The following is a 121,896-nucleotide window of genomic DNA, read 5'->3' on the forward strand; positions in this document are numbered from 1 at the left end:
GGGAGATGCAGGTACCATCAGCCCAGTAAAATAAAAAGCAAATGATTTACATGTATGCTCACTCAGCTCACAATTAATACAAAAACTGATCTATTACCGGTATGTTCACCTCCAATTTTGAAATATACACTGCTCAAAAAAATAAAGGGAACACTTAAACAACACACTGTAACTCCAAGTCAATCACACTTCTGTGAAATCCAACTGTCCACTTAAGAAGCAACAATGATTGACAATACATTTCACATGCTGTTGTGCAAATGGAATAGACAACAGGTGGAAATTATAGGCATTTAGCAAGACACCCCCAATAAAGGAGTGGTTCTGCAGGTGGTGACCACAGACCACTTCTCAGTTCCTATGCTTCCTGGCTGATGTTTTGGTCAGTTTTGAATGCTGGCGGTGCTTTCACTCTAGTGGTAGCATGAGACGTAGTCTACAACCCACACAAGTGGCTCAGGTAGTGCAGCTCATCCAGGATGGCACATCAATGCAAGATGTGGCAAGAAGGTTTGCGGTGTCTGTCAGCGTAGTGTCTAGAGCATGGAGGCGCTACCAGGAGACGTGGAGGAGGCCGTAGGAGGGCAACAACCCAGCAGCAGGACCACTACCTCCGCCTTTGTGCAAGGAGGAGCAGGAGGAGCACTGCCAGAGCCCTGCAAAATGACCCCCAGCAGGCCACAATTGTGCATGTGTCTGCTCAAACGGTCAGAAACAGTCAGACTCCATGAGGGTGGTATGAGGGCCCGACGTCCACAGGTGGGGGTTGAGCTTACAGCCCAACACCGTGCAGGACGTTTGGCATTTGCCAGAGAACACCAAGATTTGCAAATTCGCCACTGGCGCCCTGTGCTCTTCACAGATGAAAGTAGGTTCACACTGAGCACATGTGATAGACGTGACAGTCTGGAGACGCCGTGGAGAACGTTCGGCTGCCTGCAACATCCTCCAGCATGACCGGTTTAGCGGTGGGTCAGTCATGGTGTGGGGTGGCATTTCTTTGGGGGGCCGCACAGCCCTCCATGTGCTCGCCAGAGGTAGCCTGACTGCCATTAGGTATCGAGATGAGATCCTCAGACCCCTTGTGAGACCATATGCTGGTGTGGTTGGCCCTGGGTTCCTCCTACTGCAAGACAATGCTAGACCTCATGTGGCTGGAGTGTGTCAGCAGTTCCTGCAAGAGGAAGGCATTGATGCTATGGACTGGCCCGCCCGTTCCCCAGACCTGAATCCAATTGAGCACATCTGGGACATAATGTCTCGCTCCATCCACCAACGCCACGTTGCACCACAGACTGTCCAGGAGTTGGCGGATGCTTTAGTCCTGGTCTGGGAGGAGATCAATCAGGAGACCATCCGCCACCTCATCAGGAGCATGCCCAGGCGTTGTAGGGAGGTCATACAGGCAGGTGGAGGCCACACACACTACTGAGCCTCATTTAGACTTGTTTTAAGGACATTACATCAAAGTTTGATCAGCCTGTAGTGTGGTTTTCCCCTTTAATTTTGAGTGTGACTCCAAATCCAGACCTCCATGGGTTGATAAATTTGATTTCCATTGATAATTTGTGTGATTTGTCAGCACATTCAACTATGTAAAGAAAAAAGTATTTAATAAGAATACTTCATTCAGATCTAGGATGTGTTATTTTAGTGTTCCCTTTGTTTTTTTGCCCTCCTATGGCCTTTATTTTTTAAATGGCCTGAACAACCATGCATTGGCAGGGCAATTCAAGCAATGCTAATATATTGGGCCTACTGCACAAACCTCATTGATAGGTTAATGTTGCATAGGCTTATGTTATTTAAGTCATGATCTTAGACTCAAAAGGTTGGTGACCACTTTTCGAGAGTTTTCCATGTTAACACTATCAATGTTGTCTTTTACTTTGTCAATTGTAATAGAATGAACACAATATTAACCACTGAAACAAAACAAACTATGCAAGAGATCTTGGTGTAGGCAGAACGTATAGGTATAGGATTCTATTTCATTGACATGCACTTCTCAGCCCCTACACAGACCAGTGCGGCATAACCAATCAGAGTTGCAGTAGGCCTATATGCAAATAAACCATTGCCATATATGGATCTCTGCCATTTACTTTGAACTGGACTGTGTTTACAGCATAGGTGGTCATGAGAGAATGCCCTTGTTTGAGATCAATGGGAGATGTTATGGGGTGCATTTTCTCTATTGTTTTTTATGGTAGACCACTCTGGTTGGCCTACATTATGATCAATAGCCACAGTAGCCTATTTGGCCTCTGTTAAAACTGTAAATTAAAGTGGGTACAGCCTCGGTGTTTACAGTAAACGCACGCTGGAAGTTGCACAGAATTTTCACAACGTTCAAGTTTGTGCTCAGCAGATCTGAAATTTGCTCAGTCCCAGAAAATAATTTGAAGGAACATTGAGCACTACATCCAATAGATTTGGATACTGCTTTAGTGCTGATTTCTGCAGTATTAGTAAATATGTGATCAATACATTGTGGATGATTCCTGTCTGTGTGTTGTATTCTAGGACTTGATGCTGTGCTACGTCATCTACCCATCTCACCTGACAGAGGAACATCTCTCCTCTCCAGACTGTCTCTGCATGGTCACAGTTCAGGTACGACTTCTGCCTAAACCTTTCTGTTAACCCTTTCTATGTTAACCCTTTCTCTGTTAACCCTTTCTCTGTTAACCCTTTCTCTGTTAACCCTTTCTCTGTTAACCCTTTCTCTGTTAACCCTTTCTCTGTTAACCCTTTCTCTGTTAACCCTTTCTCTGTTAACCCTTTCTCTGTTAACCCTTTCTTTGTTAACCCTTTCTCTGTTAACCCTTTCTCTGTTCTTTCTCCTCTACCTGTCATTTCTCTAACCTCTTTCTCTCTAATCTGTTGTTCTTTAGGAGATTATTTTAAGCAGATGGATATCATCACGAGAGCGGACAGAGACGGACGACATATGACTTCTTTTTTTTTGTCTGCTGTGTAAATATACAGCTCCTTCAGAAAGTATTCACACCCTTTGACTTTTTCCACATTTTGTTGTTACAGCCTGAACTTAAAATGGATAACATTTCGATGTTGTGTCCCTGGCCTTAACACAATGCCCCATAATGTCAAAGTTATATTATGTATTTAGAAATGTATATATATTTTTATAAAAATTTAAACTGAAATGTCTTGAGTCGGTAAGTATTTAACCTCTTTGTTATGGCAATCCTAAATCGTTTCAGAAGTACACATTTTGCTTAACAAGTCACATAAGTTGCATGGACTTACTCTGTGTGCAATCATAGTGTCTAACATGATTTTTGAATGACTACGTTATCTCTGTACCACACACAAAATTATCTGTAAGGTCCCTCAGTCGAGCAGTGAATTTCAAACACAGGTTCAACCACAAAGACCAGGGAGGTTTTCCAATGCCTCGCAAAGAAGGGCGCTTATTGGTAATGTGTAAAAAAAATCAAATAAAAAACAGACATTGAATATCCCTTTGAGCATGGTGAAGTTATTAATTACACTTTGGATGGTGTATGAATACACCCAGTCACTACAAAGATACAGGTGTCCTTCCTAACTCAGTTGCCGGAGAAGAAAGAAACCGCTCAGGGATTTCACCATGAGGCCAATGGGGACTTTAAAACTGTTTAATGGCTGTTTGGGGCAAGTCCAACACAACACATCACTGAGTACTACTCTTCATATGTTCAAGCATGGTAATGGCTGCATCATGTTATGGGTATGCTTGCCATCGGCAAGGACCAGGGAGTTTTCTAAGGAAAAAATAAACAATAGAGCTAAGTACAGGCAACATCCTAGAGGAAAACCTGGTTCAGTCTGCTTTCAAACAGATACTGAGAGACAAATTCACCTTTCAGCAGGACAATAACCTAAAAAGGACAAATATACACTGGAGTTATTTACCAAGACGACATTGAATGTTCTTGAGTGGCCTAGTTACAGTTTGGACTTAAATCGGCTTGACAATCTATGGCAATGATCAACAACAAACTTGACACAGCTTGAAGAATTCTAAGAAGAATATTGTGCAAATATCGTAACTATCCAGGTGTGCAAAGCTCTTAGACTTACCCAGAAAGACTCACAGCTGTAATTGCTGCCAATGGTGATTCTGTGTGTAGATGGGTGAGAAAATAATTATTGAATTCAGGCGAACACAATAACAAATGGAATAAGTCGAGGGGTATGAACACTTTCTGAAGGCATTCCATCCATTTCAATGATTGGTTTTCAGTGGAATTTAGTGTTACTTAACATGTGAAAGTCTCAATAAATATTTGTTTTTGAACATGCTTTTTAACATATTTTTTTCTGTTTGATTGAAGTGAAAGTAAAAATCCAGATTATGATTAAGAATATGGTATAATTTGTCTAGTGGTAGCCTAGTGGTTAGAGTTTTGAACTAGTAACCGGAAGGTTGCAAGTTCAAACCCCCGAGCTGACAAGGTACAAATCTGTCGTTCTGCCCCTGAACAGGCAGTTAACCCACTGTTCCTAGGCCGTCATTGAAAATAAGAATTTGTTCTTAACTGACTTGCCTAGTTAAATAAAGGTTTTTAAAAAATTGCTCTGTGTGTAAAGTGATGGTTTCTAGAGGAGACATGAGTAATTCCCAGTGTCAGTATCCCAGTGTTCCAGTGTAGAAATACAACATGGCCTCACAGTTAAATCAAATTTTATTTGTCACATTCTTCGTAAACAACCGGTGTAGACTAACAGTGAAATGCTTACTTATGGGCCCTTTCCAACAATGCAGAGAAAAACATTGTAGAAAGATAACATGAGGAATAAATAAACGATGAGTAACGATAACTTGGCTATATGAATCTTTTCCCCAATGCAGTTAAGCTGAAACCACGCCCCGTTATTCAGAGAGACGCTCTCCAGGTCCGGAAGTGAATATCACGTAGCGTGAAATTTCAGTCACTGATTAATAACATTTGCCCTTGTATTTCAAGATTGAAAAATATAATAACATAATGACGTGGACCGAGCTAGCCATTAACGTCCCTTAACGCTCAGACAGATTCAATGGCTGTAGCATAGCGTATTTGACTGAATGATTAGCTAATAAATATTTAAGAGATTATGAATAATAAGCATATGCATTAACCTGATAATAGACTACAATTGATAATATAACTTCAAATACCGATCTAGTAACGTTAAGTATCCTAGGTTAACTTAGCTGACCTTCAATTGAGTGAATTCAGCAGAGTTCTCAGAGACATTTTTACAACTCATTGAAACGCTGAAAATAAATACATGGGCAAATGTTACCAAACATGATGATAATATGCCTGTATTACGGTAGGCAGCTATTAAATTACACTTTCCATCCTTACCTTGGAAGGTCACTGTCTGCGTTGATCGCCTGAGAGTGAGACAACGCTAGCTAGCCAATGGGAGCGTAGTAGAACGCCCCTCTGAATAACGGGGCGTGGTTTTGGCTTAACTGCGTTGAGACGCTGGCTATATACATGGGGTACCAGTATTGATGTGCAGGGGTATGAGGTAATTGAGGTAGATGTGTACATCTAACTAGGAATAAAGTGACAGATAGGAAACCGTACCAGCAGCTTATGGCTTATGTGCTCTTCACAGATGAAAGCAGGTTCACACCGAGCACGTGACAGACGCCGTGGAGAACGTTTTGCTGCCTTCAACATCCTCCAGCATGACCGGTTTGGCGGTGGGTCAGTCATGGTGTGGGGTGGCATTTCTTTGGGGGGCCGCACAGCCCTCCGTGCTCACCAGAGGTAGCCTGACTGCCATTTGATACCGAGATGAGATCCTCAGACCCCTTGTGAGACCATATGCTGGTGCGGTTGGCCCTGGGTTCCTCCTACTGCAAGACAATGCTAGACCTCATGTGGCTGGAGTGTGTCAGCAGTTCCTGTAAGAGGAAGACATTGATGCTATGGACTGGCCCGCCCATTCCCCAGACCTGAATCCAATTGAGCACATCTGGGACATCATGTCTTGCTCCATCCACCAACGCCACGCTGCACCACAGACTGTCCAGGAGTTGGCGGATGCTTTAGTCCAGGTCTGGGAGGAGATCCCTCAGGAGACCATCCGCCACCTCATCGGGAGCATGCCCAGGCGTTGTAGGGAGGTCATACAGGCAGGTGGAGGCCACACACACTACTGAGCCTAATTTTGACTTGTTTAAAGGACATTACATCAAAGTTGGATCAGCTGGATCAGCCTGTAGTGCGGTTTGGATCAGCCTGTAGTGCGGTTTGGATCAGCCTGTAGTGCGGTTTGGATCAGCCTGTAGTGCGGTTTGGATCAGCCTGTAGTGCGGTTTGGATCAGCCTGTAGTGCGGTTTGGATCAGCCTGTAGTGCGGTTTGGATCAGCCTGTAGTGTGGTTTGGATCAGCCTGTAGTGCGGTTTGGATCAGCCTGTAGTCCGGTTTGGATCAGCCTGTAGTGCGGTTTGGATCAGCCTGTAGTGTTGTTTGGATCAGCCTGTAGTGTGGTTTTCCACTTTAATTTTGAGTGTGACTCCAAATCCAGACCTCCATGTGTTGTTAAATTTGATTTCCATTGATACTTTTCATGTGATTTTGTTGTCAGCACATTCAACTATGTAAAGAAAAAAGTATTTAATAAGAATATTTCATTCATTCAGATCTAGGATGTTATTTTAGTGTTCCCTTTGTTTTTGAGCAGTGTATTATACTGAATCAAATCAAATCAAATTTATTTATATAGCCCTTGGTACATCAGCTGATATCTCAAAGTGCTGTACAGAAACCCAGCCTAAAACCCCAAACAGCAAACAATGCAGGTGTAAAAGCACGGTGGCTAGGAAAAACTCCCTAGAAAGGCCAAAACCTAGGAAGAAACCTAGAGAGGAACCGGGCTATGTGGGGTGGCCAGTCCTCTTCTGGCTGTGCCGGGTAGAGATTATAACAGAACATGACCAAGATGTTCAAATGTTCATAAATGACCAGCATGGTCAAATAATAATAAGGCAGAACAGTTGAAACTGGAGCAGCAGCACAGTCAGGTGGACTGGGGACAGCAAGGAGCCATCATGTCAGGTAGTCCTGGGGCACGGTCCTAGGGCTCAGGTCCTCCGAGAGAGAGAAAGAAAGAGAGAATTAGAGAGAGCATATGTGGGGTGGCCAGTCCTCTTCTGGCTGTGCCGGGTGGAGATTATAACAGAACGTGGCCAAGATGTTCAAATGTTCATAAATGACCAGCATGGTTGAATAATAGTAACTGAACAAAAATATAAATGTAAGGTGCTGGTACCATGTTTCATGAGCTGATATAAAAGATCCCAAAAATGTTCCAGAAGCACAAAAAGCTTATGGAACTCTAAAATGTGCAGTTTTGTCAAACGACACAATGCCACAGATGTCTCAAGCGTGCAATTGTCATGCTGACTGCAGGAATGTCAACCAGAGCTGTTGCCATATAATTTAATGTTAATTTCTCTACCATAAGCCACCTCTGACGTTATTTTAGATAATTTGTCAGTATGTTCAACAGGCATCACAACCGCAGACCACGTGTAACCACGCCGGCCCAGGACCTCCACATCTGGCTTCTTCACCTGCGTTATCGTCTCTGAGACCAGCCACCCGGACAGCTGATGAAAATGTGGGTTTGCACAACCATAGAATTTCTGCACAAACTGTCAGAAACAGTCTCAGGGAAGCTCATTTTTATTTATTTTCATTTCACCTTTATTTAACTAGGTAGGCCAGTTGAGAACAAGGTCTCATTTACAACTGCGACCTGGCAGATAAAGCAAAGCAGTGCAACCAAAACAACAACACAGAGTTACACATGGAATAAACAAACGTACAGTCAATAACACAATAGAAAAATCGGTATACAGTGTGTGCAAATGAAGTAAGGAGGTAAGGCAGTATATAGGCCATAGTGGTGAAGTAATTACTATTTAGCAATTAACACTGGAGTGATAAATGTGCAGATGAGTATGTACAAGTAGAGATACTGGGGTGCAAAAGAGCAAGAAAAACAAATATGAGGATGAAGTTCGTAGTTGGATGGCTATTTACAGATGGGCTATGTATCTGCGTGCCCATCATCCTCACCAGGGTCTTGATCTGACTACAGTGGGTAAATGCTCATGTTTGATTGCCACTGGCACGCTGGAGTAGTGTGCTCTTCATGGATGAATCCCAGTTTCCACTGTACCAGGCAGATGGAGTGTATGGCTTCATGTGGGCGAGCGGATACTGATGTCAGCGTTGTGAACAGAGTGCCCCATGGTGTCGGGGGGGTTAGGGTATGGGCAGGCATAAGCTATGGATAAAGAATACAATTGCATTTTATCAATGGAAATGTTAATGCATAGAGATACCGTGATGAGATCCTCAGGCCCATTGTTGTACCATTCATCCGCCACCATCACCTCATGTTTCAGCATGATAATGCATGACCCATGTCTCAAGGATCTGTACACAATTCCTGGAAGCTGAAAATGTCCCAGTTCTTCCATGGCCTGCATATTCACCAGACCACATTGAGGGATACTCTAGCTTGACTTGTACTACAGCTTGTTCCAGTTCCCACCAACATCCAGCAACGTCGCACAGCCATTGAAGAGGAGTGGGACAACATTACACAGGCCACAATCAACAGCCTGATTAACTCTATACAAAGGAGATGTCGCGCTGCATGAGGCAAATGGTGGTCACACCAGATACTGACTGGTTTTCTGATCCACTCCCCTACTTTTTTAAAGGTATCTGTGACCAACAGATACATTACATTTAAGTCATTTAGCAGACGCTCTTATCCAGAGCGACTTACAAATTGGATACAGTTGAAGTCGGAAGTTTACATACACCTTAGCCAAATACATTTCCTGACATTTAATCCTCTTTAATTCCCTGCCTTAAGTCAGTTAGGATCACCACTTAATTTGAAGAATGTGAAATGTCAGAATAATAGTAGAGTGATTTATTTCAGTTTTTATTTCTTTCATCACATTCCCAGTGGGTCAGACGTTTACATACACCAAATTAGTATTTGGTAGCATTGCCTTTAAATTGTTTAACTTGGGTCAAACGTTTCAGGTAGCCTTCCGCAAGCTTCCCATAATAAGTTGGGTGAATTTTGTTTCATTCCTCCTGTCAGAGCTGGTGTAACTGAATCAGGTTTGTAGGCCTCTTTGCTCGCACACACTTTCAGTTCTGCCTAAAAATTATGTATGGGATTGAGGTCAGGGCTTTGCGATGGCCACTCCAATACCTTGACTTTGTTGTCCTTAAGCCATTTTGCCACAAGTTTGGAAGTATGCTTGAGGTCATTGTCCATTTGGAAGACCCATTTGCGACCAAGCTTGATGTTGCTTCAAAATATCCACTTAATTTTCCTACCTCATGATGCCATCTATTTTGTGAAGTGCACCAGTCCCTCCTGCAGCAAAGCACCCCCCCAACATGATGCTGCCACCTCCGTGCTTCACGTTTGGGATGGTATTCTACGGCATGCAAGCCTACCACATTTTCCTCCAAACATAACGATGGTCATTATGGCCAAACAGTTCTATTTTGTTTCATCAGACCAGAGGACATTTCTCCAAAAAGTATGATCTTTGTCCCTATGTGCAGTTCCAAACCGTTGTCTGGCTTTTTTATGGCGGTTTTGGAGCAGTGGCTTCTTCCTTGCTGAGTGGCCTTTCAGGTTCATCTCTAGGAGACCGAACGTGTCTCCCTCCTGAGCGGAATGATGGCTGCGTGGTCCCATGGTGTTTATACTTGTTCAGATGAACGTGGTACCTTCAGATGTTTGGGAATTGCTCCAAAGGATGAACCAGACTTGTGGAGGTCTACAATTTTGTTTTCTGAGGTCTTGGCTGATTTCCTTTGATTTTCCCATGATGTCAAGCAAAGAGGCACTGGATTTGAAAGCTTTGAAATACATCCACAGGTACACCTCCAATTGACTCAGATGATGTCAATTAGCCTATCAGAAGCTTCTAAAGCCATGACATAATTTTCTGGAATTTTCCAAACTGTTTAAAGGCACAGTCAACTTAGTGTATGTAAACTTCTAGCCCACTGGAATTGTAATACAGTGAATTATAAGTGAAATAATCTGTCTGTAAACAATTGTTGGCATGCACAAAGTAGATGTCTTAACTGTCTTAACTGTCTTAACAATAAATTTGTGGAGTGGTTGAAAAACAAGTTTTAATCACTCCAACCTAAGTGAATGTAAACTTCCGACTTCTACTGTACATATCTGTATTCTCAGTTGTGATAACCATAGGTTAGGGTGTAATGAATTTCAATTGACTGATCTCCTTATATGAACTGTAACTCTGAGGGGCCTTGGTTGAGGGTCAGCGTGGTGGATGTGTTGTTGCCTACCCTTACCACCTGGGGGGCGGCCCATCGGGAAGTCCAGGATCCAGTTGCAGAGGGAGGTGTTCAGTCACAGGGCCTTTAGCTTAGTGATTAGCATGGAGATAATGGAGAGCATTCCTTTTGTCCATGTGGGAAAGGGCAGTGTGGAGTGCAATAGAGATTGCATCATCTATGGATCCAGGGTTTCTGGGAGGATGGTCATTTTAACTCATGTTCTGTGTAGCTGTGGCTGCCTCAGTCTCTGTCCTCTTGTATCAAACAGTCAAGCCTTCTCTCCTCCTCTTTCTTCCCCCATCACTCTAACAGGACTGTCCGCTATATAGAAGTAGTTCTGTGATATCTCCCTGCACATTGTGGTGTATTTACAGGCTCTCTTGATCTTGGGCAGGACAAAGCTCTGAGTGAACTGGTCTTTGGTCAGAGAGCCTTTCCCCTGTGTTGCTAGCACACGGTTTAGAAACATCAGAGTGTAGTTGTAGCAGTTGTGCGTCTCTTTATTAAACCTACAAGACCAGAAGATAAACGTGTTTATTACAGTACCTTTACCTCAATCTCAATGCTAAAACAACTGTTCCTCTGTCAGTAATACAGTAATAGAGACTTTTACAACTGTTCCTCTGTCAGTAATAGAGTATTAGAGACTTTAACAACTGTTCCTCTGTCTGTAATACTGTAAGAGACTTTAACAACTGTTCCTCTGTCAGTAATACAGTAATAGAGACTTTAACAACTGTTCCTCTGTCAGTAATACAGTAATAGAGACTTTAACAACTGTTCCTCTGTCAGTAATAGAGACTTTAACAACTGTTCCTCTGTCAGTAATACAGTAAGAGAGACTTTAACAACTGTTCCTCTGTCAGTAATAGAGACTTTAACAACTGTTCCTCTGTCAGTAATACAGTAATAGGATCTTAAAGTTCAATACTAAGGTGCACCTTTTGTATGCTGGGTCCCACATCTCGGCATCTGAGAACTTGTTGAGGTATTGGTCCCACTGGTTGAGAAGGTTAAACATGTCTGGTTGGATCAGGGGAATACTGATACACATCTCCCAGCCTCGCTGGTCCTGCCGGACCCCTGGCTTAGTGTAGTTGAACACCACTCCTATAGAACAAACACATTGACTGTCAGTATTAGGCTTATCCAGTTTTAGTCCTAATGACCTTTTGATGTCCGTAATGTTAACTTTCCATTGAGTAAATTGTGAAGGGAAGTTGTAGCATGTACTGTTACAGTATGGGTGAAAAAATGGAACCTACCATTAGTGTCTGTGATCCCAGTGTGTAGGTCTGAGCCGCCATCAAACTCCCTAAACACAACAATTTACATTCAATCAATCTATGATGTGTGTAACAGCTGTCCGTGCATTGAGTTTGTGTTCATTCAATGTGTGGCGAACAGAACATCTGCTAAGAACAGCTTGTTGCCTTTTACACCAACACAGTAGTCATTGGTTACCTGAGGTTGTTTTCCTCAGCAGGTGCGACCAGGAAGCAGCATGGGGTCTTGTGTCCGTTAGAAAAAGGGTTGGGGATACGGATAGGAGCCTCCTCCAGCCTGCCACTGCTGAAGCTCACTCCACACTCTGGACATTTCTCTGGAATGAAGAAACAGAAGATGTCCTTCTGACAGTGGCTGAACTTAATCACACTCTTTTCCTCCATGGAAACAGATGGAATAGAACTTCCCTACTAGTTTGCTAACTAAGTTCCCTACCCAGTCATAGGGCTACACACTAACACCCTAGCAGGACAGCAGGGTAATTTAACCTATCTGGTCTGTGACGCTCCACTCACACAACCTTCTCATTTGTCACTAACTGTCTGGGGCCTATCAGGTTGCAACTATACTGTCCCCATGCTCTTCTGTTCAGCAGTCCTGTTTTTTGCTCATTCCTTAGTTCACTGTAAAGGGTTAGGGTCAGTCCTATACTATCTAGGTAGTTCACTGTAAAGGGTTAGGGTCAGTCCTATACTGTCTAGGTAGTTCACTGTAAAGGGTCAGTCCTATACTATCTAGGTAGTTCACTGTAAAGGGTCAGTCCTATACTATCTAGGTAGTTCACTGTAAAGGGTTAGGGTCAGTCCTATACTGTCTAGGTAGTTCACTGTAAAGGGTCAGTCCTATGCTGTCTAGGTAGTTCACTATAAAGGGTTAGGGTCAGTCCTATACTATCTAGGTAGTTCACTGTAAAGGGTCAGTCCTATGCTGTCTAGGTAGTTCACTGTAAAGGGTTAGGGTCAGTCCTATACTGTCTAGGTAGTTCACTGTAAAGGGTTAGGGTCAGTCCTATACTATCTAGGTAGTTCACTGTAAAGGGTTAGGGTCAGTCCTATACTGTCTAGGTAGTTCACTGTAAAGGGTTAGGGTCAGTCCTATACTATCTAGGTAGTTCACTGTAAAGGGTTAGGGTCAGTCCTATACTGTCTAGGTAGTTCACTGTAAAGGGTCAGTCCTATACTATCTAGGTAGTTCACTGTAAAGGGTCAGTCCTATACTATCTAGGTAGTTCACTGTAAAGGGTTAGGGTCAGTCCTATACTGTCTAGGTAGTTCACTGTAAAGGGTCAGTCCTATGCTGTCTAGGTAGTTCACTATAAAGGGTTAGGGTCAGTCCTATACTATCTAGGTAGTTCACTGTAAAGGGTCAGTCCTATACTATCTAGGTAGTTCACTGTAAAGGGTTAGGGTCAGTCCTATACTGTCTAGGTAGTTCACTGTAAAGGGTCAGTCCTATACTGTCTAGGTAGTTCACTATAAAGGGTTAGGGTCAGTCCTATACTATCTAGGTAGTTCACTGTAAAGGGTCAGTCCTATACTATCTAGGTAGTTCACTGTAAAGGGTCAGTCCTATACTATCTAGGTAGTTCACTGTAAAGGGTTAGGGTCAGTCCTATACTGTCTAGGTAGTTCACTGTAAAGGGTCAGTCCTTTACTGTCTAGGTAGTTCACTGTAAAGGGTCAGTCCTATACTGTCTAGGTAGTTCACTGTAAAGGGTTAGGGTCAGTCCTATACTGTCTAGGTAGTTCACTGTAAAGGGTCAGTCCTTTACTGTCTAGGTAGTTCACTGTAAAGGGTTAGGGTCAGTCCTATACTGTCTAGGTAGTTCACTGTAAAGGGTTAGGGTCAGTCCTATACTGTCTAGGTAGTTCACTGTAAAGGGTTAGGGTCAGTCCTATACTGTCTAGGTAGTTCACTGTAAAGGGTTAGGGTCAGTCCTATACTATCTAGGTAGTTCACTGTAAAGGGTTAGGGTCAGTCCTATACTGTCTAGGTAGTTCACTGTAAAGGGTCAGTCCTATGCTGTCTAGGTAGTTCACTATAAAGGGTTAGGGTCAGTCCTATACTATCTAGGTAGTTCACTGTAAAGGGTTAGGGTCAGTCCTATACTGTCTAGGTAGTTCACTGTAAAGGGTCAGTCCTATGCTGTCTAGGTAGTTCACTGTAAAGGGTCAGTCCTATGCTGTCTAGGTAGTTCACTATAAAGGGTCAGTCCTATACTGTCTAGGTAGTTCACTATAAAGGGTTAGGGTCAGTCCTATACTATCTAGGTAAATCAAATCAAATCAAATCAAATTTTATTTGTCACATACACATGGTTAGCAGATGTTAATGCGAGTGTAGCGAAATGCTTGTGCTTCTAGTTCCGACAATGCAGTGATAACCAACAAGTAATCTAACTAACAATTCCAAAACTACAGTCTTATACACAGTGTAAGGGGATAAGGAATATGTACATAAGGATATATGAATGAGTGATGGTACAGAGCAGCATACAGTAGATGGTATCGAGTACAGTATATACATATGAGATGAGTGTGTAGACAAAGTAAACAAAGTGGCATAGTTAAAGTGGCTAGTGATACATGTGTTACATAAGGATGCAGTCGATGTTGTAGAGTACAGTATATACATATGTATATGAGATGAATAATGTAGGGTAAGTAACATTATATAAGGTAGCATTGTTTAAAGTGGCTAGTGATATATTTACATCATTTCCCATCAATTCCCATTATTAAAATGGCTGGAGTTGGGTCAGTGTCAATGACAGTGTGTTGGCAGCAGCCACTCAATGTTAGTGGTGGCTATTTAACAGTCTGATGGCCTTGAGATAGAAGCTGTTTTTCAGTCTCTCGGTCCCAGCTTTGATGCACCTGTACTGACCTCGCCTTCTGGATGATAGCGGGGTGAACAGGCAGTGGTTCGGGTGGTTGATGTCCTTGATGATCTTTATGGCCTTCCTGTAACAACGGGTGGTGTAGGTGTCCTGGAGGGCAGGTAGTTTGCCCCCGGTGATGCGTTGTGCAGTCCTCACTACCCTCTGGAGAGCCTTACGGTTGAGGGCGGAGCAGTTGCCGTACCAGGCGGTGATACAGCCCGCCAGGATGCTCTCGATTGTGCATCTGTAGAAGTTTGTGAGTGCTTTTGGTGACAAGCCGAATTTCTTCAGCCTCCTGAGGTTGAATAGGCGCTGCTGCGCCTTCTTCACGACGCTGTCAGTGTGAGTGGACCAATTCAGTTTGTCTGTGATGTGTATGCCGAGGAACTTAAAACTAGCTACCCTCTCCACTACTGTTCCATCGATGTGGATAGGGGGTGTTCCCTCTGCTGTTTCCTGAAGTCCACAATCATCTCCTTAGTTTTGTTGACGTTGAGTGTGAGGTTATTTTCCTGACACCACACTCCAAGGGCCCTCACCTCCTCCCTGTAGGCCGTCTCGTCGTTGTTGGTAATCAAGCCTACCACTGTTGTGTCGTCCGCAAACTTGATGATTGAGTTGGAGGCGTGCGTGGCCACGCAGTCGTGGGTGAACAGGGAGTACAGGAGAGGGCTCAGAACGCACCCTTGTGGGGCCCCGTGTTGAGGATCAGCGGGGAGATGTTGTTGCCTACCCTCACCACCTGGGGGCGGCCCGTCAGGAAGTCCAGTACCCAGTTGCACAGGGCGGGGTCGAGACCCAGGGTCTCGAGCTTGATGACGAGCTTGGAGGGTACTATGGTGTTGAATGCCGAGCTGTAGTCGATGAACAGCATTCTCACATAGGTATTCCTCTTGTCCAGGTGGGTTAGGGCAGTGTGCAGTGTGGTTGAGATTGCATCGTCTGTGGACCTATTTGGGCGGTAAGCAAATTGGAGTGGGTCTAGGGTGTCAGGTAGGGTGGAGGTGATATGGTCCTTGACTAGTCTCTCAAAGCACTTCATGATGACGGAAGTGAGTGCTACGGGGCGGTAGTCGTTTAGCTCAGTTACCTTAGCTTTCTTGGGAACAGGAACAATGGTGGCCCTCTTGAAGCATGTGGGAACAGCAGACTGGTATAGGGATTGATTGAATATGTCCGTAAACACACCGGCCAGCTGGTCTGCGCATGCTCGGAGGGCGCGGCTGGGGATGCCGTCTGGGCCTGCAGCCTTGCGAGGGTTAACACGTTTAAATGTCTTAATCACCTCGGCTGCAGTGAAGGAGAGACTGCATGTTTCCGTTGCAGGCCGTGTCAGTGGCACTGTATTGTCCTCAAAGCGGGCAAAAAGTTATTTAGTCTGCCTGGGAGCAAGACATCCTGGTCCGTGACTGGGCTGGATTTCATCTTGTAGTCCGTGATTGACTGTAGACCCTGCCACATGCCTCTTGTGTCTGAGCCATTGAATTGAGATTCCACTTTGTCTCTGTACTGACGCTTAGCTTGTTTGATAGCCTTACGGAGGGAATAGCTGCACTGTTTGTATTCAGTCATGTTGCCAGACACCTTGCCCTGATTAAAAGCAGTGGTTCGCGCTTTCAGTTTCACGCGAATGCTGCCATCAATCCACGGTTTCTGGTTAGGGAATGTTTTTATCGTTGCTATGGGAACGACATCTTCGACGCACGTTCTAATGAACTCGCACACCGAATCAGCGTATTCGTCTATATTCCCATCTGACGCAATACGAAACATGTCCCAGTCCACGTGATGGAAGCAGTCTTGGAGTGTAGTTCACTGTAAAGGGTTAGGGTCAGTCCTATACTGTCTAGGTAGTTCAATGTAAAGGATCAGTCCTATACTGTCTAGGTAGTTCAATGTAAAGGATCAGTCCTATGCTGTCTAGGTAGTTCACTGTAAAGGGTCAGTCCTATACTGTCTAGGTAGTTCACTGTAAAGGGTTAGCGTCAGTCCTGTACTGTCTAGGTAGTTCACTGTAAAGGGTCAGTCCTATACTGTCTAGGTAGTTCACTGTAAAGGGTTAGGGTCAGTCCTTTACTGTCTAGGTAGTTCACTGTAAAGGGTTAGGGTCAGTCCTTTACTGTCTAGGTAGTTCACTGTAAAGGGTCAGTCCTATACTGTCTAGGTAGTTCACTGTAAAGGCTCAGTCCTATACTGTCTAGGTAGTTCACTGTAAAGGCTCAGTCCTATACTGTCTAGGTAGTTCACTGTAAAGGCTCAGTCCTATACTGTCTAGGTAGTTCACTGTAAAGGATCAGTCGTATACTGTCTAGATAGTTCACTGTAAAGGGTCAGTCCTATACTGTCTAGGTAGTTCACTGTAAAGGCTCAGTCCTATACTGTCTAGGTAGTTCAATGTAAAGGATCAGTCCTATACTGTCTAGGTAGTTCACTGTAAAGGGTTAGGGTCAGTCCTATACTGTCTAGGTAGTTCAATGTAAAGGATCAGTCCTATACTGTCTAGGTAGTTCACTGTAAAGGATCAGTCCTATACTGTCTAGGTAGTTCAATGTAAAGGATCAGTCCTTTACTGTCTAGGTAGTTCACTGTAAAGGCTCAGTCCTATACTGTCTAGGTAGTTCAATGTAAAGGATCAGTCCTATACTGTCTAGGTAGTTCACTGTAAAGGATCAGTCCTATACTGTCTAGGTAGTTCACTGTAAAGGATCAGTCCTTTACTGTCTAGGTAGTTCACTGTAAAGGCTCAGTCCTATACTGTCTAGGTAGTTCACTGTAAAGGGTTAGGGTCAGTCCTATACTGTCTAGGTAGTTCACTGTAAAGGGTTAGGGTCAGTCCTATACTGTCTAGGTAGTTCACTGTAACGGCTCAGTCCTATACTGTCTAGGTAGTTCACTGTAAAGGGTTAGGGTCAGTCCTATACTGTCTAGGTAGATCACTGTAAAGGATCAGTCCTTTACTGTCTAGGTAGTTCACTGTAAAGGCTCAGTCCTATACTGTCTAGATAGTTCACTGTAAAGGTTTAGGGTCAGTCCTATACTGTCTAGGTAGTTCACTGTAAAGGGTTAGGGTCAGTCCTATACTGTCTAGGTAGTTCACTGTAAAGGGTTAGGGTCAGTCCTATACTGTCTAGGTAGTTCACTGTAAAGGGTTAGGGTCAGTCCTATGCTGTCTAGGTAGTTCACTGTAGAGGGTTAGGGTCAGTCCTATACTGTCTAGATAGTTCACTGTAAAGGCTCAGTCCTATACTGTCTAGGTAGTTCACTGTAAAGGCTCAGTCCTATACTGTCTAGGTAGTTCACTGTAAAGGCTCAGTCCTATACTGTCTAGATAGTTCACTGTAAAGGGTTAGGGTCAGTCCTATACTGTCTAGGTAGTTCACTGTAAAGGCTCAGTCCTATACTGTCTAGGTAGTTCACTGTAAAGGGTTAGGGTCAGTGCTATACTGTCTAGGTAGTTCACTGTAAAGGGTCAGTCCTATACTGTCTAGGTAGTTTGATTTATAGATGGACAGCTATTCCGAGACAGCTCCATAACACTGTGGCTGTACTAAATTCTACAGGGACTTCAGGTTACGAAAAAAAAGGTATGTGAACTGTAAAAATATCTGAACATTATGAAGTGGATATGAACACACGCATACTCAATTACATGTCTGCTTACACACACCTGATCTCCCTCTCTATTGTAGAGAACTGTTTTATAATTTAATGTGTTTGTTTTTATGTATTTGTTTACAACAAGCAAGGGGACGATATCGGAGTAGGGGCATTGGGGAATAATAACATATTGTATGAATAAATTTGTACTGTAGTGAAGCAGTCTCTAGAGTAATGCAAGGTCTCTTTCATGATCTTGTGAAACGTCAATTGCTATGGAAATGCTGGGATGTGTTTTTCAATTATGTTAAAGGTAATTATTTATTTCACCTTTATTTAACCAGGTAGGCAAGTTGAAAAACAAGTTCTCATTTACAATTGAGACCTGGCCAAGATAAAGCAAAGCAGTTCGACACATACAACGACACAGTTACACATGGAGTAAAACAAACATACAGTAGAAACAAGTCTATATACGATGTGAGATAAGGGAGGTAAAGGCAAAAAAAAGGCCATATTGGCAAAGTAAATACAATATTGCAAGTAAAACACTAGAAGAATGGTAGATTTGCAGTGGAAGAATGTTATGATGGTGATACGATATGGATTACAATTATGAATATTAAGGCTATACACACATACTGTAGACACTCAAACATGCAAATTGGCAGTTATTATTTTACTCTTATACAGACTCTCACTATATCATACACATCAACCTACTCAGATTTGCTACACACATTCTCAATTTTCTAACATAATGGCATCGGCTTTTTACATGTTTTATTAAAAGCATCAGGATTTCTGTGCTAACCAACAACTAAGCATTAACAATATCATTGAAGTTCAACTTTATAGTCCAATTGTATACAAAATCCAACAGAAGGTCCTTCAGCTTTATCCCAACCCCAATACAAACATCTTATAAATCAGCTACGTAGAAACCATGTTGATGGATCTCTTGGTAGACTGTGATGTATTTGGAGGCAGTCTTAACGTGGGGCAGGACATGTTGCTGTGTGAAGTCATCCCTAGTGACTGACTCTCTGCCCTCTGCTCTCCTCAGCTGGTTCAGGAAGGACAGGGCAAAGCCATAGCAACACGAGCCAAACTCCCTCTCCTCTTCAAACCTGGAGCAAATACAGTGACCAGTGACGTGTTGTTGTTTTGGCTCTGTACTCCACTTTGGATTTGAAATTATACAATGACTGACGTTAAAGGGCAGACTGTCAGCTTTAATTTGAGGGTATTTTCATCTGCATTGGATGAACCGTTTCAAAATTACAGCCCTTTTGTACATACAGTAGTGCCCAAAATGTATTGGGACAAATTCACTTGTGTATTAAAAACATTTGGTATTTGGTTCTAAATTATGATTAATCCTGAATTAATTGTGAATTATAATGAGTGAGAAAGTTAGACACATTATGCTAACCACCTCTGTTATTGTAATGGTGAGAGGTTAGCATGTCTTGGGGGTATGATATAAAATGCTAACCTCCCCTGTGATTGTAATGGTGAGAGGTTAGCATGTCTTGGGGTATGATATAAAATGCTAACCTCCCCTGTTATTGTAATGGTGAGAGGTTAGCATGTCTTGGGGTATGATATAAAATGCTAACCTCCCCTGTTATTGTAATGGTGAGAGGTTAGCATGTCTTGGGGGTATGATATAAAATGCTAACCTCCCCTGTTATTGTAATGGTGAGAGGTTAGCATGTCTTGGGGTATGATATAAAATGCTAACCTCCCCTGTTATTGTAATGGTGAGAGGTTAGCATGTCTTGGGGTATGATATAAAATGCTAACCTCCCCTGTTATTGTAATGGTGAGAGGTTAGCATGTCTTGGGGGTATGATATAAAATGCTAACCTCCCCTGTTATTGTAATATTATTATTATTATAATGGTGAGAGGTTAGCATATCTTGGGGGTATGATATAAAATGCTAACCTCCCCTGTGATTGTAATGGTGAGAGGTTAGCATGTCTTGGGGGTTATGATATAAAATGCTAACCTCCCCTGTGATTGTAATGGTGAGAGGTTAGCATGTCTTGGGGGTATGATATAAAATGCTAACCTCCCCTGTTATTGTAATGGTGAGAGGTTAGCATGTCTTGGGGTATGATATAAAATGCTAACCTCCCCTGTTATTGTAATGGTGAGAGGTTAGCATGTCTTGGGGGTATCATATAAAATGCTAACCACCTTGGTTATTGTAATGGTGAGAGGTTAGCATGTCTTGGGGGTTATGATATAAAATGCTAACCTCCCCTGTGATTGTAATGGTGAGAGGTTAGCATGTCTTGGGGGTATGATATAAAATGCTAACCTCCCGTTATTGTAATGGTGGGAGGTTAGCATGTCTTGGGGTATGATATAAAATGCTAACCTCCCCTGTTATTGTAATGGTGAGAGGTTAGCATGTCTTGGGGGTATGATATAAAATGCTAACCACCTTGGTTATTGTAATGGTGAGACGTTAGTATGTCTTGGGGGTATAATATTTGTGCGTCTAACTTATCATTATTCACAATTGATTGTCTGTAATCATGGTAGCATTCACATGAAGAAGTGTAGAAGTGTTTAGAAACAGTCAATTCTTATTTACAATTAAAGTGACTCCAAAATGACAAAATATTATTTAGCATTAATTTCTTTTAGGCACAATAATCTAAAACACAACCAAAACAAACAGCAAATGCATCCAACTAATGTGTAGAGTCACAGGCTTCATGTAGTCACTGTGCTATGAATAAGGGACCAAATACTTGACCTTTTACTACTTTAATACACAAGTGTGTATTAAAGTGGGGGCAACTATGAGGGGGGCAACTATGAGGGGGGGGGGGGGGCAACTATGTACAAAAACCTGCAATTTCTAAACGGTTCAGGGAGGGGAGGGGATTTCTAAACGGTTCACCCGATATGGATAAATACCCTCAAATTATTTGTATCGGTTCAAATCCAAAGTGCTGGAGTACAGAGCCAAAACACACAAAAGAATTGTCACAGTACCAATACTTTTGGAGATTAGTCTGTCAAACAAAATAATAATGTTGAAGTTTGTTATTATAAACTATACAACCCCTTTATATTAAAAGGTATTCTTTATGTGGGGTTTATAAAGTGGAAGCACCATCTTATCTTATAGGTTTTAAGAATGAACTATTTCCATTTGTAATATTCACCTGTGTCGTGACCAGGTGGGGAGGAGGGAGAACTGTTCCAGCTCACTGTCCCACAGCGTCCCAGCTAGGCTGCCCCTGCTATTCCCAGGGGCCACCAGCGGCACACTGAGGCACTGCTCCCAGCCCTGTTCCTCTCTCTGGACTCCTGAGGAGGTGTAGCTGTACACCACACCTTGAACACAGACATCAGCTCTAGTTACCTAGTCCAGTCTAACACCCAAACTGGCTGTTTTGATATTCAAACTGCAAGTAAACTATTCTGAAGGCACCTTGTGAGTTAGTAACTCCAACATGCAGCTCCGAGTCCTGCCATTCACTGTGACAAACACCATGACAGGTCCAGTCAGGAAGACACATGAAAGTTGAAAATACAAAGTTAAAATGATTTACCTTTTAACATTCAATGTTGCAAAAAAACATTTGTTGACAATATGGGAATACAGTAAAGATTGTTTTACCTAAGAAAAGCAGGTCCCAGTGAGGATCCAATGAGGAAGGCACACCGGACCTTGTGTCCATTACTAAATGGACATGGAACTATAACAGGTGCCTCGAGGAGGCTGAATCTCATCTGCTCCTGACAGATTGGGCATTTTCGCCCTGTGTTCTCTGTTTGGAGCCTATTTTTGTCAAAACTATAGATTTTTCTTCCACAGTGGTTAAACTTCAAGACAGTGCAGTCCATTGGAAGGTTCAACCGGGAAATGCATGAGCTAGGGGATTCAAAACACGGGTGTTTTTAAGCGTTACAAACGTTGCTAAAAAAATGAAACAATTACAACGCGTTAAAAAGTCATTTTTAAGAATACCTTTATTTATTCTTAAAGATAATCGTTTTTCAACATACCTGTCGTATGCTCGAGAGACTCATACCTGGCTGCTGACCTGTCATGAACCTTCCCCTCGGAACCTTTCGTTCGTCGAATCTGGGGGTTTTATAGGCGGGAGTTTTTGCTTGCACTCAAACGTGACAACGGGAACATCAATACCGTTGCACCAATGTTATTGAGCATAAAAAATGAACACGAAGCAAGTCACCTGCAGGTAGAACTTGTCCCGTGTTTACTGTTTTTATTGTTGCTTGAGTGTGTTTCTTGAGTGTGTTTCTTGCTTCGAGCTGTTTCAGTTCTTTGATTTGGCAAATGTTAGCTTCTTAGCTAGCTAAAGTTAGCTGGGATGCCGCTAACGATTCTGGTACGAAATATTTGTGAAAACATGCTGCAGTGTGTTGTGCAAAGTGAACATTTCCATGAATCACGCGATTGGTGCTTGTGCTTGCTAGTTAGCATTATAAAGTGCAGCTACCGGTAGTTAGCTATGTTAGCTGCTAGTTAGCCAGGCTAGCGTGTATGAATTACACCTACCAGCAAGATGCTGATGATGTCAGACCGTTTCTGTTGCTAACCAGTAGCCTCCAATCACTCCAATGTATGAAGCTAATCAGAATCTATCCCCGAACACCAGGCCTCAATACGTAGCTAGCAGTAGATATCATAGCTAACCTCATGATCATAGCTAACCAAAAGCTAATTCTATCGGTTTCTTGTGTTGCTATGCAGGTATTTTCTCCACGGAGTCTGCCGAGAGGGGAATAGATGCATGTTCTCTCATGACCTGACCACTAGTAAACCTTCAACCATCTGTAAGTTCTACCAGAGAGGTGTGTGTGCCTACGGAGACCGCTGCAGGTAAGATCCAACTTACTGACCACACCGATGGGCTGGAATGTAAGGCTACAAATCACAGTTTAATTGTCAAATGGTTTATAAAATAGGCCAACTGTGACATTATTACTTACAGGCCCTTCCCAACAACGCAGAGAAAGCAAATAGAAAAGTAATAACACATAATAAATTCCCAAAGAAAACATGGCTATATACATGGGGTACGAGGTAATTGAGGTAGATATGTACATATAATTAGGAATAAAATGACTAGGCAACAGCTAGATAATAAACAGTAGCAGCAGCGTAGGTGTTCAAAGTTCATTGGTCGCGTACACAGATTGTCATATGTGAAAGCAGGTGCAGTGAAATGCTCATGATGCTTACAGTGCAGTAAGTAACTAACAGTACAATACCAATATACAACATAATCCCCAATCTACAGTCACTGTTTGCATTTTATGCACATAGCCCAACCATTGTGTTCAATATCTGATATTATGATGGAGTGTGACTCTCTGTGTAGGTATGACCACATCAAGCCGGCTGGTGGTGGTGGTGGTGGTGGTGGAGGGGGGAGAGGTCTGCCCATGGACCTCCCTAACAGAAACCCCATCACTGCTGGGGCCTTCATCCCCCCTGGTGTTGCTGTCCCGGGACATCCAGGCAACTCTGCACCCCCACCCAGGCACAATGGAGGGAAGAAACCCCTGGTGCTGAGAGATAGAGGTACAGTACTGAACACCGTATGCTGGAAACGCTCGGGTTTGTTATTTTAACGAAAACATCTTTGTTAAACAAATACCAATCTTGTTTTTGAATGGATTCTGCAACGCTGTTAGCTTTTAACATCTAGAACCGCTATTGTCCCGGAATCCCGCTTAACTGACAAGTTAAATTCTGCTTGAAAGAGCCGCTAAGCTCCTAACGTTAGCCATCAAGCTAACGAAGTTAGCCCCAGATGAGTTTTCCAATGAAGCCCTCTTTGTCTGGAGAAGTAAATTAACGGTTCCAGCGCTGTAGGAGCTGTATTTACTACGATCTGGTTTGGGACAAACTGGTTCACTCAGAGGTCCAATACGACAATTGTTTGCTTGCCGAGAATTATAGGCTTGAGGTGGCTTCCTTAATCACGCAGGTTGCCAGCTAACGTAAGAAACTAGGGAAAACGCAGAGTGAAATGTTTACCTTTTCTATGCCGGTGACTGGACGGCGTTTGCGCTTGTTGGATGCATCTCCGCTGGGGTTGCAAAATTCCAGGAACTTTCAATAAATTACATGGTTTTCCCCAAATCCTGTTTGGAGGATTCCAGAAATCAGGAAGGAATAAGCAAGTGTTGCCCGGAGTTCCCACATCTGATAGTGGATTACATGGATACATGATTATTGCAGCTCAATGGGTGTTACTTTTGTTGACAATTTTGATACCTTTTGGAAACAAAACAGGTTTATCAGGAGTATGGGATCCATCCAAATCATGCAGGATCCTGGATCCTTTCACAGCCCAATATGCTGCTTTGAGACAATGACTTATCAATGACCCAAGCCCAGCTCAGTTAATCCCTACTATTGTGTCGCTGAGTCATCATAATGCTTTAGCGAATATACATTATACCAGGGGCATTGGTAGACACAATGTAAGTAACCTAATTTATTATATCCCTCTGAAACTCAATTAGACAATACCTTTGATGACACAGTGGTAGCAATACATGGTTATAACATCTACAGAAAAGACAGAAATGCCAGTGGTGGAGGTGTTGCTGTTTATATTCAGAAACACATTCCTGTAAATATTAGAGAGGATGTCTCATGTTAAATACTGTTGAAGCAATATGGCTACAGGTTCATCTGCCTCACCTAAAGCCCATTCTGGTGGGAAGCTGCTACAGACCACCAAGTGCTAACAGTCAGTATCTGGATAATATGTGAAATGCTTGATAATGTATGTGATATCAACAGAGAAGTATATTTTCTGGGTGATTTTAAATATTGACTGGCTTTCATCAAGCTGCCCACTCAAGAAGAAGCTTCAAATTGTAACCAGTGCCAGTAACCTGGTTCATGTTATCAGTCAACCTACCAGGGTATTTACAAACAGCACAGGAATTAAATCATCAACATGTATTGGTCCCACCTTTACTAATGCTGCAGAAATGTGCTTGAAAGCAGTATTAAGATCTATAGGATGTAGTGATCACAATATTGCAGCCATATCTAGGAAAACCAAAGGCTGGGCCTAATAGTGTTTAAGAGGTCATACAATACGTTTTTGTAGTGATTCCTATGTTGATGTCAAGAATATTTGTTGATCCGTGGTGTGTAATGAGAAGCAAACAGACTCTGCACTTAAGAAATTGCTTATTCCAGTTACTAATAAGCATATACCCATTAAGGAAATGACTGTAAAAACGGTTAAATCCCCATGGACTGATGAGGAATTGAAACATTTTATGGTTGATTGGGATGAGACAAAAAGGAATGGCAAATCATTCTGGCTGCACAACCGATTGGCAAATGTACTGCAAATCGAGAAATCATCTGAATTAAAAGAAGTACACTATAAAACAAAGGAGGTGGCAGGTAGCCTAGTGTTTAGAGCGTTGGGCCATAACCGGAAGGTTGCCAGATCGAATCACCGAGCTGACAAGGTAAAAATCTGTTGTTCTGCCCCTGAACAAGGCAGTTAACCCACTGTTCCTAGGCCGTCATTGTAAATAAGAATTTTTTTCTTAACTGACTTGCCTAGTTAAATTAAGGTTAAATGAATGATAGTGAAAAGCTTAAATGACATTTCTGGGAAAAAAGGCCAACTCGGCTCAATCGTTAATTGAATTAGATGGCTCATTCATCACAAAACTGACTGATATTGCCAATTACTTTAATTATTTTTTTCATTGGCAAACAGCCATGACATGCCAGCAACAAACTCTTGACACTACACACTCAAGTATATCGGACCAAATTATGGAAGACAAGAATTTGAATTCCATAAAGTCAGTGTGGAAGAGGTGAAAAATTGTCTATCAACAATGTCAAGCCACCGGGGTCTGACAACTTGGATGGAAAATTACTGCGGATAATAGTGGATGATATTGCCCCTCCCATTTGCCACATCTTCAATTTAAGCCTACTAGAGAGTGTGTGCCCTCAGGCCTGGAGGGAAGCAAAAGTCATTCCACTACCTGAGAACAGTAAACGCCCCCTTTACTGGCTCAAATAGCCGACCAATCAGCCTGTTACCAACCCTTAGTAAACTTTTGGAAAACATTTTTTGACCAGATACAATGCTATTTTACAGTAAACAAATTGACAAGACTTTCAGCACGCTTATAGGGAAAGACATTCAAGCACTTACACAAATGATTGGCTGAGAGAAATTGATGATAAGATTGAGGGCTGTTTTTTTAGACATCAGTCAAAAGTTTGGACACCTACTCATTCAAGGGTTTTTCTTGATTTTTACTATTTTCTACATTATAGAATAATAGTAAAGACATTAACTATGAAATAACACAAGGAATCATGTATTAACCAAATTAAAATATTTTAGCGGTTTATACGACTGCACATGAAGAAACTTTCAAAGTTCTTGACAGACCTTCATGTTTTTAAGTAATGATGGACTGTCGTTTCTCTTTGCTTATTTGAGCTGTTCTTGCCATAATATGGACTTGGTCTTTTACCAAATAGGGCTATCTTCTGTATTCCACCCCTACCTTGTCACAACACAACTGATTGGCTCAAACGCATTAAGAAGGAAAGAAATTCCACAAATGAACTTTTAACAAGGCACACCTGTTAATTGAAATGCTTTCCAGGTGACTACCTCATGAAGCTGGTTGAGAGAATGCCAGGAGTGTGCCAAGCTGTCATCAAAGCAAAGGGTGGCTACTTTACTACATGATTCCTTAAGTTTTATTTTATAGTTTAGATGTTTTTACTATTATTCTACAATGTATAAAATAGTAAAAATAAAGAAAAACCCTTGAATGAGTAGGTGTGTCAACTTTTGACTGGAACTGTATGTGTTATGGCTTTATTGTGGATAGAGTTACCTGTCTAACAAACCACAGGTGTTTTTGAATGGAAGCCTCTCCAACATAATCCAGGTAGAATCAGACATCTCCCAAGGCAGCTGTCTAGGCCCCCCACTTTTTTCAGTCTTTACTAATGACAAGCCACTGGCTTTGATTTAAGGCCTATGTGTCTGTGTGCGGATGACTCAACACTATACATATCAGCTACTACAGCGACTGAAATGACTGCAACACTTAAATCAAATCAAATTTATTTATATAGCCCTTCGTACATCAGTTGATATCTCAGTGCTGTACAGAAACCCAGCCTAAAACCCCAAACAGCAAGCAATGCAGGTGTAGAAGCACGGTGGCTAGGAAAAACTCCCTAGAAAGGCCAAAACCTAGGAAGAAACCTAGAGAGGAACCAGGCTATGTGGGGTGGCCAGTCCTCTTCTGGCTGTGCCGGGTAGAGATTATAACAGAACATGGCCAAGATGTTCAAATGTTCATAAATGACCAGCATGGTCCAATAATAATAAGGCAGAACAGTTGAAACTGGAGCAGCAGCACGGCCAAGTGGACTGGGGACAGCAAGGAGTCATCATGTCAGGTAGTCCTGGGGCATGGTCCTAGGGCTCAGGTCCTCCGAGAGAGAGGAGATAATTAGAGAACGCACACTTAGATTCACACAGGACACCGAATAGGACAGGAGAGGTACTCCAGATAGAACAAACTGACCCTAGCCCCCCGACACATAAACTACTGCAGCATAAATACTGGAGGCTGAGACAGAAGGGGTCAGGAGACACTGTGGCCCCATCCGAGGACACCCCGGACAGGGCCAAACAGGAAGGATATAACCCCACCCACTTTGCCAAAGCACAGCCCCCACACCACTAGAGGGATGTCTTCAACCACCAACTTACCATCCTGAGACAAGGCCGAGTATAGCCCACAAAGATCTCCGCCATGGCACAACCCAAGGGGGGGCGGCAACCCATACAGGATAACCACATCAGTGAATCAACCCACTCAGGTGACGCACCCCTTCCAGGGACGGCATGAGAGAGCCCCAGTAAGCCAGTGACTCAGCCCCTGTAATAGGGTTGGAGGCAGAGAATCCCAGTGGAAAGAGAGGAACCGGCCAGGCAGAGACAGCAAGGGCGGTTCGTTGCTCCAGAGCCTTTCCGTTCACCTTCCCACTCCTGGGCCAGACTACACTCAATATGACCCACTGAAGAGATGAGTCTTCAGTAAGGACTTAAAGGTTGAGACAGAGTTTGCGTCTCTGACATGGGTAGGCATAAATGGGTTCCATAAAAAATGGAGCTCTATAGGAGAAAGCCCTGCCTCCAGCTGTTTGCTTCGAAATTCTAGGGACAATTAGGCCTGCGTCTTGTGACCGTAGCGTACGTGTAGGTATGTACGGCAGGACCAAATCAGAGAGGTAGGTAGGAGCAAGCCCATGTAATGGTTTGTTGGTTAGCAGTAAAACCTTGAAATCAGCCCTTGCTTTGACAGGATTCTAGCAGCCGTATTTAGCACTAACTGAAGTTTATTTAGTGCTTTATCCGGGTAGCCGGAAAGTAGATCATTGCAGTAGTCTAACCTAGAAGTGACAAAAGCATGGATTAATTTTTCTGCATCATTTTTGGACAGAAAGTTTCTGATTTTTGCAATGTTTACGTAGATGGAAAAAAGCTGTTAAAAAAACACTTAACAAAGAGCAGCAGTTTCAGAGTGAGTCCTACATTTTCAAACTAAAAGCATTGTATTTGGGACAAATCATTCACTAAATCCTAAACCTCATCTAAATTTTGTTATAAATAATGTGGAAATTTAGCAAGTTGAAGTGGTCAAAACATATTAATACAACAGTAGCTAAGATGAGGAGAAGTCTGTCCATAATAAATCCCAGCTCTACCTTAACAGCACTATCAACAAGGCAGGTCCTACAGGCCCTAGTTTTGTCCCACCTTGACTACTGTTCAGTTTTGTGGTCAGGTGCCACAAAGAGGATCTTAAGAAAATTGCAATTGTCTCAGAACAGGGCAGCACGGCTGGCACTTGGATGTACACAGAGAGCTAACATGAATAATATGCATGTCAATCTCTCCTGGCTCAAAGTGGAGGAGAGATTGACGTCATCACTACTTGTATTTATGAAAGGTTTTGAAATGTTGAAAGCACCGAGCTGTCTGTTTTGAATGACTAGCACACAGCTCAGACACCCATGCATACCCCACAAGACATGTCATCACAGTCCCTAAGTCCAGAACAGACTATGGGAGGTGCACAGTACTACATAGAGCCATGACTACATGGAACTCTATTCCACATCAAGTAGCTGATGCAATCAGTAAAATTAGATTTAAAAAACAGATTATGGAACTGTGAAGCAACAAACAGACCCATGCATACACACATGTACACATGGATTTAGTCTTTTTAGATATGTGGTAGTGGAGTAGGGGCCTGAGGGCACGCACTTAGTGCTGTGAAATCTGTTATACAGTTTTAAAAACATTACAATGCATTCATAACTGCTTTACTCTTCCTGGGGTCTGGCAAAATTAACTGATGCCTTGGCAGCAGCTAATGGGGATCCATAATAAATACAACACCCTGGTGCTGAGAGAGAAAGCTACGGTATGTAGTTTAGTTTGCCACTAGGAGGTCAATGTAATGCAGCCAGCAGTATAATCCAGAGGTCTGTTCCCTTCAACTGTATCCTGTGTGTGTGTGTTCCAGCCCAGGGCTGTGACAGCAGAATGATGCCTTATGGTGGAGATGGCCCAGAGGTAACCGAGGCGGAGTGTTGGGCAGAATACCATGAAAACGGCGCCCATGCCAAACCTCATTCCTACCTGGACGCCATCAGGACCAGTCTGGAGTGTTCTGCCACGGCCAGCCCCTACCCACTCCCTGTCTCTGTCCCCTGCCCCCAGCAACAGCTCTGTCCCTCTGCTGCTGCAGGACAGTGTCACTATGGAAACACCTGTCCCTATCTCCATGGTGACCTGTGTGACATTTGCAGGCTGCAGGTGCTCCACCCACACGACCCTGAGCAGAGGAGAGCTCACGAGAAGGTAGGATCCATACTTTAACCCTAACCCTGAGCAGAGGAGAGTCCAGGAAGCCAATTTACTCTGTACCCACTAACACTAACTACACTGGTAGGAGTGATACTGTGTCATACAAACAACAAGAATAGGTTGTTTTGGATATCAAGTGATCAACAGAAGATCGAAAACATACGATTACATAATTCAATGTGGTGATGGTGATTTATAAATGAAATAGCATGGATATGGATCAAGTCTGGATTCATTCCATGTGATGGCTGTCCCTCAGATGTGTATGTTGGTGTTTGAGGCGGACATGGAGAAGGCGTTTGCAGCGCAGCACAGCCAGGACAAGGTGTGTTCTATCTGTATGGAGGTGGTTTATGAGAAAGCTGCTGCCTCTGAGAGACGCTTCGGGATCCTCTCTTCCTGCTGCCACACATACTGCCTCTCCTGCATCCGCCAGTGGCGCTGCGCCAAGCAGTTTGAGAACAAGATCATCAAGTAAGTTGATATCTACTATTCTATGCTCCCAAATCAGTTTTAAAACAAGATCATCTAGTGAGTTGATAACAGCTATACACACCAAGCAGTTTGAAAACAAGTATGAGTTGATAGCTACTACACTCGCCAAGCAGTTTGAAAACAAGTATGAGTTGATAGCTACTACTCTCACCAAGCAGTTTGGAAACAAGTATGAGTTGATAGCTACTACTCTCACCAAGCAGTTTGAAAACAAGGTATGAGTTGATAGCTACAACTCTCACCAAGCAGTTTGAAAACAAGGTATGAGTTGATAGCTACTACTCTCACCAAGCAGTTTGAAAACAAGTATGAGTTGATAGCTACTACTCTCACCAAGCAGTTTGAAAACAAGCTTCATCAAGGGAGTTCATAACTGTTAGAGGAATTTAATTCCTATATGTTCATTAACCAATTCAATTGTAACAAAGCAAAACACTTTGTCCGTTTCTAAGAATTTGTAAGGTTCTTATTTGCATAAAATATTTACATTTTACATTTCATTACATTTAAGTCATTTAGCAGACGCTCTTATCCAGAGCGACTTACAAATTGGAATAGACAAAGATCAGTCTCAAAATTAATCAGTAGCGTTTATTCCCGAGAGCTCTGGTCATAATACCATGTACATTGGTTTATACCTCACATTTTGTCATAAATGTCCCTCCTCTCAGATACAACGGCAATATAGTTCAAACCTTCTCACATTGTCTGCCACCTGTTAAACAATCTACTACAAGCCCAAGGTCTCTCCTCTCCCTGGGTAGAGACAGAATGTCCTGGAAGGAACACAGTATTCCAGCCGGTCTGAACATATCCAGGTGTTAGAATGGCTCTCCCTGGGTAGAGACAGAATGTCCTGTAAGGAACACAGTATTCCAGCCAGTCTGAACATATCCAGGTGTTAGAATGGCTCTCCCTGGGTAGAGACAGAATGTCCTGTAAGGAACACAGTATTCCAGCCAGTCTGAACATATCCAGGTGTTAGAATGGCTCTCCCTGGGTAGAGACAGAATGTCCTGTAAGGAACACAGTATTCCAGCCGGTCTGACGATAGCTCCATTCGTTTCTAACAAGGAACAGAAAGTCCTTGTTCTAATTCTTGACTAAAACTACACACCTTATATTCAGTATTATGATTTAAAATAAGATTCATACATTCATACAGTAACAGAGTAGTATTCTGTTTAGTTATAATTCTAAGCTAAATGTATACATCATTTAGTCATTATTCATAAACATCCCATAAATAACTGATATACTATACACACCAAGCAGTATGAAAACACGATCATCAATAATATACTATACTGTGCCAAGCAATTTGAAAACAAGATCATCAAGTAAAGTACATCGTCTACGTTTCTGGATCTAGGATGTCATAATGTGAATGCACCAATTTGTAAGTCGCTCTGGATAAGAGCGTCTGCTAAATGACTTAAATGTAAATGTTAAATGTAGACCCAAATTCATATACGGTACTGAGTAGTTCTGATTTAGGATCAAGTCCATGTAATATTATGATCTTAGATCAGCACTCCTACTCTTGAGATGTTTTAAATGAATATGTGCCCTGATCTTGTTTCATCTGTTACCATGGCTATCAGGGAGCTTCTATAAGCACATGTGTAGCCTCCACTGTTATTACTGTGTTTAGAAACTCAGATAATCAGGTGATACTGACAACTTGAGGGAGTTGCAGCTAGTTGAGCAACATGATGCCACTGTGATGTGAAGCAGAATGACTGGCCATAATATACAGTGATGCGGCTAACCGTGTGCCTCTCTCCAGGTCATGTCCAGAGTGCAGAGTGGTATCTGAGTTTGTCATCCCCAGTGTGTACTGGGTGGAGGACCAGGATGAGAAGAACAGACTGATAGAGGACTTCAAGTCTGGAGTCAGGTATGTATATACACAGTACCAGTTAAATGTTTGGACACACCTACTCATTCCAGGGTTTTATTTGTACTATATTGTTAAACACATGGCATCATTTAGTAACCAAAAAAAGTGTTAAACAAATCAAAATATTCATGCTTTTATGACAGCATTGCCTCAACCAGCTTCATGAGGTAGTCACCTGGAATGCATTTCAATTAACAGGTGTGTCTTAATTTGTAGAATTTCTTCCCTTAATGCGTTTCGGCCAATCAGTTGTGTTGTGACAAGGTAGGGGTGGTTTACAGAAGATAGCCCTATCTGGTAAAAGACCAAGTCCATATTATGGCAAGAACAGCTCAAATAAGCAAAGAGAAACGACAGTCCGTCAATACGGAACATTTCAAGCAACTCGCTGAGAGAATGCTATGCTGTCATCAAGGGTGCCTCTACTTTGAAGAATCTCAAATATTTGTTTTACACTTTTTTGGTTATTACATGATCCATATGTGTTTTGATGTCTTCACTATTATTCTACAATGTAGAAAATATAAATAAACCTTTGAATGAGTAGGTGTTCAAAAACATTTGACTGGTGCTGTGTATGTATGTATATTCACAACATGCAACAATTTCAAAGACTTTACTGAGTTACAGTTCATATAAGGAAATCGGTCAATTGTAATGAATTCATTATGCCCTAATCTAAGTATTTCACATGACTGGGAATATAGATATGCATCTGTTGGTCAGATACCTTACATCAACAAAAAAGGTAGGGGCATGTATCAGAAAACCAGTCAGTATCTGGTGGGACCATTTGCCTCATGCAGTGCGACATCTTCTCATAGTTGATCAGGCTGTTGACTGTGGAATGTTGTCCCACTCCTCTTCAATGGCTGTGCGAAGATTCTGGCTATTGGTGGAAACTGGAATACGCTGTCATACACGTCAATCCATCCTCAATGGGTGACATCTCTGGTGAGGATGCAGGCCGTGGAAGAATTTATCTTCCAGGAATTGTGTACAGATCCTTGCGACATGGATTGTACATTATTATGCTGAAACATGAGGTGATGGAGGCGAGACAATCGGCCTCAGAATCTCCTCACGGTATCTCTGTGCATTCAAATTGCCATTGATAAAATGCCATTTTGTTCGTTGTCCATAGCTTATTCCTGCCCATACCATAACCCCCCCACCATGGGGCACTCTGTTCACATCAGTAAACCGCAAGTCCACATGACGCCATCTGCCCGGTACAGACAAACCGGGATTCATTTGTAAAGAACACACTTCTCCACCATCAAAGGTGAGCTTTTGCCCACTGGAACGGGTTACTACGCCGAACTGCAGTCAGGTCAAGACCCTGGTGAGGACAACGAGCACTCAGATGAGCTTCCTTGAGACGGTTTCTAACAGTTTCATCAGCTGTCTGGGTGACTCTCCTCAAACCATCCCGCATGTGAAGAAGCGAGGCGTACTGACAAATTCTCTAAAACAACGTTGGAGGTAGCTTATGGTAGAGAAATTAACATTCAATGCTCTGTTGGACATTCCTGCAGTCAGCATGCCAATTGCACACTCCCTCAAAACATCTGTGGCATTGTTGTGACAAAACGGCACATTTTAGCGGCCTTTTGTTGTCCCCAGCACAAGGTGCACCTGAATCAGCTTCTTGATATGCTACACCTGTCAGGTAGATGGATTATATTTGTGCACATTAGAGAAAAATGTCTTGTGCGTATGGAACATTTGATAATTTATTTAACCAGGTAGGCCAGTTGAGAACAAGTTCTCATTTGCAACTGCGACCTGGCCAAGATTAAGCAAAGCAGTGCGACAAAAACAACAGAGTTACACCTGAATTGCTTGCTGTTTGGCGTTTTAGGCTTGGTTTCTGTACAGCACTTTGATATATCAGCTGATGTAAGAAGGGCTATATAAAAACATTTGATTTGAATAAACATTCAGTCAATAATACAGTAGAAAAAAGAAGTGTCTATATACAGTGAGTGCAAATGAGGTAAGATAAGGGTGTTAAGGCAATAAATAGGCCATGGTGGCGAAGTAATTACAATATAGCAATTAAACCCTGGAATGGTGAATGTGCAAGTAGAGATACTAGGGTGCAAAGGAGCAAGATAATAAATACAATATGGGGATGAGGTAGTTGGATGGGCTGTTTACAGATGGGCTATGTACAGGTGCAGTGATCTGTGAGCTGCTCTGACAGCTGATGCTTAAAGCTAGTGAGGGAGATATGAGTCTCCAGCTTCAGTGATTTTTGCAGTTCGTTCCAGCCATTGGCAGCAGAGAACTGGAATGAGAGGCGGCCAAAGGAGGAATTGGCTTTGGGGGTGACCAGTGAGATATACCTGCTGGAGCGCGTGCTACGAGTGGGTGCGGCTATGGTGACCAGTGAGCTAAGATAAGGTGGGGCTTTACCTTGCAGAGACTTGTAGATGACCTGGAGCCGGTGGGTTTGGCGACGAGTATGAAGGGAGGGCCAGCCAACGAGGGCGTACAGGTCGCAGTGGTAGGTAGTATATGGGGCTTTGGTGACAAAACGGATGGCACTATGATCGACTGCATCCAATTAGTTGAGTAGAGTGTTGGAGGCTGTTTTATAAATTACATCGCCGAAGTCGAGGATCGGTAAGCTGATCAGTTTTACGAGGGTAAGTTTGGCAGCATGAGTGAAGGATGCGAAATAGGAAGCCGATTCTAGATTTAATTTTGGATTGGAGATGCTTAATGTGAGTCTACAGTCTAACCAGACACCTAGGTATTTGTAGTTATCCACGTATTCTAAGTCGTGGCTGTCCAGAGTAGTGATGCTGGACCGGCGGGCAGGTGTAGGCGCTGATCGGTTGAAGAGCATGCATTTAGTTTTACTTGCATTTAAGAGCAGTTGGAGGCCATGGAAGGAGAATTGTATGGCATTGAAGCTCGTCTGGAGGTTAGTTAACACAGTGTCCAAAGAAGGGCCAGAAGTACACAGAATGGTGTCGTCTGCGTAGAGGTGGATCAGAGAATCACCAGCAGCAAGAGCGACATCATTGATGTATACAGAGAAAAGAGTCGGCCTGAGAATTGAACCCTGTGACACCCCCATAGAGACTGCCAGAGGTCCGGTCAAACAGACCCTTCGATTCGACACACTGAACTCTTTCAGAGAAGTCGTTACCAGGTAATTTTACAATTGGCTCATACATCCCCCTCTTCTCCCCTGTAACCAGGCCGTTGCTGCAAATGATCCATACGGAAATGGTTTATCGATCAGTGTGGAAGAACTTGACTGGCCTGCACAGAGCCCTGACCTCAACTCCATCGAACACCTAGGGATGAATTGGAACCCTGACTGCGAGCCTGGCCTTTATCGTCAAACATCAGTGCCCGACCTCACTAATGCTCTTGTGGCTGAATGGAAGCAAGTCCCTGCAGCAATGTTCCAACATCTAGTGGAAAGCCTTCCCAGAAGAGTGGAGGCTGTTATAGCAGCAATGTTCCAACATCTAGTGGAAAGCCTTCCCAGAGGAGTGGAGGCTGTTATAGCAGCAATGTTCCAACATGTATTGGAAAGCCTTCCCAGAGGAGTGGAGGCTGTTATAGCAGCAATGTTCCAACATCTATTGGAAAGCCTTCCCAGAGGAGTGGAGGCTGTTATAGCAGCAATGTTCCAACATCTATTGGAAAGCCTTCCCAGAGGAGTGGAGGCTGTTATAGCAGCAAAGGGGGAAAACAACTCCATATTAATGCCCATGATTTTGGAATGAGATGTTTGATGAGCAGGTGTCCATATACTCTTGGCCATGTAATTGGCCAAGAACTGCAACGCTGCTGGGTTTTTCACACTCAACAATAGTCCACCACCCAAAGGACATCAGCCAACTTGACAATTTTTAAATCTGTTTTACCACATTTCTACCAGCATGTCACATGTGCAACCAGAGGGAAACAACACTAGACCACCTTTACTCCACACACAGAGATGCATACAAAGCTCTCCATTTGGCAAATTTGACCATAATTCTGATTCCTGCTTACAAGCAAAAACCTAAAGCAGGAAGTACCAGTGACTCGCTCAATACAGAAGTGGTCAGATGAAGAGGATGCTACATTACAGGACTGTTTTGCAGCACAGACTGGAATATGTTCCGGGATTCATCCAATGGCATTGAGGAGAATACCACATCAGTCATCGGCTTCATCAAGTGCATCAATGACGTCGTCCCCAAAGTGACCATACGTACATATCCTAACCAGAAGCTATGGATTACAGGCAACATCTGCATCAAGCTAAAAGCTAGAGCTGCCACTTTCAAGAAGCGGGACACTAATCCGGACGCTAATAAGAGATCATGCTATGCCCTCAGACGAACCATCAAACAGGCAAAGCGTCAATACAGGACTAAGATTGAATCCTGCTCTGACGGTCATCGGATGTGGCAGGACTTGAAAACTATCAGACTACAAAGGGAAACACAGCCGCGAGCTGCCCAGTGACGCAAGCCTACCAGACGAGCTAAATGCCCTTTATGCTCGCTTCTAATCAAGCAACACTAAAGCATGCATGAGAGCACCAGCTAGTTCCGGACGAGTGTGTTATAACACTATTGGTAGCCGATGTGAGCAATATCTTTAAACAGGGCAACATTCACAAATCCGCGGGGAAAGACTGATTACCAGGATGTGTACTCAAAGCATGTGCAGACCAACTGGCAAGTGTCTTCACTGACATTTTCAACCTCTTCCTGACCGAGTCTGTAATACCTATGTGTTTCAAGCAGACCACTATAGTTCCTGTGCCCAAGGAAGCAAAGGTAACCTGCCTAAATAATTACCACCCCGTAGCATTCACATCGGTAGCGATGAAGTGGTTTGAAATGCTGGTCATGTCTCACATCAAACCCTGATACCCTACACCCACTCCAATTCGCATACCGTCCCAACAGATCCAATCGAACTCCACACTGCCCTTTCCCACCTGGATAAAAGCAACCCCTATGTGAGGATGCTGTTCATTGACTACAGCTCAGCGTTCAACACCATAGTGCCCACAAAGCTCATCACTAAGCTAAGGACCCTGGGACTAAACACCTCTCTCTAGAACTGGATCCTGGACTATCCTGACTGGCTGCCCCCAAGTGGTAAGGGTAGGCAACAACACAACACGCCTGCCACGCTCATCCTCAACACTGGGGCCCCTCAGGACTCCAACACCATCAAGTTTGCTGACGACAACAGTGGTACAACAAGTGGTAGGCCTGTTCACCGACAACAATGAAACAGCCTATAGGGAGGTGGTCAGAGAACTGGCAGCATGGTGCCAGGACAACAACCTCCCTCAACCTGACCAAGACAAAGGATCTGATCGTGGACTACAGGAAAAGGTGGACCGAACAGGCCCAATAACATCAACGGGGCTATAGTGGAGCGGGTCGAGAGTTAAGTTCCTTGGTGTCCACATCTCCAATGATCTATCATGGTCCAAACACCAAGACCGTCTTAAAGAGGGCACGACAAAACCTATTCCCACTCAGGTCCCCATATCCTCAAAAGTTCTACAGCTGCACCATCGAGAGCATCCTGACCAGTTGCATCACCGCCTGGTATGGCAACTGCTCGGCATCTTACGGTAAGGCACTACAGAGGGTAGTGCGTACGGCCCAGTACATCACTGGGGCCAAGCTTCTGCTCACTCTGCTGTTTCCTGAAGTCCACAATCATCTCTTTTTTTTTTGACGTTGAGTGTGAGGTTATTTTCCTGACACCACACTCCGAGGGCCCTCACCTCCTCCCTGTAGGCCGTCTCGTCGTTATTGGTAATCAAGCCTACCACTGTAGTGTCGTCCGCAAACTTGATGATTGAGTTGGAGGCGTGCATGGCCACACAGTCGTGGGTGAACAGGGAGTACAGGAGAGGGCTCAGAACGCACCCTTGTGGGGCACCAGTGTTGAGGATCAGCGGGGTGGAGATGTTGTTACCTACCCTCACCACCTGGGGGTGGCCCGTCAGGCAGTCCAGTACCCAGTTGCACAGGGCGGGGTCGAGACCCAGGGTCTCGAGCTTGATGACGAGTTTGGAGGGTACTATGGCGTTAAATGCTGAGCTGTAGTCGATGAACAGCATTCTCACATAGGTATTCCTCTTGTCCAGATGAGTTAGCTCAGTGTGCAGTGTGGTTGAGATTGCATCGTCTGTGGACCTATTTGGGCAGTAAGCAAATTGGAGTGGGTCTAGGGTGTCAGGTAGGGTGGAGGTGATATGGTCCTTGACTAGTCTCTCAAAGCACTTCATGATGACGGAAGTGAGTGCTACGGGGCGGTAGACGTTTAGCTCAGTTACCTTAGCTTTCTTGGGAACAGGGACAATGCTCTTGAAGCATGTGGGAACAGCAGACTGGGATAAGGAATTATTGAATATGTCCGTAAACACACCAGCCAGCTGGTCTGCGCATGCGGCTGGGGATGCCGTCTGGGCCTGCAGGCTTGCGAGGGTTAACACGTTTAAATGTTTTACTCACGTCGGCTGCAGTGAAGGAGGGCCCGCAGGTTTTGGTTGCGGGCCGTGTCAGTGGCACTGTATTGTCTGTCCTCAAAGCGGGTAAAAAAATTATATTTAGTCTGTCTGGGAGCAAGACATCCTGGTCCGTAACGGGGCTGGTTTTCTTTTTGTAATCCATTGATTGACTGTAGACCCTGCCACATACCTCTTGTGTCTGAGCCGTTGAATTATTGTCTCTATACTGACGCTTAGCTACTACTTCTACTGCTACTACAGGATGCTACTACTACTACTACAGGATGCTACTATCAAATCAAATGTATTTATATAGCCCTTCGTACATCAGCTGATATCTCAAAGTGCTGTACAGAAACTCAGCCTAAAACCCCAAACAGCTAGCAATGCAGGTGTAGAAGCATGGTGGCTAGGAAAAACTTAGGAAGAAACCTAGAGAGGAACCAGGCCATGTCGGGTGGTCAGTCCTCTTCTGGCTGTGCCGGGTGGAGATTATAACAGAACATGGCCAAATGTTCATAAATGACCAGCATGGTCGAATAATAATAAGGCAGAACAGTTGAAACTGGAGCAGCAGCACGGCCAGGTGGACTGGGGACAGCAAGGAGTCATCATGTCAGGTAGTCCCGAGGCATGGTCCTAGGGCTCAGGTCCTCCTCCTCCGAGAGAGAGAATTAGAGAGAGCACGCTTAAATTCACACAGGACACCGAATAGGACAGGAGAAATACTTCAGATATAACAAACTGACCCTAGCCCCCTGACACATAAACTACTGCAGCATAAATACTGGAGGCTGAGACAGGAGGGATCAGGAGACACTGTGGCCCTATCCGAGGACACCCCCGGACAGGGCCAAACAGGAAGGATATAACCCCACCCACTTTGCCAAAGCACAGCCCCCACACCACTAGAGGGATGTCTTCAACCACCATCCTGAGACAAGGCTGAGTATAGCCCACAAAGATCTCCGCCACGGCACAACCCAAGGGGGGCAACCCAGACAGGATGACCACATCAGTGAATCAACCCACTCAGGTGACTCACCTCCTCCAGGGACGGTATGAGAGAGCCCCAGTAAGCCAGTGACTCAGCCCCTGTAACAGGGTTAGAGGCAGAGAATCCCAGTGGAAAGATGGGAACCGGCCAGGCAGAGACAGCAAGGGCGGTTCGTTGCTCCAGAGCCTTTCCGTTCACCTTCCCACTCCTGGGCCAGACTACACTCAATCATATGACCCACTGAAGAGATGAGTCTTCAGTAAGGACTTAAAGGTTGAGACCGAGTTTGCGTCTCTGACATGGGTAGGCAGACCGTTCCATAAAAATGGAGCTCTATAGGAGAAAGCCCTACCTCCAACTGTTTGCTTAGAAATTCTAGGGACAATTAGGAGGCCTGCGTCTTGTGACCGTAGCGTACGTGTAGGTATGTACGGCAGGACCAAATCAGAGAGATAGGTAGGAGCAAGCCCATGTAATGCTTTGTAGGTTAGCAGTAAAACCTTGAAATCAGCCCTTGCTTTGACAGGAAGCCAGTGTAGGGAGGCTAGCACTGCAGTAATATGATCAAATTTTTGGGTTCTAGTCAGGATTCTAGCAGCCGTATTTAGCACTAACTGAAGTTTATTTAGTGCTTTATCCGGGTAGCCAGAAAGTAGAGCATTGCAGTAGTCTAACCTAGAAGTGACAAAAGCATGGATACATTTTTCTGCATAATTTTTGGACAGAAATTTTCTGATTTTTGCAATGTTACGTAGATGGAAAAAAACGTTCCTTGAAACGGTCTTGATATGTTCTTCAAAAGAGAGATCAGGGTCCAGAGTAACGCTTAGATCCTTCAGTTTTTTTTGAGACGACTGTACAACCATTAAGATTAATTGTCAGATTCAACAGAAGATCTCTTTGTTTCTTGGGACCTAGAACAAGCATCTCTGTTTTGTCCGAGTTTAAAAGTAGAAAGTTTGCAGCCATCCATGTCCTAACGTCTGAAAGACGTGCTTCTAGCGAGGGCAATTTTGGGGCTTCACCATGTTTCATTGAAATGTACAGCTGTGTGTCATCCGCATAGCAGTGAAAGTTCACATTATGTTTTCGAATGTCATCCCCAAGAGGTAAAATATATAGTGAAAACAATAGTGGTCCTAAAACGGAACCTTGAGGAACACCGAAATGTACAGTTGATTTGTCAGAGGACAAACCATTCACAGAGACAAATTGATATCTCTCCGACAGATAAGATCTAAACCAGGCCAGAACTTGTCCGTGTAGACCAATTTGGGTTTCCAATCTCCAAAAGAATGTGGTGATCGATGGTATCAAAAGCAGCACTAAGGTCTAGGAGCACGAGGACAGATGCAGAGCCTCGGTCTGATGCCATTGAAAGGTCATTTTCCACCTTCACAAGTGCAGTCTCAGTGCTATGATGGGGTCTAAAACCAGACTGAAGAATTTCGTATACATTGTTTGTCTTCAGGAAGGCAGTGAGTTGCTGCGCAACAGCCTTTTCTAAAAATTTTGAGAGGAATGGAAGATTCGATATAGGCCGATAGTTTTTTATATTTTCTGGGTCAAGGTTTGGCTTTTTCAAGAGAGGCTTTATTACTGCCACTTTTAGTGAGTTTGGTACACATCCGGTGGATAGAGAGCTGTTTATTATGTTCAACATAGGAGGGTCAAGCACAGGAAGCAGGTCTTTCTGTAGTTTAGTTGGAATAGGGTCCAGTATGCAGCTTGAAGAGGCCTCAGTTTAGAGGCCATGATTATTTTCAACATTGTGTCAAGAGATATAGTACTAAAACATTTACATTTAAGTCATTTAGCAGACGCTCTTATCCAGAGCGACTTACAAATTGGTGCATTCACCTTATGACATCCAGTGGAACAGTCACTTTACAATAGTGCATCTAAATCTTAAAGGGGGGGGGTGAGAAGGATTACTTATCCTATCCTAGGTATTCCTTAAAGAGGTGGGGTTTCAGGTGTCTCCGGAAGGTGGTGATTGACTCTGCTGTCCTGGCGTCGTGAGGGAGTTTGTTCCACCATTGGGGGGCCAGAGCAGCGAACAGTTTTGACTGGGCTGAGCGGGAACTGTACTTCCTCAGTGGTAGGGAGGCGAGCAGGCCAGAGGTGGATGAACGCAGTGCCCTTGTTTGGGTGTAGGGCCTGATCAGAGCCTGGAGGTACTGAGGTGCCGTTCCCCTCACAGCTCCGTAGGCAAGCACCATGGTCTTGTAGCGGATGCGAGCTTCAACTGGAAGCTAGTGGAGAGAGCGGAGGAGCGGGGTGACGTGAGAGAACTTGGGAAGGTTGAACACCAGACGGGCTGCGGCGTTCTGGATGAGTTGTAGGGGTTTAATGGCACAGGCAGGGAGCCCAGCCAACAGCGAGTTGCAGTAATCCAGACGGGAGATTACAAGTGCCTGGATTAGGACCTGCGCCGCTTCCTGTGTGAGGCAGGGTCGTACTCTGCGGATGTTGTAGAGCATGAACCTACAGGAACGGGCCACCGCCTTGATGTTAGTTGAGAACGACAGGGTGTTGTCCAGGATCACGCCAAGGTTCTTAGCGCTCTGGGAGGAGGACACAATGGAGTTGTCAACCGTGATGGCGAGATCATGGAACGGGCAGTCATTCCCCGGGAGGAAGAGCAGCTCCGTCTTGCCGAGGTTCAGCTTGAGGTGGTGATCCGTCATCCACACTGATATGTCTGCCAGACATGCAGAGATGCGATTCGCCACCTGGTCATCGGAAGGGGGAAAGGAGAAGATTAATTGTGTGTCGTCTGCATAGCAATGGTAGGAGAGACCAAGTGAGGTTATGACAGAGCCAAGTGACTTGGTGTATAGCGAGAATAGGAGAGGGCCTAGAACAGAGCCCTGGGGGACACCAGTGGTGAGAGCGCGTGGTGAGGAGACAGATTCTCGCCACGCCACCTCGTAGGAGCGACCTGTCAGGTAGGACGCAATCCAAGCGCGGGCCGCGCCGGAGATGCCCAACTCGGAGAGGGTGGAGAGGAGGATCTGACGGTTCACAGTATCGAAGGCAGCCGATAGGTCTAGAAGGATGAGAGCAGAGGAGAGAGAGTTAGCTTTAGCAGTGCGGAGCGCCTCCGTGATACAGAGGAGAGCAGTCTCAGTTGAATGACTAGTCTTGAAACCTGACTGATTTGGATCAAGAAGGTCATTCAGAGAGAGATAGCGGGAGAGCTGGCCAAGGACGGCACGTTCAAGAGTTTTGGAGAGAAAAGAAAGAAGGGATACTGGTCTGTAGTTGTTGACATCGGAGGGATCGAGTGTAGGTTTTTTCAGAAGGGGTGCAACTCTCACTCTCTTGAAGACGGAAGGGACGTAGCCAGAGGTCAGGGATGAGTTGATGAGCGAGGTGAGGTAAGGGAGAAGGTCTCCGGAAATGGTCTGGAGAAGAGAGGAGGGGATAGGGTCAAGCGGGCAGGTTGTTGGGCGGCCGGCCGTCACAAGACGCGAGATTTCATCTGGAGAGAGAGGGGAGAAAGAGGTCAGAGCACAGGGTAGGGCAGTGTGAGCAGAACCAGCAGTGTCGTTTGACTTAGCAAACGAGGATCGGATGTCGTCGACCTTCTTTTCAAAATGGTTGACGAAGTCATCTGCAGAGAGGGAGGAGGGGGGAGGGGGAGGAGGATTCAGGAGGGAGGAGAAGGTGGCAAAGAGCTTCCTAGGGTTAGAGGCAGATGCTTGGAATTTAGAGTGGTAGAAAGTGGCTTTAGCAGCAGAGACAGAGGAGGAAAATGTAGAGAGGAGGGAGTTAAAGGATGCCAGGTCCGCAGGGAGGCGAGTTTTCCTCCATTTCCGCTCGGCTGCCCGGAGCCCTGTTCTGTGAGCTCGCAATGAGTCGTCGAGCCACGGAGCGGGAGGGGAGGACCGAGCCGGCCTGGAGGATAGGGGACATAGAGAGTCAAAGGATGCAGAGAGGGAGGAGAGGAGGGTTGAGGAGGCAGAATCAGGAGATAGGTTGGAGAAGGTTTGAGCAGAGGGAAGAGATGATAGGATGGAAGAGGAGAGAGTAGCGGGGGAGAGAGAGCGAAGGTTGGGACGGCGCGATACCATCCGAGTAGGGGCAGTGTGGGAAGTGTTGGATGAGAGCGAGAGGGAAAAGGATACAAGGTAGTGGTCGGAGACTTGGAGGGGAGTTGCAATGAGGTTAGTGGAAGAACAGCATCTAGTAAAGATGAGGTCGAGCGTATTGCCTGCCTTGTGAGTAGGGGGGGGGTGAGAGGGTGAGGTCAAAAGAGGAGAGGAGTGGAAAGAAGGAGGCAGAGAGGAATGAGTCAAAGGTAGACGTGGGGTGGTTAAAGTCGCCCAGAACTGTGAGAGGTGAGCCGTCCTCAGGAAAGGAGCTTATCAAGGCATCAAGCTCATTGATGAACTCTCCGAGGGAACCTGGAGGGCGATAAATGATAAGGATGTTAAGCTTGAAAGGGCTGGTAACTGTGACAGCATGGAATTCAAAGGAGGCGATAGACAGATGGGTAAGGGGAGAAAGAGAGAATGACCACATGGGAGAGATGAGGATCCCGGTGCCACCACCCCGCTGACCAGAAGCTCTCGGGGTGTGCGAGAACACGTGGGCGGACGAAGAGAGAGCACTTGAGCGTCTCTCTTGAGTTGTGCAGACTCAGGACAACTGAGGTTTGAAGGAATACGCAGATTTAAAGAGAAGTCCGTCATTTGCTTTCTAATAATCATGATCTTTTCCTCAAAGAAGTTCATGAATTTATCACTGCTAAAGTGAAAGCCATCCTCTCTTGGGGAATACTGCTTTTTAGTTAGCTTTGCGACAGTATCAAAAAGGAATTTCGGATTGTTCTTATTTTCCTCAATTAAGTTAGAAAAATAGGATGATCGAGCAGCAGTAAGGGCTCTTCGGTTCTGTCTTTCCAAGCTAGTCGGAAGACTTCCAGTTTGGTGTGGCGCCATTTCCGTTCCAATTTTCTGGAAGCTTGCTTCAGAGCTCGGGTATTTTCTGTGTACCAGGGATCTAGTTTCTTATGAGAAATGTTTTTAGTTTTTAGGGGTGCAACTGCATCTAGGGTATTGCGCAAGGTTAAATTGAGTTCCTCAGGACATCAAGGAATCTTTATGTTGTCTGTGAATTTATAGCACGACTTTTGATGTTCCTTGGTTGGGGTCTGAGCAGATTATTTGTTGCAATTGCAAACGTAATAAAATGGTGGTCCGATAGTCCAGGATTATGAGGAAAAACATTAAGATCCACAACATTTATTCCATGGGACAAAACTAGGTCCAGAGTATGACTGTGACAGTGAGTGGGTCCAGAGACATGTTGGACAAAACCCACTGAGTCGATGATTGCTCCGAAAGCCTTTTGGAGTGGGTCTGTGGACTTTTCCATGTGAATATTAAAGTCACCAAAGATTAGAATATTATCTGCTATGACTACAAGGTCCGATAGGAATTCAGGGTACTCAATGAGGAACGCTGTATATGGCCCAGGAGGCCTGTAAACAGTAGCTATAAAAAGTGATTGAGTAGGCTGCATAGATTTCATGACTAGAAGCTCAAATTGTAAATTGTAATTGTAAATTGAAATTTGCTATCGTAAATCAAATCAAATCAAATTTATTTATATAGCCCTTCGTACATCAGCTGATATCTCAAAGTGCTGTACAGAAACCCAGCCTAAAACCCCAAACAGCAAACAATGCAGGTGTAAAAGCACGGTGGCTAGGAAAAACTCCCTAGAAAGGCCAAAACCTAGGAAGAAACCTAGAGAGGAACCGGGCTATGTGGGGTGGCCAGTCCTCTTCTGGCTGTGCCGGGTAGAGATTATAACAGAACATGACCAAGATGTTCAAATGTTCATAAATGACCAGCATGGTCAAATAATAATAAGGCAGAACAGTTGAAACTGGAGCAGCAGCACAGTCAGGTGGACTGGGGACAGCAAGGAGCCATCATGTCAGGTAGTCCTGGGGCACGGTCCTAGGGCTCAGGTCCTCCGAGAGAGAGAAAGAAAGAGAGAATTAGAGAGAGCATATGTGGGGTGGCCAGTCCTCTTCTGGCTGTGCCGGGTGGAGATTATAACAGAACGTGGCCAAGATGTTCAAATGTTCATAAATGACCAGCATGGTTGAATAATAGTAAGGCAGAACAGTTGAAACTGGAGCAGGAGCATGGCCAGGTGGACTGGGGACAGCAAGGAGTCCTGCTAAATGTTAGCAACACCTCCGCCTTTGCGGGATGCACGGGGGATATGGTCACTAGTGTAGCCAGGAGGTGAGGCCTCATTTAACACAGTAAATTCATCAGGCTTAAGCCATGTTTCAGTCAGGCCAATCACATCAACATTATGATCAGTGATTAGTTCATTGACTATAATTGCCTTAGAAGTAAGGGATCTAACATTAAGTAGCCCTATTTTGAGATGTGAGGTATCATGATCTCTTTCAATAATGACAGGAATGGAGGAGTTTTCAACCAGCGATTGAGTTGTGAGACTCTGCTGTAGAGCTCATCACTCCCCTTAACTGGGAGGGGGCCAGAGACAATTACTCGATGCCGACACATCTTTCTAGCTGATTTACACGCTGAAGCTATGTTACACTTAGTGACCTCTGACTGTTTCATCCTAACATCGTTGGTGCCGACATGGATAACAATCTCTCTATACTCTCTACACTCAGTAGTTTTAGCCAGCACCATCTTCAGATTAGCCTTAACGTCGGTAGCCCTGCCCCCTGGTAAACAGTGTATGATCGCTGGATGATTCGTTTTAAGTCTAATACTGCGGGTAATGGAGTCGCCAATGACTAGGGTTTTCAATTTGTCAGAGCTAATGGAGGGAAGCTTCGGCGTCTCAGACCCCGTAACGGGAGGAGTAGAGACAAGCGAAGGCTCAGCCTCTGACTCGCTGCTTAATGGGGAAAACCGGTTGAAAGTTTCTGTCGGCTGAATGAGCGACACCGGTTGTTGAGCTTTCCTACAGCATTTCCTTCCAGAAACCGTGAGAAAGTTGTCCGGCTGTGGGGACTGTGCCAGGGGATTTATACTACTATCTGTACTTACTGGTGGCACAGACGCTGTTTCATCCTTTCCTACACTGAAATTACCCTTGCCTAACGATTGCGTCTGAAGCTGATCTTGTAGCACAGCTATCCTCGCCGTAAGGCGATCGTTCTCCTGTATATTATGAGTACAGCGACTGCAATTAGAAGGCATCATGTTAATGTTACTACTTAGCTTCGGCTGTTGGAGGTGCTGACGAACCATGTCCAGATAAAGCATCATGTTAATGTTACTACTTAGCTTCGGCTGTTGGAGGTGCTGACGAACCACGTCCAGATAAAGCATCATGTTAATGTTACTACTTAGCTTCGGCTGTTGGAGGTCCTGATGAACCACGTCCAGATAAAGCATCATGTTAATGTTACTACTTAGCTTCGGCTGTTGGAGGTGCTGATGAACCATGTCCAGATAAAGCATCATGTTAATGTTACTACTGGTTGGCTGGTGGAGGTCCTGATGAACCACGTCCAGATAAAGCATCATGTTAATGTTACTACTTAATAATATAATATATATGCCATTTAGCAGACGCTTTTATCCAAAGCGACTTACAGTCATGTGTGCATACATTCTACGTATGGGTGGTCCCGGGGATCGAACCCACTACCCTGGCGTAACAAGCGCCATGCTCTACCAACTGAGCTACAAATCAAATCAAATCAAATTTATTTATATAGCCCTTCGTACATCAGCTGATATCTCAAAGTGCTGTACAGAAACCCAGCCTAAAACCCCAAACAGCAAACAATGCAGGTGTAAAAGCACGGTGGCTAGGAAAAACTCCCTAGAAAGGCCAAAACCTAGGAAGAAACCTAGAGAGGAACCGGGCTATGTGGGGTGGCCAGTCCTCTTCTGGCTGTGCCGGGTAGAGATTATAACAGAAAATGACCAAGATGTTCAAATGTTCATAAATGACCAGCATGGTCAAATAATAATAAGGCAGAACAGTTGAAACTGGAGCAGCAGCACAGTCAGGTGGACTGGGGACAGCAAGGAGCCATCATGTCAGGTAGTCCTGGGGCACGGTCCTAGGGCTCAGGTCCTCCGAGAGAGAGAAAGAAAGAGAGAATTAGAGAGAGCATATGTGGGGTGGCCAGTCCTCTTCTGGCTGTGCCGGGTGGAGATTATAACAGAACGTGGCCAAGATGTTCAAATGTTCATAAATGACCAGCATGGTTGAATAATAGTAAGGCAGAACAGTTGAAACTGGAGCAGGAGCATGGCCAGGTGGACTGGGGACAGCAAGGAGTCCTCATGTCAGGTAGTCCTGGGACATGGTCCTAGGGCCCAGGCCAGTTGAAACTGGAGCAGCAGCATGGCCAGGTGGACTGGGGACAGCAAGGAGTCATCATGTCAGGTAGTCCTGGGGCATGGTTCTAGGGCTCAGGTCCTCCGAGAGAGAGAAAGAAGGAGAGAAGGAGAGAATTAGAGAACGCACACTTAGATTTACACAGGACACCGAATAGGACAGGAGAAGTACTCCAGATAAACAAACTGACCCTAGCCCCCGACACATAAACTACTGCAGCATAAATACTGGAGGCTGAGACAGGAGGGGTCAGGAGACACTGTGGCCCCATCCGAGGACACCCCGGACAGGGCCAAACAGGAAGGATATAACCCCACCCACTTTGCCAAAGCACAGCCCCCACACCACTAGAGGGAAATCTACAACCACCAACTTACCATCCTGAGACAAGGCCGAGTATAGCCCACAAAGATCTCCGACACGGTACAACCCAAAGGGGGGAACCCAGATAGGCCGACCACAACAGTGAATCAACCCACCCAGGTGACGCACCCCCCAGGGACGGCACGAGAGAGCCCCAGCAAGCCAGTGACTCAGCCCCCGTAACAGGGTTAGAGGCAGAGAATCCCAGTGGAAAAGGGGAACCGGCCAGGCAGAGACAGCAAGGGCGGTTCGTTGCTCCAGAGCCTTTCCGTTCACCTTCCCACTCCTGGGCCAGACTACACTCAATCATATGACCCACTGAAGAGATGAGTCTTCAGTAAAGACTTAAAGGTTGAGACCGAGTTTGCGTCTCTGACATGGGTAGGCAGACCGTTCCATAAAAATGGAGCTCTATAGGAGAAAGCCCTGCCTCCAGCTGTTTGCTTAGAAATTCTAGGGACAATTAGGAGGCCTGCGTCTTGTGACCGTAGCGTACGTATAGGTATGTACGGCAGGACCAAATCAGAGAGGTAGGTAGGAGCAAGCCCATGTAATGCTTTGTAGGTTAGCAGTAAAACCTTGAAATCAGCCCTTGCTTTGACAGGAAGCCAGTGTAGAGAGGCTAGCACTGGAGTAATATGATCAAATTTTTTGGTTCTAGTCAGGATTCTAGCAGCCGTATTTAGCACTAACTGAAGTTTATTTAGTGCTTTATCCGGGTAGCCGGAAAATAGAGCATTGCAGTAGTCTAACCTAGAAGTGACAAAAGCATGGATTAATTTTTCTGCATCATTTTTGGACAGAAAGTTTCTGATTTTTGCAATGTTACGTAGATGGAAAAAAGCTGTCCTCGAAATGGTCTTGATATGTTCTTCAAAAGAGAGATCAGGGTCCAGAGTAACGCCGAGGTCCTTCACAGTTTTATTTGAGACGACTGTACAACCATTAAGATTAATTGTCAGATTCAACAGAAGATCTCTTTGTTTCTTGGGACCTAGAACAAGCATCTCTGTTTTGTCCGAGTTTAATAGTAGAAAGTTTGCAGCCATCCACTTCCTTATGTCTGAAACACATGCTTCTAGCGAGGGCAATTTTGGTGCTTCACCGTGTTTCATTGAAATGTACAGCTGTGTGTCATCCGCATAGCAGTGAAAGTTTACATTATGTTTTCGAATAACATCCCCAAGAGGTAAAATATATAGTGAAAACAATAGTGGTCCTAAAACAGAACCTTGAGGAACACCGAAATGTACAGTTGATTTGTCAGAGGACAAACCATTCACAGAGACAAACTGATATCTTTCCGACAGATAAGACCTAAACCAGGCCAGAACATGTCCGTGTAGACCAATTTGGGTTTCCAATCTCTCCAAAAGAATGTGGTGATCGATGGTATCAAAAGCAGCACTAAGGTCTAGGAGCACGAGGACAGATGCAGAGCCTCGGTCCGATGCCATCAAAATGTCATTTACCACCTTCACAAGTGCCGTCTCAGTGCTATGATGGGGTCTAAAACCAGACTGAAGCATTTCGTATACATTGTTTGTCTTCAGGAAGGCAGTGAGTTGCTGCGCAACAGCCTTCTCTAAAATCTTTGAGAGGAATGGAAGATTTGATATAGGCCGATAGTTTTTTATATTTTCTGGGTCAAGGTTTGGCTTTTTCAAGAGAGGCTTTATTACTGCCACTTTTAGTGAGTTTGGTACACATCCAGTGGATAGAGAGCCGTTTATTATGTTCAACATAGGAGGGCCAAGCACAGGAAGCAGCTCTTTCAGTAGTTTAGTTGGAATAGGGTCCAGTATACAGCTTGAAGGTTTAGAGGCCATGATTATTTTCATCATTGTGTCAAGAGATATAGTACTAAAACACTTGAGCGTCTCTCTTGATCCTAGGTCCTGGCAGAGTTGTGCAGACTCAGGACAACTGAGGTTTGGAGGAATACGCAGGTTTAAAGAGGAGTCCGTAATTTGCTTTCTAATAATCATAATCTTTTCCTCAAAGAAGTTCATGAATTTATCACTGCTAAAGTGCAAGTCATCCTCTCTTGGGGAATGCTGCTTTTTAGTTAGCTTTGCCACAGTATCAAAAAGGAATTTCGGATTGTTCTTATTTTCCTCAATTAAGTTAGAAAAATAGGACGATCGAGCAGCAGTAAGGGCTCTTCGGTACTGCACGGTACCATCCTTCCAAGCTAGTCGGAAGACTTCCAGTTTGGTGTGGCGCCATTTCCGTTCCAATTTTCTGAAGCTTGCTTCAGAGCTCGGGTATTTTCTGTGTACCATGGAGCTAGTTTCTTATGAGACATTTTTTTAGTTTTTAGGGTGCAACTGCATCTAGGGTATTGCGCAAGGTTAAATTGAGATCCTCAGTTAGGTGGTTAACGGATTTTTGTCCTCTGGCGTCCTTGGGTAGGCAGAGGGAGTCTGGAAGGGCATCAAGGAATCTTTGTGTTGTCTGTGAATTTATAGCACGACTTTTGATGTTCCTTGGTTGGGGTCTGAGCAGATTATTTGTTGCAATTGCAAACGTAATAAAATGGTGGTCTGATAGTCCAGGATTATGAGGAAAAACATTAAGATCCACAACATTTATTCCATGGGACAAAACTAGGTCCAGCGTATGACTGTGAGAGTGAGTGGGTCCAGAGACATGTTGGACAAAACCCACTGAGTCGATGATGGCTCCAAAAGCCTTTTGGAGTGGGTCTGTGGACTTTTCCATGTGAATATTAAAGTCACCAAAGATTAGAATATTATCTGCAATGACTACAAGGTCTGATAGGAATTCAGGGAACTCAGTGAGAAACGCTGTATATGGCCCAGGAGGCCTGTAAACAGTAGCTATAAAAAGTGATTGAGTAGGCTGCATAGATTTCATGACTAGAAGCTCAAAAGACGAAAACGTCATTTTCTTTTTTGTAAATTGAAATTTGCTATCGTAAATGTTAGCAACACCTCCGCCTTTGCGGGATGCACGGGGATATGGTCACTAGTGTAGCCAGGAGGTGAGGCCTCATTTAACACAGTAAATTCATCAGGCTTAAGCCATGTTTCAGTCAGGCCAATCACATCAAGATTATGATCAGTGATTAGTTCATTGACTATAATTGCCTTTGAAGTAAGGGATCTAACATTAAGTAGCCCTATTTTGAGATGTGAGGTATCATGATCTCTTTCAGTAATGACAGGAATGGAGGTGGTCTTTATCCTAGTGAGATTGCTAAGGCGAACACCGCCATGTTTAGTTTTGCCCAACCCAGGTCGAGGCACAGACACGGTCTCAATGGTGATAGCTAAGCTGACTACACTAACTATGCTAGTGGCAGACTCCACTATGCTGGCAGGCTGGCTAATAGCCTGCTGCCTGGCCTGCACCCTATTTCATTGTGGAGCTAGAGGAGTTAGAGCCCTGTCTATGTTGGCAGATAAGATGAGAGCACCCCTCCAGCTAGGATGGAGTCCGTCACTCCTCACAGGTCAGGCTTGGTCCTGTTTGTGGGCGAGTCCCAGAAAGAGGGCCAATTATCTACAAATTCTATCTTTTGGGAGGGGCAGAAAACAGTTTTCAACCAGCGATTGAGTTGTGAGACTCTGCTGTAGAGCTCATCACTCCCCTAACTGGGAGGGGGCCAGAGACAATTACTCGATGCCGACACATCTTTCTAGCTGATATGCACGCAGAAGCTATGTTGCGCTTGGTGATCTCTGACTGTTTCATCCTAACATCGTTGGTGCCGACGTGGATAACAATATCTCTATACTCTCTACACTCGCCAGTTTTAGCTTTAGCCAGCACCATCTTCAGATTAGCCTTAACGTCGGTAGCCCTGCCCCCGGGTAAACAGTGTATGATCGCTGGATGATTCGCTTTAAGTCTAATACTGCGGGTAATGGAAGGACTTAACAGAAGGACTTAACTTCGGCTGTTGGAGGTGCTGACGAACGGTGTCCAGATAAAGCGTCCGGAGTGAAAAAGTTGAGGGAAAAAACAAAAATATAAACGGTTATTAAAAAGTAAAAACCGTAAAGTTGTCAGGTAGCAAAATAGGTTGGCAACAAAACTCACAGCAACACGTAAACATGTCTGCAAGTTGTGTACTACTTCTACTACAGGCTGCTGCTACTACTACAGGCAACTACTACTCTAGGCTGCTACTAGTACAGGCTACTACTACAGGCTGCTAATGCTACTACAGGCTACTACTACTCTAGGCTGCTACTAGTTCAGGCTACTACTACAGGCTGCTAATGCTACTACAGGCTACTACTACTCTAGGCTGCTACTACTACAGGCTGCTATTACAGGCTGCTAATGCTACTACAGGCTACTACTACTCTAGGCTGCTACTAGTACAGGCTACTACTACAGGCTGCTAATGCTACTACAGGCTACTACTATTCTAGGCTGCTACTAGTACAGGCTACTACTACAGGCTGCTGCTACCACAGGCTACTACTACTCTAGGCTGCTACTAGTACAGGCTACTACTACAGGCTGCTACTACCACAGGCTACTACTACTCTAGGCTGCTATTAGTACAGGCTACTACTACAGGCTGCTAATGCTACTACAGGCTACTACTACTACTCTAGGCTGCTACTAGTACAGGCTACTACTACAGGCTGCTAATGCTACTACAGGCTACTACTACTCTAGGCTGCTACTAGTACAGGCTACTACTACTCTAGGCTGCTACTAGTACAGGCTACTACTACTCTAGGCTGCTACTAGTACAGGCTACTACTACAGGCTGCTAATGCTACTACTGGCAACTACTATTCTAGGCTGCTACTAGTACAGGCTACTACTACTACTCTAGGCTGCTACTAGTACAGGCTACTACTACAGGGTGCTGCTACCACAGGCTACTACTACTACTACTCTAGGCTGCTACTAGTACAGGCTACTACTACTCTAGGCTGCTACTAGTTCAGGCTACTACTACTCTAGGCTGCTACTAGTACAGGCTACTACTACTCTAGGCTGCTACTAGTACAGGCTACTACTACTCTTGGCTGCTACAGGCTGCGCATACTACTACTTCTCTAGGCTGCTACTAGTACAGGCTACTACTACAGGATACTACTACTCTAGGATACTAAATACTACAGTCTACTACTACTACAGTCTACTACTACTACAGGATACTACTACTCTAGGACACTTATTACATTCTATTACTACTACAGGATACTACTACTCTAGGATACTACTACATTCTATTACTACTACAGGATACTACTACTACAGGATACTACTACTCTAGGACACTTACTACATTCTATTACTACTACAGGCATCTCCGGGCTGCTACTGCAGGCTACTACTACTCTAGGATACTAACTACTACAGTCTACTGCTACTACTGGCTACTACTGCAGGCTGCTACTGCTACTACTGGCTACTACTGCAGGCTGCTACTGCTACTACTGGCTACTACTGCAGGCTGCTACTACTACTACTGGCTACTACTGCAGGCTGCTACTGCTACTACTGGCTACTACTGCAGGCTGCTACTACTACTACTGGCTACTACTGCAGGCTGCTACTGCTACTACTGGCTACTACTGCAGGCTGCTACTGCTACTACTGGCTACTACTGCAGGCTGCTACTACTACTCTAGGATACTAACTACTACAGTCTACTGCTACTACTGGCTACTACTGCAGGCTGCTACTGCTACTACTGGCTACTACTGCAGGCTGCTACTACTACTCTAGGATACTAACTACTACAGTCTACTGCTACTACTGGCTACTACTTTTGCCTTCAACCTTGCAATGCAATATTTCAACCACAAGAAACTGTGTGTACGCATGGTCTAAAGTTTTATAAATTAGGCCTCATGTCCCTAACCCTGCCAAGTGTCCTAGTTCCAACACCTGTCCTGTTTTCTCTTGCAGTAAGAAGCCGTGTAAATACTTTGACCAGGGCCGGGGAACCTGTCCGTTTGGAGGGAAGTGTTTCTACATGCATGCTTACCCTGATGGAACGCGGGCCGAGCCGGACAAACCCCGCAAGCAGCTGGGCTCTGAGGGGAACGTGAGGGTACGGTGCTACTGCCAATACCTGCTACAATATAATACTTAACTAGCATCATGGTAACAGATCTTCTGTGTGTTGTTGGGTTGTAGTTCCTGAACTCTGTGCGTCTGTGGGACTTCATTGAGGATCGCGAGCAGCGCAGCGTTGCCCAACCGCAAGACGAGGTCAGCGAACTGAGAGAACTCTTCATGCAGATGTCTGGTCCAGGAAGGGAGGAGAGCAGCGGGGTGTCTGCCCAGCCCTGAGCGCTCAACATGGGGCCCAAACTACCCGTTACCCAGTCTAGCACTCTGACCAACGGCTCAAACTGCAAACATACAACACTGGAGAATAACGTGTACTCACTAGTAAGCCTTTCATGTTGATGGTTTGAGGCTTTTTTTAAATTATATTTTTTAATCATGGTACATGTGTGTGTTAAGTAGTAAATCTGTACATAGAGCTGTAATGGTTCTGATATGCTTTAGATGGTCATATAGATCAGCCTTTCAGTCAGGCGACATGATAGTGGTGTTACAGGAAGGTTACGTGAGAAACATCTAATTAATGCACACAAGTCTGTTTGACTCAATTTCATGAAATTTTGGCGTGTTAATTTAGACCGTTACATTTCTGTTGTCCAGGTAGCTAGTTCTTCCTAGAAGAACTGTTTAGTGTTGATGGATTCTCACAGAGGTTTAGCAACTTATCGGTATAAAATAATAATGGTGACCTTATCCCATATCTGTAGTAAGACAATAAAGCAGACATCTACTGTTGAAACTGCCTGGGGTGACGAACCTATAGCAGGGAGTCTGTCTGGTGTCTAGATATTATGCTACAGTGCTTCATGTATATTCTATGGTAAATCATTCATTACTATGTTGGCTTCTAATGTATTTATCCAATAGGAGTCCATTCATTGAATAAATCAAATGTTTGACAGCGCTGTAGTGTTTTATAACCTATGGTTTAATGAATGGAATAACTTTGATAAGGCCTGACATAGAACTTCACAACCATGGTGTGTGTTCTGTTTCAGTTCATTCAGTCTATATATTTGGCTTTGTTTATTCATTGTATTTTAATAAAATAATCTTTCAGGTTTATAATGCTTGTTCAAGTACAATATTTATCCTAGAATGCAAACTAATAGATAACCAGATCATATGAAAATCCTTTAATTTTAAAACAACTTCATAGTCCTTTCATGATTGAAGAGCCTTTGACTGACAGTTACGATAGCAGCTCTTCATCTATATACCCTGTAGGACAGTCCGACGGTTGTCATGGATGTGTGTAGGAAACGGTTACAACACATCAGCTCTGCATGCCCACGCAGACAGCCATGTTGACGCTGACAAAATGATTTGCCATATTAGCGGACATGTTCAGAAAAACCCTCACGTCAGTGAGAGAAATAGCATCAATTGCAATAAAACATTTCTTTACACTTTGATTCAATTATGCTGATCTTGTGAGGAGATTGTTGTAGAACACTCAGCACTGGGACAGAATGTGCTTTAACATGTAACTGATTGGGAAGTGGGGACACTTTTCCTGTTCCATAAATTAGTATAAATTATCTCAGGAAAAGTATAGCTACTCTGCTCCCTAAGCATGCCTGGTGGCATGTTCAGTCTGGACTGAGACCCCTCCAGTGCTGGAGGCAGGCTGGGTTGAGGCTAGAAACCCCCCCCAGTGCTAGAGGCAGGGTGGGAGACGACCTTGCAGACAGTCTAAAATGGCACCTTGTACACTTCTATTGTCCAGAGCCCTACAAGACAGCACTGAGACTGGAGAAAGCGTAGTGCAAAATGTAGAAAACAGTGCCATTTGTGATGAAGCCAAAGGCAGGTTGGTGTGGGTCTAGTAGACAGCAGTAGGTTGGCATGTAAATTTGTTGAAGACTGGAGCAGGTTGGCGTGTGTAGGTCAAAGGGCAGATGTTAATGTCCTCAGTGTGTGTTGCTCTGTGTAGCGATGGCTCGGAGGTGCCATTATTATCAGCATTCATTCAACAGTCTCTGATCACAACAACAATCATTAATTCAACAGTCTCTGGTCACTGACTGACTACGACAACAATCATTAATTCAACAGCCTCTTGTCACTGACTAACTACGACAACATTCATTCAACAGTCTCTGGTCACTGACTGACTACGACAACAATCATTAATTCAACAGTCTCTTGTCACTGACTAACTACGACAACATTCATTCAACAGTCTCTGGTCACTGACTACGACAACATTCATTCAACCGTCTCTGGTCACTGACTACGACAACATTCATTCAACAGTCTCTTGTCACTGACTAACTACGACAACATTCATTCAACAGTCTCTGGTCACTGACTACGACAACATTCATTCAACAGTCTCTGGTCACTGACTACGACAACATTCAACAGTCTGGTCACTGACTGACTACGACAACATTCATTCAACCGTCTCTGGTCACTGACTACGACAACATTCATTCAACAGTCTCTTGTCACTGACTAACTACGACAACATTCATTCAACCGTCTCTGGTCACTGACTACGACAACATTCATTCAACAGTCTCTTGTCACTGACTAACTACGACAACATTCATTCAACCGTCTCTGGTCACTGACTACGACAACATTCATTCAACAGTCTCTTGTCACTGACTAACTACGACAACATTCATTCAACAGTCTCTGGTCACTGACTACGACAACATTCATTCAACAGTCTCTGGTCACTGACTACGACAACATTCATTCAACAGTCTCTTGTCACTGACTAACTACGACAACATTCATTCAACAGTCTCTGGTCACTGACTACGACAACATTCATTCAACAGTCTCTTGTCACTGACTAACTACGACAACATTCATTCAACCGTCTCTGGTCACTAACTACGACAACATTCATTCAACAGTCTCTGGTCACTGACTACGACAACATTCAACAGTCTGGTCACTGACTGACTACGACAACATTCATTCAACAGTCTCTGGTCACTGACTACGACAACATTCATTCAACAGTCTCTGGTCACTGACTACGACAACATTCATTCAACAGTCTCTGGTCACTGACTACGACAACATTCATTCAACCGTCTCTGGTCACTGACTGACTATTCATTCAACTGACAGCAACCGACGACATTCTCTTTCTTGCCAGACCGCATCAGATACCTGGGCTACATTCTGTTTCAGTCGATTGGATGATAATAAGTTTTTGAATGTATTTATTTTACAATAAGATGAAAACATCATGACTGGTTGTGTTCCTGTCACATTCAAAAGTTAGGCTAATTCATTTTGAGTTAAAATACATGGTACTATAAAACCCACTATAGAACTGCTAAATCAGTCATTTGGATGGCTCAATTATTTAAAATTACTCTGCCGTTTTTATTTAAAAAATTACCCATTTCCTACATTTTTGTGATATCCAAATTGGTAGTTACAGTCTGGTCCCATCGCTGCAACTCCCCTATGGACTCGGGAGAGGCGAAGGTCGATAGCGGCGAAGGTCGAGAGCTATGCGTCCTCAAACAAGACCCTGCCAAGCCGCACTGCTTGCTTAACCTGAAAGCCAGCCACCCCAATGTGTCAGAGGAAATTCCGTCTAACTGGCGACCAAAGTCAGCCTGCAGGTGCCCGGGCCGCCACAAGGAGTCGGTAGAGCACAATGGGCCAAGGAAATCCCGGCCAGCCAAACCCTCCCCTAACCCGGGCGACGCTGGGCCGCCTCATGGGTCTCCCGGTCACAGCCGGCTGTAACACAGCCTGGGATCTAACCCAGGGCCGTAGTGACGCCTCAAGCACAACGATGCTGCACCACTCGGGAGGCCCTACTGTGCCATTTATAAAGTAATGCCCAACGCCTCAGTCCCAGCACCACTCTCCTTGTTAGAATCTTAATGTCATCAACAGAACTGGTGCCATAGACAGTTTTAGGAGGGCATGTCATACAGTTGAAGTCTACATACACCTTAGCCAAATACATTTCAACTCTGTTTTTCACAATTCCTGACATTTAATCCTAGTAAAAATTCCCTGTCTTAGGTCAGTTAGGATCACCACTTTATTTTAAGAATATGAAATGTCAGAATAATAGAGAATGATTTATTTCAGCTTTTATTTATTTCATCACATTCCCAGTGGGTCAGAAGTTTACATGCACTCAATTAGTATTTGGTAACATTGCCTTTAAATTGTTTCACTTGGGTCAAACGTTTCAGGTAGCCTTCCACAAGCTTCCCACAATAAGTTGGGTGAATTTTGGCCCATTCCTCCTGACAGAGCTGGTGTAAACCGTGTCTGAATCCTGGCTCAGGAAGGACACCAAAAATTCTGAGATTTCCATACCCAACTATAACATCTTCCGTCAAGATAGAACTGCCAAAGGGGGAGGAGTTGCAGTCTACTGCAGAGACAACCTGCAAAGTAATGTCATACTTTCCAGGTCCATACCCAAACAGTTCGAACTACTAATTTTGAAAATTACTCTCTCCAGAAATAAGTCTCTCACTGTTGCCGCCTATGCCCTGGACACCATTTGTGAATTGATCGCTCCCAATCTAGCTTCAGAGTTTGTTCTGTTAGGTGACCTAAACTGGGATATGCTTAACACCCCGGCAGTCCTACAATCTAAGCTAGATGCCCTCAATCTCACACAAATCATCAAGGAACCCACCAGGTACAACCCTAAATCTGTAAACAAGGGCACCCTCATAGACGTCATCCTGACCAACTGGCCCTCCAAATACACCTCCGCTGTCTTCAACCAGGATCTCAGCGATCACTGCCTCATTGCCTGTATCCGCTACGGAGCCGCAGTCAAACGACCACCCCTCATCACTGTCAAACGCTCCCTAAAACACTTCTGTGAGCAGGCCTTTCTAATCGACCTAGCCCGGGTATCCTGGAAGGACATTGACCTCATCCCGTCAGTTGAGGATGCCTGGTCATTCTTTAAAAGTAACTTCCTCACCATTTTAGATAAGCATGCTCCGTTCAAAAAATGCAGAACTAAGAACAGATATAGCCCTTGGTTCACTCCAGACCTGACTGCCCTCGACCAGCACAAAAACATCCTGTGGCGGACTGCAATAGCATCGAATAGTCCCCGCGATATGCAACTGTTCAGGGAAGTCAGGAACCAATACACACAGTCAGTCAGGAAAGCTAAGACCAGCTTCTTCAGGCAGAAGTTTGCATCCTGTAGCTCCAACTCCAAAATGTTATGGGACACTGTGAAGTCCATGGAGAACAAGAGCACCTCCTCCCAGCTGCCCACTGCACTGAGGCTAGGTAACACGGTCACCACCGATAAATCCATGATTATCGAAAACTTCAACAAGCATTTCTCAATGGCTGGCCATGCCTTCCGCCTGGCTACTCCAACCTCGGCCAACAGCTCCGCCCCCCGCGCAGCTACTCGCCCAAGCATCTCCAGGTTCTCCTTTACCCAAATCCAGATAGCAGATGTTCTGAAAGAGCTGCAAAACCTGGACCCATACAAATCAGCTGGGCTTGACAATCTGGACCCTCTATTTCTGAAACTATCCGCCGCCATTGTCGCAACCCCTATTACCAGCCTGTTCAACCTCTCTTTCATATTGTCTGAGATCCCTAAGGATTGGAAAGCTGCCGCAGTCATCCCCCTCTTCAAAGGGGGAGACACCCTGGACCCAAACTGTTACAGAACTATATCCATCCTGCCCTGCCTATCTTAGGTCTTCGAAAGCCAAGTCAACAAACAGGTCACTGACGGTCTCGAAACCCACCGTACCTTCTCCGCTGTGCAATCTGGTTTCCGAGCCGGTCACGGGTGCACCTCAGCCACGCTCAAGGTACTAAACGATATCATAACCGCCATCGATAAAAGACAGTACTGTGCAGCCGTCTTCATCGACCTTGCCAAGGCTTTCGACTCTGTCAATCACCATTTTCTTATCGGCAGACTCAGTAGCCTCGGTTTTTCGGATGACTGCCTTGCCTGGTTCACCAATTACTTTGCAGACAGAGTTCAGTGTGTCAAATCGGAGGGCATGCTGTCCGGTCCTCTGGCAGTCTCTATGGGGGTGCCACAGGGTTCAATTCTCGGGCCGACTCTTTTCTCTGTATATATCAATGATGTTGCTCTTGCTGCGGGCGATTCCCTGATCCACCTCTACGGAGACGACACCATTCTATATACTTCCAGGCCCGTCCTTGGACACTGTGCTATCTAACCTCCAAACGAGCTTCAATGCCATACAACACTCCTTCCGTGGCCTCCAACTGCTCTTAAACGCTAGTAAAACCAAATGCATGCTTTTCAACCGTTCGCTGCCTGCACCAACACGCCTGACCAGCATTACCACCCTGGATGGTTCCGACCTTGAATATGTGGACATCTATAAGTACCTAGGTGTCTGGCTAGACTGTAAACTCTCCTTCCAGACTCATATCAAACATCTCCAATCGAAAATCAAATCAAGAGTCGGCTTTCTATTCCGCAACAAAGCCTCCTTCACTCACGCCGCCAAACTTACCCTAGTAAAACTGACTATCCTACCGATCCTCGACTTCGGCGATGTCATCTACAAAATTGCTTCCAACACTCTACTCAGAAAACTGGATGCAGTTTATCACAGTGCCATCCGTTTTGTCACTAAAGCACCTTATACCACCCACCACTGCGACTTGTATGCTCTAGTCGGCTGGCCCTCGCTACATATTCGTCGCCAGACCCACTGGCTCCAGGTCATCTACAAGTCCATGCTAGGTAAAGCTCCGCCTTATCTCAGTTCACTGCTCCAGCAGGTGTATCTCACTGATCATCCCTAAAGCCAACACCTCATTTGGCCGCCTTTCGTTCCAGTTCTCTGCTGCCTGTGACTGGAACGAATTGCAAAAATCTCTGAAGTTGGAGACTTTTATCTCCCTCACCAACTTCAAACATCTGTTATCTGAGCAGCTAACCGATCGCTGCAGCTGTACATAGTCTACCGGTAGATAGGCCTCCCCTTTTTTTACCTACCTCATCCCCATACTGTTTTTATTTATTTACTTTTCTGCTCTTTTTCACACCAATATCTCTACCTGTACATGACCATCTGATCATTTATCACTCCAGTGTTAATCTGCAAAATTGTAATTATTCGTCTACCTCCTCATGCCTTTTGCACACAATGTATATAGACTTTTTTCCGACTGTGTTATTGACTTGTTAATTGTTTACCCCATGTGTAACTCTGTGTTGTCTGTTCACACTGCTATGCTTTATCTTGGCCAGGTCGCAGTTGCAAATGAGAACTTGTTCTCAACTAGCCTACCTGGTTAAATAAAGGTGAAATAAAAATAAAATAAAAGTAACTGGTTTGTAGGCCTCCAAGCTCGCATCCGCTTTTTCGGTTCTGCCCATAATAGCTACTTTAAATTAGAAAATGTAGTTTGATTACCAAGATCCTAATCTTTTGAAGGATGTAAGATACTTGCATTTTCAAGAATGTTTAATGTTACGACGTTGTATTTTTAGTTGTCACTCTGAAATTTCCCCTGATGTTGATCCCTGTGCAGGGATCACAGCCATATTAACTAGCGCCTGGAACACAGCTGGGGCATTGGTAAGGCCAAATGGCATGACTAGATATTCGTACTGACCGCTGGCCATGTTGAAAGCAGTCTTCCATTCATCCCCTTCCCATATCTGTACCAGGTGGTAGGCGTTCCTCAAGTCCAACTGGGAGAAAACGGTGTCTCAAAGGCCGAGGCATTGAGTGGTAGCGAGTAGCGGTACTTCACTGTGATGTCATTGAGGCCCCGGTAGTCGATGCACAGGTCTTGTCCTTCTTCTCCACAAAGAATAACCTTGCACCGGAGGGGGAGGCAGAAGGACGGATACACCCTGCAGCTAGGGAGTCCTTGATGTAGATCTCCATAGCCTTGGTCTCCAGACCTGACAGAGAGTACAGTTGTCCCCGGGGCAGCGTGCTGCCTGGGAGAAGGTCGATCCCTTAGTCATAGGGTTGGTACGGAGGAAGTGAAGTGGTCCAGGCCTTACTGAAAACCTCCCGGAGGTCCTGGTACTCCACGGAAATGGCGGAGAGGTCTGGGGCAACTTGCCCACAGGAAGTCGTCCCGGGGCAGTATGTGCTGACTTCAGGCAATGGGCATGGCAGAAAGGGCTCCAGCCCATGATGGCAACAGCAGTCCAGTCTATGAGGGAACTGTGTAGCTGGAGCCAAGAGAATACCAATACCACAGGAACCTGAGGAGACTTATTTAGCATGAATTGGATTGCCTCGCTGTGGTTCCCTGACACTCGTAGGTTGATGGGAGTGGTATTGTGGATGACCCGAAATATAGAATGCTCTAATATCCATGGGAATGGAGAGGGGCTGAGTGGGGATGCCCAGCTTGGACGCCAGGGAAGCATCCATAAAACTGTCATCAGCCCCAGAGTCGATGAGTACCTGGAGAGATTTTGACTGGTTCCCTCACAGCAGGATGGCATGGAAAGGGGTGTGAGTAAGGGGAGAGGAAAAGTTCTCCATATGTTCCGCCAGAGCACTCACCCCTACCGGTGAGCCTGATCTTTTAGTCGACAGGAGGACAGGAAATGACCAGTAGTCCCGCAATACAGGCAACTCTTCTTGTGAAGCTGGTGTAGATATTCGGCTGTGGACAGCCTGGCTCTACCTAGTTGCATCGGGTCGTGAAGAGGTGAATCAGAAGACTTCGGAGACTCTCGGGGGAACTTGGGTAGCCTCAGGTCCTCTTGGCCACTGAGACGTCAGGGACTTCCGGGAGGCAAGGTGGAATTGGATCTCCTCTCCTTCCTACGTTCTTGTAACCACACATCGATCCGGATGATCAAGGCAATGAGCAAGACGAGATCCGTCGGTAGTTCCCAGGCTGCTAGCTCATCCTTTACTTCCTCCGATAATCCGTGCAGGAACATATTGAACAGCGATTCCGAGTTCCAGGCACTCTCAAATCCACTGCATTGTCTGCCACACTGCTGGAGTCTTGCCAAAACTGGATTAACTTCTGTGCAGCCTCTCTCACAGACAATGGAGAATCGAAAACCTTCTTCACCTCTGCCACAAACTCCTCCAAACTGAACCATATGGCAGTAGCCCAGCGTGATGAGGTACGCTATCTTTGAGCGGGGAAGGAGGAGAGCTGCAGCTCGAAGGTGAGAGAACTCTGCATGAGAAATGCCCGACAGGTTCCCGACTCTCCAGTGAAGCATTCCGGGGGAGGTAAGGGTGGTTCTTGGGAAACCGGGGTGGCAGGGAGGCCGCGCTGTTAACAGCTGGGTTACTGAGGGGCTGGGAGGTTACCATCCTAGTAGGCTTTCTGACAGACAACACATGGAATTGCTCCAGCAGTGCGGTCATGGTGTTCAGCCAAGGTCTGGAACCTTTCCATAAGACCATGAAGCAACTCCTCATGCCTTCCAATGGTGGCTCCTTGAGTTGCATAGCTGGTCCGAGTCTACTGGGTCTGTCATGGCCAGTTCGTACTGTCAAGACTCATGAGAAGACCCAGATGCATACAGTTTCAAAGTAACAAAAGTGTATGACAAAAACAGGGGGCAGGCAAAAACAGGTCAAGGTCAGGCAGAGGTCAGTAATCCAGAGTAGAGTCCGAAAGGTACAGAACGGCAGGCAGGCTCAGGGTCAGGGCAGGCAGAGGTCAGTAATGCAGGGTGGTGTTACAAGGTAGAGAATGGCAGGCAGGCTCAGGGCAGGCAGAATGGTCAAAACCAGGAAAACTAGAAAACAGGAACTAGAGAAAGACAGGAGCACGGGAAAAACATTGGTAGGCTTGACAAAACTAACTGGCAGCAGACAAACAGAGAACACAGGTATAAATACACTGGGGATAATGTGGAAGATGGACGACACCTGGAGGGGGGTGGAGCTAAGAACAAAGACCGGTGAAACAGATCAGGGTGTGACAGTATATAACTTCAACAGTGCCGTAATATCTAACACTTCACAACAATATGCACAATACACACAAATCTAAAAGTAAAAGAATGGAATTAAGAAACATAAAATATTAGGACAAGCAATGTTGGAGTAATATTGACTACAGTAGAATAGAATACAGTATATACAGTATATCACAAAAGTGAGTACACCCCTCACATTTTTGTAAATATTTGAGTATATCTTTTCATGTGACAACACTGAAGAAATGACACTTTGCTACATTGTAAAGTAGTGAGTGTACAGCTTGTATAACAGTGTACATTTGCTGTCCCCTCAAAATAACTCAACACACTTAATGTCTAAACCGCTGACCACAAAAGTGAGTAGTCTGGTTTAGATCTTATATGTCGGAAAGATATCAGTTTGTCTCTGTGAATGGTTTGTCCTCTGACAAATCAACTGTAAATTTCGGTGTTCCTCAAGGTTCCGTTTTAGGACCACTATTGTTTTTACTATATATTTTACCTCTTGGGGATGTTATTCGAAAACATAATGTTAACTTTCACTGCTATGCGGGTGACACACAGCTGTACATTTCAATGAAACATGGTGAAGCCCCAAAATTTCCCTTGCTAGAAGCATGTGTTTCAGACATAAGGAAGTGGATGGCTGCAAACTTTCTACCTTTAAACTCGGACAAAACAGAGATGCTTGTTCTAGGTCCCAAGAAACAAAGAGATCTTCTGTTGAATCTGACAATTAATCTTAATGGTTGTACAGTCGTCTCAAATAAAACTGTGAAGGACCTCGGCGTTACTCTGGACCCTGATCTCTCTTTTGAAGAACATATCAAGACCATTTCAAGGACAGCTTTTTTCCATCTACGTAACATTGCAAAAATCAGAAACTTTCTGTCCAAAAATGATGCAGAAAAATTAATCCATGCTTTTGTCACTTCTAGGTTAACTACTGCAATGCTCGTCGCAACTTCCGGGTTGGAGCGAGCGGTCGCATCCACATTTCGCTCCGCAGGTAGTATAACTTTTTCATTACATTTCATTACATTTCATTATAGTACAACGGTTTGATTTGTCTAATCTTAGCAATTTCTTCTTAGCTAGCTACATAGCCGTCTTTGTATCAAAGATAATTGCGTAATTATCGTATTTCGTCGTCCTAACGTAGTCTTCACTGCTCTGCCCAGCAGCTAGCCAGCTAGCAAACGTCCACCGATTAGCAGCACTGTAGAAACTATTACACTCAACTGAACGACTTGATTAGTGTAGTGTTAGCTAGCTACATAGCTGTCTTTGCTGTCTTCGTATCCAAGATAATTGTGTAGTTTAGAGTGTGTAGTCTTAGAGTGATTATCTTAATTTACCGAGGTTAGCTAGCCAGCTATTTGTCGTCCTTAACGTAGGAGACACTGCTAGCTAGCCAACAGCTAGCCAACGTCTTCCGAATAGAACTCAACAACCCGGTCGCATTCCGCTTCGCTCCACAGGTAGTATCACATTTTCATTTAATTTCATTACAGTACAACGGTTTGATTTGTTTGATCGTAGCTAGCTACATAGCCGTCTTTGTATCAAAGATAATTGTGTAGTCTAGAGCGATTTTCTAGGTTAGCTAGCCAGCTATTGTCGTTCTTTTAACGCAACGTAACGTAATCAACACTGCTAGCTAGCCAGCTAGCCCCCGAATAGCAGCACTGTAGAAACTATTACACTCAACGGAACGACTTCATTAGTGTAGTGTCAACAACGCAGCCACCGCCAGCTAGCCTACAAAGTCAACAACGCAGCCACTGCCAGCTAGCCTACTTCAGCAGTACTGTATCATTTGAATCATTTTAGTCAATAAGATTCATGCTACGTAAGCTTAACTTTCTGAACATTCGAGACGTGTAGTCCACTTGTCATTCCAATCTCCTTTGCATTAGCGTAGCCTCTTCTGTAGCCTGTCAACTATGTGTCTGTCTATCCCTGTTCTCTCCTCTCTGCACAGACCATACAAACGCTCCACACCGCGTGGCCGCGGCCACCCTAATCTGGTGGTCCCAGCGCGCACGACCCACGTGGAGTTCCAGGTCTCCGGTAGCCTCTGGAACTGCCGATCTGCGGCCAACAAGGCAGAGTTCATCTCAGCCTATGCCTCCCTCCAGTCCCTCGACTTCTTGGCACTGACGGAAACATGGATCACCACAGATAACACTGCCACTCCTACTGCTCTCTCTTCGTCCGCCCACGTGTTCTCGCACACCCGAGAGCTTCTGGTCAGCGGGGTGGTGGCACCGGGATCCTCATCTCTCCCAAGTGGTCATTCTCTCTTTCTCCCCTTACCCATCTGTCTATCGCCTCCTTTGAATTCCATGCTGTCACAGTTACCAGCCCTTTCAAGCTTAACATCCTTATCATTTATCGCCCTCCAGGTTCCCTCGGAGAGTTCATCAATGAGCTTGATGCCTTGATAAGCTCCTTTCCTGAGGACGGCTCACCTCTCACAGTTCTGGGCGACTTTAACCTCCCCACGTCTACCTTTGACTCATTCCTCTCTGCCTCCTTCTTTCCACTCCTCTCCTCTTTTGACCTCACCCTCTCACCCCCCCCCTACTCACAAGGCAGGCAATACGCTCGACCTCATCTTTACTAGATGCTGTTCTTCCACTAACCTCATTGCAACTCCCCTCCAAGTCTCCGACCACTACCTTGTATCCTTTTCCCTCTCGCTCTCATCCAACACTTCCCACACTGCCCCTACTCGGATGGTATCGCGCCGTCCCAACCTTCGCTCTCTCTCCCCCGCTACTCTCTTCTCTTCCATCCTATCATCTATTCCCTCTGCTCAAACCTTCTCCAACCTATCTCCTGATTCTGCCTCCTCAACCCTCCTCTCCTCCCTTTCTGCATCCTTTGACTCTCTATGCCCCCTATCCTCCAGGCCGGCTCGGTCCTCCCCTCCCGCTCCGTGGCTCGACGACTCATTGCGAGCTCACAGAACAGGGCTCCGGGCAGCCGAGCAGAAATGGAGGAAAACTCGCCTCCCTGCGGACCTGGCATCCTTTCGCTCCCTCCTCTCTACATTTTCCTCTTCTGTCTCTGCAGCTAAAGCCACTTTCTACCACTCTAAATTCCAAGCTTCTGCCTCTAACCCTAGGAAGCTCTTTGCCACCTTCTCCTCCCTCCTGAATCCTCCTCCCCCTCCCCCCCTCCTCCCTCTCTGCAGATGACTTCGTCAACCATTTTGAAAAGAAGGTCGACGACATCCGATCCTCGTTTGCTAAGTCAAACGACACTGCTGGTTCTGCTCACACTGCCCTACCCTGTGCTCTGACCTCTTTCTCCCCTCTCTCTCCAGATGAAATCAAATCAAATCAAATCAAATTTTATTTGTCACATACACATGGTTAGCAGATGTTAATGCGAGTGTAGCGAAATGCTTGTGCTTCTAGTTCCGACAATGCAGTGATAACCAACAAGTAATCTAACTAACAATTCCAAAACCACTGTCTTATACACAGTGTAAGGGGATAAGGAACATGTACATAAGGATATATGAATGAGTGATGGTACAGAGCAGCATACAGTAGATGGTATCGAGTACAGTATATACATATGAGATGAGTGTGTAGACAAAGTAAACAAAGTGGCATAGTTAAAGTGGCTAGTGATACATGTGTTACATAAGGATGCAGTCGATGTTGTAGAGTACAGTATATACATATGCATATATGCCATTCAGCGGACGCTTTTATCCAAAGCGACTTACAGTCATGTGTGCATACATTCTACGTATGGGTGGTCCCGGGGATCGAACCCACTACCCTGGCGTTACAAGCGCCATGCTCTACCAACTGAGCTACAGAAGGACCATATGAGAAGGCATATGAGATGAATAATAATGTAGGGTAAGTAACATTATATAAGGTAGCATTGTTTAAAGTGGCTAGTGATATATTTACATCATTTCCCATCAATTCCCATTATTAAAATGGCTGGAGTTGGGTCAGTGTCAATGACAGTGTGTTGGCAGCAGCCACTCAATGTTAGTGGTGGCTATTTAACAGTCTGATGGCCTTGAGATAGAAGCTGTTTTTCAGTCTCTCGGTCCCAGCTTTGATGCACCTGTACTGACCTCGCCTTCTGGATGATAGCGGGGTGAACAGGCAGTGGTTCGGGTGGTTGATGTCCTTGATGATCTTTATGGCCTTCCTGTAACAACGGGTGGTGTAGGTGTCCTGGAGGGCAGGTAGTTTGCCCCCGGTGATGCGTTGTGCAGTCCTCACTACCCTCTGGAGAGCCTTACGGTTGAGGGCGGAGCAGTTGCCGTACCAGGCGGTGATACAGCCCGCCAGGATGCTCTCGATTGTGCATCTGTAGAAGTTTGTGAGTGCTTTTGGTGACAAGCCGAATTTCTTCAGCCTCCTGAGGTTGAATAGGCGCTGCTGCGCCTTCTTCACGACGCTGTCAGTGTGAGTGGACCAATTCAGTTTGTCTGTGATGTGTATGCCGAGGAACTTAAAACTAGCTACCCTCTCCACTACTGTTCCATCGATGTGGATAGGGGGTGTTCCCTCTGCTGTTTCCTGAAGTCCACAATCATCTCCTTAGTTTTGTTGACGTTGAGTGTGAGGTTATTTTCCTGACACCACACTCCAAGGGCCCTCACCTCCTCCCTGTAGGCCGTCTCGTCGTTGTTGGTAATCAAGCCTACCACTGTTGTGTCGTCCGCAAACTTGATGATTGAGTTGGAGGCGTGCGTGGCAACGCAGTCGTGGGTGAACAGGGAGTACAGGAGAGGGCTCAGAACGCACCCTTGTGGGGCCCCCGTGTTGAGGATCAGCGGGGAGGAGATGTTGTTGCCTACCCTCACCACCTGGGGGCGGCCCGTCAGGAAGTCCAGTACCCAGTTGCACAGGGCGGGGTCTAGACCCAGTCCCAATCTCGCGTCTTGTGACGGCCGGCCGCCCAACAACCTGCCCGCTTGACCCTATCCCCTCCTCTCTTCTCCAGACCATTTCCGGAGACCTTCTCCCTTACCTCACCTCGCTCATCAACTCATCCCTGACCGCTGGCTACGTCCCTTCCGTCTTCAAGAGAGCGAGAGTTGCACCCCTTCTGAAAAAACCTACACTCGATCCCTCCGATGTCAACAACTACAGACCAGTATCCCTTCTTTCTTTTCTCTCCAAAACTCTTGAACGTGCCGTCCTTTGCCAGCTCTCCCGCTATCTCTCTCAGAATGACCTTCTTGATCCAAATCAGTCAGGTTTCAAGACTAGTCATTCAACTGAGACTGCTCTTCTCTGTATCACGGAGGCGCTCCGCACCGCTAAAGCTAACTCTCTCTCCTCTGCTCTCATCCTTCTAGACCTATCGGCTGCCTTCGATACTGTGAACCATCAGATCCTCCTCTCCACCCTCTCCGAGTTGGGCATCTCCGGCGCGGCCCACGCTTGGATTGCGTCCTACCTGACAGGTCGCTCCTACCAGGTGGCGTGGCGAGAATCTGTCTCCTCACCACGCACTCTCACCACTGGTGTCCCCCAGGGCTCTGTTCTAGGCCCTCTCCTATTCTCGCTATACACCAAGTCACTTGGCTCTGTCATAACCTCACATGGTCTCTCCTATCATTGCTATGCAGACGACACCCAATTAATCTTCTCCTTTCCCCCTTCTGATGACCAGGTGGCGAATCGCATCTCTGCATGTCTGGCAGACATATCAGTGTGGATGACGGATCACCACCTCAAGCTGAACCTCGGCAAGACGGAGCTGCTCTTCCTCCCGGGGAAGGACTGCCCGTTCCATGATCTCGCCATCACGGTTGACAACTCCATTGTGTCCTCCTCCCAGAGTGCTAAGAACCTTGGCGTGATCCTGGACAACACCCTGTCGTTCTCAACTAACATCAAGGCGGTGGCCCGTTCCTGTAGGTTCATGCTCTACAACATCCGCAGAGTACGACCCTGCTTCACACAGGAAGCGGCGCAGGTCCTAATCCAGGCACTTGTCATCTCCCGTCTGGATTACTGCAACTCGCTGTTGGCTGGGCTCCCTGCCTGTGCCATTAAACCCCTACAACTCATCCAGAACGCCGCAGCCCGTCTGGTGTTCGACTTTCCCAAGTTCTCTCACGTCACCCCGCTCCTCCGCTCTCTCCACTGGCTTACAGTTGAAGCTCGCATCCGCTACAAGACCATGGTGCTTGCCTAAGGAGCTGTGAGGGGAATGGCACCTCAGTACCTCCAGGCTCTGATCAGGCCCAACACCCAAACAAGGGCACTGCGTTCATCCACCTCTGGCCTGCTCGCCTCCCTACCACTGAGGAAGTACAGTTCCCGCTCAGCCCAGTCAAAACTGTTCGCTGCTCTGGCCCCCCAATGGTGGAACAAACTCCCTCACGACGCCAGGACAGCGGAGTCAATCATCACCACCTTCCGGAGACACCTGAAACCCCACCTCTTTAAGGAATACCTAGGATAGGATAAGTAATCCTTCTCACCCCCCCCTTTAAGATTTAGATGCACTATTGTAAAGTGACTGTTCTACTGGATGTCATAAGGTGAATGCACCAATTTGTAAGTCGCTCTGGATAAGACATGGCACCTCATGGCAAAGAACTCTGAGGATCTGAGAAAAATAATTGTGGCTCTACATAAAGATGGCCTGGGCTATAAGAAGATTACCAAGACCCTGAAACTGAGCTGCAGCACAGTGGCCAAGACCATACAGCGGTTTCACTGGACAGGTTCAACTCAAAACAGGCCTCGCCATGGTCGACCAAAGAAGTTGAGTGCACGTGCTCAGCATCATATCCAGAGGTTGTCTTTGGGAAATATATGTATGAGTGCTGCCAGTATTGCTGCAGAGGTTGAAGGGGTGGGGGGTCAGCCTGTCAGTGCTCAGACCATACGCCGTACACTTCATCAAATTGGTCTGCATAGCTGTCGTCCCAGAAGGAAGCCTCTTCTAAAGATGAGTGAATGAGCACAAGAAAGGCCGCAAACAGTTTGCTGAAGACAAGCAGACTAAGGACATGGATTACTGGAACTTTGTCCTGTGGTCTGATAAACGTATTTGGTTCAGATGGTGTCAATCGTGTGTGGCAGGGCAGTATTCCGACATGATAACGACCCCAAACACACCTCCAAGACGACCACTGCCTTGCTAAAGAAGCTGAGGGTAAAGGTGATTGCCTGGCCAAGCATGTCCCCAGACCTAAACCCTATTGAGCATCTGTGGGGCATCCTCAAATGGAAGGTGGAGGTGTGCAAGGTCTCTAACATCCATCAGCTCTGTGATGTCGTCATGGAGGAGTGGAAGAGGACTCCAGTGGCAACCTGTGAAGCTCTGGTGAACTCTATGCCCAAGAGGTTTAAGGCAGTGCTGGAAAATGATGGTGGCCACACAAAATATTGACCCTTTGGGCCCAATTTGGACATTTTCACTTAGGGGTGTACTCACTTTTGTGGCCAGCAGTTTAGACATTAATGGCTGTGTGTTGCGTTATTTTGAGGGAACAGCAAATTTACACTGTTATACAAGCTGTACACTCACTACTTTACATTGTAGCCAAGTGTCATTTCTTCAGTGTTGTCACATGAAAAGATATACTCAAATATTTACAAAAATGTGAGGGGTGTACTCACTTTTGTGATATACTGTACATATGAGATGACTAGTGTTCCATTATTAAAGTGGCCAGTGATTTCAAGTCTATGTATATAGGGCAGCAGCCTCTAAGGTGCAGGATTATGTAACCGGGTGGAAGCCGCCTAGTGATGGCTATTTAACATGTCTGATGGCCTTGAGATTGACACATAGCTTCTGTCTTTTGGTCCCAGCTTTGATGCACCTGTACTGACCTCGCCTTCTGGACGATAGCGGGGTGAACAGGCAGTGGCTCAGGTGGTTCTATTCCTTGATGATCTTTTTGGCCCCCTGTGACATCGGTGCTGTAGGTGTCCTGGAGGGCAGGTAGTTTGTCCCCAGTGATACGTTGGGCAGACCACACCACCATCTGGAGTGCCCTGCAGTTGTGGCCGGTGCAGTTTCCGTACCAGGTGGTGATACAGCCCGACAGGATGCTCTCAATTGTGCATCTGTAAAAGTTTGTGAGGGTTTTGGGTACCAAGCCAAATTTCTTCAGCCTCCTGAGGTTGAAGAGGCGCTGTTGCACCTTCTTCACCACATTGTCTGTGTGGGTGGACCATTTCAGATCATCAGTAATGTGTACGCCGTTCCAATCCTAGAAAGAAATGTGGACCGAGATAATAGCAACATAGTATTCATTGTTGTCTAATATGAGTTTAATAAAGCCTGTTTCTTGTGGTGTTTTCTGTCCTCAGATACAGAGAGCTGTGAAAGCCTGACTGCAGATGAAGAGCAGTGGTTCTCAGTCCTGGTCCTGGTGACTCAAAGGGAGGCACATTTTTGTTTTTGCCTTAGCACTACACAGGTGATTCAAATGATAAACTCGGGGCTCCCGAGAGGCGCAGCGCTCTAAGGCACTGCATCTCAGTGCTAGTGTAACAGTATAACTTTAGACCGTCCCCTCGCCCATACCCGGGCGCGAACCAGGGACCCTCTGCACACATCAACCACTCATCCGGGAAGCATCGTTACCCATCGCTCCACAAAAGACGCGGCCCTTGCAGAGCAAGGGGAACTACTACTTCAAGGTCTCAGAGCAAGTGACGTCACCAATTGAAACGCTATTTAGCGCACACCGCTAACTAAGCTAGCCGTTTCACATCCGTTACACTCACCCCCCTTTTGACCTTCCTCCTTTTCCGCAGCAACCAGTGATCCGGGTCAACAGCATCAATGTAACAGTATAATTTTAAACCGTCCCCTCGCCCATACCCGGGCTCGAACCAGGGACCCTCTGCACACATCAACAACAGTCACCCACGAAGCATCGTTACCCATCGCTCCACAAAAGCCGCAGCCCTTGCAGAGCAAGGGGAACTACTACTTCAAGGTCTCAGAGCAAGTGACGTCACCAATTGAAACGCTATTTAGCGCACACCGCTAACTAAGCTAGCCGTTTCACATCCGTTACACTAGAGGCATCACTACAGATCATGGCTTCCATGTGTTTGATACCATTCCATTTACTCCGTTCCAGCCATTATTATGAGCCATCCTCCACTCAGCAGCCTCCACTGGATCATGTACTCTACCTTGGCAAGTAAAGATGAGGTTCAAAGCATACGTAATATTACACGTTGATGAAAAAATATTGTATGTCAACTAGGCAAAATCATACAAATACTATACTGTTGTGCTCTTCAAATGTGGACTGTGACGTTGGATTAAAACCATAGAACCTTTCACCCAGTGGTCTTTGACCTGGTCCGTTGTTGTCCTCCATCTGTACAACATCCTGCAGAACAGCAGACCTCTCCTCTGGCACACGGCAGCGAGCTGCAGGTCTCCTCCTGTCCAGTCTCATGAAGTTATGTAGGACACAGATAGCCTTCACAACCTGAATTCCTCCAGGAGGCAGTCCCAGATGGCCCTGGTCACCGAACTGTGCAGTGCCCTACATGGTAACTGTAGGCAATCATTTTGAAGGAATATCCAGTTACAAGGTATCTGTAGGAATATGGAAGATAATGTCTTTATTAGACTTTTACATTACCAGGTCATTGTGGATTACTAAAGTATAATATCTCTTATAACAAATCATGATAACATTGGATAGATATATGCATGTGCACACACATGAGAATGTGTAGCACTTGACAACAGAAGGATCATATCAAGGATAGTGTCACAAATGAAAACCATGTGAAGCTTGATGATTAAAAAAAATACTTTTTAACCTTTATTTAACTGGGCAAGTCAGTTAAGAATAAATTCTCATTTACAGTGACTGCCTACAATGGCCAAACCCGGACGATGCTGGGCCAAATGTGGGCTGCCATGTGGGACTCCCAATCACGGCAGTTTGTGATACAGCCTCGATTCAAACCAGGGACTGTGGTAATGGCTCTTGCACTGAGATGCAGTTCCTTAGACCGCTGCGCCACTCGGGAGCCTGAGTGGATGTAAATAAATGTAAATAGCGGAGTAGGGTATTTATTATAAGATGGTAGGGTATTTATTATAAGATGGTAGGGTATTTATTATAAGATGGTAGGGTATTTATTATAAGATGGTAGGGTATTTATTATAAGATGGTAGGGTATTTATTATAAGATGGTAGGGTATTTATTATAAGATGGTAGGGTATTTATTATAAGATGGTAGGGTATTTATTATAAGATGGTAGGGTATTTATTATAAGATGGTAGGGTATTTATTATAAGATGGTAGGGTATTTATTATAAGATGATAGGGTATTTGTTATAAGATGGTAGGGTATTTGTTATAAGATGGTAGGGTATTTATTATAAGATGGTAGGGTATTTATTATAAGATGGTAGGGTATTTATTATAAGATGGTAGGGTATTTATTATAAGATGGTAGGGTATTTATTATAAGATGGTAGGGTATTTATTATAAGATGGTAGGGTATTTGTTGTTATTTATTTTATTATTTGACGAAGAAAAAAAAGCTACGGCTAAGGGAGTTATAGTCCAGTCTAGTAGGTGGCGGTAATGCAACATTTATTGGATGCCAACCGCCGTTAAACCTCATCGAAGAAGGGCCGTGTGCAAACCGCGTGTGACGCAGAAAGGAGGGAGGGACCGATAACAAACAGGAACAGTTACGTAGCTGAGGTGAGTGGCTGCATTAAAGGACAGAAATCTCAACAATTACACAGTGGAAGATATGTTTAAAAAAACGTAAAATGTGTCGTACAGAGTCGCAGTCTGTCTGAAGTACGAACACAATGTAAATGCAAGGCGAGCTGTTTTTGTGGCTCCGTGACTAACTAACTAAACATTTTCTGACAGCGCACTTTGGCCTAATGCGTCAGCTGCACGCGGGAAAGACACAGGATTTAATTATTGATTTGCCAGTCCAGACATAGTCTCGAAAGAAATCTGGAAATATATTGCCCGCACATTTTTAGGTGATGTTGTAAAATTGATCTCTTTGTTTTGGTGTAGCTTCCCAATTAGCCTGTTAGTTAGCTATATTCAGGTGTATGTTATGGTCGAGTCCACGGCGTGGTGCGCGGTCCTGTTTAAAGGTTCCTAATGTAATGCGCACCACCGCGGGCACCTGGGCGACGTGGTCCGGGTCCATGTGGGAAATAGCTTCCTAATTATGTTGGAAGTTGGCTGTGAAAGATAATTAATTGCTAAGACATTGTCATATCATTTTATTGGTCGCATACACATATTTAGCAGTTGTTATTGCGGGTGTAGCCAAAATGCTTGTTCCTAGCTCCAGCAGTGTAGGTTAAATAAAACGGTGAATTGTTAGATATGACCTTTTATTTAACTAGGCAACAATATACAAATCTAGAAGTAAAATAATGGAATTAAGAAATATATAAATATAGCGGTTTTCCTTTATTTTCTAAATTGTAGAATAATAGTGAAGACATCAACACTATGAAATAACACACATGGAATCATGTAGTACCTAAAAAAGTGTTAAACAAATAGAAATATATTTTATATTTGAGATTCTTCAAAGTAGCCGCCTTGACAGCTTTGCACACTCTTGGCATTCTCTCAACCAGCTTCATGAGGTATTCACCTGGAATACATTTGAATTAACAGGTGTGCCTTGTTAAAAGTACATTTCTTTCTTTCCTTATTGCGTTTGAGCCAATCAGCTGTGCTGTGACAAGGTAGGTGTGGTACACAGAATATATTATGGCAAGAACAGCTCAGGGTAGCCTAGTGGGGCGGCAGGGTAGCCTAGTGGTTAGAGCGTTGGACTAGTAACCGGAAGGTTTGAAGTTCAAACCCCCGAGCTGACAAGGTCGTTCTGCCCCTGAACAGGCAGTTAACCCACTGTTCCTAGGCCGTCATTGAAAATAAGAATTTGTTCTTCACTGACTTGCCAAGTTAAATAAAGGTACAAATAAAATTTAAAAAAAGAAAGGACAAATGACATCATCAGTAATTTAAAACGTGGTCAGCCAATCTGGAACATTTCAAGAACTTTGAAAGTTTCTTTAAGTGCAGTCGCAAAAACCATCAAGCGCTATGATGAAACGGGGTCTCATGAGGACCACCACAGGAAAGGAAGACCCAGAGTTACCTCTGCTGCAGAGGATAAGTTCATTAGAGTTACCAACCTCAGAAATAGGTGACCTGGCCTCCAGTCACCTGACATCAACCCAATTTGAGATGGTTTGGTATGAGTTGGGCTGCTCCGTGAAGGAAAAGCAGCCAACAAGTGTTCATGAATTCAAGACTGTTGGAAAAGCATTCCGACTGAAGCTGGTTGAGAGAATGCCAAGAGTGACAGCTAAGCTGTCATCAAGGCAAAGGGTTGCTACTTTGAAGAATCGTTTCAGTTTTTTTGCGATCTTAGGCTTGTGTGCAGCTGCTCGGGCCATGGAAACCCATTTCATTTAAAAAAAAAATCTGTATTTAACTAGGCAAGTCAGTTAAGAACAAATTCTTATTTTCAATGACTGCCAAGGAACAGTGGGTTAACTGCCTTGTTCACAGGCATAACAGATTTTTATGTTGTCAGCTCGGGGGATTCGATCTTGAAACCTTTTGGTTACTAGTCCAATGCTCTAACCACTAGGCTACCTGCCGCCCCTTGTTCTTGTGCTGACGTTGCTTCCAAAGGTAGTTTGGAACTCGGTAGTGAGTGTTGCAGCTGAGGACAGACTATTTTTTACGTGCTACCCGCTTCAGCACTTGGCGGTCCCATTCTGTGAGCTTGTGTGGCCTACTACTTCTTGCTCCTAGACGTTTCAACTTCACAATACAGTGTACCGGGGCAGCTCTAGCAGGGCAGAAACGTTGTCACTGAGCTCTTGAGTGCGGGCCATTCTACTGCCAATGTTTGTTTATGGAGATTGCATGTCTGTGTTCTTGATTTTATACACCTGTCAGCAACGGGTGTGGCTGAAATAGCCAAATCCACTAATTTGAAGGGGTCTTCACACACACATTTTATAATATATATAATCACATTACATGACCAAAAGTATGTGAACGCCTGCTCGTCGAACATCTCATTTCAAAATCGTGGGCATTAATGGGGAGTTTTTTTGTGCAGATTTTGGCATATTCACATGAATATCTGTCGCTAATTGGATGGAAACCTAGCATCTGAAAACATCAGTGACAGAAACAGAGGAAAACTTTTGACCTTATTTCAGTTAAAGGATGTCTGATGACTGTAAAACACCCTCGGGACTTTCTCATGGGGTGGCAGCGTAGCCTAGTGGTTAGAGCGAAAGGTTGCAAGATCGAATCCCCGAGCTGACAAGGTACAAATATGTCGTTCTGCCCCTGAACAGGCAGTTAACCCACTGTTCCTTGGCCCTCATTGAAAATAAGAATTTGTTCTTAACTGACTTGCCAAGGTAAATAAAGGTAAAATAAAAAAAATACTTGTTGGAAATACAATGTCACATCACTCTTACTTTGGTAGACTGAGGAATAACCATCGTCAAGAGTAAATATGAACACACTGATTTTGGCGGGCTTCATTAAGGCTGTCCCACACAATTGAACGTTCTACGCATGGCACTTGCTTTACATTTGTGCTCATAGCATAAATATCATAACATACAGTATTGGGATTATTAGACATGTTTAACGACTTCCACATCCATATTTTCAAATGATTTCTGTGTTTTGACGACCACATTATTGACATTTAGTGAAAATAGATTTGATCACTGCTTTTCTCACAAAGGTTCCATTGTTTGTTGTGTCACTTAACACCCTACTATTGGACAAATTCAGGTAGGCCTCTTCCCGTTTCGCTTGCTAACGTTTCGCAACAGAATCTGCGGTATGAATACGCCTGTCATGCTGCTACACGTATGCTTGCCAGAAGCTAGCTAGCTACCTACCTACCACTCTGACAGTTAAATTCACCAGGCTTCAGAACCCTATGGGGATAGAAGATTCTCTCTAACCCAGATGTTAGTTTGGTGAGCTACGCAGACTGTCCCTGGGAGATTGTTATAGGTGCTTGTGCTGTGAGGAATCCACCCATAGCTGGTGGTGCTGTGAGGAATCCACCCATAGCTGGTGTTGCTGTGAGGAATCCACCCATAGCGGGTGTTGCTGTGAGGAATCCACCCATAGCTGGTGTTGCTGTGAGGAATCCACCCATAGCTGGTGTTGCTGTGAGGAATCCACCCATAGCTGTTGTGTTCCACCCATAGCTGGTGGTGCTGTGAGGAATCCACCTATAGCTGGTGTTGCTGTGAGGAATCCACCTATAGCTGGTGTTGCTGTGAGGAATCCACCTATAGCTGGTGTTGCTGTGAGGAATCCACCTATAGCTGGTGTTGCTGTGAGGAATCCACTCATAGCTGGTGGTGCTGTGAGGAATCCACTCATAGCGGGTGGTGCTGTGAGGAATCCACCTATAGCTGGTGTTGCTGTGAGGAATCCACCTATAGCGGGTGTTGCTGTGAGGAATCCACTCATAGCTGGTGGTGCTGTGAGGAATCCACCCATAGCTGGTGTTGCTGTGAGGAATCCACCCATAGCTGGTGGTGCTGTGAGGAATCCACCTATAGCGGGTGTTGCTGTGAGGAATCCACTCATAGCTGGTGGTGCTGTGAGGAATCCACCCATAGCGGGTGGTGCTGTGAGGAACCCTTGAAAAAGAAAAGGAGTGCTTCACATTCTACGAGCTCAGATGCAATCATTTAATAACCTAATACCCAACGTTTCCACAGACAAGCTGTCTTCAGGGTATAATGACAAACACTTGTGGGTCACTAGTTTATATAGTGTCAAAGGACACACGGGTGTCTGTAATCATGGCCGGGTGTGACCTGATATCATTGGTTAATTCTAAGATATAAAAATAACATACAAAAAACAAATTAATAGCATATGATCATAGATACCATTTGGCTACATAGGCCTACAAACATTTACAATGAATAGCAAAATCACAATCACAAGAATGGCTTCAGATCAAAGTCTACGTTGAGACCGAAGGGAGCAAAGGGTCTTTAAATTTAAAAAAAGATCCATGCAGCCTCTCCTTTTAACAATAAATTGTCGAGGTCACCCCCTCCTGGGGAGGGTGACATGCCGATATAACGTAGGGACAAAATCGAATGGTTTTCTTCCAAAAAGTGGTCCGCAACTGTTTATGTTGAGTTTTTGCACGATGCTCCCACATTCGTACTTTTAATTTGTGCTTTGGTTTACCGACATAATTTTGACCACAAGGACAAGTTATAAGATAAATAACTGCCTTAGTGGAGCACGTAATAACACCTTGGATTGGGATCTGGTTCCCTGTTTGGGGGTGTTTGAAGGATCTACATTTTATAAGTGCCATTGCATTGATCACAGCCATGACACTTGCAGTTTCCATCTGGTAGAGGCGCAAATAGACGTTGTGCAGGGATTAGAGGTCGACCGATTAATCGGAATGGCCTATTTAATTAGGGCCGATTTCGTAACAATCGGAAATCTGTATTTTTGGGCGCCGATTTGCTGTTTAAATGTATTTATTTTTAAAAATTATTATTTTTTATACCTTTATTTAACTAGGCAAGTCAGTTAAGAACACATTCTTATTTTCAATGGCGACCTAGGAACGGTGGGTTAACTGCCTTGTTCAGGGGCAGAATGATACCTTTTCACCTTGTCAGCTCGGGGGATCCAATCTTGCAACCTTACAGTTAACTATTCCAACGTAAAAACGACCTGACTCTCTCTCGTTGCACTACACAAGGAGACTTGCCTGTTACGTGAATGCAGTAAGCCACGGTAAGTTGCTAGCTAGCATTAAACTTATCTTATAAAAAAACAATCAATCATAATCACTAGTTAACTACACATGGTTTTTATTTTATTTTACCTTTATTTAACTAGGAAAGTATTACTAGATATTATCTAGTGTGTCCTGCGTTGCATATAATCTGACTGAGCATACAAGTATCTAAGTATCTGACTGAGCGGTGGTAGGCAGAAGCAGGCGTGTAAACATTCATTCAAACAGCACTTTCGTGCGTTTTGCCAGCAGCTCTTCCTTGTGCGGTCAAGCATTGCGCTGTTTATGACTTCAAGCCTATCAACTCCCGAGATGAGGCTGGTGTAACCGAAGTGAAATGGGTAGCTAGTTAGCGTGCGCTAATAGCGTTTCAAACGTCACTGGCTCTGAGCCTTCTAGTAGTTGTTACCCTTGCTCTGCATGGGTAACGCTGCTTCGAGGGTGGTTGTTGTCGTTGTGTTCCTGGTTCGAGCCCAGGGATGAGCGAGGAGAGGGACGGAAGCTATACTGTTACACTGGCAATACTAAAGTGCCTATAAGAACATCCAATAGTCAAAGGTTAATGAAATACAAATGGTATAGAGAGAAATAGTCCTATAATTCCTATAATAACTACAACCTAAAACTTGTTACCTGGGAATATTGAAGACTCATGTTAAAAGGAACCACCAGCTTTTCATACAGTGGGGTAAAAAAGTATTTAGTCAGCCACCAATTGTGCAAGTTCTCCACTTAAGAAGATGAGAGAGGCCTTCATCATAGGTACACTTAAACTATGACAGACAAAATGAGAAGAAAAAAAATCCAGAAAATCACATTGTAGGATTTTTAATGACTAAATACTTTTTTGCCCCACTGTATGTTCTCATGTTCTGAGCATCAAACTGAAACATTACCTTTCTTACATGGCGCATATTGCACTTTTACTTTCTTCTCTAACACTTTGTTTTTGCATTATTTAAACCAAATTTAACATGTTTCATTATTTACTTGAGGCTAAATTTATTTTATTGATGTATTATATTACGTTAAAATAAGTGTTCATTCAGTATTGTTATAATTGTCATTATTACAAATACATTTTTTAAAAGTCGTCCGATTTAATCGGTATTTGCTTTTTTTGGGGCCTCCAATAATCGGTATCGGCGTTGAAAAATCATAATCAGTTGACCTCTAGCAGGGATATTTTGGGGTGGTATATCAGTTTACCAATTGATCTCTGCAATTTCTGCCCCGTGAGAATATGAACAAGGGGAGAGTCCGAAAACACATTACCAATACGGTCATCAGATCTTAGAATGTGCCGATGTTTGAATGGTTACCTTAATTTGTTCAGAGCACTTTGAATAGTGGGTAGTTAGAACTGTTGGATTCTGGGTTAAACTTAGAACATTGCTATGCTAGAGACATGATACACCAGAAGTAAGACTATAGTATCTGATGGGTGATAGAGACTGGTTTTTACATCAGAAGTTAATGATTATCTCTAGGAACCAGATGGCTTTGAAATGTGCTGAGTAGACGGGAGGAAGTCACAGGATTGCTATGGGGGATACGGATGAAGGTATTTGGATTAGGCATCAAGGGGGTTGAGGTAAGGTCAGATCCCCTTAGGCTAATAAACCATTGTTTCTCCCTTATCGCGTCGTCTTCCTGTCGAACCACAAAATATGTAAGGATTGGAGAGAAGGAGGAGGGCTTAAATTGGAGTGTATATACTTGTGGTGATGGAAACATGTTTTGTCTATAATGCAGCTGTATTGATCCTCTGGGAAGAATAAACTTGGTTAAGCTTTCATAATGTCCGTTGAGTTTTACTCAAAGAATGAGAATTTAACAGCACGTAAGACTGCTTCTTTTTACGAGACTGTCCTTGAAAGAGATGTCTCAATTTGTTTTGAATCTTCTCAATGGCAGTATTAATCTGACCGTTTTTGTACCCCCTCTCCTTGAATTTTCTTTGCGTCTCAGTGAAGAACCCACCTATAAAACCCACCTATAAAAGCTCCTGTAGCTTCAGAGAGCCTATTCCACTCTGGTTGAGCTGAAGAGGTGTAGTAACCAGAGCATGTAAGCAGAGTTGAGAGGTTGGAAACCCCGCTCACCGCTTCATGTGCTTTCCTACCAGTCTGCTAAAAAATGATCGATGGCAGTTATGATATCGTTTAGAATTTACAAAGAAATACATTGTGACACAATAGGCTGGTAGGGACAAAAAGCGCTCAGAATTTCGTTGTATTAAATCATTATAGGATATACATTACGCATATAGGCTGTGACTTACTTAGAATTAAATGAAAATTACTTTTTTTTAAATAAATTTGCTCAACACCCTTCAGATCCACTGGGGGATGCTCAACACCCTTCAGACCCACTGGGGGGATGCTCAACACCCTTCAGATCCACTGGGGGGGGATGCTCAACACCCTTCAGACCCACTGGGGGGGATGCTCAACACCCTTCAGACCCACTGGGGGGATGCTCAACACCCTTTAGATCCACTGGGGGGATGCTCAACACCCTTTAGATCCACTGGGGGATGCTCAACACCCTTCAGATCCACTGGGGGGGATGCTCAACACCCTTCAGAGCAAAGATGCAGAGTTGTTAAAAAAAATGTATTCTATATGTAGGCCTAAAGGTTTTTAGGAAAAATAATCCAATCAAAACAGAAATATCATTAAACGCGGGAATATGCCAGGCATATTGCACCAAAATCAATTATGTCCTATTGTATAGAATGAAAATGAAATGTTTTTAGTGATCAGATTTTTTGTTTAAATACTTTGCTACAATGACACTTATCTACCCACCTCATTCCTTTCTTTTGGGATACGTGTCTTTTCAGATTCCACAATAATTCTTTAGTCATGAATACTACATCACCGTACTCCCTCTTGCTCATGGTCCTCATCTTTGTTAATCACCTTGATTTAGCACGTGTTTTTCGTTAGGAAAAGATTTAGTGAACTCAATGAGAGTAGCTAAAGCAAGGGGCAATAGCAGCACACAAATAGACTACCGATGCATGCTGGGCCGGGCATGTCGTGAGGTCCTGAAGTGAGTGCTACTGGAGCGAAATTGGAGCAGGTGAGAAAGCCGATGCTCCATCCTTTGGGAATCCTGCTCCTTGCTCTGCTCCAACCCCGCTCACATACTCTAAGGTTATCTGTGTCTCTCTCAGGTTGTAGGGTTAGTGATCTGACTATGTCTGTCTCTCTCTCAGGTTGTAGGGTTAGTGATCTGACTATGTCTGTCTCTCTCTCAGGTTGTAGGGTTAGTGATCTGACTGTCTGTCTCTCTCTCAGGTTGTAGGGTTAGTGATCTGACTGTCTGTCTCTCTCTCAGGTTGTAGGGTTAGTGATCTGACTGTCTCTCTCTCAGGTTGTAGGGTTAGTGAAATGACTTTGTCTGTCTCGCAGGTTGTAGGGTTAGTGATCTGACTGTCTCTCTCGCAGGTTGTAGGGTTAGTGATCTGACTGTCTGTCTCTCAGGTTGTAGGGTTGGTGATCTGTCTGTCTGTCTCTCAGGTTGTAGGGTTAGTGATCTGACTGTCTCTCTCGCAGGTTGTAGGGTTAGTGATCTGACTGTCTCTCTCGCATGTTGTAGGGTTAGTGATCTGACTGTCTCTCTCTCAGGTTGTAGGGTTAGTGAAATGACTATGTCTGTCTCTCTCTCAGGTTGTAGGGTTAGTGATCTGACTGTCTGTCTCTCTCTCAGGTTGTAGGGTTAGTGATCTGACTATGTCTGTCTCTCTCTCAGGTTGTAGGGTTAGTGATCTGACTATGTCTGTCTCTCTCTCAGGTTGTAGGGTTAGTGATCTGACTATGTCTGTCTCTCTCTCAGGTTGTAGGGTTAGTGATCTGACTGTCTGTCTCTCTCTCAGGTTGTAGGGTTAGTGATCTGACTGTCTCTCTCTCAGGTTGTAGGGTTAGTGAAATGACTTTGTCTGTCTCGCAGGTTGTAGGGTTAGTGATCTGACTGTCTCTCTCGCAGGTTGTAGGGTTAGTGATCTGACTGTCTGTCTCTCAGGTTGTAGGGTTGGTGATCTGTCTGTCTGTCTCTCAGGTTGTAGGGTTAGTGATCTGACTGTCTCTCTCGCAGGTTGTAGGGTTAGTGATCTGACTGTCTCTCTCGCATGTTGTAGGGTTAGTGATCTGACTGTCTCTCTCTCAGGTTGTAGGGTTAGTGAAATGACTTTGTCTGTCTCTCAGGTTGTAGGGTTAGTGAAATGACTGTCTGTCTCTCAGGTTGTAGGGTTAGTGATCTGACTGTCTGTCTCTCAGGTTGTAGGGTTAGTGAAATGACTTTGTCTGTCTCTCAGGTTGTAGGGTTAGTGAAATGACTTTGTCTGTCTCTCAGGTTGTAGGGTTAGTGATCTGACTGTCTGTCTCTCAGGTTGTAGGGTTAGTGAAATGACTGTCTGTCTCTCAGGTTGTAGGGTTAGTGATCTGACTGTCTGTCTCTCAGGTTGTAGGGTTAGTGAAATGACTGTCTGTCTCTCAGGTTGTAGGGTTAGTGATCTGACTGTCTGTCTCTCAGGTTGTAGGGTTAGTGATCTGACAGTCTGTCTCTCAGGTTGTAGGGTTAGTGATCTGACTGTCTGTCTCTCAGGTTGTAGGGTTAGTGATCTGACTGTCTGTCTCTCAGGTTGTAGGGTTAGTGAAATGACTGTCTGTCTCTCAGGTTGTAGGGTTAGTGAAATGACTTTGTCTGTCTCTCGGATTGTAGGAACACGTGGAGATGAGTAGTAATGAGTGTTTTGGATGCGGCCACACCGGCCACTGGATCAAGAACTGTCCGAATGCCGGGCGGGGACGAGGCAAGGGCCGCGGGAGGGGGAAAGGTAAGGTACTGACTACATTACAGGGTAGTGATCAATAGATGGGGAAAGGTAAGGTACTGACTACATTACAGGGCAGTGATCAATAGATTGGGAAAGGTACTGACTACATTACAGGGCAGTGATCAATAGATTGGGAAAGGTACTGACTACATTACAGGGTAGTGATCAATAGACAGGGTAAGATACTGACTACATTACAGGGTAGTGATCAATAGATGGGGAAAGGTAAGGTACTGACTACATTACAGGGTGGTGATCAATAGACTGGGAAAGGTACTGACTACATTACAGGGTAGTGATCAATAGATGGGGAAAGGTAAGGTACTGACTACATTACAGGGTAGTGATCAATAGATGGGGAAAGGTAAGGTACTGACTACATTACAGGGTAGTGATCAATAGATGGGGAAAGGTAAGGTACTGACTACATTATAGGGTAGTGATCAATAGACAAGGTAAGATACTGACTACATTACAGGGTGGTGATCAATAGATGGGGAAAGGTAAGGTACTGACTACATTACAAGGTAGTGATCAATAGATTGGGAAAGGTACTGACTACATTACAGGGTAGTGATCAATAGACGGGGAAAGGTAAGGTACTGACTACATTACAGGGTAGTGATCAATAGACTGGGAAAGGTACTGACTACATTTACAGGGTAGTGATCAATAGACGGGGAAAGGTACTGACTACATTACAGGGTAGTGATCAATAGATGGGGAAAGGTACTGACTACATTACAGGGTAGTGATCAATAGACTGGGAAAGGTACTGACTACATTACAGGGTAGTGATCAATAGACGGTGAAAGGTACTGACTACATTACAGGGTAGTGATCAATAGATGGGGAAAGGTACTGACTACATTACAGGGTAGTGATCAATATATGGGGAAAGGTAAGGTACTGACTACATTACAGGGTAGTGATCAATAGATGGGGAAAGGTACTGACTACATTACAGAGTAGTGATCAATAGACGAGTAAGGTACTGACTACATTACAGGGTAGTGATCAATAGATGGGGAAAGGTACTGACTACATTACAGGGTAGTGATCAATAGACAGGGAAAGGTACTGACTACATTACAGGGTAGTGATCAATAGAAGGGGAAAGGTAAGGTACTGACTACATTACAGGGTAGTGATCAATAGATGGGGAAAGGTAAGGTACTGACTACATTACAGGGTAGTGATCAATAGACGGTGAAAGGTACTGACTACATTACAGGGTAGTGATCAATAGACAGGGAAAGGTACTGACTACATTACAGGGTAGTGATCAATAGACTGGGAAAGGTACTGACTACATTACAAGGTAGTGATCAATAGATGGGGAAAGGTACTGACTACATTACAGGGTAGTGATCAATAGACAGGGAAAGGTACTGACTACATTACAGGGTAGTGATCAATAGATGGGGAAAGGTAAGGTACTGACTACATTATAGGGTAGTGATCAATAGATGGGGAAAGGAAAGGTACAGACTACATTACAGGGTAGTGATCAGTAGATGGGGAAAGGTAAGGTACTGACTACATTACAGGGTAGTGATCAATAGATGGGGAAAGGTAAGGTACTGACTACATTACAAGGTAGTGATCAATAGATGGGGAAAGGAAAGGTACTGACTACATTACAGGGTAGTGATCAATAGATGGGGAAAGGTAAGGTACTGACTACATTACAGGGTAGTGATCAATAGACGGGGAAAGGTACTGACTACATTACAGGGTAGTGATCAATAGACTGGTAAAGGTACTGACTACATTACAGGGTAGTGATCAATAGATGGGGTAAGGTACTGACTACATTACAGGGTAGTGATCGATAGATGGGGAAAGGTAAGGTACTGACTACATTACAGGGTAGTGATCAATAGACAGGTTAAGATACTGACTACATTACAGGGTAGTGATCAATAGATGGGGTAAGGTACTGACTACATTACAGTGTGGTAATCAATAGACTGGGAAAGGTACTGACTACATTACAGGGTAGTGATCAATAGACTGGTAAGGTACTGACTACATTACAAGGTAGTGATCAATAGATGGGGAAAGGTACTGACTACATTACAGGGTAGTGATCAATAGATGGGGAAAGGTAAGGTACTGACTACATTACAGGGTGGTGATCAATAGATGGGGAAAGGTAAGGTACTGACTACATTACAAGGTAGTGATCAATAGACTGGGAAAGGTACTGACTACATTTACAGGGTAGTGATCAATAGACGGGGAAAGGTAAGGTACTGACTACATTACAGGGTAGTGATCAATAGATGGGGAAAGGAAAGGTTCTGACTACATTACAGGGTAGTGATCAGTAGATGGGGAAAGGTAAGGTAATGACTACATTACAGGGTAGTGATCAATAGATGGGGAAAGGTAAGGTACTGACTACATTACAGGGTGGTGATCAATAGACTGGGAAAGGTACTGACTACATTACAAGGTAGTGATCAATAGATTGGGAAAGGTACTGACTACATTACAGGGTAGTGATCAATAGACTGGGAAAGGTACTGACTACATTTACAGGGTAGTGATCAATATACGGAGAAAGGTAAGGTACTGACTACATTACAGGGTAATGATCAATAGATGGTGAAAGGTACTGACTACATTACAGGGTAGTGATCAATAGATGGGGAAAGGTAAGGTACTGACTACATTACAGGGTAGTGATCAATATATGGGGAAAGGTAAGGTACTGACTACATTACAGGATAGTGATCAATAGATTGGGAAAGGTACTGAGTACATTAGAAGTTAGTGATCAATAGACGGGAAAGGTACTGACTACATTACAGGGTAGTGATCAATAGATGGGGAAAGGTACTGACTACATTACAGGGTAGTGATCAATAGACGGTGAAAGGTACTGACTACATTACAGGGTAGTGATCAATAGACTGTGAATGGTAAGGTACTGACTACATTACAGGGTAGTGATCAATAGACAGGGAAAGGTAAGATACTGACTACATTACAGGGTAGTGATCAATAGACTGGGAAAGCTACTGACTACATTACAGGGTAGTGATCAATAGACGGTGAAAGGTACTGACTACATTACAGGGTAGTGATCAATAGACAGGGAAAGGTACTGACTACATTACAGGGTAGTGATCAATAGACTGGGAAAGGTACTGACTACATTACAAGGTAGTGATCAATAGATGGGGAAAGGTACTGACTACATTACAGGGTAGTGATCAATAGACAGGGAAAGGTACTGACTACATTACAGGGTAGTGATCAATAGACAGGGAAAGGTACTGACTACATTACAGGGTAGTGATCAATAGATGGGGAAAGGTAAGGTACTGACTACATTACAGGGTAGTGATCAATAGATGGGGAAAGGAAAGGTACAGACTACATTACAGGGTAGTGATCAGTAGATGGGGAAAGGTAAGGTACTGACTACATTACAGGGTAGTGATCAATAGATGGGGAAAGGAAAGGTACAGACTACATTACAGGGTAGTGATCAGTAGATGGGGAAAGGTAAGGTACTGACTACATTACAGGGTGGTGATCAATAGACTGGGAAAGGTACTGACTACATTACAGGGTAGTGATCAATAGACTGGGAAAGGTACTGACTACATTACAGGGTGGTGATCAATAGATGGGGAAAGGTAAGGTACTGACTACATTACAAGGTAGTGATCAATAGATTGGGAAAGGTACTGACTACATTACAGGGTAGTGATCAATAGACTGGGAAAGGTACTGACTACATTACAGGGTGGTGATCAATAGATGGGGAAAGGTAAGGTACTGACTACATTACAAGGTAGTGATCAATAGATTGGGAAAGGTACAGACTACATTACAGGGTAGTGATCAGTAGATGGGGAAAGGTAAGGTACTGACTACATTACAGGGTAGTGATCAATAGATGGGGAAAGGTAAGGTACTGACTACATTACAAGGTAGTGATCAATAGATGGGGAAAGGAAAGGTACTGACTACATTACAGGGTAGTGATCAATAGATGGGGAAAGGTAAGGTACTGACTACATTACAGGGTAGTGATCAATAGACGGGGAAAGGTACTGACTACATTACAGGGTAGTGATCAATAGACTGGTAAAGGTACTGACTACATTACAGGGTAGTGATCGATAGATGGGGAAAGGTAAGGTACTGACTACATTACAGGGTAGTGATCAATAGACAGGTTAAGATACTGACTACATTACAGGGTAGTGATCAATAGATGGGGTAAGGTACTGACTACATTACAGTGTGGTAATCAATAGACTGGGAAAGGTACTGACTACATTACAGGGTAGTGATCAATAGACTGGTAAGGTACTGACTACATTACAAGGTAGTGATCAATAGATGGGGAAAGGTACTGACTACATTACAGGGTAGTGATCAATAGATGGGGAAAGGTAAGGTACTGACTACATTACAGGGTAGTGATCAATAGATGGGGAAAGGAAAGGTACTGACTACATTACAGGGTAGTGATTAGTAGATGGGGAAAGGTAAGGTACTGACTACATTACAGGGTAGTGATCAATAGATGGGGAAAGGTAAGGTACTGACTACATTACAGGGTGGTGATCAATAGACTGGGAAAGGTACTGACTGCATTACAGGGTAGTGATCAATAGATGGTGAAAGGTAGTGACTACATTACAGGGTATTGATCAATAGACAGGGAAAGGTACTGACTACATTACAGGGTGGTGATCAATAGATGGGGAAAGGTAAGGTACTGACTACATTACAAGGTAGTGATCAATAGACTGGGAAAGGTACTGACTACATTTACAGGGTAGTGATCAATAGACGGGGAAAGGTAAGGTACTGACTACATTACAGGGTAGTGATCAATAGATGGGGAAAGGAAAGGTTCTGACTACATTACAGGGTAGTGATCAGTAGATGGGGAAAGGTAAGGTAATGACTACATTACAGGGTAGTGATCAATAGATGGGGAAAGGTAAGGTACTGACTACATTACAGGGTGGTGATCAATAGACTGGGAAAGGTACTGACTACATTACAAGGTAGTGATCAATAGATTGGGAAAGGTACTGACTACATTACAGGGTAGTGATCAATAGACTGGGAAAGGTACTGACTACATTTACAGGGTAGTGATCAATATACGGAGAAAGGTAAGGTACTGACTACATTACAGGGTAATGATCAATAGATGGTGAAAGGTACTGACTACATTACAGGGTAGTGATCAATAGATGGGGAAAGGTAAGGTACTGACTACATTACAGGGTAGTGATCAATATATGGGGAAAGGTAAGGTACTGACTACATTACAGGATAGTGATCAATAGATTGGGAAAGGTACTGAGTACATTAGAAGTTAGTGATCAATAGACGCGGAAAGGTACTGACTACATTACAGGGTAGTGATCAATAGATGGGGAAAGGTACTGACTACATTACAGGGTAGTGATCAATAGACGGTGAAAGGTACTGACTACATTACAGGGTAGTGATCAATAGACTGTGAATGGTAAGGTACTGACTACATTACAGGGTAGTGATCAATAGACAGGGAAAGGTAAGATACTGACTACATTACAGGGTAGTGATCAATAGACTGGGAAAGCTACTGACTACATTACAGGGTAGTGATCAATAGACGGTGAAAGGTACTGACTACATTACAGGGTAGTGATCAATAGACAGGGAAAGGTACTGACTACATTACAGGGTAGTGATCAATAGACTGGGAAAGGTACTGACTACATTACAAGGTAGTGATCAATAGATGGGGAAAGGTACTGACTACATTACAGGGTAGTGATCAATAGACAGGGAAAGGTACTGACTACATTACAGGGTAGTGATCAATAGACAGGGAAAGGTACTGACTACATTACAGGGTAGTGATCAATAGATGGGGAAAGGTAAGGTACTGACTACATTACAGGGTAGTGATCAATAGATGGGGAAAGGAAAGGTACAGACTACATTACAGGGTAGTGATCAGTAGATGGGGAAAGGTAAGGTACTGACTACATTACAGGGTAGTGATCAATAGATGGGGAAAGGAAAGGTACAGACTACATTACAGGGTAGTGATCAGTAGATGGGGAAAGGTAAGGTACTGACTACATTACAGGGTGGTGATCAATAGACTGGGAAAGGTACTGACTACATTACAGGGTAGTGATCAATAGACTGGGAAAGGTACTGACTACATTACAGGGTGGTGATCAATAGATGGGGAAAGGTAAGGTACTGACTACATTACAAGGTAGTGATCAATAGATTGGGAAAGGTACTGACTACATTACAGGGTAGTGATCAATAGACTGGGAAAGGTACTGACTACATTTACAGGGTAGTGATCAATAGACGGAGAAAGGTAAGGTACTGACTACATTTACAGGGTAGTGATCAATAGACGGAGAAAGGTAAGGTACTGACTACATTACAGGGTAGTGATCAATAGATTGGGAAAGGTACTGACTACATTACAGTGTAGTGATCAATAGATGGGGAAAGGTACTGACTACATTACAGGGTAGTGATCAATAGACTGGGAAAGGATTGACTACATTACAGGGTAGTGATCAATAGACGGGGAAAGGTACTGACTACATTACAGGGTAGTGGTCAATATATGGGGAAAGGTAAGATACTGACTACATTACAGGGTAGTGATCAATTGATGAGGAAAGGTACTGACTACATTACAGGGTAGTGATCAATAGACGGTGAAAGGAACTGACTACATTACAGGGTAGTGATCAATAGACAGGGAAAGGTACTAACTACATTACAGGGTAGTGATCAATAGATGGGGAAAGGTACTGACTACATTACAGGGTAGTGATCAATAGATGGGGAAAGGTACTGACTACATTACAGGGTAGTGATCAATAGATGGGGAAAGGATAAGGTACTGACTACATTACAGGGTAGTGATCAATAGACGGGGAAAGGTAAGGTACTGACTACATTACAGGGCAGTGATCAATAGATGGTGAAAGGTACTGACTACATTACAAGGTAGTGATCAATAGATTGGGAAAGGTACTGACTACATTACAGGGTAGTGATCAATAGACTGGGAAAGGTACTGACTACATTTACAGGGTAGTGATCAATAGACGGAGAAAGGTAAGGTACTGACTACATTTACAGGGTAGTGATCAATAGACGGAGAAAGGTAAGGTACTGACTACATTACAGGGTAGTGATCAATAGATTGGGAAAGGTACTGACTACATTACAGTGCAGTGATCAATAGATGGGGAAAGGTACTGACTACATTACAGGGTAGTGATCAATAGACTGGGAAAGGATTGACTACATTACAGGGTAGTGATCAATAGACGGGGAAAGGTACTGACTACATTACAGGGTAGTGGTCAATATATGGGGAAAGGTAAGATACTGACTACATTACAGGGTAGTGATCAATTGATGAGGAAAGGTACTGACTACATTACAGGGTAGTGATCAATAGACAGCGAAAGGAACTGACTACATTACAGGGTAGTGATCAATAGACAGGGAAAGGTACTAACTACATTACAGGGTAGTGATCAATAGATGGGGAAAGGTACTGACTACATTACAGGGTAGTGATCAATAGATGGGGAAAGGTACTGACTACATTACAGGGTAGTGATCAATAGATGGGGAAAGGATAAGGTACTGACTACATTACAGGGTAGTGATCAATAGACGGGGAAAGGTAAGGTACTGACTACATTACAGGGCAGTGATCAATAGATGGTGAAAGGTACTGACTACATTACAGTGTAGTGATCAATAGATGGGGAAAGGTACTGACTACATTACAGGGTAGTGATCAATAGATGGGGAAAGGATAAGGTACTGACTACATTACAGGGTAGTGATCAATAGACGGGGAAAGGTAAGGTACTGACTACATTACAGGGTAGTGATCAATAGATGGTGAAAGGTACTGACTACATTACAGGGTAGTGATCAATAGACAGGGAAAGGTACTAACTACATTACAGGGTAGTGATCAATAGATTGGGAAAGGTACTGACTACATTACAGTGTAGTGATCAATAGATGGGGAAAGGTACTGACTACATTACAGGGTAGTGATCAATAGACTGGGAAAGGATTGACTACATTACAGGGTAGTGATCAATAGACGGGGAAAGGTACTGACTACATTACAGGGTAGTGGTCAATATATGGGGAAAGGTAAGATACTGACTACATTACAGGGTAGTGATCAATTGATGAGGAAAGGTACTGACTACATTACAGGGTAGTGATCAATAGACGGTGAAAGGAACTGACTACATTACAGGGTAGTGATCAATAGACAGGGAAAGGTACTAACTACATTACAGGGTAGTGATCAATAGATGGGGAAAGGTACTGACTACATTACAGGGTAGTGATCAATAGATGGGGAAAGGTACTGACTACATTACAGGGTAGTGATCAATAGATGGGGAAAGGATAAGGTACTGACTACATTACAGGGTAGTGATCAATAGACGGGGAAAGGTAAGGTACTGACTACATTACAGGGCAGTGATCAATAGATGGTGAAAGGTACTGACTACATTACAGGGTAGTGATCAATAGACTGGGAAAGGTACTGACTACATTACAGGGTGGTGATCAATAGATGGGGAAAGGTAAGGTACTGACTACATTACAAGGTAGTGATCAATAGATTGGGAAAGGTACTGACTACATTACAGGGTAGTGATCAATAGACTGGGAAAGGTACTGACTACATTTACAGGGTAGTGATCAATAGACGGAGAAAGGTAAGGTACTGACTACATTTACAGGGTAGTGATCAATAGACGGAGAAAGGTAAGGTACTGACTACATTACAGGGTAGTGATCAATAGATTGGGAAAGGTACTGACTACATTACAGTGTAGTGATCAATAGATGGGGAAAGGTACTGACTACATTACAGGGTAGTGATCAATAGACTGGGAAAGGATTGACTACATTACAGGGTAGTGATCAATAGACGGGGAAAGGTACTGACTACATTACAGGGTAGTGGTCAATATATGGGGAAAGGTAAGATACTGACTACATTACAGGGTAGTGATCAATTGATGAGGAAAGGTACTGACTACATTACAGGGTAGTGATCAATAGACGGTGAAAGGAACTGACTACATTACAGGGTAGTGATCAATAGACAGGGAAAGGTACTAACTACATTACAGGGTAGTGATCAATAGATGGGGAAAGGTACTGACTACATTACAGGGTAGTGATCAATAGATGGGGAAAGGTACTGACTACATTACAGGGTAGTGATCAATAGATGGGGAAAGGATAAGGTACTGACTACATTACAGGGTAGTGATCAATAGACGGGGAAAGGTAAGGTACTGACTACATTACAGGGCAGTGATCAATAGATGGTGAAAGGTACTGACTACATTACAGTGTAGTGATCAATAGATGGGGAAAGGTACTGACTACATTACAGGGTAGTGATCAATAGATGGGGAAAGGATAAGGTACTGACTACATTACAGGGTAGTGATCAATAGACGGGGAAAGGTAAGGTACTGACTACATTACAGGGTAGTGATCAATAGATGGTGAAAGGTACTGACTACATTACAGGGTAGTGATCAATAGACTGGGAAAGGTACTGACTACATTACAGTGTAGTGATCAATAGATGGGGAAAGGTACTGACTACATTACAGGGTAGTGATCAATAGATGGGGAAAGGTACTGACTACATTACAGGGTAGTGATCAATAGATGGGGAAAGGTAAGGTACTGACTACATTATAGGGTAGTGATCAATAGACAGGGTAAGATACTGACTACATTACAGGGTGGTGATCAATAGATGGGGAAAGGTAAGGTACTGACTACATTACAGGGTAGTGATCAATAGACAGGGTAAGATACTGACTACATTACAGGGTGGTGATCAATAGACTGGGAAAGGTACTGACTACATTACAGGGTAGTGATCAATAGACTGGTAAGGTACTGACTACATTACAAGGTAGTGATCAATAGACGGGGAACGGTATGGTGCTGACTACATTACAGGGTAGTGATCAATAGACGGGGAAAGGTACTGACTACATTACAGGGTAGTGATCAATAGATGGGGAAAGGTAAGGTACTGACTACATTACAGGGTAGTGATCAATAGACAGGGTAAGATACTGACTACATTACAGGGTGGTGATCAATAGACTGGGAAAGGTACTGACTACATTACAAGGTAGTGATCAATAGACGGGGAACGGTATGGTGCTGACTACATTACAGGGTAGTGATCAATAGACGGGGAAAGGTAAGGTACTGACTACATTACAGGGTAGTGATCAATAGATGGGGAAAGGTACTGACTACATTACAGGGTAGTGATCAATAGACGGGGAAAGGTACTGACTACATTACAGGGTAGTGATCAATAGATGGGGAAAGGTACTGACTACATTACAGGGTAGTGATCAATAGACTGGGAAAGGTACTGACTACATTACAGGGTAGTGATCAATAGATGGGGAAAGGTAAGGTACTGACTACATTACAGGGTAGTGATCAATAGATGGGGAAAGGAAAGGTACTGACTACATTACAGGGTAGTGATTAGTAGATGGGGAAAGGTAAGGTACTGACTACATTACAAGGTAGTGATCAATAGATGGGGAAAGGTAAGGTACTGACTACATTATAGGGTGGTGATCAATAGACTGGGAAAGGTACTGACTACATTACAGGGTAGTGATCAATAGATGGTGAAAGGTAGTGACTACATTACAGGGTAGTGATCAATAGACAGGGAAAGGTAAGGTACTGACTACATTACAGGGTGGTGATCAATAGATGGGGAAAGGTAAGGTACTGACTACATTACAAGGTAGTGATCAATAGATTGGGAAAGGTACTGACTACATTACAGGGTAGTGATCAATAGATGGGGAAAGGTAAGGTACTGACTACATTACAGGGTAGTGGTCAATAGACTGGGAAAGGTACTGACTACATTTACAGGGTAGTGATCAATAGACGGGGAAAGGTAAGGTACTGACTACATTACAGGGTAGTGATCAATAGACTGGGAAAGGTACTGACTACATTACAGGGTAGTGATCAATAGATGGGGAAAGGTACTGACTACATTACAGGGTAGTGATCAATAGACTGGGAAAGGTACTGACTACATTACAAGGTAGTGATCAATAGATGGGGAAAGGTACTGACTACATTACAGGGTAGTGATCAATAGATGGGGAAAGGTAAGGTACTGACTACATTACAGGGTAGTGATCAATAGACGGGGAAAGGTACTGACTACATTACAGGGTAGTGATCAATAGACTGGGAAAGGTACTGACTACATTACAGGGTAGTGATCAATAGATGGTGAAAGGTAGTGACTACATTACAGGGTATTGATCAATAGACAGGGAAAGGTACTGACTACATTACAGGGTGGTGATCAATAGATGGGGAAAGGTAAGGTACTGACTACATTACAAGGTAGTGATCAATAGACTGGGAAAGGTACTGACTACATTTACAGGGTAGTGATCAATAGACGGGGAAAGGTAAGGTACTGACTACATTACAGGGTAGTGATCAATAGATGGGGAAAGGAAAGGTTCTGACTACATTACAGGGTAGTGATCAGTAGATGGGGAAAGGTAAGGTAATGACTACATTACAGGGTAGTGATCAATAGATGGGGAAAGGTAAGGTACTGACTACATTACAGGGTGGTGATCAATAGACTGGGAAAGGTACTGACTACATTACAAGGTAGTGATCAATAGATTGGGAAAGGTACTGACTACATTACAGGGTAGTGATCAATAGACTGGGAAAGGTACTGACTACATTTACAGGGTAGTGATCAATATACGGAGAAAGGTAAGGTACTGACTACATTACAGGGTAGTGATCAATAGATGGTGAAAGGTACTGACTACATTACAGGGTAGTGATCAATAGATGGGGAAAGGTAAGGTACTGACTACATTACAGGGTAGTGATCAATATATGGGGAAAGGTAAGGTACTGACTACATTACAGGATAGTGATCAATAGATTGGGAAAGGTACTGAGTACATTAGAAGTTAGTGATCAATAGATGGGGAAAGGAAAGGTTCTGACTACATTACAGGGTAGTGATCAGTAGATGGGGAAAGGTAAGGTAATGACTACATTACAGGGTAGTGATCAATATATGGGGAAAGGTAAGGTACTGACTACATTACAGGGTAGTGATCAATAGATGGGGAAAGGTACTGACTACATTACAGGGTAGTGATCAATAGACGGTGAAAGGTACTGACTACATTACAGGGTAGTGATCAATAGACTGTGAATGGTAAGGTACTGACTACATTACAGGGTAGTGATCAATAGACAGGGAAAGGTAAGATACTGACTACATTACAGGGTAGTGATCAATAGACTGGGAAAGCTACTGACTACATTACAGGGTAGTGATCAATAGACGGTGAAAGGTACTGACTACATTACAGGGTAGTGATCAATAGACAGGGAAAGGTACTGACTACATTACAGGGTAGTGATCAATAGACTGGGAAAGGTACTGACTACATTACAAGGTAGTGATCAATAGATGGGGAAAGGTACTGACTACATTACAGGGTAGTGATCAATAGACAGGGAAAGGTACTGACTACATTACAGGGTAGTGATCAATAGACAGGGAAAGGTACTGACTACATTACAGGGTAGTGATCAATAGATGGGGAAAGGTAAGGTACTGACTACATTACAGGGTAGTGATCAATAGATGGGGAAAGGAAAGGTACAGACTACATTACAGGGTAGTGATCAGTAGATGGGGAAAGGTAAGGTACTGACTACATTACAGGGTAGTGATCAATAGATGGGGAAAGGAAAGGTACAGACTACATTACAGGGTAGTGATCAGTAGATGGGGAAAGGTAAGGTACTGACTACATTACAGGGTGGTGATCAATAGACTGGGAAAGGTACTGACTACATTACAGGGTAGTGATCAATAGACTGGGAAAGGTACTGACTACATTACAGGGTGGTGATCAATAGATGGGGAAAGGTAAGGTACTGACTACATTACAAGGTAGTGATCAATAGATTGGGAAAGGTACTGACTACATTACAGGGTAGTGATCAATAGACGGAGAAAGGTAAGGTACTGACTACATTTACAGGGTAGTGATCAATAGACGGAGAAAGGTAAGGTACTGACTACATTACAGGGTAGTGATCAATAGATTGGGAAAGGTACTGACTACATTACAGTGTAGTGATCAATAGATGGGGAAAGGTACTGACTACATTACAGGGTAGTGATCAATAGACTGGGAAAGGATTGACTACATTACAGGGTAGTGATCAATAGACGGGGAAAGGTACTGACTACATTACAGGGTAGTGGTCAATATATGGGGAAAGGTAAGATACTGACTACATTACAGGGTAGTGATCAATTGATGAGGAAAGGTACTGACTACATTACAGGGTAGTGATCAATAGACGGTGAAAGGAACTGACTACATTACAGGGTAGTGATCAATAGACAGGGAAAGGTACTAACTACATTACAGGGTAGTGATCAATAGATGGGGAAAGGTACTGACTACATTACAGGGTAGTGATCAATAGATGGGGAAAGGTACTGACTACATTACAGGGTAGTGATCAATAGATGGGGAAAGGATAAGGTACTGACTACATTACAGGGTAGTGATCAATAGACGGGGAAAGGTAAGGTACTGACTACATTACAGGGCAGTGATCAATAGATGGTGAAAGGTACTGACTACATTACAGGGTAGTGATCAATAGACTGGGAAAGGTACTGACTACATTACAGGGTGGTGATCAATAGATGGGGAAAGGTAAGGTACTGACTACATTACAAGGTAGTGATCAATAGATTGGGAAAGGTACTGACTACATTACAGGGTAGTGATCAATAGACTGGGAAAGGTACTGACTACATTTACAGGGTAGTGATCAATAGACGGAGAAAGGTAAGGTACTGACTACATTTACAGGGTAGTGATCAATAGACGGAGAAAGGTAAGGTACTGACTACATTACAGGGTAGTGATCAATAGATTGGGAAAGGTACTGACTACATTACAGTGTAGTGATCAATAGATGGGGAAAGGTACTGACTACATTACAGGGTAGTGATCAATAGACTGGGAAAGGATTGACTACATTACAGGGTAGTGATCAATAGACGGGGAAAGGTACTGACTACATTACAGGGTAGTGGTCAATATATGGGGAAAGGTAAGATACTGACTACATTACAGGGTAGTGATCAATTGATGAGGAAAGGTACTGACTACATTACAGGGTAGTGATCAATAGACGGTGAAAGGAACTGACTACATTACAGGGTAGTGATCAATAGACAGGGAAAGGTACTAACTACATTACAGGGTAGTGATCAATAGATGGGGAAAGGTACTGACTACATTACAGGGTAGTGATCAATAGATGGGGAAAGGTACTGACTACATTACAGGGTAGTGATCAATAGATGGGGAAAGGATAAGGTACTGACTACATTACAGGGTAGTGATCAATAGACGGGGAAAGGTAAGGTACTGACTACATTACAGGGCAGTGATCAATAGATGGTGAAAGGTACTGACTACATTACAGTGTAGTGATCAATAGATGGGGAAAGGTACTGACTACATTACAGGGTAGTGATCAATAGATGGGGAAAGGATAAGGTACTGACTACATTACAGGGTAGTGATCAATAGACGGGGAAAGGTAAGGTACTGACTACATTACAGGGTAGTGATCAACAGATGGTGAAAGGTACTGACTACATTACAGGGTAGTGATCAATAGACTGGGAAAGGTACTGACTACATTACAGTGTAGTGATCAATAGATGGGGAAAGGTACTGACTACATTACAGGGTAGTGATCAATAGATGGGGAAAGGTACTGACTACATTACAGGGTAGTGATCAATAGATGGGGAAAGGTAAGGTACTGACTACATTATAGGGTAGTGATCAATAGACAGGGTAAGATACTGACTACATTACAGGGTAGTGATCAATAGACTGGGAAAGGATTGACTACATTACAGGGTAGTGATCAATAGACGGGGAAAGGTACTGACTACATTACAGGGTAGTGGTCAATATATGGGGAAAGGTAAGATACTGACTACATTACAGGGTAGTGATCAATTGATGAGGAAAGGTACTGACTACATTACAGGGTAGTGATCAATAGACGGTGAAAGGAACTGACTACATTACAGGGTAGTGATCAATAGACAGGGAAAGGTACTAACTACATTACAGGGTAGTGATCAATAGATGGGGAAAGGTACTGACTACATTACAGGGTAGTGATCAATAGATGGGGAAAGGTACTGACTACATTACAGGGTAGTGATCAATAGATGGGGAAAGGATAAGGTACTGACTACATTACAGGGTAGTGATCAATAGACGGGGAAAGGTAAGGTACTGACTACATTACAGGGCAGTGATCAATAGATGGTGAAAGGTACTGACTACATTACAGTGTAGTGATCAATAGATGGGGAAAGGTACTGACTACATTACAGGGTAGTGATCAATAGATGGGGAAAGGATAAGGTACTGACTACATTACAGGGTAGTGATCAATAGACGGGGAAAGGTAAGGTACTGACTACATTACAGGGTAGTGATCAATAGATGGTGAAAGGTACTGACTACATTACAGGGTAGTGATCAATAGACTGGGAAAGGTACTGACTACATTACAGTGTAGTGATCAATAGATGGGGAAAGGTACTGACTACATTACAGGGTAGTGATCAATAGATGGGGAAAGGTACTGACTACATTACAGGGTAGTGATCAATAGATGGGGAAAGGTAAGGTACTGACTACATTATAGGGTAGTGATCAATAGACAGGGTAAGATACTGACTACATTACAGGGTGGTGATCAATAGATGGGGAAAGGTAAGGTACTGACTACATTACAGGGTAGTGATCAATAGACAGGGTAAGATACTGACTACATTACAGGGTGGTGATCAATAGACTGGGAAAGGTACTGACTACATTACAGGGTAGTGATCAATAGACTGGTAAGGTACTGACTACATTACAAGGTAGTGATCAATAGACGGGGAACGGTATGGTGCTGACTACATTACAGGGTAGTGATCAATAGACGGGGAAAGGTACTGACTACATTACAGGGTAGTGATCAATAGATGGGGAAAGGTAAGGTACTGACTACATTACAGGGTAGTGATCAATAGACAGGGTAAGATACTGACTACATTACAGGGTGGTGATCAATAGACTGGGAAAGGTACTGACTACATTACAGGGTAGTGATCAATAGACTGGTAAGGTACTGACTACATTACAAGGTAGTGATCAATAGACGGGGAACGGTATGGTGCTGACTACATTACAGGGTAGTGATCAATAGACGGGGAAAGGTAAGGTACTGACTACATTACAGGGTAGTGATCAATAGATGGGGAAAGGTACTGACTACATTACAGGGTAGTGATCAATAGACGGGGAAAGGTACTGACTACATTACAGGGTAGTGATCAATAGACGGGGAAAGGTACTGACTACATTACAGGGTAGTGATCAATAGATGGGGAAAGGTACTGACTACATTACAGGGTAGTGATCAATAGACTGGGAAAGGTACTGACTACATTACAGGGTAGTGATCAATAGATGGGGAAAGGAAAGGTACTGACTACATTACAGGGTAGTGATTAGTAGATGGGGAAAGGTAAGGTACTGACTACATTACAAGGTAGTGATCAATAGATGGGGAAAGGTAAGGTACTGACTACATTATAGGGTGGTGATCAATAGACTGGGAAAGGTACTGACTACATTACAGGGTAGTGATCAATAGATGGTGAAAGGTAGTGACTACATTACAGGGTAGTGATCAATAGACAGGGAAAGGTAAGGTACTGACTACATTACAGGGTGGTGATCAATAGATGGGGAAAGGTAAGGTACTGACTACATTACAAGGTAGTGATCAATAGATTGGGAAAGGTACTGACTACATTACAGGGTAGTGATCAATAGATGGGGAAAGGTAAGGTACTGACTACATTACAGGGTAGTGGTCAATAGACTGGGAAAGGTACTGACTACATTTACAGGGTAGTGATCAATAGACGGGGAAAGGTAAGGTACTGACTACATTACAGGGTAGTGATCAATAGACTGGGAAAGGTACTGACTACATTACAGGGTAGTGATCAATAGATGGGGAAAGGTACTGACTACATTACAGGGTAGTGATCAATAGACTGGGAAAGGTACTGACTACATTACAAGGTAGTGATCAATAGATGGGGAAAGGTACTGACTACATTACAGGGTAGTGATCAATAGATGGGGAAAGGTAAGGTACTGACTACATTACAGGGTAGTGATCAATAGACGGGGAAAGGTACTGACTACATTACAGGGTAGTGATCAATAGACTGGTAAAGGTACTGACTACATTACAGGGTAGTGATCAATAGATGGTGAAAGGTAGTGACTACATTACAGGGTATTGATCAATAGACAGGGAAAGGTACTGACTACATTACAGGGTGGTGATCAATAGATGGGGAAAGGTAAGGTACTGACTACATTACAAGGTAGTGATCAATAGACTGGGAAAGGTACTGACTACATTTACAGGGTAGTGATCAATAGACGGGGAAAGGTAAGGTACTGACTACATTACAGGGTAGTGATCAATAGATGGGGAAAGGAAAGGTTCTGACTACATTACAGGGTAGTGATCAGTAGATGGGGAAAGGTAAGGTAATGACTACATTACAGGGTAGTGATCAATAGATGGGGAAAGGTAAGGTACTGACTACATTACAGGGTGGTGATCAATAGACTGGGAAAGGTACTGACTACATTACAAGGTAGTGATCAATAGATTGGGAAAGGTACTGACTACATTACAGGGTAGTGATCAATAGACTGGGAAAGGTACTGACTACATTTACAGGGTAGTGATCAATATACGGAGAAAGGTAAGGTACTGACTACATTACAGGGTAGTGATCAATAGATGGTGAAAGGTACTGACTACATTACAGGGTAGTGATCAATAGATGGGGAAAGGTAAGGTACTGACTACATTACAGGGTAGTGATCAATATATGGGGAAAGGTAAGGTACTGACTACATTACAGGATAGTGATCAATAGATTGGGAAAGGTACTGAGTACATTAGAAGTTAGTGATCAATAGACACGGAAAGGTACTGACTACATTACAGGGTAGTGATCAATAGATGGGGAAAGGTAAGGTACTGACTACATTACAGGGTAGTGATCAATATATGGGGAAAGGTAAGGTACTGACTACATTACAGGGTAGTGATCAATAGATGGGGAAAGGTACTGACTACATTACAGGGTAGTGATCAATAGACTGTGAATGGTAAGGTACTGACTACATTACAGGGTAGTGATCAATAGACAGGGAAAGGTAAGATACTGACTACATTACAGGGTAGTGATCAATAGACTGGGAAAGGTACTGACTACATTACAGGGTAGTGATCAATAGACGGTGAAAGGTACTGACTACATTACAGGGTAGTGATCAATAGACAGGGAAAGGTACTGACTACATTACAGGGTAGTGATCAATAGACTGGGAAAGGTACTGACTACATTACAAGGTAGTGATCAATAGATGGGGAAAGGTACTGACTACATTACAGGGTAGTGATCAATAGACAGGGAAAGGTACTGACTACATTACAGGGTAGTGATCAATAGATGGGGAAAGGAAAGGTACAGACTACATTACAGGGTAGTGATCAGTAGATGGGGAAAGGTAAGGTACTGACTACATTACAGGGTAGTGATCAATAGATGGGGAAAGGAAAGGTACAGACTACATTACAGGGTAGTGATCAATAGATGGGGAAAGGTAAGGTACTGACTACATTACAGGGTGGTGATCAATAGACTGGGAAAGGTACTGACTGCATTACAGGGTAGTGATCAATAGATGGTGAAAGGTAGTGACTACATTAGAGGGTATTGATCAATAGACAGGGAAACGTACTGACTACATTACAGGGTGGTGATCAATAGATGGGGAAAGGTAAGGTACTGACTACATTACAAGGTAGTGATCAATAGACTGGGAAAGGTACTGACTACATTTACAGGGTAGTGATCAATAGACGGGGAAAGGTAAGGTACTGACTACATTACAGGGTAGTGATCAATAGATGGGGAAAGGAAAGGTTCTGACTACATTACAGGGTAGTGATCAGTAGATGAGGTAAGGTAATGACTACATTACAGGGTAGTGATCAATAGATGGGGAAAGGTAAGGTACTGACTACATTACAGGGTGGTGATCAATAGACTGGGAAAGGTACTGACTACATTACAGGGTAGTGATCAATAGATTGGGAAAGGTACTGACTACATTACAGGGTAGTGATCAATAGACTGGGAAAGGTACTGACTACATTTACAGGGTAGTGATCAATATACGGTGAAAGGAACTGACTACATTACAGGGTAGTGGTCAATATATGGGGAAAGGTAAGATACTGACTACATTACAGGGTAGTGATCAATTGATGAGGAAAGGTACTGACTACATTACAGGGTAGTGATCAATAGACGGTGAAAGGAACTGACTACATTACAGGGTAGTGATCAATAGACAGGGAAAGGTACTAACTACATTACAGGGTAGTGATCAATAGATGGGGAAAGGTACTGACTACATTACAGGGTAGTGATCAATAGATGGGGAAAGGTACTGACTACATTACAGGGTAGTGATCAATAGATGGGGAAAGGATAAGGTACTGACTACATTACAGGGTAGTGATCAATAGACGGGGAAAGGTAAGGTACTGACTACATTACAGGGCAGTGATCAATAGATGGTGAAAGGTACTGACTACATTACAGTGTAGTGATCAATAGATGGGGAAAGGTACTGACTACATTACAGGGTAGTGATCAATAGATGGGGAAAGGATAAGGTACTGACTACATTACAGGGTAGTGATCAATAGACGGGGAAAGGTAAGGTACTGACTACATTACAGGGTAGTGATCAATAGATGGTGAAAGGTACTGACTACATTACAGGGTAGTGATCAATAGACTGGGAAAGGTACTGACTACATTACAGTGTAGTGATCAATAGATGGGGAAAGGTACTGACTACATTACAGGGTAGTGATCAATAGATGGGGAAAGGTACTGACTACATTACAGGGTAGTGATCAATAGATGGGGAAAGGTAAGGTACTGACTACATTATAGGGTAGTGATCAATAGACAGGGTAAGATACTGACTACATTACAGGGTGGTGATCAATAGATGGGGAAAGGTAAGGTACTGACTACATTACAGGGTAGTGATCAAGAGACAGGGTAAGATACTGACTACATTACAGGGTGGTGATCAATAGACTGGGAAAGGTACTGACTACATTACAGGGTAGTGATCAATAGACTGGTAAGGTACTGACTACATTACAAGGTAGTGATCAATAGACGGGGAACGGTATGGTGCTGACTACATTACAGGGTAGTGATCAATAGACGGGGAAAGGTACTGACTACATTACAGGGTAGTGATCAATAGATGGGGAAAGGTAAGGTACTGACTACATTACAGGGTAGTGATCAATAGACAGGGTAAGATACTGACTACATTACAGGGTGGTGATCAATAGACTGGGAAAGGTACTGACTACATTACAGGGTAGTGATCAATAGACTGGTAAGGTACTGACTACATTACAAGGTAGTGATCAATAGACGGGGAACGGTATGGTGCTGACTACATTACAGGGTAGTGATCAATAGACGGGGAAAGGTAAGGTACTGACTACATTACAGGGTAGTGATCAATAGATGGGGAAAGGTACTGACTACATTACAGGGTAGTGATCAATAGACGGGGAAAGGTACTGACTACATTACAGGGTAGTGATCAATAGACGGGAAAGGTACTGACTACATTACAGGGTAGTGATCAATAGATGGGGAAAGGTACTGACTACATTACAGGGTAGTGATCAATAGACTGGGAAAGGTACTGACTACATTACAGGGTAGTGATCAATAGATGGGGAAAGGAAAGGTACTGACTACATTACAGGGTAGTGATTAGTAGATGGGGAAAGGTAAGGTACTGACTACATTACAAGGTAGTGATCAATAGATGGGGAAAGGTAAGGTACTGACTACATTATAGGGTGGTGATCAATAGACTGGGAAAGGTACTGACTACATTACAGGGTAGTGATCAATAGATGGTGAAAGGTAGTGACTACATTACAGGGTAGTGATCAATAGACAGGGAAAGGTAAGGTACTGACTACATTACAGGGTGGTGATCAATAGATGGGGAAAGGTAAGGTACTGACTACATTACAAGGTAGTGATCAATAGATTGGGAAAGGTACTGACTACATTACAGGGTAGTGATCAATAGATGGGGAAAGGTAAGGTACTGACTACATTACAGGGTAGTGGTCAATAGACTGGGAAAGGTACTGACTACATTTACAGGGTAGTGATCAATAGATGGGAAAGGTAAGGTACTGACTACATTACAGGGTGGTGATCAATAGACTGGTAAAGGTACTGACTACATTACAGGGTAGTGATCAATAGATGGGGAAAGGTACTGACTACATTACAGGGTAGTGATCAATAGACTGGGAAAGGTACTGACTACATTACAAGGTAGTGATCAATAGATGGGGAAAGGTACTGACTACATTACAGGGTAGTGATCAATAGATGGGGAAAGGTAAGGTACTGACTACATTACAGGGTAGTGATCAATAGACGGGGAAAGGTACTGACTACATTACAGGGTAGTGATCAATAGACTGGTAAAGGTACTGACTACATTACAGGGTAGTGATCAATAGATGGTGAAAGGTAGTGACTACATTACAGGGTATTGATCAATAGACAGGGAAAGGTACTGACTACATTACAGGGTGGTGATCAATAGATGGGGAAAGGTAAGGTACTGACTACATTACAAGGTAGTGATCAATAGACTGGGAAAGGTACTGACTACATTTACAGGGTAGTGATCAATAGACGGGAAAGGTAAGGTACTGACTACATTACAGGGTAGTGATCAATAGATGGGGAAAGGAAAGGTTCTGACTACATTACAGGGTAGTGATCAGTAGATGGGGAAAGGTAAGGTAATGACTACATTACAGGGTAGTGATCAATAGATGGGGAAAGGTAAGGTACTGACTACATTACAGGGTGGTGATCAATAGACTGGGAAAGGTACTGACTACATTACAAGGTAGTGATCAATAGATTGGGAAAGGTACTGACTACATTACAGGGTAGTGATCAATAGACTGGGAAAGGTACTGACTACATTTACAGGGTAGTGATCAATATACGGAGAAAGGTAAGGTACTGACTACATTACAGGGTAGTGATCAATAGATGGTGAAAGGTACTGACTACATTACAGGGTAGTGATCAATAGATGGGGAAAGGTAAGGTACTGACTACATTACAGGGTAGTGATCAATATATGGGGAAAGGTAAGGTACTGACTACATTACAGGATAGTGATCAATAGATTGGGAAAGGTACTGAGTACATTAGAAGTTAGTGATCAATAGACACGGAAAGGTACTGACTACATTACAGGGTAGTGATCAATAGATGGGGAAAGGTAAGGTACTGACTACATTACAGGGTAGTGATCAATATATGGGGAAAGGTAAGGTACTGACTACATTACAGGGTAGTGATCAATAGATGGGGAAAGGTACTGACTACATTACAGGGTAGTGATCAATAGACTGTGAATGGTAAGGTACTGACTACATTACAGGGTAGTGATCAATAGACAGGGAAAGGTAAGATACTGACTACATTACAGGGTAGTGATCAATAGACTGGGAAAGGTACTGACTACATTACAGGGTAGTGATCAATAGACGGTGAAAGGTACTGACTACATTACAGGGTAGTGATCAATAGACAGGGAAAGGTACTGACTACATTACAGGGTAGTGATCAATAGACTGGGAAAGGTACTGACTACATTACAAGGTAGTGATCAATAGATGGGGAAAGGTACTGACTACATTACAGGGTAGTGATCAATAGACAGGGAAAGGTACTGACTACATTACAGGGTAGTGATCAATAGATGGGGAAAGGAAAGGTACAGACTACATTACAGGGTAGTGATCAGTAGATGGGGAAAGGTAAGGTACTGACTACATTACAGGGTAGTGATCAATAGATGGGGAAAGGAAAGGTACAGACTACATTACAGGGTAGTGATCAATAGATGGGGAAAGGTAAGGTACTGACTACATTACAGGGTGGTGATCAATAGACTGGGAAAGGTACTGACTGCATTACAGGGTAGTGATCAATAGATGGTGAAAGGTAGTGACTACATTAGAGGGTATTGATCAATAGACAGGGAAACGTACTGACTACATTACAGGGTGGTGATCAATAGATGGGGAAAGGTAAGGTACTGACTACATTACAAGGTAGTGATCAATAGACTGGGAAAGGTACTGACTACATTTACAGGGTAGTGATCAATAGACGGGGAAAGGTAAGGTACTGACTACATTACAGGGTAGTGATCAATAGATGGGGAAAGGAAAGGTTCTGACTACATTACAGGGTAGTGATCAGTAGATGAGGTAAGGTAATGACTACATTACAGGGTAGTGATCAATAGATGGGGAAAGGTAAGGTACTGACTACATTACAGGGTGGTGATCAATAGACTGGGAAAGGTACTGACTACATTACAGGGTAGTGATCAATAGATTGGGAAAGGTACTGACTACATTACAGGGTAGTGATCAATAGACTGGGAAAGGTACTGACTACATTTACAGGGTAGTGATCAATATACGGAGAAAGGTAAGGTACTGACTACATTACAGGGTAGTGATCAATAGATGGGGAAAGGTAAGGTACTGACTACATTACAGGGTAGTGATCAATATATGGGGAAAGGTAAGGTACTGACTACATTACAGGGTAGTGATCAATAGATGGGGAAAGGTACTGACTACATTACAGGGTAGTGATCAATAGACGGTGAAAGGTACTGACTACATTACAGGGTAGTGATCAATAGACTGTGAATGGTAAGGTACTGACTACATTACAGGGTAGTGATCAATAGACAGGGAAAGGTAAGATACTGACTACATTACAGGGTAGTGATCAATAGACTGGGAAAGGTACTGACTACATTACAGGGTAGTGATCAATAGACGGTGAAAGGTACTGACTACATTACAGGGTAGTGATCAATAGACAGGGAAAGGTACTGACTACATTACAGGGTAGTGATCAATAGACTGGGAAAGGTACTGACTACATTACAAGGTAGTGATCAATAGATGGGGAAAGGTACTGACTACATTACAGGGTAGTGATCAATAGACAGGGAAAGGTACTGACTACATTACAGGGTAGTGATCAATAGATGGGGAAAGGAAAGGTACAGACTACATTACAGGGTAGTGATCAGTAGATGGGGAAAGGTAAGGTACTGACTACATTACAGGGTGGTGATCAATAGACTGGGAAAGGTACTGACTACATTACAGGGTAGTGATCAATAGACTGGGAAAGGTACTGACTACATTACAGGGTGGTGATCAATAGATGGGGCAGGGTAGTGATCAATAGACTGGGAAAGGTACAGACTACATTACAGGGTAGTGATCAATAGATGGGGAAAGGTAAGGTACTGACTACATTACAAGGTAGTGATCAATAGATTGGGAAAGGTACTGACTACATTACAGGGTAGTGATCAATAGACTGGGAAAGGTACTGACTACATTTACAGGGTAGTGATCAATAGACGGAGAAAGGTAAGGTACTGACTACATTACAGGGTAGTGATCAATAGATTGGGAAAGGTACTGACTACATTACAGGGTAGTGATCAATAGACGGTGAAAGGTACTGACTACATTACAGGGTAGTGATCAATAGATGGGGAAAGGTACTGACTACATTACAGGGTAGTGATCAATAGATTGGGAAAGGTAAGGTACTGACTACATTACAGGGTAGTGATCAATAGACGGTGAAAGGTACTGACTACATTACAGGGTAGTGATCAATAGACGGGGAAAGGTACTGACTACATTACAGGGTAGTGATCAATAGACAGGGACAGGTACTGACTACATTACAGGGTGGTGATCAATAGATGGGGAAAGGTAAGGTACTGACTACATTACAAGGTAGTGATCAATAGATTGGGAAAGGTACTGACTACATTACAGGGTAGTGATCAATAGACTGGGAAAGGTACTGACTACATTTACAGGGTAGTGATCAATAGACGGAGAAAGGTAAGGTACTGACTACATTACAGGGTAGTGATCAATAGATTGGGAAAGGTACTGACTACATTACAGGGTAGTGATCAATAGACTGGGAAAGGTACTGACTACATTTACAGGGTAGTGATCAATAGACGGAGAAAGGTAAGGTACTGACTACATTACAGGGTAGTGATCAATAGATTGGGAAAGGTACTGACTACATTACAGGGTAGTGATCAATAGACGGGGAAAGGTACTGACTACATTACAGGGTAGTGATCAATATATGGGGACAGGTAAGGTACTGACTACATTACAGGGTAGTGATCAATAGATGGGGAAAGGTACTGACTACATTACAGGGTAGTGATCAATAGACGGGGAAAGGTACTGACTACATTACAGGGTAGTGATCAATAGACGGTGAAAGGTACTGACTACATTACAGGGTATTGATCAATAGACGGGGAAAGGTACTGACTACATTACAGGGTAGTGATCAATAGACAGGGAAAGGTACTGACTACATTACAGGGTGGTGATCAATAGATGGGGAAAGGTAAGGTACTGACTACATTACAAGGTAGTGATCAATAGATTGGGAAAGGTACTGACTACATTACAGGGTAGTGATCAATAGACTGGGAAAGGTACTGACTACATTTACAGGGTAGTGATCAATAGACGGAGAAAGGTAAGGTACTGACTACATTACAGGGTAGTGATCAATAGATTGGGAAAGGTACTGACTACATTACAGGGTAGTGATCAATAGACTGGGAAAGGTACTGACTACATTTACAGGGTAGTGATCAATAGACGGAGAAAGGTAAGGTACTGACTACATTACAGGGTAGTGATCAATAGATTGGGAAAGGTACTGACTACATTACAGGGTAGTGATCAATAGACTGGGAAAGGACTGACTACATTACAGGGTAGTGATCAATATATGGGGACAGGTAAGGTACTGACTACATTACAGGGTAGTGATCAATAGATGGGGAAAGGTACTGACTACATTACAGGGTAGTGATCAATAGACGAGTAAGGTACTGACTACATTACAGGGTAGTGATCAATAGATGGGGAAAGGTACTGACTACATTACAGGGTAGTGATCAATAGATGGGGAAAGGTACTGACTACATTACAGGGTAGTGATCAATAGATGGGGAAAGGTACTGACTACATTACAGGGTAGTGATCAATAGACAGGGAAAGGTACTGACTACATTACAGGGTAGTGATCAATAGATGGGGAAAGGTACTGACTACATTACAGGGTAGTGATCAATAGATGGGGAAAGGTACTGACTACATTACAGGGTAGTGATCAATAGATGGGGAAAGGATAAGGTACTGACTACATTACAGGGTAGTGATCAATAGATGGGGAAAGGTACTGACTACATTACAGGGTAGTGATCAATAGATGGGGAAAGGTAAGGTACTGACTACATTACAGGGTAGTGATCAATAGACGGGGAAAGGTACTGACTACATTACAGGGCAGTGATCAATAGATGGGGAAAGGTACTGACTACATTACAGGGTAGTGATCAATAGACTGGGAAAGGTACTGACTACATTACAGGGCAGTGATCAATAGACGGGGAAAGGTAAGGTACTGACTACATTACAGACCCGCACGGTGTTCAGTATGGCTCACTTTGAAACTGAACGTGATGTCTTGTAGTTTTCTACCTTCCCATATAACTCAGTTTCAAGCTTTCTCTCCTGTTTGGTCTTCCTGAGCATGGCCCTGGCTAGCTCTGAGTGTGCTAACAACTGTGTTCGTGTGCTAACTTCTAAATCGATTCCTGGCAAAGCAATGTTGATTTAATAATGTTATTCCTTTTCCTCAGATCTGTTCTGCTATCGCTGTGGCGAGCCTGGGCATGTCGCCAGGGACTGTGAGAGGACTGAGGATGGTAAGCATTTCAACACCTGCTGTGGCGAGCCTGGGCATGTCGCCAGGGACTGTGAGAGGACTGAGGATGGTAAGCATTTCAACACCTGCTGTGGCGAGCCTGGGCATGTCGCCAGGGACTGTGAGAGGACTGAGGATGGTAAGCATTTCAACACCTGCTGTGGCGAGCCTGGGCATGTCGCCAGGGACTGTGAGAGGACTGGTCTATTGCTTTGTCATAAGTAACATGTTCCTCTGGTGATTCTTCCATCCCAGCGTGCTACAACTGTGGTCGTGGAGGACACATTTCCAGAGACTGTAAGGAGCCCAAGAAGGAGAGGGAACAGGTGTGTTAGAACTATGGCAAGGCCAGTGTAATATAATGTTATTATGTTAGAACTAGGGCGAGGCCGGTGTGTTGTAGTGTTAGAACTAGGGCGAGGCCGGTGTGTTGTAGTGTTAGAACTAGGGAGAGGCCAGTGTGTTGTAGTGTTAGAACTATGGCAAGGCCAGTGTAATATAATGTTATTATGTTAGAACTAGGGCGAGGCCGGTGTGTTGTAGTGTTAGAACTAGGGCGAGGCCGGTGTGTTGTAGTGTTAGAACTAGGGCGAGGCCGGTGTGTTGTAGTGTTAGAACTAGGGCGAGGCCGGTGTGTTGCAGTGTTAGAACAAGGGTGAGGCCGGTGTGTTGTTGTGTTAGAACTAGGGCAAGGCCAGTGTGTTGTAGTGTTAGAACAAGGGTGAGGCCGGTGTGTTGTAGTTTTAGATCTAGGGCAAGGCCATTGTGTTGTAGTGTTGGAACTAGGGCGAGGCCGGTGTGTTGTAATGTTAGAACTAGGGCGAGGCCAGTGTGTTGTAGTGTAGTGTTAGAACTAGGGCGAGGCCAGTGTGTTGTAGTGTAGTGTTAGAACTAGGGCGAGGCCAGTGTGTTGTAGTGTAGTGTTAGAACTAGGGCGAGGCCAGTGTGTTGTAGTGTAGTGTTAGAACTAGGGCGAGGCCAGTGTGTTGTAGTGTTAGAACTGGGGCGAGGCCAGAGTGTTGTAGTGTAGTATTAGAACTAGGGCAAGGCCATTGTGTTGTAGTGTTGGAACTAGGGCGAGGCCGGTGTGTTGTAGTGTTAGAACTAGGGCGAGGCCAGTGTGTTGTAGTGTAGTGTTAGAACTAGGGCGAGGCCAGTGTGTTGTAGTGTAGTGTTAGAACTAGGGCGAGGCCAGTGTGTTGTAGTGTTAGAACTAGGGCGAGGCCAGTGTGTTGTAGTGTTAGAACTAGGGCGAGGCCAGTGTGTTGTAGTGTTAGAACTGGGGCGAGGCCAGAGTGTTGTAGTGTAGTATTAGAACTAGGGCGAGGCCATTGTGTTGTAGTGTTGGAACTAGGGCGAGGCCGGTGTGTTGTAGTGTTGGAACTAGGGCGAGGCCGGTGTGTTGTAGTGTTGGAACTAGGGCGAGGCCGGTGTGTTGTAGTGTTAGAACTAGGGCAAGGCCGGTGTAGTGTAGTGTTAGAACTAGGGCAAGGCCGGTGTAGTGTAGTGTTAGAACTAGGGCAAGGCCGGTGTAGTGTTAGAACTAGGGCAAGGCCGGTGTGTTGTAGTGTTAGAACTAGGGCGAGGCCAGTGTGTTGTAGTGTTAGAACTGGGGCGAGGCCAGTGTGTTGTAGTGTTAGAACTGGGGCGAGGCCAGTGTGTTGTAGTGTAGTGTTGGAACTAGGGCGAGGCCGGTGTGTTGTAGTGTTAGAACTAGGGCGAGGCCAGTGTGTTGTAGTGTAGTGTTAGAACTAGGGCGAGGCCAGTGTGTTGTAGTGTTAGAACTAGGGTGAGGCCGGTGTAGTGTTAGAACTAGGGCAAGGCCGGTGTAGTGTAGTGTTAGAACTAGGGCAAGGCCGGTGTAGTGTAGTGTTAGAACTAGGGCAAGGCCGGTATAGTGTAGTGTTAGAACTAGGGCAAGGCCGGTGTAGTGTAGTGTTAGAACTAGGGCAAGGCCGGTGTAGTGTTAGAACTAGGGCAAGGCCGGTGTTTTTGTAGTGTTAGAACTAGGGCAAGGCCGGTGTGTTTGTAGTGTTAGAACTAGGGCGAGGCCGGTGTGTTGTAGTGTTAGAACTAGGGCAAGGCCGGTGTGTTGTAGTGTTAGAACTAGGGCGAGGCCGGTGTGTTGTAGTGTTAGAACTAGGGCGAGGCCGGGGTGTTGTAGTGTTAGAACTAGGGCGAGGCCGGTGTGTTGTAGTTATAGAACTAGGGTGAGGCCGGTGTGTTGTAGTGTAGTGTTAGAACTAGGGCGAGGCCAGTGTGTTGTAGTGTTAGAACTAGGGCGAGGCCATTGTGTTGTAGTGTTAGAACTAGGGCGAGGCCAGTGTGTTGTAGTGTTAGAACTAGGGCGAGGCCAGTGTGTTGTAGTGTAGTGTTAGAACTAGGTCCGAGGCCAGTGTGTTGTAGTGTAGTGTTAGAACTAGGGCGAGGCCAGTGTGTTGTAGTGTTAGAACTAGGGCGAGGCCATTGTGTTGTAGTGTTAGAACTAGGGCGAGGCCGGTGTGTTGTAGTGTTGGAACTAGGGCGAGGCCGGTGTGTTGTAGTGTTAGAACTAGGGCGAGGCCGGTGTGTTGTAGTGTAGTGTTAGAACTAGGGCGAGGCCAGTGTGTTGTAGTGTTGGAACTAGGGCGAGGCCGGTGTGTTGTAGTGTTAGAACTGGGGCGAGGCCAGTGTAGTGTTAGAACTAGGGCAAGGCCGGTGTAGTGTAGTGTTAGAACTAAGGCAAGGCCGGTGTAGTGTAGTGTTAGAACTAGGGCAAGGCCGGTGTAGTGTTAGAACTAGGGTGAGGCCGGTGTGTTGTAGTGTTAGAACTAGGGCGAGGCCATTGTGTTGTAGTGTAGTGTTAGAACTAGGGCGAGGCCAGTGTGTTGTAGTGTTAGAACTAGGGCAAGGCCATTGTGTTGTAGTGTTAGAACTAGGGCGAGGCCAGTGTGTTGTAGTGTTAGAACTGGGGCGAGGCCAGTGTGTTGTAGTGTTAGAACTGGGGCGAGGCCAGTGTGTTGTAGTGTTGGAACTAGGGCGAGGCCGGTGTGTTAGAACTAGGGCGAGGCCGGTGTGTTGTAGTGTTAGAACTAGGGCGAGGCCGGTGTGTTGTAGTGTTAGAACTAGGGCGAGGCCGGTGTGTTGTAGTGTTAGAACTAGGGTGAGGCCGGTGTGTTGTAGTGTTAGAACTATGGCGAAGCCAGTGTGTTGTAGTGTAGTGTTAGAACTAGGGCGAGGCCAGTGTGTTGTAGTGTTGGAACTAGGGCGAGGCCAGTGTGTTGTAGTGTAGTGTTAGAACTAGGGCGAGGCCAGTGTGTTGTAGTGTTGGAACTAGGGCGAGACCAGTGTGTTGTAGTGTTTGAACTCAGGCGAGGCCGGTAAGTTGTAGTGTTAGAACTAGGGCAAGGCCGGTGTAGTGTAGTGTTAGAACTAGGGCAAGGCCGGTGTAGTGTAGTATTAGAACTAGGGCGAGGCCGGTGTAGTGTTAGAACTAGGGTGAGGCCGGTGTGTTTGTAGTGTTAGAACTAGGGCGAGGCCGGTGTGTTGCAGTTTTAGAACTAGGGCAAGGCCATTGTGTTGTAGTGTTAGAACTAGGGCGAGGCCAGTGTGTTGTAGTGTTAGAACTAGGGCGAGGCCGGTGTGTTAGAACTAGGGCGAGGCCGGTGTGTTGTAGTGTTAGAACTGGGGCGAGGCCAGTGTGTTGTAGTGTTAGAACTGGGGCGAGGCCAGTGTGTTGTAGTGTTAGAACTAGGGCGAGGCCGGTGTGTTGTAGTGTTAGAACTAGGGTGAGGCCGGTGTGTTGTAGTGTTAGAACTATGGCGAGGCCAGTGTGTTGTAGTGTTGGAACTAGGGCGAGGCCGGTGTGTTGTAGTGTAGTGTTAGAACAAGGGCGAAGCCAGTGTGTTGTAGTGTAGTGTTAGAACTAGGGCGAGGCCAGTGTGTTGTAGTGTTGGAACTAGGGCGAGGCCAGTGTGTTGTAGTGTTAGAACTAGGGCGAGGCCGGTGTGTTGTAGTGTTAGAACTAGGGTGAGGCCGGTGTGTTGTAGTGTTGGAACTAGGGCGAGGCCGGTGTGTTGTAGTGTAGTGTTAGAACTAGGGTGAGGCCGGTGTGTTGTAGTTTTAGAACTAGGGCGAGGCCGGTGTGTTGTAGTGTTAGAACTAGGGCGAGGCCAGTGTGTTTGAACTAGGGCGAGGCCGGTGTGTTTGTAGTGTTAGAACTAGGGCAAGGCCATTGTGTTGTAGTGTAGTGTTGGAACTAGGGCGAGGCCGGTGTGTTGTAGTGTAGTGTTAGAACTAGGGCAAGGCCATTGTGTTGTAGTGTTAGAACTAGGGCGAGGCCAGTGTGTTGTAGTGTTGGAACTCAGGCGAGGCCGGTGTGTTGTAGTGTTAGAACTAGGGCAAGGCCGGTGTAGTGTAGTGTTAGAACTAGGGCAAGGCCGGTGTAGTGTAGTATTAGAACTAGGGCGAGGCCGGTGTAGTGTTAGAACTAGGGCGAGGCCAGTGTGTTGTAGTGTTAGAACTAGGGCGAGGCCAGTGTGTTGTAGTGTTAGAACTAGGGCGAGGCCAGTGTGTTGTAGTGTTAGAACTAGGGCGAGGCCAGTGTGTTGTAGTGTTAGAACTAGGGCGAGGCCAGTGTGTTGTAGTGTTGGAACTAGGGCGAGGCCAGTGTGTTGTAGTGTTAGAACTAGGGCGAGGCCAGTGTGTTGTAGTGTTAGAACTGGGGCGAGGCCGGTGTGTTGTAGTGTAGTATTAGAACTAGGGCAAGGCCATTGTGTTGTAGTGTTAGAACTCAGGCGAGACCAGTGTGTTGTAGTGTTTGAACTCAGGCGAGGCCGGTGTGTTGTAGTGTTAGAACTAGGGCAAGGCCGGTGTAGTGTAGTGTTAGAACTAGGGCGAGGCCGGTGTAGTGTTAGAACTAGGGCGAGGCCGGTGTAGTGTTAGAACTAGGGCGAGGCCGGTGTGTTTAGTAGTGTTAGAACTAGGGCGAGGCCGGTGTGTTGTAGTTTTAGAACTAGGGCGAGGCCGGTGTGTTGTAGTGTTAGAACTAGGGCGAGGCCAGTGTGTTTGAACTAGGGCGAGGCCGGTGTGTTTGTAGTGTTAGAACTAGGGCAAGGCCGGTGTGTTGTAGTTTTAGAACTAGGGCAAGGCCAGTGTGTTGCAGTGTTAGAACTAGGGCGAGGCCAGTGTGTTGTAGTGTTAGAACTAGGGCAAGGCCAGTGTGTTGTAGTGTTAGAACTAGGGCGAGGCTGGTGTGTTGTAGTGTTAGAACTAGGGCGAGGCCGGTGTGTTGTAGTGTTAGAACTAGGGCGAGGCCGGTGTGTTGTAGTGTTAGAACTAGGGTGAGGCCGGTGTGTTGTAGTGTTAGAACTAGGGCATGGCCGGTGTGTTGTAGTGTTAGAACTAGGACAAGGCCGGTGTAGTGTTAGAACTAGGGCGAGGCCAGTGTGTTGTAGTGTTAGAACTAGGGCAAGGCCAGTGTGTTGTAGTGTTAGAACTAGGGCGAGGCCGGTGTGTTGCAGTTTTAGAACTAGGGCAAGGCCATTGTGTTGTAGTGTTAGAACTAGGGCGAGGCCAGTGTGTTGTAGTGTTAGAACTAGGGCGAGGCCGGTGTGTTAGAACTAGGGCGAGGCCAGTGTGTTGTAGTGTTAGAACTAGGGCGAGGCCGGTGTGTTAGAACTAGGGTGAGGCCGGTGTGTTGTAGTAATAATAATAATATATGCCATTTAGCAGACGCTTTTATCCAAAGCGACTTACAGTCATGTGTGCATACATTCTACGTATGGGTGGTCCCGGGAATCGAACCCACTACCCTGGCGTTACAAGCGCCATGCTCTACCAACTGAGCTACAGAAGGACCGTAGTATTAGAACTAGGGTGAGGCCGGTGTGTTGTAGTGTTAGAACTAGGGCGAGGCCGGTGTGTTGTAGTATTAGAACTAGGGCGAGGCCGGTGTGTTGTAGTGTTAGAACTAGGGCGAGGTCTGTGTGTTGTAGTGTTAGAACTAGGGCGAGGTCTGTGTGTTGTAGTGTTAGAACTGGGGCTAGGCCGGTGTGTTGTTGTGTTAGAACTGGGGCGAGGCCGGTGTGTTGTGTTAGAACTGGGGCGAGGCCGGTGTGTTGTTGTGTTAGAACTGGGGCGAGGCCGGTGTGTTGTTGTGTTAGAACTGGGGCGAGGCCGGTGTGTTGTTGTGTTAGAACTAGGGCGAGGCCGGTGTGTTATAACATAATTATAACTATGGCTGGGTTGGCCACGTGACTGGAGACTTTTGTTATAATGCAGGTCTGTTATAACTGTGGCAAGGCTGGCCACGTGGCCCGAGACTGTGACCATGCCAACGAGCAGAAGTGCTACTCCTGTGGAGGTTTTGGACACATCCAGAAGGGCTGTGAGAAGGTCAAATGTTACAGGTGAGTTATCGCATATACACATCCAGAAGGACTGTTAGGTGAGTTAACACACAGGTACTGTGTGGGTTCAGGACCGGCCCACTCCCCTTCTGGTACAAAATTCTCTCCAATCTATCCTCTTTCTCACGGTCTCTATCTCCTATAAAGGAAAATATGCAAGTAAAAAACATTTTTCAGAACAAAACAAGGTAGTGAAGTGTTACTGGTGAGTCCTGGATGTGCTATCTCTGACCTGTCATTTTCTCCTAGGCTTGTTAAAAGCCACATGTTAAACATGCACAGATGCAGGACTGTGCTTTCTGAAGACTGACACACAGACTTATTACTGTGCTTCCATCTTGAAAACACTCCCTTGTCTTAGCTAAACCTCGTCTCTCTCCTCTGTCTCCCACCAGGTGTGGTGAGATCGGCCATGTTGCCGTCCAGTGCAGCAAGGCCAGCGAAGTCAACTGCTACAACTGCGGAAAGTCTGGTCACCTGGCTAAAGAATGCACCATCGAGGCCACGGCCTAGCACTCTGCTGCCTTCCTATGCCCCTCCCTTTTCACGTGGATGATTGTATTATTTTGTCTGAAACCTGCCCTCTGGCTACGGAGGTTGCTCCAAGACCAGTCTGCTGTAAAGTGCGGAATAATACACTTTCTGTATTTAATCCAAAATGTTTACTTTGGTAGAGGTTAATGTATAATGGTTTGCTAAAGAAGCCATTTTCCATGCCACTGGTGACAAGGGATGAGTTCTGAGTGGATCCTCCCTACCAGGTCCGGGGAAACCAGCCCTTGAGTCAGAATGAAAGTTTGTCGGAACTTTTTAGTTTTTTGGAACATAACGGACTTGACCTGAGACAGCAGCACCACCCAGTGGTCGTTATGGGTTCGCTCCGTCCGTCCGACAGCAGCATGCAGACAGACCAGGACCAAGCCCGTCACAACATGGTGTATGAATACAGACGGTCATAGCTAATTCACAAGAAAATACAAATATTTGTTTTTGTACAGTTAGCTGCTGAGTGTCAGAATCAGTCTTGATCCAGTAGTAAGTTGATGTGTGTTATATAACCATGGAAACGGATCAGAAAAAGAAAGGCTAAGAGAGAATGTTTTCACAAATCGAAATGTTATTTTTCTACAAAATAACACTTATAACAGTGGTTTTCCAACCTTTTTCAATCGGGCCCCCTTCCATAATTATTTTGGGGGTGGTGGGACGCTCCACGCCGACCCTCTCACACCCGACAGTTTAGGAACCACTGACTTGGACAACTGTAAAAATATATAATTTGCTTGTACTCAGTTTAAGTGGAAAGGTAATGCAACTGAAATCCTCCAACATAATGTAATTTTAATCACAATAAAGCGCAAGAAGGGAAGTTAGACTGAAATATTTTCTGAGTTGAATTGATCAGATTCCATCATTGCAATGTATTATTTTTATTCACATTGACAAACTACAAGCGTATCCAGTATTCAACATGTACCTCTCGGTGACGTTAGTGTAAAGCCAGCTATATCAGTTTCAGCAGCACCAGAGAGAGTACCTCCTAGGTGACGTTACAGTGTAAATACATTCGGAAAGTATTCAGAACCAACAACTTTTTCCAAATGTTGTTACGTTACGTTCTCATCTATGTACACAATACCCCATAATGACAAAGGAAGAAAAAAAATTGAATTCTTTGCAAATGTATAAAAAAAATGGAAAACACATTTACATAAGTATTCAAACCCTTTACTCAGTACTTTGTTAAAGTGCCTTTGGCTGCGATGATAGCCTCACGTCCCATGGGTATGATGCTACAAACTTGGCACACCTGTATTTTGGGAGTTTCTCCCATTCTTTGCAGATCCTCTCAAGCTCTGTCAGGTTGGATGTGGAGCGTCACCGTAAAGCTATTTTCAGGTCTCTCCAGAGATGTTTGATTGGGTTCAAGTCCGGGCTCTGGCTGGGCCACCCAAGGACATTGAAAAACTTCTCCCGAAAACCAATCCTGTGTCTTGGCAGTTTGCTTAGGGTCTTTGTCCTGTTGGAAGATGAACCTTCGCCCCAGTATGAGATCCTGAGCGCTCTAGAGCAGATTGTCAAGGATCTCTGTATTTTGCTCCGTTCATCTTTCCCTTGATCTTGACTAGTTTCAGTCCCTGCCGCTGAAAAACATCCCCACAGCATGATGCTGCAACCACCATGCTTCACTGTAGGGCTGGTATTGGCCAGGTGATGAGCAGTGCCTTGTTTCCCCCAGACGTGACGCTTGGCATTCAAGCCAAAGAGTTCAATCTTGGTTTCATCAGACCAGAGAATCTTGTTTCTCATGGTCATAGTCCTTTTAAGTGCAGGGTATTTATTTGTATTTTTTTTCAACTCTTTTTCTCCCCAATTTCGTGGTATCCAATTGGTAGTTAGTCTCGTCCCATCGCTGCAACTCCCGTACGGACTCGGGAGAGACGAAGTTCGAGGGCTGTGAATCTTCCGAAACACAACCCAGCCAAGCCGTACTGCTTCTTGACACAATGCCCGCTTAACCTGGAAGCCAGCCGCACCATTGTGTCGGAGGAAACACCTGGCGACCTTGTCAGCGTGTGTTGCACCCGGCATCACAGGAGTCACTAGCGACAAGAACATCCCTGCCACCAAACCCTCCCCTAACCCGGACGACGCTGGGCCAAACCCTCCCCTAACCAGGACGATGCTGGGCCAAACCCTCCCCTAACCCGGACGACGCTGGGCCAAACCCTCCCCTAACCCGGACGACGCTGGGCCAAACCCTCCCCTAACCCGGACGACGCTGGGCCAAACCCTCCCCTAACCCGGACGACG

The 121,896-nt window shown here is 44.4% G+C and overlaps 5 protein-coding genes across 9 annotated transcripts in view; 3 read left to right on the forward strand and 2 right to left on the reverse strand.

The window, feature by feature from the left end:
• tsen2 (TSEN2 tRNA splicing endonuclease subunit) overlaps nucleotides 1–3,415 on the forward strand; it is a 41,538-nt gene extending 38,123 nt beyond the window's left edge. For both annotated transcript variants that reach the window (XM_046338131.1, XM_046338132.1), the window contains exons 10-11: nucleotides 2,527–2,616; nucleotides 2,898–3,415. In XM_046338131.1, coding sequence (XP_046194087.1) covers nucleotides 2,527–2,616; nucleotides 2,898–2,957 — 150 coding nt within the window. In that variant the 3' untranslated portion in view covers nucleotides 2,958–3,415. The remainder of the gene's footprint in view (nucleotides 1–2,526; nucleotides 2,617–2,897) is intronic.
• A 7,227-nt stretch (nucleotides 3,416–10,642) lies between these two features.
• mkrn2os.2 (MKRN2 opposite strand, tandem duplicate 2) lies at nucleotides 10,643–12,044 on the reverse strand. The gene is made up of 4 exons (XM_046343214.1): nucleotides 11,839–12,044; nucleotides 11,640–11,689; nucleotides 11,316–11,484; nucleotides 10,643–10,883 (listed from the first exon to the last, which is right to left on the reverse strand). Exons 1-4 carry the CDS (start codon nucleotides 12,042–12,044, stop codon nucleotides 10,643–10,645), a joined length of 666 nt encoding a protein of 221 aa, XP_046199170.1.
• A 6,759-nt stretch (nucleotides 12,045–18,803) lies between these two features.
• mkrn2os.1 (MKRN2 opposite strand, tandem duplicate 1) lies at nucleotides 18,804–22,290 on the reverse strand. The gene is made up of 5 exons (XM_046338134.1): nucleotides 22,177–22,290; nucleotides 21,788–22,042; nucleotides 21,599–21,645; nucleotides 21,330–21,501; nucleotides 18,804–19,269 (listed from the first exon to the last, which is right to left on the reverse strand). Exons 2-5 carry the CDS (start codon nucleotides 22,012–22,014, stop codon nucleotides 19,062–19,064), a joined length of 654 nt encoding a protein of 217 aa, XP_046194090.1. The 5' UTR covers nucleotides 22,015–22,042; nucleotides 22,177–22,290; the 3' UTR covers nucleotides 18,804–19,061.
• On the forward strand, nucleotides 22,223–55,871 carry mkrn2 (makorin, ring finger protein, 2). The gene is made up of 8 exons (XM_046338133.1): nucleotides 22,223–22,373; nucleotides 22,889–23,017; nucleotides 23,520–23,722; nucleotides 29,767–30,104; nucleotides 30,370–30,584; nucleotides 32,395–32,505; nucleotides 54,642–54,786; nucleotides 54,873–55,871. Exons 1-8 carry the CDS (start codon nucleotides 22,348–22,350, stop codon nucleotides 55,026–55,028), a joined length of 1,323 nt encoding a protein of 440 aa, XP_046194089.1. The 5' UTR covers nucleotides 22,223–22,347; the 3' UTR covers nucleotides 55,029–55,871.
• A 19,423-nt stretch (nucleotides 55,872–75,294) lies between these two features.
• LOC124024026 (CCHC-type zinc finger nucleic acid binding protein-like) lies at nucleotides 75,295–120,451 on the forward strand. Of its 4 annotated transcripts, none has more exons than XM_046338136.1 (6): nucleotides 75,295–75,418; nucleotides 85,269–85,383; nucleotides 112,629–112,832; nucleotides 112,949–113,019; nucleotides 118,955–119,082; nucleotides 119,478–120,451. In XM_046338136.1, the coding sequence occupies exons 2-6, from the start codon at nucleotides 85,281–85,283 to the stop codon at nucleotides 119,593–119,595; spliced, it is 624 nt and encodes a 207-aa protein (XP_046194092.1). In that variant the 5' UTR covers nucleotides 75,295–75,418; nucleotides 85,269–85,280; the 3' UTR covers nucleotides 119,596–120,451. The 4 variants fall into 4 exon arrangements, 2 of the variants coding, with proteins under 2 accessions (XP_046194092.1, XP_046194093.1); XM_046338137.1 differs by having other exon boundaries at nucleotides 75,395–75,418; nucleotides 112,629–112,694; XR_006836900.1 differs by lacking the exons at nucleotides 75,295–75,418; nucleotides 85,269–85,383; nucleotides 119,478–120,451 and adding an exon at nucleotides 111,760–111,770 and having other exon boundaries at nucleotides 112,629–113,019; nucleotides 118,955–119,033.
• Nucleotides 120,452–121,896: the final 1,445 nt, after the last annotated feature.

This window comes from Oncorhynchus gorbuscha, linkage group LG03 (assembly GCF_021184085.1).
Source record: "Oncorhynchus gorbuscha isolate QuinsamMale2020 ecotype Even-year linkage group LG03, OgorEven_v1.0, whole genome shotgun sequence".
NCBI lineage: Eukaryota > Metazoa > Chordata > Actinopteri > Salmoniformes > Salmonidae > Oncorhynchus > Oncorhynchus gorbuscha.

What these genes read in the sequence shown, in the direction of transcription:
- mkrn2os.2 (XM_046343214.1), bottom strand. Translation starts at nt 12,044, where the DNA reads ATGGAGGAAAAGAGTGTGATTAAGTTCAGCCACTGTCAGAAGGACATC. An exon ending in GCTGAGGAAAACAACCTCAG is followed by an intron (nt 11,690 to 11,838) that starts GTAACCAATGAC and finishes TGTTGTGTTTAG; the next exon opens with GGAGTTTGATGGCGGCTCAG. An exon ending in TGGGACCCAGCATACAAAAG is followed by an intron (nt 10,884 to 11,315) that starts GTGCACCTTAGT and finishes CTGGTCTTGTAG; the next exon opens with GTTTAATAAAGAGACGCACA.
- mkrn2os.1 (XM_046338134.1), bottom strand. Translation starts at nt 22,014, where the DNA reads ATGGACTGCACTGTCTTGAAGTTTAACCACTGTGGAAGAAAAATCTAT. An exon ending in TGGAGTTACTAACTCACAAG is followed by an intron (nt 21,502 to 21,598) that starts GTGCCTTCAGAA and finishes TCTGTGTTCAAG; the next exon opens with GTGTGGTGTACAGCTACACC. An exon ending in CCCACCTGGTCACGACACAG is followed by an intron (nt 19,270 to 21,329) that starts GTGAATATTACA and finishes TATTTGCTCCAG; the next exon opens with GTTTGAAGAGGAGAGGGAGT.
- mkrn2 (XM_046338133.1), top strand. Translation starts at nt 22,348, where the DNA reads ATGAACACGAAGCAAGTCACCTGCAG. An exon ending in ACGAAGCAAGTCACCTGCAG is followed by an intron (nt 22,374 to 22,888) that starts GTAGAACTTGTC and finishes GTTGCTATGCAG; the next exon opens with GTATTTTCTCCACGGAGTCT. An exon ending in GCTCTGAGGGGAACGTGAGG is followed by an intron (nt 54,787 to 54,872) that starts GTACGGTGCTAC and finishes GTTGGGTTGTAG; the next exon opens with TTCCTGAACTCTGTGCGTCT.
- LOC124024026 (XM_046338136.1), top strand. Translation starts at nt 85,281, where the DNA reads ATGAGTAGTAATGAGTGTTTTGGATGCGGCCACACCGGCCACTGGATC. An exon ending in CTGTGAGAGGACTGAGGATG is followed by an intron (nt 112,833 to 112,948) that starts GTAAGCATTTCA and finishes CTTCCATCCCAG; the next exon opens with CGTGCTACAACTGTGGTCGT. An exon ending in CCAAGAAGGAGAGGGAACAG is followed by an intron (nt 113,020 to 118,954) that starts GTGTGTTAGAAC and finishes GTTATAATGCAG; the next exon opens with GTCTGTTATAACTGTGGCAA.